The sequence below is a fragment of the Oncorhynchus gorbuscha genome, linkage group LG17 (genome assembly GCF_021184085.1).
Source record: "Oncorhynchus gorbuscha isolate QuinsamMale2020 ecotype Even-year linkage group LG17, OgorEven_v1.0, whole genome shotgun sequence".
In the NCBI taxonomy this organism is placed as follows: domain Eukaryota; kingdom Metazoa; phylum Chordata; class Actinopteri; order Salmoniformes; family Salmonidae; genus Oncorhynchus; species Oncorhynchus gorbuscha.
In genome coordinates this window covers 16,540,373-16,684,551 of record NC_060189.1, presented here as the reverse complement: position 1 = coordinate 16,684,551, position 144,179 = coordinate 16,540,373, and the positions used below count along the sequence as shown (strand labels likewise).

The window sequence follows — 144,179 nt, the reverse complement described above, 5'->3', positions numbered from 1 at the left end:
ACAGGTGCGACCACGGCTGTTGTGGAACGGTTAGGGTTTGTAACTTCCCTCTGGGCAGGTGCCTGGGAGCCTTACACTGAGTACACAGTGAGCAGGAGGAAACATAAACCCTCACGTCCTTGGCCAAGTTGGACCACCAGTACTTCCCAATAAAACAGCGCACTGTCCGACCGATGCCCGAATGACCGGAGGAGGGTGACGTGTGGGCCCAGTAAATCAACCGGTCGTGGACAGCAGACGGAACGTACAGACGCCCAGCTGGACACTGTAGAGGAGTGGGCTCTGTACGTAACGCCCACTCAATGTCCGCATCCAGCACCCACACTACCGGTGCCACCAGGCAAGAGGCCGGGAGTATGGGAGTGTGCTCCATGGACCGCTCCTCTGTGTCATACAGCCGGGACAGTGCGTCTACCTTAGCATTCTGGGAACCTGGTCGGTAGGACAGGGTGAACACAAAACAGGTAAAAACATGGCCCACCTTGCCTGGCGAGGGTTCAGCCACCTCGCCGCCCGGATGTACTCCAGATTGCAGTGGTCAGTCCACATGTGAAAAGGGTGTCTCGCCCCCTCAAGCCAATGTCTCCACGCCTTCAGAACCTTGACGACAGCCAACAACTCCCGGTCCCCCACATCATAGTTTTGCTCCGCCGGGCTGAGCTTCTTCAAAAAGAAGGCACAGGGGCGGAGCTTCGGTGGTGTACCCGATCGCTTAGAGAGTATGGCTCCTATCCCAACATCGGACGCGTCCACCTCCATTATGAACGCCAAAGAGGGATCCGGGTGGGCCAGTACGGGAGCCGAGGTAAACAGAGCCTTCAGGTGACCAAAAGCCCTGTCCACCTCAGCCGACCACTGCAGTCGCACCGGACCCCCCTTCAGCAGTGACGTAATGGGAGCCGCTACCTGACCAAAACCCCGGATAAACCTCCGGTAGTAGTTGGCAAACCCTAGAAACCACTGCACTTCCTTTAACGTGGTGGGAGTCGGCCAATTACGCACGGCTGAAATGCGGTCACTCTCCATCTCCACCCCTGAAGTGGAAATGTGGTACCCTAGGAAGGAGATGGACTGTTGGAAAAACAGACATTTCTCAGCCTTGATGTACAGGTCATGCTCCAACAGTCAACCAAGCACCTTGCGTACTAGGGACATATGCACACGTGTAGCGGAGTATATCAGAATGCTGTCGATATACACAACTACACCCTGCCCTGCAGCTCCCGGAAAATCTCATCAACAAAGGTCTGGAAGACTGAGGGAGCATTCATCAACCCGTACGGCATGACGAGGTACTCATAGTGCCCTGAGGTGGTACTAAATCCCACCTTCCACTCGTCCCCCTCCCGGATACGCGCCAGGCAGCGTATCAGATCACAGTGATCTGATTGATACCTCTATAGTCAATACACGGGCGCAGACCTCCATCCTTCTTCTTCACAAAAAAGAAACTCGAGGAGGCAGGTGAAGTAGAGGGCCGGATGTACCCCTGTCCCAGGGATTCGGAGACATATGTTTCCATAGCCGCCGTCTCCTCCTGTGACAGAGGATACACGTGACTCCTGGGAAGCGCAGCGTCTACCATGAGATTTATCGCACAATCCCCTCGTCGAAGGGGTGGTAATTGAGTTGCCCTCTTCTTACAGAAGGCGAGAGACAAATCGGCATATTCTGAGGGCATGCGCACTATGGAGACCTGGTCTGGTCTTTCCACCGTAGTCGCACCGATGGAAACCCCTACACACCTCCCTGAGCACTTTCGTGACCACCCCTTGAGAGCCCTGTTGCCACGAAATAGTGGGGTCATGACAGGCCAACCAGGGTAGGCCTAGCACCACGGGAAACACAGGAGAATCAATAAGGAAGAGACTGATTCTCTCCTTGTGACCCTCCTGCGTAACCATGTCAAGTGGAGCGGTGGCCTCCCTAATCAGCCCTGACCCTAATGGTCGACTTTCTAGGGCGTGCACAGGGAAGGGCATATCCACAGGAACAAGGGGGATCCCTAAACTATGGGCAAATGAACGGTCAATAAAATTCCCAGCTGCGCCTGAATCTACTAGTGCCTTATGCTGGGAATGTGGGGAAAACTCAGGAAATGTAATAAACACATACATGTGAGCAACAGGGGGCTCTGGGTGAGCCTGGTGCCGACCCACCTGGGGTGACACGATAGTGCTCTGCCTGTTGCCTCGACTCCCTGAGGGACCCCTCCAGCACCAACCAGCAGTGTGCCCTCTGCGGCCACAGATGGTGCAGGGAATAGCCCCTCCTCCGGTTGCCCTAATCACACCACCTCCCAGCTCCATGGGCGTCGGAGCGGAGTTGCTGGGGGATGGAACTGACAGGCCCCGATCCGGGGGGAACGTACCATGCTGCGCTTCGGTCCAATCCTTGCGACTCCTCGCCAGAAGAAGAGGACGAGCGTTACAAATAATCACAATACACGTCAATAAATCCAAGGCCACAAATAATGAACAAGTAATTGGGGAATTGAAACCAGGTGTGTAAGACAAAGACAAGGACAAAATGAAAAGTGGATCAGCGATGGCTAGAAGGCCGGTGACGTCGACCGCTGAACGCCGCCCGAACAAGGAGAGGGACCGACTTCGGCGGAAGTCGTGACAAAACCCTAATTCAAGGTTTCAGACCTCTGATGAGAATAGGCTACCCATCCTGTTGGGGGAGGAATCAGAGAGCTGTGGGTTGGCAGTGCACTAGATTGCTGTCTACCATAAGATGAGTGACAGTGTCTGACAGACCAACCAACCTGCATGTTCTCTATGCCATTATTATTGTCTATTGTATGGTTATTTTTACTCTTGATTATTATTTTTAATGATAAAGTTGAAAATCTTTAGTATTATTATTATTTTAATTATGTTAATATGGTCAATTAATAACTTACATGAAATTTCCAAAGTACGCTTTTGCAATATGTACATTGTTATGTCATGTCAATAAAGCAATTTGAATTGAAAGCAATTTTAAATTGAAAGCAATTTGAATTGAATTGAAATTGAGAGAGTGAGAAAGAGAAAAAGAGAGAGAGGGAGAAAGAGGGGATAAGAGGGAGGGAGGCGGCCGGGTAGCTTGCTCAGTTGTCACACTTTAGCATTCCTTTGCTTGTGTGTTGGCAGGATTCCTGATAACCCTGTGGGAATTTCTAGATTCAGTGATACATTATATTTCTGCCTCTGTAACTAATCGTGGGCAAAACAGCCCCGGCCCACATTCCACTGCCTCCATTAGCATGTAAAGTCCTCGATCTGTCAATTTGATTAATACTGTATGTCTCTTTGACTCTACCTCATACAGTAATCACTATCAACGACTTTATACGTCAAAATCCATCCTCTAATGACTAGAAAGCATTGCTTATTTTCTCTCTTCTCTTTCTCTACAGACATCCCCTCTCTCCTTCTACCGGTCTCTTTGTAGTGTGGAATTTCTCTTTCTCACTCACACTAATTTTATGTCTATCCATCCTCTCGCTTGCCTCCTTTTTGCTCTGTAGTATATCTCGCAATCTCTTCCACTCTCTCTCTCTCTTTCTCTCCATTTTCTCTCTCATTCAGTTTTCCCTTTCTCTCCCTGTCCTCATTAGAAGGTCTGGTACAGTAGTAACATTAAAAAGGCTTGTCTGTGTTCATAAAGACAATCTTCTATGTGTTCATAAAGACATGCTTCTGGTGTGTTCATAAAGACATGCTTCTGTGTGTTCATAAAGACAATCTTCTGTGTGTTCATAAAGACATGCTTCTGTGTGTTCATAAAGACAATCTTCTGTGTGTTCATAAAGACATGCTTTTGGTGTGTTCATAAAGACATGCTTCTGGTGTGTTCATAAAGACATGCTTCTGGTGTGTTCATAAAGAAATGCTTCTGGTGTGTTCATAAAGACATGCTTCCGTGTGTTCATAAAGACATGCTTCTGTGTGTTCATAAAGACAGGCTTCTGGTATGTTCATAATGACATGCTTCTGGTGTGTTCATAAAGACATGCTTCTGTGTGTGTTCATAAAGACATGCTTCTGTGTGTGTTCATAAAGACATGCTTCTGGTGTGTTCATAAAGACATGCTTCTGGTGTGTTCATAAAGACATGCTTCTGGTGTGTTCATAAAGACATGCTTCTGCAGGCACATGAGGCAGCTGCTGACGCTAGCTGAAAATAGACCCTCAGAACACTCAGCACTCTAACGGCACTCTACCTCCCCCCCCAGCCCCCGACACACACACACACACACACAAACACACACACAGGCAAGCATGCACTGTGTACACAAACACACACACACAGACTGCGCCCACACACTGCGCTCACACACACAGACACACATACACACACACAGACAAGCACGCACTGCGAGCACAAACACACATACACACACACACACACACACACATAAACGGGCACACACACACACACATACACCAGGCCTGCTGGCTATCAGCTACTAAGAGAGAGAACAGGAGAGAGATGAAGGGGGAGAGGATGAGGGATGGGGGTGCTAGAGAGGATGGGGGATGGGGGTTCTAGAGAGGATGGGGAGAGGAGAGGATGGGGGATGGGGGTGCTAGAGAGGATGGGGGATGGGGGTTCTAGAGAGGATGGGGAGAGGAGAGGATGGGGGATGGGGGTTCTAGAGAGGATGGGGAGAGGGAGAGGATGGGGGATGGGGGTGCTAGAGAGGATGGGGAGAGGAGAGGATGGGGGATGGGGGTGCTAGAGAGGATGGGGAGAGGAGAGGATGGGGGATGGGGGTTCTAGAGAGGATGGGGAGAGGAGAGGATGGGGGATGGGGGTGCTAGAGAGGATGGGGAGAGGAGAGGATGGGGGATGGGGGTTCTAGAGAGGATGGGGAGAGGAGAGGATGGGGGATGGGGGTGCTAGAGAGGATGGGGAGAGAGGAGAGGAGGGGATGGGGGTTCTAGAGAGGATGGGGAGAGGAGAGGATGGGGGATGGGGGTGCTAGAGAGGATGGGGAGAGGAGAGGATGGGGGATGGGGGTTCTAGAGAGGATGGGGAGAGGAGAGGATGGGGGATGGGGGTGCTAGAGAGGATGGGGAGAGGAGAGGATGGGGGATGGGGGATGGGGGTGCTAGAGAGGATGGGGAGAGGAGAGGATGGGGGATGGGGGTTCTAGAGAGGATGGGGAGAGGAGAGGATGGGGGATGGGGGTGCTAGAGAGGATGGGGAGAGGAGAGGATGGGGGATGGGGGTTCTAGAGAGGATGGGGAGAGGAGAGGATGGGGGATGGGGGTGCTAGAGAGGATGGGGAGAGGAGAGGATGGGGGATGGGGGTTCTAGAGAGGATGGGGAGAGGAGAGGATGGGGGATGGGGGTTCTAGAGAGGATGGGGAGAGGAGAGGAGAGGATAGAGGGGGCTTGGAGGGGAAAAGGAGGGGGAGTAGGTGAGCTCAAGGGAGAGATGACAACAAGTGAGAGACATATTTTAAGGACGGGTGACTTTCACCTTCAGAGAGGGATGCGCCCCTAGGCACTCATTGGGATGATGGTGGGAGGGGGAGGGGATGTGCTCCAGTTAGTTTGCTCAAAATGTGTCAAAATAAAACATGAATGTGTAGTCTACACAATCCAGAGTTTGTTAACTTTGTGTGTTAGCAGCAGATTTTTCCCAACTCTCACACTCTCCACACAAAATCCCCAGGACGAGTAACAACACAACAGATAACACTGTGTTTCCTCCTCTCATCAGATCACAGCCAGGGGGTTTGCCCCGCTGCTACAGTTTGCCTACACAGCCAAACTGGTTCTGAGCAGAGAGAACATCCATGAGGTGATCCGCTGTGCTGACTTCCTGGGCGTTCACAACCTAGAAGACTCCTGCTTCCGCTTTCTACAGGCCCAGCTGCATAGCGACACGACTGATCACAACAATGACCTTTGTCGCAAGGAGATGCCGCTATCGGCGCACACAGATGACCTCATCGCGGAGGAGGATGGTGACGGTGGTGGTTCCACGTCGTCCGAGACCCCCAGAGTGACGTCATCCTCTGCGCCGAGGTGGCGACCCAATCACTCAACCCTCATGCCCCTCACCAGCAGTCTGACCTCTGACCTCCCACAATGCCCCAAATACAGGAAGTACCAGCAGGCCTGCGCCAAGCACAACGGAGAGAACGAGGACGATGATAGCATCACCTCGGCCGCCCCGTCACTATGCCATGCCTCAGCCTCCCCAAGCCGCTCAGAGACCAGCAGCACCCACCAAGGGGCACAACCCCTTTCCCCCTCCAGAATCAAAGAAGAGCCCCGCTCCGGGGGAGAGGGAGAGGAGAGCCCCCCAGGACTGTCAGAGGATAGCCAGAATGTCCTGGAGATGGAGTTTGAGGGGAGGCCGGAGCCCTCAGCGCATCCCCCCAGCAGAGGTTATCCATCATGCCTGCACCTCCAGAGGGGCCTCCTGGATCTCAACAACCCAGCCAGCACCCTACCTTCCACTCCTCTCACCCAGCAGCTACTGACCAACAGACTCTCACTAGCCCATAACAGGGACAGAGAGAGGGAGGCATCTCAGGGGGAGGGTGGAAGGGACCTCAGGGCGGTGTCTGCAGAGACAGTGGAATCTTCTGTTGGAGACATAGAGGGGGTAGTAGAGGACATGGCAATGAAGCCCCTTGTCTTAGACAGAGTCAGCAAACGGGAAGTAGAGTTGGATCGCCGCAGCAGCGTCATTTTCTCCTCCGGGGCATGTGACCATCTGGGAACACCGTCTCAATCCTACTCTGACCGGAAGTCTCTGGAAAAAGATCTGTTGGAGATCACCTCGAAATCCCTGTGGACAGGTGTTAGTCAGTCTCTCCCCTTCCACCAGACATACTCTCCCCTACCCTCCTCCACCACCTCCTCCACGGCCCTCCAGGACCCCCTGCCAACTATGGCCTGCCGACCGCGGCCCACCACCAGCTGCCCTCTGCCCATAAAGATCTCCTCCTGCTCCCCTGCCTGCGAGCCACGCACACGCACCTCCAGCTCCTGCTCATCTTTCTCCTACCTGGAGGACGGTGGCAGTGGGGACTCGCCCTCCAGCCTGCCCCAGTTTGAGTTCTCCTCTTCCCCATGCTCTGTATCGGGCTCAGGCTTGGCTCGCTGCCTGGTGGGGGAGCAGAGGAAGCACAGTGGGATGGTGGTAGGGGAAGCCATATTCTCTCAGGGCCGCACCAAGATCAAGTGTGAACGGTCGTATGGGGCCAACTCCACTGATGAATCCGGGTCCTTCTCAGAGGGAGACAGTGAGTCTGGCCCTGCCAGAGAGCCAGGTCCCGAAGTCAGTATAATTTATCTATCTATACTACATATTGAAATTGTGATTTGTGCTATTCAAAATGGGTTTTGCCAACATCTAAAATTGCTCTGACAAAATGTTACTGCGTCAGAGAGATACCACGCGGTTAGTGCTATGGCTGGGAAGATGAACTGTGTTGTAATAATTATCTTTTGATGGTTGTCAGAGTTACTTCTGAAAACCAAAAGGGATAAATATCTGAACAAATAGCTAGGACCAGTCCTCTTAATGAACTGCTCAACAAGCAGTGGTGAAGAAATAAGACAGAGAGAGAGAGAGAGAGAGAGAGAGCGACAGGGAATTGAATAGACTAGTTAACTGTACACTATATGACAACTGTTGTTCTGGGGAAGAAGAGCCTGGAGAGCTTAGAACAGTAGTAGTCTTAGTCATCTGTGAGATTTCTGTTTGACAAAATGTCTGGATGCTATTCACCTCTAAAGCTATAGTCATGGCCCGTCCATTGCACACACCATCCATCCATACATCCCTCCCCTATTCACAGCCTAAAGCCTCTAAGGATAAGACCTTGATTTTAAAGTCTTTGTTTACTTTAAGAGAACCGCAGGGATTGCCATGGCAATGCTTAAGCGCCCACTCCATCTCTCATGTTGCTGTGTGGAGGGAAATTAACGATTCTTCTTGTGCTACACTGTGGGCTGATGTCTGTCGTTCAGAGGCTCTGAGAGACTCACACGCAATCAGCAGCTAGAGGTGCCATTTTTGCATTGAATTGCATTTAGTTCATAATGAGGGTTAATGCTTTCCCGATTTTTCTCTCTCAAGTCAGAAAAGGAACTGAAATGTGTGTGTGCGTGTGTGTTTGTATGTCTCCATATGCTCATAGCAGTTCACAGCGCTGACACTTGGTTCAGACAGAACAGACAGGTGTCCCTGTACCCTCCACCATCTGGCACCCTCCCCCAGTTTAGACCCTGCTAACTGGGACAGTGAGCTAGCCAAGCCCCCTGCCTGGAGACAGGGCCAGAACCTGGCCCATATAATATGCACGCACACACACACACACACACACACACACACACACACACACACACACACACACACACACACACACACACACACACACACACACACACACACACACACACACACACACACACACACACACACACACACACACACACACACACACACACACACACCAGTTGACACAGATGAGGCCATCATGTCAGTGCTGGCCCACTCACAGAGCAGAGTAATGAACTGACTGGAGGGATGTAGAGTTAAAAAGAGAAACCAGAACAATAGAGAGAGAGAGAAAAGAGGGAGAGAGAGACACACAGAGACAGAGAAGGCCCCCCAAGATCACAGCTGAAACAGAGCACTCCCTCAGTCCCCTGCCTCTACCCAACTCTCTGTGAGACACATGGCAGAAAGTCACACAGCATATACTCACCCATTATTAAACACTGAATGATAGCACTTTAAAATGGGAACATCATGCGATGAGGAGTTCCTTATGACATAAACAGAGAACTTTATTGTATCTCAAACATCAATTTCAGAACATCAGTCAATCTGTATTTTTTACAATAGTTTCTGTCCATTGTAAATAAATTAATAATTTTGTCCCACAGTAATTGTCTATTACACTGTAAGCAATTGATTTCAAATAAGTGGAGTACCATGCACAGGCTATGACCATCTATTAGAGGTAGAATAACAGTGCCACCTAGTGGGCAGGGTGGGTACAACTGTGTGAGATGGACGCTATCTGGGGGAGTTGAGTAATGAGAGCAGAGGACAAATGTCCATTGCTTGCTGTATCATGGACAAGAAAGTTGTTTTGAATTGTATTGTATTGTATTGTATTGTACCGGGTAGAAACTACTGTATATCCCTAATGCATTCATCTGTGTTTTGTTAAGGTCAAACTTCCCTTCCCGGTGGATCAGATCACCAATCTTCCGCGTAATGACTTCCAGATCATGATAAAGATGCACAAACTGACCTCAGAGCAGCTGGAGTTCATCCATGACATCCGGCGGCGCAGTAAGAACCGCATCGCCGCCCAGCGCTGCCGCAAGAGAAAGCTGGACTGCATCCAGAACCTGGAGGTGGAGATACACAGACTGGTACATACACTGTTTTAATGGTCCTGTGTGGCTCAGTTGGTAGCATGGAGTTTGCAATACCAGGGTTGTGGGTTCAACTCCTACGGGGGACTAATATGAAAATGCATGCACTCACTACTTACTGTAAGTCGCTCTAGATAAGTCTGCTAAATTACTAAAATGTAAATGTTAAGACTCAGGTCTACTTATTATACAATGAACAGTTACATCTCTACTGTTAGCATTTGTAGTACTGTCAGTTTTTTTTAAAGAAGGTTTTATTTGTGTTTCCTTATGCATGTGGCTGTCTGTGTTTGTGGTTATGTACTGTGTACATATGGATTCTCTAGGTGTGTATACAATGTTTGTAAGCTGTGTGTGCATTCAATATGTGTAAGCTGTATGTGTATTCAATGTGTGTAAGCTATGTGTGTATTCAATGTGTGTACGGTGTGTATATTCAATGTCAATGTCTGTAAGCTACTGTATGTGTGTATTCAATGTGTGTATTTAATGTGTGTAAGCTGTGTGTGTATTCAATGTGTGTAAGCTATGTGTGTATTCAATGTGTGTAAGGTGTGTATATTCAATGTGTGTAAGGTGTGTGTGTATTCAATGTGTGTAAGGTGTGTGTGTATTCAATGTGTGTAAGCTATGTGTGTAAGCTATGTGTGTATTCAATGTGTGTAAGCTATGTGTGTATTCAATGTGTGTAAGGTGTGTGTGTATTCAATGTGTGTAAGGTGTGTGTGTATTCAATGTGTGTAAGCTATGTGTGTATTCAATGTGTGTAAGCTATGTGTGTATTCAATGTGTGTAAGCTATGTGTGTATTCAATGTGTGTAAGCTATGTGTGTATTCAATGTGTGTAAGGTGTGTGTGTATTCAATGTGTGTAAGGTGTGTGTGTATTCAATGTGTGTAAGGTGTGTGTGTATTCAATGTGTGTAAGCTATGTGTGTATTCAATGTGTGTAAGCTATGTGTGTATTCAATGTGTGTAAGCTATGTGTGTATTCAATGTGTGTAAGGTGTGTGTGTATTCAATGTGTGTAAGGTGTGTGTGTATTCAATGTGTGTAAGGTGTGTGTGTATTCAATGTGTGTAAGGTGTGTGTGTATTCAATGTGTGTAAGGTGTGTGTGTATTCAATGTGTGTAAGGTGTGTGTGTATTCTCAGTGTACCCGTAACAGTCATGTACTGCATGTGTGTCCTTGCAGGTGCATGACAAGGACAAGCTGCTGAGTGAGAGAAACCAGCTGAAGGTGTGTATGGGTGAGCTATGGCAGAACCTCTCCTACCTGTCCCAGGCTGTGTCCCAGGAGGTGTGCAAGGAGGCACAGGGGAACCACGAGAAGACCCACGCTCTGCTCCCTACACACAGGTCCAGAGATCCTACTGCCACTACCAACAGCATCTCCATCACGGCCAGCATCGACCTCACCTCCAACCCACGCTCCCCCACCTCAGAGGGCAGCCATGTCAAGTCCCCCTGCCCCTCTGAAAGCCCCATGGAGAGAGCCGTTGGCGCTGGGCCGGGGCGGCAGGGCAGTGGCGAGATAGATGTGTCTGACCTAGGGCAGGAGGACCCTGAGTCTTCCCTGGAGCCTGGAGCGTCTACGGGTGTGTGTAGCCCTACTGTTTTGGTGGATTTCTCTCAGGAGATGACTGAGAAATGTACAACAGGAGAACAGCCCAGACAGGACTGTATCTAGCTAGCAACGGAAAATGAATAGCTAGTAACAGGGTGTGTTTTTGTTATTATGACACACATCTCTACCTTGATTTGTATACATTTTGAAGTACATTTGCTCTCTGTGTTTTTTAAAGGATGACACTACAGTTGTCTTATCAGCAATACTTTTAAACAGGTATTTTGGAGTTATCGAACTCCATACAACATTGCTCTGGCAGCTCTCTTTCTCTCTCTATTTCTGTCTCTCCCTCCCTCCCTCTCTCCCATCATGGGAGTATAAACTCAGGAATTCCTCTGAATGTTTAATAATGTTCAATAATGTCTCTGTAAAAAGCTATTCATTTCAAATTGTACATCTGAAGAGTTCTTCTCTACAGCTGAGAGTAGAATGAACTCTCATATGCAACGTTTCCTTCAGTTCTAATTTCTCACTTTCTTTTTCCTGCATTGTTTATGTACATTCCTCTTTTGCCTTTAACACACAGTAGCATCTATGGTGAAAGAAAGAAAGGAATCAACATACTGTAGCTAAAGTGGGAAATAGAAGAAAAACAAAATCGTATTGCACCGTTCAGCACCTTCAAGAGGTCATCTAATTTACACTAACAATGCATTTACACTAGCAAATGCTTTGACATTGGCACTTAGAAATGAAAAACTCCCAAGTCAAGTACTTACTTAAATTATATTCAACAAATATAAGTGTCAAAGACTAACATTCTTATCTAAACCATATTACTATTTTAGGGGTAGAAATGTACTGTCCTACATGTGGTGAAAATGTAATATTTTGTTCTGAGGTTATTTCCCATTACATTTAGTGTAAATCAGATGTATTAAAGAATTGGGGTGCAAGTGGAAGTCACCACATATTCCTGGTTTGATAATGCTTAAATATAAGAGTGCAATTTATCCTCTAAACTTGTCCAGTATTCCTAATGGTGTATTATCAAGTGAAATGTTGAATACTAATTCAAAGAGATGCTTAGATAGTTGTTGGTCCATGATAATGCCAAATGATTCCATTGTGGAAGATCGTTCTGTAGCATGTGTCATGGGTAGATTAGTGGTTTCTTTGTTTTCTCTAGGAACTTTCCAATGTCACATTCTGGGAATTTCAATTGATATCTTTTAGTTTTTCTCAAAGTATGAAGTACCAATGACAGAGCTCCACAGAATGTACTGTTACTCTGAGTACACTGAATATACCGATCACCCCATTTTGATATTTTTGAATTTGATAAATAAATATAAACATGTTCAGTTATTTATTTTGACAATGTTTCTGTGGGGATGATTTGTTGGCACAAAATGTAGGCCTGTAAATTTCCTAACATTGATTCTTGTGATTTTTAATGGTTGTTGTTTTTACTGACAATTTGGATGAAAGACAAGTCTTTTGTGTTTTATGATTCACAATGTCCTTATTTAGTACAAATTAAGCAAAACGTTTAAAGAGGTTAAGTGTTTACAAAAGTCTGTGTAACGTGTTTGTGTTTTTTAAGGATTTTTCCATGACAAGAGACTTTGCATCATTGGATCGATAAGTTTGGGTTTTTAACTGTTTTTAAAATGGAACACTAGGGTTCACACAAGATTTTAAACGTATGTTTGACAAATGCAGCTCCAAGTCTTGCCTTAGAGGTTTCAAAGGCCAAACTCATGTGAAAGGGTAGGGAAGGTGTCAATTTAAAACCATACTGTGGAAAAATAACGTTCTGTCCGTACCATGAAAGAAATGACTGATTTCAGTACAACCACAATGTTTACTTGTTGGGGGAAAAAACGTAATCGCAAAATCTCTTAATGTGCATTAACAATGTTATTTTTCCACAGTGCAGGTTTGATTGAATCCCAGCCTGAGTGTATGCAGAGGTTCTGCCTCATGAACATTTTGGACTCTTACACTTATCTACCTGCAATTCTGCATACCTCTCATTTTGGGTCAAGGACTGTACAGTTGGAATATGTTGTGTGTGGTTTTGTTTCTATGGTTATTATTGTATTTGTAGATTTTTGGTGAGATATTTTTTATGTGTAATTTGAGTAAACTGCAAGACGACAGATCAGCTGTTTCACTTTTCCCTTTTTAGCTTATAATGTTCAAATTGCCTGAGTTCGTCATATTGTAAATATTATGTAACTGTTGTTTTTGTTAATTTTACATGCACATGTTTTGGAAGAAAACTTTTTGTCAAGACGCAATTTCTGTTTATGGATTAAAACAAATAGCATGCGCCAATTCTTTGTTTATTTTTTACTGTAAAATTATGATATATCTCAAAAATAACCCATCAAAGACGATGACAAAAAGTGATTTTCAGTTTTAGTAAATAAGAATTTAATGTCATGAATTAAGATTGTATATCAAACAACTACACACTCATAATAATCTATTGTTGAATGTTTAACTTAAAAAAGTTCAAACTAAATAATAGGTTTATAAAATTGAATGCTCTATGTGTAGCTCAGTTGGTAGAGCATGGCGTTTGTAAAAATACGTAGAATGTATGCACACATGACTGTAAGTCGCTTTGGATAAAAGCGTCTGCTAAATGGCATATATTATTATTATATTATATAAGCATATAAAAGTTTTTCCAGGGACAAGATGACATTTTCCATGGTTTACATACTCACCAACATTCATTTATCACAACAATTTTAAGTGCTCACACTTCACACGTTCCTCTTGATGTGCACAATCATTTTCCCTTTTCTGCCACAATCAACCACATACAATGTCACTCATTTGGAGATTGTAGGCATTTTAATGAAGTGCTTTGAATTTAAAATACACTGGGGAAACAGCACTGCCTATGACCACATGTGACTTGGCATGGGTTGGTGGCTGTTTTTGGCCCAATTTAATCTGGAGAGCCAATCAATGATGGGCGCAGTGCTATTTATCTCCTGTGCGTTGTTTCACTCGTAGGCAACTCCTGGGTCTATTTTTGCTCTCGTCCCTCTTCACTTTTTCATGATAGAGGAGATGTCCAAGAATACACTCTGAAAGAGAGAGAACATGTGGGATTGAGAGAGGCTAGATAACACATTGACACTTGTCATCATGACTTTCTATCTGCAAGATTTCAAAAAGATGTATGCAGTCTCTAAAAAGGTATCTATTGCAGCTTTACTGGGCAAATTTAGACAAAATATTCACAGCGTTAGCATTCCCTGTCTCCCTTCTTCTCTCTTTCACTGTTTCTCCTAGTTACAGTGGTGAAATCTTCCCCCACCAGGTCAGATGCTGCCTGTCTCTTGGATCTACTTGCCATTGACATTCTCCTTCCAGGGGGTGGCATCATTGGCATGTCCACCATGTCGCCAAGCTCGGAATCTGAGCTCCGTGGAGAGTTGCTACTGTAATCACTGATGGTTGACATGCTCTCAGAGGGCATACGACATTTGAAGCTTTGCTTCCTTCCTGGGTTGGGGAAGATGAAGTCGCTGCCCATGGAGTCCCTCCTCTCCTCCTCCAGGTCTGTGTCCCTCAGAGCCAAGCTGGGTCTGTGTGTTGTCATGATGCTGGGTCTGTGCGTTGCCATAGACACTACTTCCATGTGGCTGGGCTGGTAGTGGTCTTGGGGGTGTAAGTTGGGGTCCTCATGGATCGACTGGCCCTGCAGGTTCCTGGGCCCACTATCCCCATTCAAGACAGCTCCTCTATTGGCTCGAGGGAGCTGGTCCACCATGACGTTGGTTTGTTTCTCTGGGGCTCCCTGGAGGTGCAGGGTCTGGATCATCCCCTGGCTGGGCTCACATTGTTGAAGCTGCTGCTGCTGCTGCTGGTATTGCTGATGAGGCTGGAGGCCAGTGCAGTTGGCAAGATAATGGCCTGGAGCCATGCTGTTGTGCCTGGGCACCTCATGGTTAGGTATGTAGTGGGGAGGTGGGTCCATTGGGTCCAGGTCCTTCTCAGGAATTACTTTGAAGATGGTCTGAGTCAGCGGCCCGTTGTGAGGAGACAGGTTCCTCATCACACACAGATGCTGTATCGTCGCATTCTTCTTCAGCTTGTAAATCAAATTGTCATTGTCTGCTGGGTACTTGTCTCCCTTCAGAGTCTGTTTGATTTTCCTGATGCCCAGGTGGGAAATCTCCATTAGGTTCAGGAAGAGAGACACCCCGGCAATGACGATCATGAACACCATGAACACTGTTTTCTCCGTGGGTCTGGACACGTAACAGTCCACACTGTTGGGGCAAGGCATTCTCTCGCATTTATACAAAGGCTCCAGTCCGATGCCATACAGGATATACTGGCCCATGATGAAGCCCACCTCCACCACGGAGCGTGTTAGGATATGGATGACGTACGTCCGCAGCAGGGACCCTCTCAGTGGAGCCTTCTTCACCTTCCTCTGCTCCTCCAGCCTCTTCAACTCCTTCTCAATGAGCTTGTGCTCCTCCACCAGCGCCTCCATCTCCCCCAGCTCTGCCTTCAGCTGGACCTTCCGCCGGTGCCTCTCCTTCTCCAGGGCGCGCAGGCGGTAGAGCGCGTGGCCCATGTAGACGAGGGAAGGTGAGGACACGAAGATGACCTGCAGGACCCAAAAGCGGATGAGGGAGATGGGGAAGGCCTGGTCGTAACAGACGGTCTTGCAGCCCGGCTGGTCCGTGTTGCAGATGAATTCGCTCTGCTCATCGTTCCACACGTCCTCGGCCGCCACTCCCAGCACCAGCATGCGGAAGATGAGGAGGATGGTGAGCCAGATCTTCCCTACGATGGTGGAGTGGACATGTACTTCCTCCAAGATGCTGCCCAGCAGGTTCCAGTCCCCCATGGTCTCACAGCTCACTGGTCTCTACTGCAACATGTCCTCACACTGGAGAGAGAGAGACCAGAGGGATTTATTATGCATTTATTTTCTGTTAACAGTTAGTTTATAACTACAATTGAAAACATACAATGTTTATAATCATCATGCAATGGATGGTGGGTAGTGGAAGAATAGGGCAGTGGAAGGTCAGCACAGTGGAATGATAGGGCAGTGGAAGGATAGGGCAGTGGAAGAATAGGGCAGTGGAAGGTCAGCACAGTGGAATGATAGGGCAGTGGAAGGATAGGGCAGTGGAAGGATAGGGCAGTGGAAGGATAGGGCAGTGGAATGATAGGGCAGTGGAAGGATAGGGCAGTGGAATGATAGGGCAGTGGAAGGATAGGGCAGTGGAAGGTCAGCACAGTGGAAGGATAGGGCAGTGGAAGGATAGGGCAGTGGAAGGATAGGGCAGTGGAATGATAGGGCAGTGGAAGGATAGGGCAGTGGAATGATAGGGCAGTGGAAGGATAGGGCAGTGGAAGGTCAGCACAGTGGAATGATAGGGCAGTGGAAGGTCAGCACAGTGGAATGATAGGGCAGTGGAAGGATAGGGCAGTGGAAGGTCAGCACAGTGGAAGGTCAGCACAGTGGAAGGATAGGGCAGTGGAAGGATAGGGCAGTGGAAGGTCAGGGAAGTGGAATGATAGGGCAGTGGAAGGTGGGGGGTCAGTGGAATGTCAGGGTAGTGGAAGGTCAGGGCTTGGAAGATGGGGGCAGTGTAAGGTCATGGCAGTGTAAGGTAGGGGGCAGTGGAAGGTCAGGGCAGTGGAAAGTTAGCCGTTGAAGTTCAGGCAATGGAAGTTCGGGGCAGTGGAAGATGGGGGCAGTGGAAGGTAAGGACAGTGCAAGGTGGGGCAGTGGAAAGTGGGGGGCAGTGGAAGGATAGGGCAGTGGAAGGATAGGGCAGTGGAATGTCAGCCATGGAAGGTCGGGTCACTGGAAGTTCGGGGCAGTGGAAGGTGGGGGCAGTGGAAGGTAAGGACAGTGCAAGGTGGGGCAGTAGAAAGTGGGGGGTAGTGGAAGGTAAGGACAGTCGAAGGTGGGCAGTGGAATGTCAGCCATGGAAGGTCGGGGCAGTGGAATGTCAGGGCATTGGAATGTTGAGGCAGTGGATGTTCGGGGCAGTGGAAGCTCAGGGAAGTGGAAGGTGGGGGCAGTGGAAAGTCAGGGCAGTGGAAGGTAGGGGCAGTGGAAGGTCAAGGCAGTGGAAGGTCAGGGCAGTGGAAGTTGAGGACAGTGGAAGATGGGGGCAGTGGAAGATGGGGGCAGTGGAAGTTGAGGACAGTGGAAGATCAGGACAGTGGAAGTTGAGGACAGTGGAAGATCAGGACAGTGGAAGGTGGGGGCAGTGGAAGTTGAGGACAGTGGAAGGTCAGGGCAGTGGAAAGTCAGGGCAGTGGATGGTGGGGGCAGTTCAAGGCCAGGGCAGTGGAAGGTATGGGTAGTGGACGGTGGGGCTTTGGGAGGTGGGGGCAGTGGAAAGTCAGGGCAGTGGAAGGTCAAGGCAGTGGAAGGTCAAGGCAGTGGAAGTTGAGGACAGTGGAAGATGGGGCAGTGGAAGGTGGGGGCAGTGGAAGTTGAGGACAGTGGAAGTTGAGGACAGTGGAAGATCAGGACAGTGGAAGGTGGGGGCAGCAGAAGTTGAGGACAGTGGAAGGTCAGGGCAGTGGAAGGTCAAGGCAGTGGAAGATCAGGGCAGTGGAAGTTGAGGACAGTGGAAGATCAGGGCAGTGGAAAGTGGGGGCAGTGGAAGATCAGGGCAGTGGAAGGTCAAGGCAGTGGAAGGTCAGGGCAGTGGAAGTTGAGGACAGTGGAAGATCAGGGCAGTGGAAGGTGGGGGCAGTGGAAGATCAGGGCAGTGGAAGGTCAAGGCAGTGGAAGGTCAGGGCAGTGGAAGGTCAGGGAAGTGGAAAGTCAGGGCAGTGGAAGATCAGGGCAGTGGAAGGTCAGGGCAGTGGAAGTTGAGGACAGTGGAAGATCAGGGCAGTGGAAGGTGGGGGCAGTGGAAGATCAGGGCAGTGGAAGGTCAAGGCAGTGGAAGGTCAGGGCAGTGGAAGTTCAGGGAAGTGGAAAGTCAGGGCAGTGGAAGGTCAGGGCAGTGGAAGGTCAGGGCAGTGGAAGTTCAGGGCAGTGGAAGGTCAGGGAAGTGGAAGGTGGGGGCAGTGGAAAATCAGGGCAGTGGAAGGTGGGGGCAGTGGAAGATCAGGGCAGTGGAAGAAGGTGGGGGCAGTGGAAGATCAGGGCAGTGGAAGAAGGTGGGGGCAGTGGAATATCAGGGCAGTGGAAGGTCAGGGAAGTGGAAAATCATGTCAGTGGAAGGTAGGGTCAGTGGAAGGTCAGAGCAGTGGAAGGTCAGGGAAGTGGAAAATCATGGCAGTGGAAGGTGGGGTTAGTGGAAGGTCAAGGCAGTGGAATATCAAGGCAGTGGAAAGTGGTGGCAGTGGAAGTTGAGGACAGTGGAAGGACAGGGAAGTGGAAGGTCGGGGCAGTGGAAGATCAGAGTAGTGGAAGTTGGGGGCAGTGAAAGGTGGGGGCAGTGAAAGGTCAGGGTAGTGGAAGGTGGAGGCAGTGGAAGGTCAGATCAGTGGAAGGTCAGGGCAGTGGAAGGTGGGGGCAGTGAAAGGTGGGGGCAGTGAAAGGTCAGGGTAGTGGAAGGTCAGGGAAGTGGAAGGTGGGGGCAGTGAAAGGTCAGGGTAGTGGAAAGTGAGGGTAGTGAAAGGTCAGGGTAGTGGAAGGTGGGGGCAATGAAAAGTCAGGGTAGTGGAAGGTGAGGGCAGTGAAAGGTCAAGGTAGTGGAAAGTGAGGGCAGTGAAAGGTCAGGGTAGTGGAAGGTCAGGGTAGTGGAGGTGGGGGCAGTGAAAGGTCAGGGTAGTGGAAGGTAGGGGCAGTGAAAGATCAGGGTAGTGGAAGGTGGGGGCAGTGAAAGATCAGGGTAGTGGAAGGTGGGGGCAGTGAAAGGTCAGGGTAGTGGAAGGTGGGGGCAGTGAAAGGTCAGGGTAGTGGAAGATGGGGGCAGTGAAAGGTCAGGGTAGTGGACGGTGGGGCCAGTGAAAGGTCAGGGAAGTGGACGGTGGGGGCAGTGAAAGGTCAGGGTAGTGGAAGGTGGGGGCAGTGAAAGGTCAGGGTAGTGGAAAGTGAGGGTAGTGAAAGGTCAGGGTAGTGGAAGGTGGGGGCAGTGAAAAGTCAGGGTAGTGGAAGGTGAGGGCAGTGAAAGGTCAGGGTAGTGGAAGGTGAGGGCAGTGAAAGGTCAAGGTAGTGGAAAGTGAAGGCAGTGAAAGGTCAGGGTAGTGGAGGTGGGGGCAGTGAAAGGTCAGGGTAGTGGAAGATGGGGGTAGTGGAAGGTGGGGGCAGTGGAAGATCAGGGTAGTGGAAGGTGGGGGCAGTGAAAGGTCAGGGTAGTGGAAGGTCAGGGAAGTGGAAGGTGGGGTTAGTGTAATGTCAGGGTAGTGGAAGATGGGGGCAGTGAAAGGTCAGGGTAGTGGACGGTGGGGGCAGTGAAAGGTCAGGGAAGTGGAAGGTGGGGGCAGTGAAAGGTCAGGGAAGTGGAAGGTGGGGGCAGTGAAAGGTCAGGGTAGTGGAAGGTCAGGGAAGTGGAAGGTGGGGTTAGTGTAATGTCAGGGAAGTGGAAGGTGGGGCAGTGAAAGGTCAGGGTAGTGGAAGGTCAGGGAAGTGGAAGGTGGGGTTAGTGTAATGTCAGGGAAGTGGAAGGTGGGGGCAGTGAAAGGTCAGGGTAGTGGAAGGTCAGGGCAGTCAAAGGTCAGGGTAGTGGAAGATGGGGGCAGTGAAAGGTCAGGGTAGTGGACGGTGGGGCCAGTGAAAGGTCAGGGTAGTGGACGGTGGGGGCAGTGAAAGGTCAGGGAAGTGGAAGGTGGGGGCAGTGAAAGGTCAGGGAAGTGGAAGGTGGGGGCAGTGAAAGGTCAGGGTAGTGGAAGGTCAGGGAAGTGGAAGGTGGGGTTAGTGTAATGTCAGGGAAGTGGAAGGTGGGGCAGTGAAAGGTCAGGGTAGTGGAAGGTCAGGGCAGTGAAAGGTCAGGGAAGTGAAAGGTCAGGGAAGTGAAAGATAATGGAAGTGGAAGGTCGGGGTAGTGGAAAGTCGGGGTAGTGGAAGGTCAGGGCAGTGAAAGGTCATATATTATAGGGGTAGTGGAAGGTCAGGGTAGTGGAAGGTCAGGGTAGTGGAATGTCAGGGCAGTGAAGGTCGGGGCAGTGAAAGGGCAGGGCAGTGAACGGTCAGGGAAGTGGAAGGTCAGGGAAGTGGAAGATCAGGGTAGTGGAAGGTCAGCTAGCCTGGAATCCAATCAATGAGACGAGATTGGAGATGTTGGTTAGAGCTGCCTTGCCCTACAAAAAACACTCACAAAATATGAGTTTGCTATTCACAAGAAGAATTGCCTGATGTGAACCATGCCTCGAACAAAATAAATCTCAGAAGACCTACGATTAAGAATTGTTGACTTGCATAAAGCTGGAAAGGTTTACAAAAGCATCTCTAAAAGCTTTGACGTTCATCAGTCCACGGAAAGACAACTTGTCTATAAATGGAGAAAGTTAAGCACTGTTGCTACTCTCCCTAGGAGTAGCCGTCCTGCAAAGATGTTCAATGAGGTTAAGAAGAATCCTAGAGTGTCAGCTAAAGACTTACAGAAATCTCTGGAACATGCTAACATCTCTGATGACGAGTCTACGATGCGTAAAACACTAAACAAGAATGGTGTTCATGGGAGGACACCACGGAAGAAGCCACTGCTGTCGAAAAAAACCATTGCTGCATGTCTGAAGTTTGCAAAAGTGCACCTGGATGTTCCACAGCGCTACTGACAAAATATTATGTGGACAGATGAAACTACAGTTGAGTTGTTTGGAAGGAACACACAACACTACGTGTGGAGAAAAAAGGCACAGCACACCAGCATCAAAACCTCATCCCAACTGTAAAGTATGGTGGAGGGAGCATCATGGTTTGGGGCTGCTTTGCTGCCTCAGGGTCTAGACAGCTTGCTATCATCAACAGAAAAATGAATTACCAAATTTATCAAGACATTTTGCAGGAGGATATTAGGCTATCTGTCTGCCAAGCTCAACAGAATCTAGGTGAATCAACAGGACAACGACCCAAAACACAGAAGTAAATCAACAACAGAATGGCTACAACAGAAGAAAATAAGTCTTCTGGAGTTCTGACCTCAACCTGATTGAGACGCTGTGGCATGACCTCAAGAGAGCAGTTCACACCAGACATCCCAAGAATATTGCTGAACTGAAACAGTTTTGTAAAGAAGAATGGTCCAAAATTACTTCTGACCATTGTGCAGGTCTGATATGCAACTACAGAAAATGTTTGGTTGAGGTTATTGCTGCAAAAGGAGGGTCAACCAGTTATTACATCCAAGGGTTCACATACTTTTTCCACCCTACACTGTGAATGTTTACACAGCGTGTTCAATAAAGACATGAAAACGCATCATTGTTTGTGTGTTATTAGTTTAAGCAGACTGTGTTTGTCTATTGTTGTGACCTAGATGAAGATCAGATCAAATTCTATGACTAATTTATGCAGAAATCCAGGTTTTTCCAAAGGGTTCACATACTTTTTCTTGCCAATGTATATATATATATATATATTTTCAATTTCAAAGCAAAGAAAAACAAGCACTTACATATTAATGGTATGGGGTACTTTCTTTGCCTCTCGATGCGAATCATGTTTCCCAATTGGATTGGGACCCTATGGAGTTTGAGTCCTTTGCACCGGTCCCAAAAGCACATCTCTCTCTGTCAGTCAGTCCGGCACACAGAGTGACTGTTCTGTGTTTTCCTGTGCTGCAGTTGCACACAGGGTTCACAGGATGTGAGGATTGATCTGCCACCGATGGGAGGGACAATGCCCCATGGCAAATCTTGCCAGGCAATTGTAAAGTGTTGCCTGCACCGCCATCCCCCTCCCCCGCCAGCTCCCACACCAACCAACAGTGCCAACCCAGCTAGTGCCCTCTAACCACAAACAATACCCCGTTCGCTGGCAGAGATGATATATTTGTGAATAGTTTTTCTTTCCCACTTCGCCACTTTAGGTATAACAGCAACCCTCCTAATTAGGAGCTTCAGGTATTGCCATTTTGAGTCAAAGTTATGTAAGAGCAGCTATCCCTCATATCTGATTACGAGGGATGTATAATCTATCATAATCTAGAATAATCTTTAACGCCAGACACACTAGTTAAATTATTCATGTCTGGTTTCATATACTGAACAACAATATAAATGCTACATGTAAAGTGTTGGTCCCATGTTTCATAAACTGGAAAAAAAGATCCCAGAATTTTTTCATACGCACAAAAAGTTTATTTCTCTCAATATTTGTGCACAAATTTGTTTATGTCCCTTTTAGTGAGCATTTATAATTTGCCAAGATAATCCATCCACCTGGCAGGTGTGGTATTTCAAGAAGCTGATTAAAAAGCATGATCATTACACAGGTGCACCTTGTTAGGGGGACAATTAAATGCCACTCTAAAATGTGCAGTTTTGTCACACAACACAATGCCACAGATGTCTCATGTTTTGAGGGGGTGTGCAATTGGCATGCAGACTGCAGGAATGTCCTCCAGAGCTGTTGCCAAAGAATTTAATGTAAATTGATCTACAATATAGAGCCTCCAAAGTCATTTTAGAGAATTTGACCATGTGTACGGTGTTTGTGAGAGGTTTTCTGATGTCAACAATGTGAACAGAGCGCCCCATGGTAGCAGTGGGGTCATGGTATGGGCAGGCATAAGCTACAGACAACAAAATACAATTTTATCAATGTCAATTTGAATGCACAGAGATACTGTGACAACATCCTGAGGACCATTGTCATGCCATTCATCCTCTGCCATCACCTCATGTTTCAGCATGATAATGCACTGCACCATGACGCAAGGACAAAATTCTGTACACGATTCCAGGAAGCTGAAAATGTCCCAGTTCTTCCATGGACTGCATACTCACCAGACATGTCACCAATTGAGCATGTTTGGGATACTCTGAATCGACGTGTACGGCAGCGTGTTCCAGTTCCCGCCAATATCCTGCAACTTCGCACAGCCATTGAAGTGAAGTGGGACAACAGTCCACAGGCCACAATCAACAGCCTGATCAACTCTATGTGAAGGAGATGTCACGCTGCATGAGGCAAATGGTGGTCACACCAGATACGGAGTGTTTTCTGATCCACGCCCATACATTTTTTTTAAGGTATCTGTGACCAACAAATGCATCTCTGTATTCCCAGTCATGTGATATCCATAGATTAGGGCCTAATGAATGCATTTACATTGACTGATTTCCTGATAGGAACTGTAGATCATGGAAATCTTTGAAATTGTTGCATGTTGCGTTTATACTTATTTTTCAGTCTAGTTAGCTGCTTGGGGAGTTATTTGTTTTTGGAGTGTGTGTGTTCAACCCCCTTGATGGTTTGTATGTCGACAGGGAATCCCAATGGTGCAATATATACCCAATCTATTCAATCCAACTCCTGAATACTTTTGTAGGTTTAGGTTATATTATATAGAGTTAGTGGAATTTGTTCTGATTTGGTTGGTGTGAACTCTATTTTGCTCTGCATGTCAAAGTATTGGTTATGTGCCGTTGAGGTATTGTCTATCAAAAACAACACACCATGCAAACTGAGTTGTATACAAATTTTGGGTTGCAGAGCAATATTTCTAAACTGGTTTTATCCACTGAAAATACACTACCGTTCAAAAGAAGGTCAGCCTCCCGGAGTCGCTCCTCACTTTTGACGTTGAGACTGGTGTTTTGCGGATACTATTTAATGAAGCTGCCAGTTGAGGACTTGTGAGGCGTCTGTTTCTCAAACTAGACATTCTAATGTACTTGCTCAGATGTGCACCGGGGCCTCCCACTCCTCTTTCTATTCTGTTTAGAGTCAGTTTGCGCTATTCTGTGAATGGAGCAGTACACAGCGTTGTACGAGATCTTCAGTTTCTAGGAAATTTCTCACATGGAATAGCCTTAATTTGTCAGAACAAGAATATACTGATGAGTTTCAGAAGAAAGGTTTTTGTTTATGGCCATTTTGAGCCTGTAATCAAACCCACAGATGCTGATGCTCCAGGTACTCAACTAATCTAAATAAGTCCAGTTTAATTGCTTCTTTAATCAGAACATGCGACCATGCTACCATAATTGAAAAAGGGTTTTCTAATGATCAATTAGCCTTTTAAAATGATAACTTGGATTAGCCTACTGCTACTACTGTTACTACTACTGCTGCTACTACTGTTACTACTGATACTGTTCAATTTACTACTTTGCTGCTGCTGCTATATTTTTGCTAATACTACCACACAGCATAACCATACTACTACCCTTGTTCTGGAGTTGAACTGTTCTACCAAGCCTACTGTTACTACTGAGTTGCTGCTGCTGCTGCTACTACTGTTACTACTACTGCTGCTACTACTGCTACTGTTACTACTGCTGCTGCTACTGTTACTACTACTGTTGCTGCTACTACTGTTACTACTACTGCTGCTGCTACTACTGTTACTACTACTGCTGATGCTGCTGCTACTACTGCTGCTGATGCTACTACTGCTGCTACTACTACTGCTGCTGCTACTACTGTTACTACTACAACTACTACTGCTACTGCTGCTGCTGCTACTACTACTGCTGCTGCTGCTGCTACTGCTTCTGCTGCTGCTACTACTGCTACTACTGTTACTACTACTACTGCTGCTGCTACTACTGCTGCTACTACTGTTACTACTACTGCTGCTGCTACTACTGTTACTACTACTGCTGCTGCTACTACTGTTACTACTACTGCTGCTGCTACTACTGCTGCTGCTACTACTGTTACTACTACTGCTGCTGCTACTACTGTTACTACTACTGCTGCTACTACTGTTACTACTACTGCTGCTGCTACTGTTACTTCTGTTACATTTACATTACATTTAAGTCATTTAGCAGACGCTCTTATCCAGAGCGACTTACAAATTGGTGCATTCACCTTATGACATCCAGTGGAACAGTCACTTTACAATAGTGCATCTAAATCTTAAAGGGGGGGGGTGAGAAGGATTACTTTATCCTATCCTAGGTATTCCTTAAAGAGGTGGGGTTTCAGGTGTCTCCGGAAGGTGGTGATTGACTCCGCTGTCCTGGCGTCGTGAGGGAGTTTGTTCCACCATTGGGGGGCCAGAGCAGCGAACAGTTTTGACTGGGCTGAGCGGGAACTGTACTTCCTCAGTGGTAGGGAGGCGAGCAGGCCAGAGGTGGATGAACGCAGTGCCCTTGTTTGGGTGTAGGGCCTGATCAGAGCCTGGAGGTACTGAGGTGCCGTTCCCCTCACAGCTCCGTAGGCAAGCACCATGGTCTTGTAGCGGATGCGAGCTTCAACTGGAAGCCAGTGGAGAGAGCTGAGGAGCGGGGTGACGTGAGAGAACTTGGGAAGGTTGAACACCAGACGGGCTGCGGCGTTCTGGATGAGTTGTAGGGGTTTAATGGCACAGGCAGGGAGCCCAGCCAACAGCGAGTTGCAGTAATCCAGACGGGAGATGACAAGTGCCTGGATTAGGACCTGCGCCGCTTCCTGTGTGAGGCAGGGTCGTACTCTGCAGATGTTGTAGAGCATGAACCTACAGGAACGGGCCACCGCCTTGATGTTAGTTGAGAACGACAGGGTGTTGTCCAGGATCACGCCAAGGTTCTTAGCGCTCTGGGAGGAGGACACAATGGAGTTGTCAACCATGATGGCGAGATCATGGAACGGGCAGTCCTTCCCCCGGAGGAAGAGCAGCTCCGTCTTGCCGAGGTTCAGCTTGAGGTGGTGATCCGTCATTCACACTGATATGTCTGCCAGACATGCAGAGATGCGATTCGCCACCTGGTCATCAGAAGGGGGAAAGGAGAAGATTAATTGTGTGTCGTCTGCATAGCAATGATAGGAGAGACCATGTGAGGTTATGACAGAGCCAAGTGACTTGGTGTATAGCGAGAATAGGAGAGGGCCTAGAACAGAGCCCTGGGGGACACCAGTGGTGAGAGCGCATGGTGAGGAGACAGATTCTCGCCACGCCACCTGGTAGGAGCGACCTGTCAGGTAGGACGCAATCCAAGCGTGGGCCGCGCCGGAGATGCCCAACTCGGAGAGGGTGGAGAGGAGGATCTGATGGTTCACAGTATCGAAGGCAGCCGATAGGTCTAGAAGGATGAGAGCAGAGGAGAGAGAGTTAGCTTTAGCGGTGCGGAGCGCCTCCGTGATACAGAGAAGAGCAGTCTCAGTTGAATGACTAGTCTTGAAACCTGACTGATTAGGATCAAGAAGGTCATTCTGAGAGAGATAGCGGGAGAGCTGGCCAAGGACGGCACGTTCAAGAGTTTTGGAGAGAAAAGAAAGAAGGGATACTGGTCTGTAGTTGTTGACATCGGAGGGATCGAGTGTAGGTTTTTTCAGAAGGGGTGCAACTCTCGCTCTCTTGAAGACGGAAGGGACGTAGCCAGCGGTCAGGGATGAGTTGATGAGCGAGGTGAGGTAAGGGAGAAGGTCTCCGGAAATGGTCTGGAGAAGAGAGGAGGGGATAGGGTCAAGCGGGCAGGTTGTTGGGCGGCCGGCCGTCACAAGACGCGAGATTTCACCTGGAGAGAGAGAGGAGAAAGAGGTCAGAGCACAGGGTAGGGCAGTGTGAGCAGAACCAGCGGTGTTGTTTGACTTAGCAAACGAGGATCGGATGTCGTCGACCTGTTACTACTACTGCTGCTACTACTACTGTTACTACTACTGCTGCTGCTGTTACTACTGCTGCTGCTGCTGCGGCTGCTACTACTACTGCTGCTGCTACTGCTGCTGCTACTGTTACTACTGCTACTACTGCTGCTGCTGCTACTACTACTGCTGCTGCTGCTACTGTTACTACTGCTGCTGCTACTGTTACTACTGCTGTTGCTGCTACTACTAATACTGCTGCTGCTGCTACTACTGCTGCTGCTGCTACTACTACTGCTGCTGCTGCTGCTACTGCTTCTGCTACTACTGCTACTACTGTTACTACTACTACTGCTGCTACTACTGTTACTACTACTGCTGCTGCTACTACTACTACTACTACTGCTACTGCTACTACTGCTGCTGCTACTACTGTTACTACTACTGCTGCTGCTACTACTGTTACTACTACTGCTGCTGCTACTACTGTCACTACTACTACTGGTACTACTACTGCTGCTGCTACTACTGTTACTACTACTACTGCTACTACTGTTGCTGCTGCTGCTACTACTGTTACTACTACTGCTGCTGCTACTACTGTTACTACTACTACTGCTGCTACTACTGTTACTACTACTGCTGCTGCTACTGTTACTACTGCTGCTGCTACTGTTACTACTACTGCTGCTACTGTTACTACTGCTGCTGCTGCTACTACTACTACTGCTACTGCTACTACTGCTGCTGCTGCTGCTACTGCTACTACTGCTGCTGCTACTACTTTTACTACTACTGCTGCTGCTACTACTGTTACTACTACTGCTGCTGCTACTACTGTTACTACTACTGCTGCTGCTACTGTCACTACTGCTGCTGCTACTGTTACTACTGCTGCTGCTACTACAACTACTACTGCTGCTGCTACTACTGTTACTACTACTGCTGCTGCTACTACTGTTACTACTACTGCTGCTGCTACTGTTACTACTGCTACTAATACTGCTGCTGCTGTTACTACTGCTGCTGCTGCGGCTGCTACTACTACTGCTGCTGCTACTGTTACTACTGCTACTACTACTGCTGCTGCTGCTACTGTTACTACTGCTTCTGCTACTGTTACTACTGCTGTTGCTGCTACTACTAATACTGCTGCTGCTGCTACTACTGCTGATGCTGCTACTACTGCTGCTGATGCTACTACTGTTACTACTACTGCTGCTGCTACTACTGTTACTACTACTGCTGCTGCTACTACAACTACTACTGCTACTGCTACTGCTGCTGCTGCTGCTGCTACTACTACTGCTACTGTCACTACTGCTGCTGCTGCTGCTGCTGCTACTACATCTACTACTGCTACTGCTTCTGCTGCTGCTACTACTGCTACTACTGTTACTACTATTACTGCTGCTACTACTGTTACTACTACTGCTGCTGCTACTACTACTACTACTGCTGCTGCTACTACTGTTACTACTACTGCTGCTGGTACTACTGTTACTACTATTGCTGCTGCTGCTGCTACTGTTACTACTGTTGCTGCTACTGTTACTACTGCTGCTGCTGCTACTACTGTTGCTGCTGCTACTACTACTGCTACTCCTGCTGCTGCTGCGGCTACTGCATAAAAAGACCAGCCAAGCCTCAAGGCTTTAATTAGCTTTCCATCGCACGCTGACAGAGTCAATGGTAGATTGATTTGGTTTTTACCTCGCAGAAGCTTCAACAGCAAATGCCAGATGTCACATCAGGGACCTTGCATTACATAACGGGTTTATCCAGTGCTTAACTAGCGATCCATAGTGGCTGAGCCTGGATCTGTTGTTGTCTATCTGTGTTGCCGATGCCCAGACCTGCACTCATGTTTTGATCTGATTAGCCTCTTCTCCGTGATTGGGGGGAGACTGATGGAACGACATGCGTTTAGACATTTGTTCTATTGTTCACTGTTAATGTTATTGACCCAACATAGATGTCAATACCGTGTGTTCATCATTCATTTTCAGATTGGTCAGAAAGTTATTAGACAAGGGTATTTGGCTATGGAGTTCATGATATGATTGTTGCAGTTCACGGGTACAGGTTGACCTTTAAACTTAAACAAGGTGATACATTTGGATGGTGACATTCAATATGTTACATCATACACTTGCCTTAGAGAGGCAATCAGCAGTAGCTACATCAATTTTTGGACTTATGATTGTGTAATATTGATTCTTGAAGAATATAACTTGTAAATTACTAATTTACTTAGTTTAACTATCGTACCCCATCAGAACCCAAAATATGAGCTTGTTTATCTCCAATGTTTCGTAAACAAAGTAAACAAACACTGTATAGCCTCAAAACATGGTTAAAACTATCATTTTAATATCATGTATGGTCAAGCATTTCGCTACACTTTACAAGCATTTCGCTACACTCGCATTAACATCTGCTAACCATGTGTATGTGTGACAAATAAAATTTGATTTGCCCTTACATCCGTAGCTGTCTATGAATTTGAGAGTGATTATATTTCTCCAGCCCCAACCCTAGGATTTTTACCAAAACAGTGGTGGGGAGTAGCTCTGTTATTGTTTCAACTGTTGGTTGGCCCTTGAAGCAAAATTACATTGAAAATACGGATTCTAGAAGTATTTTTCAGACGTTAACATCACATGCATTTGAGGTGCTGAATGAAAGGTAAAAATACGTATTTTCCGGACGTCGAAAATACATGTTTTCCGGCATTGAAAATATGTAATTTACAGACATTGAAAATACTTATTTTTCGGTCATTGATTCTATGGCCAAATTTCAGCTACTATGTATTCTCAGTGAGGTAAGCATTATATCACAATAATAATTGTCCACGCCTCTTAATAGGAAAGAGGAGTCAACTGGAGATTGCAACAAAATATGTATTATGTATTATTGCTCCCAACATGCACTTGTGTTAGCTTTTCAAAAGCTTTAAAACTGGCAGCAACGATGTTCAAAGTAGTCGAAACATTCAGAATAAACCAACAGACCACTTCAACTACAATAACGTACTAAGTAGCAGTTATAGATTTTTTTTCAAGGTATGACTGTGATATGTTGTTGTTTATCTACCTTAGTTGAATGCACTGACTGTAAGTCACTCTACATAAGAGCGTCGGCTGAATGACCAAAATGTAAACGTGAAAAGCATGCTGGGTATTATTCGAATGAGCTCCGCTCCCAAACTAATTTGGTCGGTGCGGACCAGATACAAATCTGAACAAATCATTGAAATGTAGGCTATTTTACACAAGTTTGAAAATCACAGTACATTATGACACAGTTTAGTACAGTAGAGCACAGAGTACAGCAAAGTACAATATGGTACAGGACAGTAGAGTTTTATTCAGTAGAGTACAGTACGGTACAGTACAATACAGTAGAATTTAATTCAGTAGAGTACAGTACAGTATAGTTTAATTCAGTAGAGTACAGTTCAGTTTAGTTCAGTAAAGTACATTAGAGTAAAGTAGGGTACAATACAGCACACTTTAATTTACTGTATTGTACTGAACTGTGTACTGTAATGTACTGTACTCTGCTGCGCTCTACTGTGCTGCACTGTGCTGTACAAACTTGCGAAACAGAGATGTCTATAATTATAGGCATCTATGTTTGGGCTAAATCAAGGCCAGTCCTGAACAGATGTCTGTGGACGTCTATGATTGATTCAGATTGTGTCTGGACCAGACCAAAACTCTACGTCCATGGATTCTGAAATCAAGGCCGGTCCGGACCACACACCAAAAAAAGACCCCAAAAAAGGAGGAGGACCCCATAAAGTTGTCCAAAAGACATCGCCTGACATCAAATACTTAGTGGGAACACTCAGAAAGAACATTCACACTAACACTAGTTAGTGCCACTCAATATATTAAGCTAATTACCTCTTAAATCTCTGCCCCTATTAAGGTACTGCAATAGACCTCTTTTATACTTCAATAGACCTCTTTTAATCTCCCTACTGCAACTTTTGTACTCACACATAGGATCTGGGCCATCCTAGTAGAATTGTGTATAATAGTGTTTTGCTTAAAGGAAAACTCCACCCAAAAACTATCATTTGGCATTTGTTTCATTAGTCCATTGTTGATATAGTCACTAAATATTTTCCATGTCAGCAATCTTTTTTTTAAGGTATATAACTTTCCGAATACAGAAATACAGCCGGGAAGATGCATTTTGCATCACATGATGCTGCCCTTTGCATCGTATGATATAGGTTCTGGGTCAAAGTCTTGATTAGGTGACCCCATACCATACAAAACCCTCCACCACCATTTTGCTACCTTTAGGAATCATACATACACTAGCCCCTAATAGGGCTGACTATCTCTGACAGCGGCGTTCCTAAAGGTCACGTGAGGATATTCTATGTTGTACCGTGGCGATCCGTCAATACTTGTAGAGAACACATGATGTACTGTAGGATCCCACAGAGTGGTTTATAAAACGTTAACGATACCCAGGGCCGTAGCAGCCCTCATTGAACCCTGTAATCAAAAACAGGATCAATAAAGAAAACACACAGGCAGGCAGCACTCACAGATAGACATGTACTCTACAGGAAAACATAAAAAAAGTAACAGCTATCAGCAATTGACCTACACCTTAATTACCAATTGATTACTGGTTATTTTCATACTCATACTTCCAGAAAACACAATTCAAAGAGAGACAGAGAGACAGAGAGACACAGAGAGAGGGGCCACAGTGCATTCACTGCACATTAAATCATTACCGATATAGACAGATCATTATAGATCCATACCACATTGTACAGTACGATCTCATTTGCTGCTTACTGGCATGAGTGGCCTGTGCTCTGGCACGAGATAACAGCCTTTAGGCTTTAGGTGTTTGTCCGCTGGATGGCTGGGTGGCAGGTTGTACTCCCTGAATCAAGTAACTGTCACAACTCATGTTGTCAACCACGGTTGGCATCAAATCTATGTGCTCCCATTGGTCCTGAGCAGTTTCAATTCCTCTTCCTGGCTGGTGATTCGCTGCAGGAGTTTGTTCCTGTCCTGCTGTGCACTGACCTCCGCCCGCATGACACTTGGCCCCCTGGGTCTTTCGTCTCGTACCAGCACTCCTACTGGCTGGAAACCATTGGGAACCTAGAAGAGAAGTGCATTTGATGGGCATGGTTTTTTCCTGTTCATTCTTCTACTTTTTTATCTTCATCTAAATAAAGTTATATTATTTGATATGGGCAGTTTCTGTTGTTTTTTCATCTACTGTGTTCACATGGTACCCACATGGTATTTCAATTAAGTTCACCTGGTATGAGAGAACATGTACACATTACTATAACCCCAAAAATATTTTTTATTTATTTATTTTATTTAACCTTTATTTAACCAGGTAGGTCAGTTGAGAACAAGTTCTCATTTACAAAGGCGACCTGGCCAAGATAGAGCAAAGCAGTGCGACACAAACAACACAGAGTTACACATGGAATAAACAAACATACAATCAATAACACAACAGAAATGTTCATATATGGTGTATGCAAATGTAGTAAGATTAGGGAGGTAAATAGGCCATAGTGGCGAAAAATGTACAATTTAGCAGTTAAAAACTGGAGTGATAGATGTGCAGAAGATTAAGAATGTGCAAGTAGAGATACTGGGGTGCAAAGGAGAAAAAAACTAAACAATAACAACATGGGGATTAAGTAGTTGGGTGGGCTATTTACAGATGGGCTATGTACAGGTGCAATGATCAGTAAGCTGCTCTGACAGCTGATGCTTAAAGTTAGTGAGGGAGATATGTCTCCAGCTTCAGTGATTTTTGCAATTTGTTCCAGTCATTGGCAGCAGAGAACTGGACGGAAAGGCGGCCAAAGGAGGAGTTGGCTTTGGGGGTGACCAGTGAAATATACCTGCTGGAGAGTGTTCTACGGGTGGGTGCTGCTATGGTGATCAGTTAGCTGAGATAAGGCGATACTTTACCTAGCATAGACTTATAGATGACCTGGAGCCAGTGGGTTTGGCGACGAATATGAAGCGAGGGCCAGCCAACGAGAGCATACAGGTCGCAGTGGTGGGTAGTATATGGGGCTTTGGTGACAAAACAGATGGCACTGTGATAGACTACATCCAATTTCCTGAGTAGAGTGTTGGAGGCTATTTTGTAAATGCCATCGCCGAAGTCAAGGATCAGTAGGATAGTCAGTTTTACGAGAGTATGTTTGGCAGCATGAGTGAAGGATGCTTTGTTGCGAAATAGGAAGTAAATAGGAAGATTCTAGATTTAATTTTGGATTGGAGATGCTTAATGTGAGTCTGTAAGGAGAGTTTACAGTCTAGCCAGACACCTACAGTGAGGGGGAAAAGTATTTCATCCCCTGCTGATTTTGTACGTTTGCCCACTGAAAAGAAATGATCAATCTATAATTTTAATGGTAGGTTTATTTGAACAGTGAGAGACAGAATAACAACAAATAAAATCCAGAACATGGGGGTGGAACACTATGCTTTGGGGGTGTTTTTCTGCTAAGGGAACAGGACAACTTCACCGCATCAAAGGGACGATGGACGGGGCCATGTTCACCGTCAAATCTTGGGTTAGAACATCCTTCCCACAGCCAGGGCATTGAAAATGTGTCGTGGATGGGTATTCCAGCATAACAACGACCCAAAACACACGGCCAAGGCAACAAAGGAGTGGCTCAAGAAGAAGCACATTAAGGTCCTGGAGTGGCCTAGCCAGTCTCCAGACCTCAATCCCATAGAAAATCTGTAGAGGGAGCTGAAGGTTCAGGTTGCCAAATGTCAGCCTCGAAACCTTAATGACTTGGAGAAGATCTGCAAAGAGGAGTGGGACAAAATCCCTCCTGAGATGTGTGCAAACCTGGTGGCCAACTACAAGAAACGTCTGACCTCTGTGATTCCCAACAAGGGTTCTGCCACCAAGTACTAAGTCATGTTTTGCAGAGGGGTCAAATACTTATTTCCCCCATTAAAATGCAAATCAATTAATAACATTTTTGACGTGCGTTTTTCTGGATTATTTTGTTGTTATTCTGTCTCTCACTGTTCAAATAAACCTACCATTAAAATTATAGACTGATCATTTCTTTGTCAGTGGGAAAATGTACAAAATCAGCGGGGATCAAACATTTTTTTCACTCACTGTAGGTATTTATAGTTGTCCACATATTCTAAGTCAGAACCGTCCAGAGTAGTGATGCTAGACGGGTGGGCGGATGTGGGCAGCGATCGGTTGAGCATGCATTTAGTTTTGCTTGCATTTAGAAGCATTTGGAGGCTACGGAAGGAGTGTTGTATGTCATTGAAGCTTGTCTGAAGGGCATCTATCTGAGATTGTAGGACGGCTGGGGTGTTAAGCATATCCCAGCTTAGGTCACCTAACAGTACAAACTCTGAAGATAAATGTGGGGCAATTAATTCACATATGGTGTCCGGGGCACAGCTAGGGCTGAGGGGGGTCTATAACAAGCGGCAACAGTGAGAGACTTTCTGGAAAGGTGGATTTTTAAAAGTAGAAGCTCAAACTGTTTGGGTACAGACCTGGATAACATGACAGAACTTTGCAGGCTATCTCTGCAGTAGATTGGAACTTCAACCCCTTTGGCAGTTCTATCTTGGTGGGAAATGTAGTTGGGAATGGAAATTTCAGAATTTTTGGTGGCCTTCCTAAGCCAGGATTCAGACACGTCTAGGACATCATGGTTGGCAGAGTGTGCTAAAGCAGTGAATAAAGCATAAAGTATCAGGCTTCTGATATTAACATGCATGAAACCAAGGCTTTTGCGGTTACAGAAGTCAACAAATGATAGCGCCTGGGGAATAGGAGTGGAACTAGGGGCTACAGGGCCTGGGTTAACCTCTACATCACCAGAGGAACAGAGGAGGACTAGGATAAGGGTACGGCTAAAGGCTATAAGAACTGGTCGTCTAGTACGTTGGGGACAGAGAATAAAAGGAGCAGATTTCTGGGCGTGGTAGAATAGATTCAAGGCATAATGTACAGACAAGGAAGGGTATGGTAGGATGTGAGTGCAGTGTAGGTAAACCTTGTCGTTGAGTGACGATGAGAGTGGTTTCGTCTCTGGAGGGACAAGTTAAGCCAGGTGAGGTCTCTGCATGTATGTGGGGTGGGACGAAAGAGCTAACTAAGGCCTTTTGAGCGGGACTGAAGGCTCTACAGGGAAATTAAACAGTAAAAACTACCCAAGACAGCAGTAGACAAGGCATATTGACATTAGAGAGAGGCATAAAGCAATCACAGGTGTTGATCAGGAGAGCTAAGACAACAATGGGTAAATGGCGATGAATGGGCAGAGCGGGTCAGTTAGGTACATACAGGACCTGAGTTCGAGGCTGGGACTGACAGGTAAACAAAATGAGGTACCATGTTATTGAAACAGTCCAGGGGGCATCAGCTATGTAGCCAAGTGATCATAGGGTCAGAAGAGAAACAATAGGTGAGTTATCTCAACAGCATGTAAATTATTCCTCTTCATGCTGAATTCAGGCTCAGGACTGGTTCCAAGGATTGGTCTCCTGTGGCTTTGGCCCTAGTCCCAGTTGCTTGGGGGGGACACGCTGCTGATGAATGCTGGAGCAGTTCTCCCCACTCTGCCGCAGAATGGCAGCCGTCATGTTATTCTTATGCAGTTCTGGATGATGCCGCTGGATGTCATCAGAGCTCAGGAGCCCTGAGAATGGAGCCTCTCCATTGGTCTCCAATAATTTAGCAACTACCAGATGAGTGCCCTCTGCTGGTAGAATTCTCAGAAGAAAATGGATGAAAGAAATGGGAAACTGCTGAGCTGGAGCTGTCTTAAAGTTAGGACGCAGTATTTAGTATTTTAATAAATTAGGATCGCTCAGATATCGGAATACTCATATGCAGCTGGCGTAGGATACAATGAAGATATATATTTAAAATATAGGTATGTGATCACACTGGCAATAGATCATTTGTTGCAATACTTGTGAGGCACAGCTAAATGGGCATAATAATTTGCTTTTTTTCTGGATTGCCACAGGATGGCATGCATCTGATGGTCAGTCTGAGGGAAGGGAGAGAGCAGCGGTGAGGCTGCCTCTTACCTGACTCACGGTCCGGTCCATCCGCCTTCCATCCTCTCCAACTGATGGCGAAATTCAAATCGTACTGCATTATTTCTGCCTCACCCACAAATACATGTTGTTACTCCTATGAGCAGAGAAATTGATATTCCTCGATACTAAAAAATACACACGAAGCTAATAATATCGCAAGTTTATTGGAACGCAATAGGCCTACTCATTCATGCGGTTGCAGTGCATGTGGCTTAAAAAGCATATATATTTTATGGCTTATAAAGGTGGGTGTTGAACAAAGTGTTGACAGTGCTAAATAACAACTTAAACATTAACGTACACATAAAAACAGAAGCTACTAATCTCAGTTTCAATCTTGCTGTGCGTTCGAGGCTTCTTTTTTTACAGTCGGGCACCGTATTTTGAGCTATATGATTGGCCAGCTGTCAGTCGTATAGGTGCACTTGATTTGCTCTCTGGGACTGGCGGGGAGGCGGAGTTCCACCTTCAGACACATGAAATGGTTCGAAATGGGAACACTTTTCCTTCACGGTGCTAGGGCTTCTGAATCAAATGCAACTACCGTCAACCGCGCGAAACGAATAACAAATAGGACCGCAAGGCTTTATCTTTGGAGTTTTTAAAGAAATGTTTGGTGATCGACTAAGAATGCACTAGAGTGCGACCAGATGGTGACCACTGTCCTAAAGTAATACTCTGATGGGATAGAATTGGACTGGAAGTTAATGTATACACAGAACACACACACCCCCAGGAATACTATCTACGGTCAGTGAGCTAACAACAGTGTACCATATCGCTACTGTCTGCTGTCTGCAGCCATACCACAACACATTAAAGACTTGATATTGCAGACAGTTTCCTCATTCATCTCATATTTCCCCCTGGGCACATACGTCAATTCAACGTCTATTCCACGTTGGTTCAATTAATTTTTATTGAAATTACGTGGAAAGAACATTGATTCAACCAGCGTGTGCCCAGTGGGTTGAATATAAATCATGCCATTATAAATCAGTAAGGTTCCTGAGACAGCTCGTGATGGCGACTCATTAATCTGCTGAGTGAAAAAAAAACATCAATTCAGTTTGGGTTACATTAACTTTATATTGCCTTTGTTTGTGCAGCTACAGTGAAAATATTCCTCATTCAACATCATAGTTTTTCAGTGAGAGATTTGAACCCCCCTTTTTATTTTATTTTTATTTCACCTTTATTTAACCAGGTAGGCTAGTTGAGTACACCTTTATTTAACCAGGTAGGCTAGTTGAGAACACCTTTATTTAACCAGGTAGGCTAGTTGAGAACAAGTTCTCATTTGCAACTGCGACCTGGCCAAGATAAAGCATAGCAGTGTTAACAGACAACACAGAGTTACACATGGGTTGTCTGTTCATTTGATTTTGTTCAGTTGACAACTACAACAGCTGGAACAGGTGTAGCCTGTTTTGGCCCTCTACCGCTTGTGCGCAGTGGGTGATATTTGTTTTGCAGAGTGCAAGACTGAATGAGGAAGTAACGTGAAAACTCAAAATACAAGGTTTGCTATGCAGGATCCTTAGGACGTCCCTACCCCATTGAAGTTGATATTTAAACGGGTTACGGTAAGGTTTAGGTTGTGAGTTAAGGTTTAGTGTTTATGGGCGTCCCAAGGATACCGGATTGCACTGACCATATATTTCTGCCAGGAAGAGAGACGGAATCAATGCGGAAGATAAAAGCGTGTGTCTTCGGTTAACACTGTCGACGAGATGTGAGCTAAGGAAAGGGGTTCCCCAAAACACCAGTCAGCAAATTGGACCGCAGATGACGACCGCCTGAAACGTCTCGTTTTTATCGGACAGTGGCCGAAACAGATGAAAACCTATTGCAGTATTGCACAATATTTAATATACTGAGACTTGGACTCAAAAATAGTAGGCCTACTGTATTGAGATGGCCACGTTTGATTGACAGCGGTTAAATTCAATCGTAGCGCCGTACAATTTTGATAACACCGCGTCGGTTGTGAACCCGCTCACGTTCATCAGTCGAATGCCGAAGGAGAGAGAGAAGAGGAGAAAGGCCTCCAAGGAGGCAGGACTGTCTGGCGCTGGTATTAGTGATGGGTTCGTTAAAGAGCGCAGAACAAGCCGCAGAGCATCTGAGCTTCGCGATGAACTCTGCCAGGTGAAAGAAGTAAAGTTATCTGAGTTTAACACCACTCAAGTGCAAACTAGTATGATGGAGGCGCTCCGTGTACCGCAGGTGACAATAACCCCAGATGGAGGCTGCTCGCGGGAGATCCAGCAGGAGGACTGGGCTGATGTGGAAGGCTCTCTGCGACGGAAATTGTCAAACTCCTCGATCTCATCAACAGGTTCCTCCATCATGTTGGAAGAGTCAGAGGATGACATTCTGAGTGACAACGAGACAAAGAGCAAGGGCAATATCACTTTAGAACATTTGTGTGAGGACACGAGTGAAGTGAGTATAGACTATTCTTCATTCAAATACAGTAATATTGTTGTTACGTTGTAATTACACCCAATTACACCCAGAGCACTGTAACTCTGGGGGGAAATAGTTAGACTATTCTCTTATATTCTATTGGATTCTATTCTATTCTAACCGGGGGCAGACTGGATGGTCATTTGGGCTGGTCAATCTTTTGCTTAGTGGGCCTGTCTAACCTGTTATATTTTTTTGTGCAAAATGATCATGATCTGGATAATAATGGGGGCCTCAAGGAAAAAATGGTCTGATGTGTTAGAAATGCCAATACGGCCTGAGGCTACTATAAAACATGATTTACTGGTGAATGTTATACAAACTTTGTATTATTGGAGGACCAAAAAAGCCGATACCGATTAATCGGCCAATTTAAAAAATATATATATTTTTTTACATTTGTAATAATGACAATTACAACAATACTGAATTAACACTTATTTTAACTTAATATAAAACATCAGTAAAATCTATTTAGCCTCAAATAAATAATGAAACGTGTTCAATTTGGTTTAAATAATGCTAAAACAAAGTGTTGGAGAAGAAAGTAAGATGTGCCATGTAAAAATATGTACCATATAAAAATATGTGCCATGTAAAAATATGTGCCATGTAAAAAATATGTGCCATGTAAAAAAGCTAATGTTTAAGTTCCTTGCTCAGAACATGAGAACATATGAAAGTTGGTGGTTCCTTTTAACATGAGACTTCAATATTCCAAGGTAAGAGGTTTTAGGTTGTAGTTAATATAGTATTTATAGGACTATTTCTCTCTATACCATTTGTATTTCATATACCTTTGACTATTGGATGTTCTTATAGGCACTATAGTATTTCCAGTGTAACAGTATAGCTTCCGTCTCCCTCCTCGCCCCTCCCTGGGCTCGAACCAGGAACACATCGACAACAGCCACACTTGAAGCATCGTTACCCATCGCTCCACAAAAGCCGCGGACCTTGAAGCGCGAGGGGAATAACTACTCCAAATCTAAAAGCGAGTGATGTTTGAAACAGTATTAGCGCACACCCAGCTAACTAGCTAGCTATTTCACATTGGTTACACCAGCCATTAGGCTGATAGGCTTGAAGTCATAAACAGCACTGTGCTTGCGAAGAACTGCTGGCAAAATGCACGAAAGTGCTGTTTGAATGAATGATTACGGGCCTGCTGCTGCTCAGTCAGACTGCTCTATCAAATCAGACTTAATTATAACGTAATAACACACAGATATATGAGCCTTTGGTCATTAATATGATCGAATCCGGAAACGATCATTTCGAAAACAAAACATTTATTATTTCAGTGAAATACGGAACCGTTCGGTATTTTATCTAACGGGTGGCATCCCTAAGTCTAAATATTCTTGTTACATTGCACAACCTTAAATCTATGTCATAATTATGTAAAAGTCTGGCAAATTAGTTCGCAATGAGCCAGGCAGCCCAAACTTGCATATACCCTGGATTAGTAGTTATAACTAGTGATTATGATTGATTGTTTTTTATAAGATAATTTTAATGCTAGCTAGCAATTTACCTTGGCTTCTACTGCCAAGACCTCAAAAAGAAAATTGTAGACCTCCACAAGTCTGGTTCATCCTTCGGAGCAATTTCCAAACGCCTGAAGGTACCACGTTCATCTGTACAAACGATACTATGCAAGTATAAACACCATGGGACCTTGCAGCCATCATACCTCTCAGGAAGGAGTGTTCTGTCTCCTAGAGATGAACGTACTTTGGTGCGAAAAGTGCAAATCAATCCCAGAACAACAGCAAAGGACATTGTATCAATGCTGGAGGAAACAGGTACAAAAGTATCTATATCCACAGTAAAAACGAGTCCTATATCGACATAACCTGAAAGGAAGCTCAGCAAGGTAGAAGCCACTGATCCAAAAACGCCATAAAAATGCCAGACTACGGTTTGCAATGGGGACAAAGATCGTACTTTTTGGAGAAATGTCCTCTGCTATGATGAAACAAAAATATAATTGTTTGGTCATAATGACCATTGTTATGTTTGGAGGAAAAAGGGAGATACTTGCAAGCCGAAGAACACCATCCCAACCGTGAAGCACAGGGGTGGCAGCATCATGTTGTGGTGGTGCTTTGCTGCAGGAGGGACTGGAGCATTTCACAAAATAGATGGCATCATGAGAAAGGAAAATGATGTGGATATATTGAAGCAAATCTCAAGACATCAGTCAGGAAGTTAAAGCTTGGACGCAAATGGATCTTCCAAATAGACAATGACCCCACGCATACTTCCAAAGTTGTTGCAAAATGGCTTAAGGACAACAACGTCAAGGTATTGGAGTGGCCATCACAAAGCCCTGACTGCAATCCCATAGAGAATTTGTGGGCAGAACTGAAAAAGCGTGTGCGAGCAAGGAGGCTTACAAACCTGACTCAGTTACACCAGCTCTGTCAGGAGGAATGAGCCAAAATTCCCCCAACTTATTGTGGGAAGCTTGTGGAAGGCTACCCGAAACGTTTGACCCAATTCAATTTTTTTAAAGACAATGCTGCCAAATACTAATTGAGTGTATGTAAACTTCTGACCCACTGGGATTGTGATGAAAGAAATAAAAGCTGAAAGAAATAATTCTCTCTACTAATATTATTCTGACATTTCACATTCTTAAAATAAAGTGGTGATCCTAACTGACAGGGAATTTTTACTCAGATTAAATGTCAGGAATTGTGAAAAACTGAGTTTAAATGTATTTCGCTAAAGTGTATGTAAACTTCCGACTTCAACTGTATGTAGCTACGGCCCTGAAAGCAAGACACAGACACAGAAACCCTGCAGCGCCCATCCAGAGTCCCGCTCCTGTCCAGCAGCCACCAGCTCCAATACCTCCACCTGGTTACTGGCAGTACCCCAATGCCTGGCCTGCACCTCAGGTCCAGAGTACCACAGAACCGACAAACTGTATCCTGTGTACCAGGCAGTGCAGCAGCCTCTGATTGCTTGGTCCCGGCTTGCACCGCCAGCTAGTTCAGCCGTCACCCGGACTACAGCATGTCAGGTGGTCACCAGCTCCCAAGGAGATTCTTCAGCCTGTGCCTTCGCCAGTGCCTTCGCCAGTGCCTTGGCCTATCAGATGGCCCAAGGACTCCAGCATGTCCAGACAGAAATGCAGAACCCTGAGCTTCAAGCTGCCATGCAGCCCCCTGTACGCCAGTGTGCCAGTCCGCCCAGCAGCTGCCCGAGATGACCCCAGGCCTGCCAGAGTTGACCCCAAACCTGCCACTTGCACCGATGCCATGACGGGCATCCATTCACGCTCCTTAGTCGGTGCTGGAACCAACCCGGCATCCACAGCACCCATTCCCATTCCTTGAGACAGCCAAGCATTTGCCAGAGCTGCACCCAGCCACGTCGTCCAAAGCATTCCAGTCAGCCAACCTGATGACAGTGATGCAGCCAGACCAGCGACTGCCACAGAGCCCCCAAGCCATTTCACTATGCTTGTATACTGGGGTATTGTATACCTTGTATACCGGGGTATTTAGAAATAGCCAAAGGATGGTTTTTCAATACCGTAAATACAGTTGAAACTAATTTTTTAAAAAAAAATTCATACATTTGAATATTTGTAGCTATATTTGTAAATACCTAAAGTCATCTTGTGCAAGACATTAGAACATAAAGAAGATTGCGTTCTTCATTTCACCTGTCACATTATTTTTCATTATGAAGCTTACCGGTAGTCCTGAGTCGCGTGCTGTTTGTTTACAAGCACACAAGATGAGAGACCGGCTTGTGAGTCACTCACTGTTGTTCAGCACGCCCCAGGTGATCTAGTTGCGGTTTGGAATTCACAACTAAATGTCACACATGCCGTCCCACCTGGGCGAACCGGCCGAGACATGGGCGCTGGGCAAGCCAGCTGGGGCGTGGAAGCACCACAAACCGGCAGTTGCGAGGGAGCCGGCTGAGGCATGGAAGCCCGACGATCCGGATGAAGCAAGACACCTGTGGATCCCGCTGCAGCGAGGGAGCCCAGTGATCCGGTGGAGTGTGACGTGGGATGGAAACCTTGCGAGCCAGTCAGGGTGTGGAAGCTCGACGGGCCGGCTTAGGCACCCTCGGTTCCATCGGCGGCGGAATCCACCCCGACGTCATCAACAAAACAAAAAAACTCCTGGACCGGCTGGGCGAACAAGAACTGATGATCTGGCTGAGGCCCGACGTGTGAAGGGCACTGTCCGAGCCAACCGGGGAAAGGAAACCTCTCGAGCCAGCTAGGGCATGGACGGCCGACGAGCTGGCTAGACACCCCTGGTTCCATTGGTGGCAACCCAGAGCCGATGTCACCACCAACCGGAATGCCAGTACTCCCCGATGCTTCGTATGTTGGCTGCTGCATTCTTTCACAAGGATGACGCTGGAGAGATGAAGCAGGTACGGGGAGTCAAATATTTAATAAGGAACGGACATGGAACGAGACAGGAACAGCATCAGCAAACAAGTAATACAGACAATAAACAATTAATGCAGCAGCAGGGAACAGAGCAAGGGAACTGACAAATATAGGGGAGGAAATAAACAGGTGATGACTGAGTCCAGTTGAGTCCAATATCACTGATGCGCATGACAAGGGAAGGCAGGTGTGCGTCATAGATGGCAGGATGCATGATGCGTGATGCAGGGCAGCCTGGCGCCCTCAATCGCGAGGGGGGAGCTGGAGCAGACGTGACACTAAATGTTTCCCAGCTACATATCTTATAACTATTAAGTTAACTGTCTAGAATGTGCGCAATGCTTTGAAGTTGTGCATTTGGTTTGCTAATTTAGTAGCTAGCTATCTAGCTAAATTGTTAGCGTCTTACAAAATCTAGCTTCACTTGGTAACAGCAGAGAACACCCTCCTGGATCAAGTGCATTGCTGTCTAATATTGATTTTGTGCGTGCTGCCAACTGAGTAGCATTTTTGAGTTACTTATATAACTTTATGAGCTGGGATGTCTATCCTGAAAGTAGTTTAGGTCAGATACTGTGTAAAATGTCCGCAATGCGCTCATTAGCATTTAGTTAGCATTCTCTATGGGATTTTACATGTACTTGTTAGCATTGCCAACCTTTGGATTACAGAGGCAGAGTGGGGTTTGAAAATAGCGCCCCTTGTGTTCAATGCCGGTATTACCGCAAATCCCAGTATGGCACTATGTCGTTATGAAGTTATGGCAATCTGAATACCGCCCAAGCTCACGTTTCAGATTGTACTCCCTTGTACTAGGCCTGATCACCGACAACGACGAGACAGCCTATAGGGAGGAGGTCAGAGACCTGGCCGGGTGGTGCCAGAATAACAACCTATCCCTCAACGTAACCAAGACTAAGGAGATGATTGTGGACTACAGGAAAAGGAGCACCGAGCACGTACCCATTCTCATCAACGGGGCTGTAGTGGAGCAGGTTGAGAGCTTCAAATTCCTTGGTATCCACATCAACAACAAACGAGATTGGTCCAAATACACCAAGACAGTCGTGAAGAGGGCACGACAAAGCCTATTCCCCCTCAGGAAACTAAAAAGATTTTGCATGGGACCTGAGATCCTCATAAGGTTCTACAGCTGCAACATCGAGAGCATCTTGACCGGTTGCATCACTGCCTGGTATGGCAATTGCTCGGCCTCCGACCGCAAGGCACTTCAGAGGGTAGTGCGTATGGCCCAGTACATCACTGGGGCAAAGCTGCCTGCCATCCAGCACCTCTACACCAGGCGGTGTCAGAGGAAGGCCCCAGTGATCATAGACTGTTCTCTCTACTACCGCATGGCAAGCGGTACAGGAGTGCCAAGTCTAGGACAAAAAGGTTTCTCAACAGTTTTTACCCCCAAGCAATAAGACTCCTGAACAGGTAACCACCCGGACTATTTGCATTGTGTCCCCCCCCCCACCCCTCTTTTACGCTGCTGCTACTCTCTGTTCATCATATATGCACAGTCACTTTAACGATACCTACATGTACGTACTACCGCAATAAGCCTGACTAACAGGTGTCTGTATAGAGCCTTGCTACTCTTTTTTCAAATGTCTTTTTACTGTTGTTTTATTTCTTTACTTACCTACACACACACACACATACCTTTTTCCCCGCACCATTGGTTAGAGCCAGTAAGTAAACATTTCACTGTAAGGTCTACACCTGTTGTATTCAGCGCACGTGATAAATAAACTTTTATTTGATTTGAATTACAGACACTGTACTCTAATGGTTTATTTTGACTTGTTTGTGATCATGTCAGATAGCTAACTATTGGCCTATCTTAAAGATAATCTTAAGACATGAATCGAGTTGTCTGTGAGACAACACAGAAGTGGAAAGGAATTAGATTACCCCCCCCCCCATCTTAAATGAAAACTCCACCCCAAAACAATATTTTGGTATTTGTTCCATTAGTCCATTGTTGACATAGTCTTAAAATGTTTTCTTGTCAGTACTCAAGTTTTCAAGATATGTAACTTTCAAAATACAGAAATTAGCCCTGTATGATGGATTTTGCATCATGTGATGATTTTTTTATTTTGAAAGTTACATATCTTGAAAACTTGAGTGCCAACAAGCAAAACATTTTGGGACAACAATGGACTAATGAAACTAATGAAACAAATGCCAAAAGTTAGTGTTTGGGTGGTATTTTCCTTTGTCTGATGGTCTTCAAAAAGTTTGAAACCACCCTGGTCTCTCGTATGAGGCGGCCATCTTGTTTTAGCATTGTCTTTTAGCACTGAATACAGGTGCTGCTGTACACCTGACCTATGATTCAGGAGGACTGAGGGTGGTGCTGTATTTGACTTCAACACTTGACTGATGACTTGCATTGATAAAGTAGTGATACAGTTGTGATTTCAGGACAATACCGTAGTTTTAAACCCTAGAACATAAAAGTAGCTGTGAATAACAACACAGCAAATTCTCCAGTGTTAAAAAAAAAAAAAAAATGTGAGTGTTAAATCAACAGTGTAATATTGAGACACCGGAACATTTATTTTATTTTTTGTATTTATTTAACCTTTATTTAACTAGGCAAGAGAGAGTCATGGTTGTTGCATTCATCCACTTTCAGTACTACGCACTTCACCAAGTGAGATCCTAAGCAAATATGTTGTCATAAAACATATATTTTTTAAACAGTACCATACGTATTTCATAAGGCCTTATTTTGAGGCCCTAGTTTTATCCTAATACAGGGGCCTGAAACTCATACATTACTTTGAACCAAAACCTTGACATCATTATCATATTTCCCGGCATGCTCTATTGTAGATATATTTTTTGAATTGTTTCTATCAATATCTATGTTTTTGCATGTACATTGATTTAATAATCAATTAATCTTATGCTACTCAAATATAAATTACAACATTTTCTAAATTAATCAAATATGTTACTTAGAATTATTGCTGCACCCATTACTGAAATGGTTGTCCCAGTTTAGATGCTTTAGGTAGTCTCATAGCTTAGCCTTCCCAACCTTGGCAGTCATTTTGAATACAGGTTGTGTATGATACAAAATTCAAAAAGTTGGATATCCCCACACTGGCTGGATTCCTATAGGATTTTCACTTCACCTTGCACCTTGCAATCTCTGATTCAGAGGGGTTGGGTTAAATGTGGAAGACACATTTCAGTTGAATGCATTCAGTTGTGCAACAGACTAGGTATCCACTTTCCCTAAACCAGCATAATGTGACTTGCAGGCCTGATGTGGCCTATAAACCATGAATTTCAGGTCATTTTATTACACGCTCAGAAAAAAAGGTTCAAGATTTTTTCCTAAAGGGGTACAAACACTTTTCACTGTAGTGGTACAAAGGTCAGTTATGAGTGCATAAAAGTTCATACCTCAGGCCGTACCTCAGGACTCGAAAGGTAAGGCACTCTGGGAAATATTTGGCTTTACACTAAGCAGTGTGTTAATTTAACATTGTTCCGATGTCTATAGGGGTCCACAGACTCAACACTTTCAGTGTTGATTTAACACACTCTGTGGGGTTTTTTAACACTGAAGATTTTGCTGTGTATGTGATGATCCAACAAACTGTTCAAATAATGTCACTTGTGAACAGTAAAAACATGTACGACTTCTAAGGCCTCTGTATCTGCTTGTTGTCAGAAGCCATATTTGACTTTGTCTCCGACATCAGTGGCTTTGTACTAGAGGTCGACCGATTAATCGGAATGGCCGATTAATTGGGGCCGATTTCAGGTTTTCATAACAAACGGAAATCGGTATTTTTGTACGCCGATTTTGACAATTTAAAAAAATATATGATATTTTTTTTACACCTTTATTTAACGAGGCAAGTCAGTTAAGAACACATTATTATTTTCAATGACGGCCTAGGAACGGTGGGTTAACTGCCTTGTTCAGGGGCAGAACGGCAGATTTTTACCTTGTCAGCTCAGGGATTCAATCTTGCAAACTTTCAGATAACTAGTCCAACGCTCTAACCACCTGCCTCACAAGGAGCCCGCCTGTTACGCGAATGCAGTAAGAAGCCAAGGGAACTTGCTAGCAAGCATTAAACTTATCTTATAAAAAACAATCAATCAATCAATCAATCATAATCACTAGTTATAACTACACATGGTTGATGATATTACTAGTTTATCTAGCGTGTCCTGCGTTGCATATAATCGATACAGTGCGCATTCGCGAAAAAGGACTGTCGTTGCTCCAACGTGTACCTAACCATAAACATCAATGCCGTTCTTAAAATCAATACACAGAAGTATATATTTGTTAACCTGCATTTTTAGCTAAAAGAAATCCAGGTTAGCAGGCAATATTAACCAGGTGAAATTGTGTCACTTCTCTTGCGTTCATTGCATGCAGAGTCAGGGTATATGCAACATTTTGGGCCGCCTGGCTCATTGCGAATGAATTTGCCAGAATTATGACATAACATTGAAGGTTGTGCAGTAACAGGAATATTTAGACTTATGGATGCCACCTACGGAACTGTTCCATATTTCACTGAAAGAGTAAACGTTTTATTTTCGAGATAGTTTCCGGATTCGACCATATTAATGACCTAAGGCTCGTATTTCTGTGTGTTATTATGTTATAATTAAGTCTATGATTTGATAGAGCAGTCTGACTGAGCGATGGTAGGCACCAGCAGGCTCGTAAGCATTCATTCAAACAGCACTTTTGTGCGTTTTGCCAGCAGCTCTTCGCTGTGCTTCAAGCATTGCGCTGTTTATGACTTCAAGCCCATCAACTCCCGAGATTAGGCTGGTGTAACCGATGTGAAATGGCTAGCTAGTTAGCGGGTTGCACGCTAATAGCGTTTCAAAACCTGGAGTAGTTGTTCCCCTTGCTCTGCAAGAGCCGCGGCTTTTGTGGAGTGATGGGTAACGATGCTTCGAGGGTGGCTGTTGTCGATGTGTTCCTGGTTCGAGCCCAGGTAGCGGTGAGGAGAGGGATGGAAGCTATACTGTTACACTGGCAATACTAAAGTGCCTATAAGAACATCCAATAGTTAAAGGTATATGAAATACAAATCGTATAGAGAGAAATAGTCCTATAATTTCTATAATAACTACAACCTGAAACTTTTTACCTGGGAATATTGAAGACTCATGTTAAAAGGAACCACCAGCTTTCATATGTTCTCATGTTCTGAGCAAGGAACTTAAACGTTAGCTTTCTTACATGGCACATATTGCACTTTTACTTTCTTCTCCAACACTTTGTTTTTGCATTATTTAAACCAAATTGAACATGTTTCATTATTTATTTGAGACTAAATTGATTTCATTGATGTATTATATTAAGTTAAAATAAGTGTTCATTCAGTATTGTTGTAATTGTCATTATTACAAATTTTGGTCCTCCAATAATCGTTATTGGTATCGGCGTTGAAAAATCATAATCGGTCGACCTCTACTTTGTACCTCTGTGTAACTCTTCAGAACTATGCTCAGCCAGCTCCATAGAAGGCTCTAAGCTGTCAACTTCCTTTAAACACACTGAATACACATCGTCTGGCCCTGCTGGAAGGGAAGGTTGTGTACATTGTGGTGCTCACTGCTCAGTGTTCAGTGTTTCAACAGGGGCATGTCAGTATGACAGGCCACTTGAAAAGCTCTCAAACCCAACCCTTTTATTGATCTTTCTAGTCATTCAAAACAAACAATGGTAATGGAAAAAAGTGTCTCCCTGTTCTGAAAATAGAGTTTGCATTAACTCTCTATACCCTTTGTTTATAGCAGATAGAGTGTCCAGTCAGCCCCACACTTGCAGTACAAGCCACCCCCATTGTCCTATGAGTCTATGACAAATGGTTGTGTGCCAATTTCAGCCACATTGACATTTAGGATTTGACCTTTCATCACCGAAAGAATACTCCTACTTTGTACACTAAGTTATCAGTTCTCTGTATTTTTAGTATGACAGTGACTTGTAGTGAAAAAGAGGCTTGAATTTTTATGACATCACATTTATCGATGCTAGCCATTTGTCAAATATGCGTATGCTAATGCTTGTTCATATTATAATGTGCCAGGTTGAGAAACCGAGTAAATCATACAGTATTGAGTGAATCAACAGCTTGAGTGAATCATACATTATTGAGTGAATCAACAGCTTGAGTGAATCATACACAATTGTTACTCCCCTGTTCCTGTTCTTGTTACTGTTATGACATTGTAATTGGTCGAGTTCATTATGTAGTAGGCTCTATTTGCAGCTGATTGTAGACGCTTTATTTTCTGTCAGTCTGTCAACCACATTAGGCCCGGCTTTACAAAGTAAGGTGTGTCCCAGAACTAACCAGGAATGTATTATCTAGAGGGTTATAGAAATAAACATTTTTACAAACATTGCGTTGTATTGTAGTTTGTGAGAGAACACACCTCATACAGTTAAAATGTAGCATTTATTTTCAGGAATTGAAACATGTTCCACAATGTTGAAATTCTACTTCATATTTTACACTACTTTTTTAAGAATAACTGTGTAGCCACAAATGGAGGGGCTATATGTTCATATTTCTTTCTCTTGACAGAGCACAGGGCTTAAAAAAATACATGTTGATTAATAGGTTGTCACTATTATGTGTTTGAGAGAGTGTTGAAGGCCTGTGTGGAAATATGACACCCACACAGCCGACTATTATTACAACAACAATTCAACTTTATACACCACATCAACAACACCAGTGAGTGGAGCATACCACTTGACATTTCAGAGTGGCTGTGGGATCTGTTATTGGGTTTGGTGTGTACACTCAACAGAATGAGTCGTTCTTTCACTGAATCCAATGACCAGGGCTTTTCCTCCTTTTACTGCGATCTCAGCATACTGACATACCTCTGACCTCTGTCTTGGTCATAACCCTGAATCACTGTACATCTAGCTACGGTGAAATCTATCTCAAAAATAACATTATGTATCATCTCTGTGTAATCAAGCACATGCTAAGTACTTTTCTGTCTGTGAAGCATGTCTGCTGTGAACATGATGTGTGACTCACTCAACATCTCATCACACATGGGGAAACAATGTCATCATTTCTATGCCTGAATCATCCAGATCTCGTTGAACAAGATCTCCATGACTGTGTCTTAATGCAAATGCACATGGCAACAGCAAGTCAGTCAAGTGTGACTATACACAGCAGCTGGTAGGGAAATGTGAGTTCCATAGAAATGACAACATGTAGCAAAGAGACTAATATGTTTGCGGATGAGGCCAGGGTTAAGGGTCAGGGTTAGATTTGAGGCTAGGATTCGAGTTGAGCCTGGACGAGGACATGAAGCTAGGGTTAATGACGTACAGTAACAAATGACCAAATTAACAGTGGCCAAGTGATTTAGACAGCTGTCTGTCATCAACTGAATTCAAAACATGATTATTATCCAAGATCATTATCGTTGTACAACTTCATTTACATACAGCCTACTGTTGAGCGCTGGCTTGAGGACAGTGTCTCTGCCTGGTTAATAATGACACAGATACTCCATAGAGGTAAAGCTGACTGTTCCTGTGCTTGGTCCTTCTTCAGCAGAGCAAACCCTGGTGGAAGATAAAGACTATTGTCAACTGGCCTTTTGTTTCCCCACAAAGAAGAAACCTGTCCTGGGTTCAACTAGCTGGACACAAAGGTAAAACACAGTCACCATGGACGTGATCCCTCACCTATCACAGCAGCATACCAAGAACCAAGCACTAATGTAAGATGATGTGTACTGTACATCTTCCACACAAAATAAAGCACATGACACAGACAGTACTGTATACTACTGGCCACTTTGATACAATACTAACCCATTACACACAATGTCAGATTCCATCGGAAAATGTCAGTCGTTAGTGGTTTGCTGTGGAATGTCAGTGCTTATCTTTTCCAGGTAATTTCAAAGCTGGCGGCGAAGGCACCATTCTGAAGAAGTTCTCTGAGAATGAGAAGCTGTGTTTTGAGAGGCTGCAGGGAGACGTTCTCCAGGACTTTGTACCAGGATATTATGGTGTGGTGGAGAGGGATGGGGATCCCTTCCTACATATGACTGATCTACTAGTCAACTTTGATAGACCCAGTGTCATGGACTGCAAGATGGGAGTGAGGTAAGAGAGCAGCAGTAGTGAGTAGGGAACAGCAGTAGTGCGTAGAGAGCAGTAGTAAGTAGGGAGCAGCTAGGTGAGTAGGGAGCAGCTAGGTGAGCAGGGAGCAGCTAGGTGAGCAGGGAGCAGCTAGGTGAGTAGGGAGCAGCTAGGTGAGCAGGGAGCAGCTAGGTGAGTAGGGAGCAGCTAGGTGAGCAGGGAGCAGCAGTAGTGCATAGAGAGCAGTAGTAAGTAGGGAGCAGCTAGGTGAGTAGGAAGCAGCTAGGTGAGCAGGGAGCAGCTAGGTGAGCAGGGAGCAGCTAGGTGAGTAGGGAGCAGCTAGGTGAGCAGGGATCAGCTAGGTGAGTACGGAGCAGCAGTAGTGAGTAGGGAGCAGCTAGTTGAGTAGGGAGCAGCAGTAGTGAGCAGGGAGCAGCTAGGTGAGTAGGGAGCAGCTAGGTGAGCAGGGAGCAGCTAGGTGAGTAGGGAGCAGCTAGGTGAGCAGGGAGCAGCTAGGTGAGTACGGAGCAGCAGTAGTGAGTAGGGAGCAGCCTGGTGAGTAGGGAGCAGCAGTAGTGAGCAGGGAGCAGCTAGGTGAGCAGCGAGCAGCAGTAGTGAGTAGAGAGCAGCAGTAGGGAGCAGCAGTAGGGAGCAGCAGTAGTAAGTAGAGAGCAGCAGTAGTGAGCAGGAAGCAGCTAGGAGAGTACGGAGCAGCAGTAGTGAGCAGGGAGCAGCTAGGTGAGTACAGAGCAGCAGTAGTGAGTAGGGAGCAGCTAGGTGAGTAGGGAGCAGCAGTAGTGAGCAGGGAGCAGCTAGGTGAGCAGCGAGCAGCAGTAGTGAGTAGAGAGCAGCAGTAGTAAGTAGAGAGCAGCAGTAGTGAGCAGGAAGCAGCTAGGAGAGTACGGAGCAGCAGTAGTAAGCAGGGAGCAGCTAGGTGAGCAGGGAGCAGCTAGGTGAGTACGGAGCAGCAGTAGTGAGTAGGGAGCAGCAGTAGTGAGCAGAGAGCAGCTAGGTGAGCAGGGAGCAGCTAGGTGAGTAGGGAGCAGCAGTAGTGAGCAGGGAGCAGCTAGGTGAGTACGGAGCAGCAGTAGTGAGTAGGGAGCAGCTAGGTGAGCAGGGAGCAGCTAGGTGAGTACGGAGCAGCAGTAGTGAGTAGGGAGCAGCTAGGTGAGTAGGGAGCAGCTAGGTGAGCAGGGATCAGCTAGGTGAGTACGGAGCAGCAGTAGTGAGTAGGGAGCAGCTAGGTGAGTAGGGAGCAGCAGTAGTGAGCAGGGAGCAGCTAGGTGAGTAGGGAGCAGCTAGGTGAGCAGGGAGCAGCTAGGTGAGTAGGGAGCAGCTAGGTGAGCAGGGAGCAGCTAGGTGAGTACGGAGCAGCAGTAGTGAGTAGAGAGCAGCCTGGTGAGTAGGGAGCAGCAGTAGTGAGCAGGGAGCAGCTAGGTGAGCAGCAGTAGTGAGTAGAGAGCAGCAGTAGGGAGCAGCAGTAGGGAGCAGCAGTAGTAAGTAGAGAGCAGCAGTAGTGAGCAGGAAGCAGCTAGGAGAGTACGGAGCAGCAGTAGTGAGCAGGGAGCAGCTAGGTGAGTACGGAGCAGCAGTAGTGAGTAGGGAGCAGCTAGGTGAGTAGGGAGCAGCAGTAGTGAGCAGGGAGCAGCTAGGTGAGCAGCGAGCAGCAGTAGTGAGTAGAGAGCAGCAGTAGGGAGCAGCAGTAGTAAGTAGAGAGCAGCAGTAGTGAGCAGGAAGCAGCTAGGAGAGTACGGAGCAGCAGTAGTAAGCAGGGAGCAGCTAGGTGAGCAGGGAGCAGCTAGGTGAGTACGGAGCAGCAGTAGTGAGTAGGGAGCAGCTAGGTGAGTAGGGAGCAGTAGTAGTGAGCAGAGAGCAGCTAGGTGAGCAGGGAGCAGCTAGGTGAGTAGGGAGCAGCAGTAGTGAGCAGGGAGCAGCTAGGTGAGTACGGAGCAGCAGTAGTGAGTAGGGAGCAGCTAGGTGAGCAGGGAGCAGCTAGGTGAGTACGGAGCAGCAGTAGTGAGCAGGGAGCAGCTAGGTGAGTACGGAGCAGCAGTAGTGAGTAGGGAGCAGCCTGGTGAGTAGGGTGCAGCTAGGTGAGCAGGGAGCAGCTAGGTGAGTATGGAGCAGCAGTAGTGAGCAGGGAGCAGCAGTAGTGAGTAGGGAGCAGCAGTAGTGAGCAGGGAGCAGCAGTAGTGAGTAGGGACAGCTAGGTGAGTAGGGAGCAGCAGTAGTGAGTAGGGAGCAGCAGTAGTGAGTAGGGAGCAACTAGGTGAGTAGGGAGCAGCTAGGTGAGTAGGGAGCAGCAGTAGTGAGTAGGGAGCCGCTAGGTCTGTATGGAGCAGCAGCTAGGTGAGTAGGGAGCAGCAGTAGTTAGTAGGGAGCAGCTAGCTGAGCAGGGAGCAGCTCGGTGAGTAAGGAGCAGCAGTTGTGAGTAGGGAGCAGCTACGGGGGGTAAGGAGCAGCAGTAGTGAGTAGGGAGCAGCTAGGTGAGTAGGGAGCAGCTGGGTGAGTAGGGAGCAGCTAGGTGAGTACGGACGGAGCAGTTGTGAGTAGGGAGCAGCTACGGGGGGTAAGGAGCAGCAGTAGTGAGTAGGGAGCAGCTAGGTGAGTAGGGAGCAGCTAGGTGAGTACGGAGCAGCAGTAGTGAGTAGGGAGCAGCTAGGTGAGTAGGGAGCAGCCAGGTGAGCAGGGAGCAGCTAGGTGAGTATGGAGCAGCAGTAGTGAGCAGGGAGCAGCAGTAGTGAGTAGGGAGCAGCAGTAGTGAGTAGGGAGCAGCAGTAGTGAGCAGGGAGCAGCAGTAGTGAGTAGGGACAGCTAGGTGAGTAGGGAGCAGCAGTAGTGAGTAGGGAGCAGCAGTCGTGAGTAGGGAGCAGCTAGGTGAGTAGGGAGCAGCAATAGTGAGTAGGGAGCCGCTAGGTCTGTATGGAGCAGCAGCTAGGTTAGTAGGGCGCAGCTAGGTGAGCAGGGAGCAGCTCGGTGAGTACGGAGCAGCAGTTGTGAGTAGGGAGCAGCTACGGGGTTAAGGAGCAGCAGTAGTAAGTAGGGAGCAGCTAGGTGAGTAGGGAGCAGCTGGGTGAGTAGGGAGCAGCTGGGTGAGTAGGGAGCAGCTGGGTGAGCAGGGAGCAGCTAGGTGAGTATGGAGCAGCAGTAGTGAGCAGGGAGCAGCAGTAGTGAGTAGGGAGCAGCAGTAGTGAGCAGGGAGCAGCAGTAGTGAGTAGGGACAGCTAGGTGAGTAGGGAGCAGCAGTAGTGAGTAGGGAGCAGCAGTAGTGAGTAGGGAGCAACTAGGTGAGTAGGGAGCAGCTAGGTGAGTAGGGAGCAGCAGTAGTGAGTAGGGAGCCGCTAGGTCTGTATGGAGCAGCAGCTAGGTGAGTAGGGAGCAGCAGTAGTTAGTAGGGAGCAGCTAGCTGAGCAGGGAGCAGCTCGGTGAGTAAGGAGCAGCAGTTGTGAGTAGGGAGCAGCTACGGGGGGTAAGGAGCAGCAGTAGTGAGTAGGGAGCAGCTAGGTGAGTAGGGAGCAGCTGGGTGAGTAGGGAGCAGCTAGGTGAGTACGGACGGAGCAGTTGTGAGTAGGGAGCAGCTACGGGGGGTAAGGAGCAGCAGTAGTGAGTAGGGAGCAGCTAGGTGAGTAGGGAGCAGCTAGGTGAGTACGGAGCAGCAGTAGTGAGTAGGGAGCAGCTAGGTGAGTAGGGAGCAGCCAGGTGAGCAGGGAGCAGCTAGGTGAGTATGGAGCAGCAGTAGTGAGCAGGGAGCAGCAGTAGTGAGTAGGGAGCAGCAGTAGTGAGTAGGGAGCAGGGAGCAGCAGTAGTGAGTAGGGACAGCTAGGTGAGTAGGGAGCAGCAGTAGTGAGTAGGGAGCAGCAGTCGTGAGTAGGGAGCAGCTAGGTGAGTAGGGAGCAGCAATAGTGAGTAGGGAGCCGCTAGGTCTGTATGGAGCAGCAGCTAGGTTAGTAGGGCGCAGCTAGGTGAGCAGGGAGCAGCTCGGTGAGTACGGAGCAGCAGTTGTGAGTAGGGAGCAGCTACGGGGTTAAGGAGCAGCAGTAGTAAGTAGGGAGCAGCTAGGTGAGTAGGGAGCAGCTGGGTGAGTAGGGAGCAGCTGGGTGAGTAGGGAGCAGCTGGGTGAGTAGGGAGCAGCTAGGTGAGTAGGGAGCAGCAGTAGTGAGTACGGACGGAGCAGCAATAGTGAGTACGGAGAAGCAGTAGTGAGTAGGGAGCAGCAATAGTGAGTAGGGAGCAGCAATAGTGAGTAGGGAGCAGCAGTAGTGAGTAGGGAGCAGCAATAGTGAGTAGGGAGCAGCAATAGTGAGTAGGGAGCAGCAGTAGTGAGTAGGGAGCAGCAGTAGTGAGTAGGGAGCAGCAGTAGTGAGTAGGGAGCAGCAGTATGTCTGTTCTATAATAATGTGTAGAACACTACATATGTCTGGCCCTATAGCAGGATTAAGCAATTTTGAGGAAATACTAACAAATCATTGTTGGACTACTGTAATTTATCTATATCCCTCTTACACGTCAGTGTTCCTGATAGTAGAACATACAGACTGTCAACCTGTTCTGTTTGCTCTTGATAAAACACCTGTTGTTACTGGTTCTCTGAGGATTTCCTGCCACACACAGCCGGTGGGGCGTCAAGGCACACAGAGAGGCCGTCACTACTGAGCCACATGTTTCCTGTACACAGCCAGAAAGAACCGCACACGCACACACGCACGCACACACACACGCACGCACGCACACACGCACACACACACACACACACACACACACACACACACACACACACACACACACACACACACACACACACACACACACACACACACACAGTGGGGAGATGGGGTGCAGGCACAGGGTGTCCCTGGTGACTCCCTTTTGACAAACACACACAACCACCCAAGCTCTCTCACCTACTGCTAACAAACACTCATACTATCAACCAGTTAAACAGTCATGCTGTGTACTTTGGAGTGTCCTCCTTGCTTCCTTTTTTATACAGAGGAAGTTCAGAATGAAACTGAAATTCACTGAACATAGGACTCTACCAAGTAAGACGTATGGTTCTATTGAATCCGCATAGCGGAAGTTCAGCGTTTCAGCATGATTGAAATGTAAAGGCAATGTTCCCGCGTTAGCGGAGACTTCCATTACGGTAAACGCTGCATATGTCAGATCAATCCTACATTACCTTTACATTTATATTGTATAATCTGTAACACTTCAGTGATACAGGTTGAATAGAAACCTTAGAAAGTCAATTCTACCATCTAAAGCATACAAAGGTCACATTATAAACTGGGTGGTTCGAGCCCTGAATGCTGATTGGCTGACAGCTGTGGTATACCACTGGTATGACAAAACATTTATTTTTACTGCTCTAATTACATTAGTAAGCAGTTTATAACAGCAATAAGGCACCTTACGGGTTTGTGGAATATGGCCAATATACCAAGGCTAAGGGCTGTATCCAGGCACTCCTCTTTGCGTCAAGCAGAAGAACCACCCTTAGCCATGGTATATTGGCGATATACCACACCCCCCTGGGCCTTATTGCTTAAGTATAACATGCCATTGTCTGTAATGCCACTCAGCTATCATCATACACAACAAGACCAAATGAAAAGTCACTTAGCCGTGATGGTGCTAAATAGTGTCATGGCCCCTCAGCGTGTCTCCCTGTTGTCCTCTCCTCAGGACGTATCTGGAGGAGGAGGTGGTGCGAGCCCGAGAGCGGCCTAAGCTCCGTAGGGACCTGTTTGACAAGATGCTGGAGGTGGACAGTGAGGCCCCCAGCCCCCAGGAGCAACTCCAGAGGGCCGTCACCAAACCCCGCTACATGCAGTGGAGAGAGACCCTCAGCTCCACACACACACTGGGCTTCCGCATCGAAGGAATCAAAGCAAGTACCCACGTATCAACCTGAGTGTCAACATGAAGGAAGCAATTCAGTCAGTGTTCACTCAAAACGCAACCACAGAGATCCCTTTTCATTTAAAACAGAACGAATACAAAAGGCTTATTCCTGGACTAAAACCTTTTTTCATGGTTCATTTGACAGTTTTCTCATGTGAAGTTCATTACATACTGTATGCAATAAAGTAATGTCGGAGCCTTGACCTTGTTGCACGTGGACAGTGCTGCTTTTCAACATATTGACCGTTCCTTCTCTCAGAAAGCTGACGGGACGTGTCATACGGATTTCAAGAAGACCCGGTCTAAGGAGGATATCACTCAGATCTTCAGGGACTTTGCCACAAACAACACAAACATACTAGTAGGTTGACAGCTACTAGTCTTACCTGTTATTGTGTTGCATCCGCATTCATTTGCATGGTTTGCTGATTTTTGACAAGTAGAGACATACAGTACATACCTGTCTTATGTAAAGTGAATACTTGAACAATCAAACCAATTGGTTTGACTTTACCTGTCTTTTGTAAAATCTCATGAAAAGTGATACACATTGGTAAATATTTGGATATGATGAGCAACCCAAATGGCATTATACACTACAGTAGATCCTGTTGGAATGACAGATAGCAAATAGAATTGAACGACCTAGACATATAACCTCTATTGGTTTAAGGAATTTATCAAGGGAGTTTCCCAAGTCTCAACTCTACAACCAGAATAATCGTATTGCCTCTCTAATACAGAATTCCTACCTGAGTAAACTAGCAAAAATTCAACAAGCCCTGATGTCATCGGAGTTCTTCAAGAGCCACGAGGTGAATATAGAAGCTTTAGTTCATCTGCACCTGTTTTCTGTTGACATTTGTTCATCCCACTAGATATATTAAACACATCTAAGAGCTTTTATGAGGTTTACCGGTAAATAATATAAATGATAATACACACTGGGCAAAAAATGTCAGTTCAACGTCTATTGCATGTCCGTTCAATGTAATTTCATTGAAATGATGTGGAAACACTGTTGATTCAACCAGTGTGTGCCCAGTGGTTATTGTAATGAGTACACGTCTTCTCTCTCCAAGGTGATTGGGAGCTCCCTCCTCTTCATTCATGACCACACTGACCGAGCTGAGGTTTGGCTCATTGACTTCGGCAAGACTACAGCTTTACCAGAGGGACAGACTCTGGACCACTCCATACCCTGGCAGGAGGGCAACCGAGAGGACGGATACATGTGGGGACTGGACAACCTGATGAGGACACTGGGCTCTTTGACTAACAAAGGAACTTGTGAAGGAAGTAATGAGTGCCTTTAAGCTATGACCACCTGGGAGGGATCGGACTACCCCATTCCAGTAGTTAGAGGACCCTGGCAGTAATATACAGTCTCAAGGGTCCCCTCAATCACAAAGTAGACATACTGTGTAAATCAAACTTCCAGCTTATTCAGCACAACAAATTGTATCTCAGCGTATTGTTGAAGCTATTGTAGCATGGAGATAAGGGGTTGCGTTTTTTAAAGTATGTCTGTGCCTTGTGAACAAACTATACATTTTAGGGGAATTTTAATGAATGCAAATGAATGAACAGACACAAACCTGTGATTGTAATGCCTGTATATTCTAGAAAGCCCTACAATACTATCGATGTAAGGGACAGTATTGCATAGAAATCCAACCCATTCCATATTCCAAGGTGTCATTAGATTTGATTAATTTCAGTTTTTGATAATCAAGCATGTTCTTATTTTTGTTTTTTTTTGTTTTCAAACTTTATTGAAGACATTAGGCATACTGTATTCTAATACAGTTACTTACACCAGTGCGTCTTTAGGATCATCTCATTATCATGACGAAGGATGAATGAAAAATGAATCACGCAAGTATTGTAGCAAGTATTGTATTATGACAGTCCGTGAGACTAACCTCAGAAAAACACTATTGCCTTGTCCCAATGAGTTAGAAATGGTTGTGTATTGGGAGTTTTTTCATATGCACAAGTAAAAATATGTCTTGCTGTATTATAAAACACTTATCAAAACACAAAGGAGAGAAATATTTAATTTATTTGGGGTAGAAGTATACAAGAACAAGTATATTGCATAGTTTCTAGCCTTTGTTCTTCTGTTTAGATGCACTCAACTTTAGATCTGTGGAATTTAAGCCTTGACACAATATTCAAAGGAAACCATGTGAACTAAAATGCAATTGTTTTCACAGACAAACGTTTTTTTAGGAAATGTTACCTTACCAGGTAGAATCAGGATAGGGGGTTTTCTTCACTGTAATATATAGGCTCCTATGGATCCTAAAAGAAACACCCCTCAAGGTCTCAGCAGATTTACAAATCATGAGTAATAGTGAAGTTGTCAAGAGCATGACAAAACTTGTCCACCTTTAGGCTACAGTCAGAAATATCGTCAGACTTTGAGGTGGCTACAGTGCATCATGGAACATTATCGTGACATACCACTATTGTAACCAGTGTGCTTTATTCCAGAGTAAAAAGCCTACATGTATATCAGCAACCGTACTGCTTTAACAGCTCATAACAATAATAAATGTTATCTTGTGTCATAAATACTGAGAAATCAAAAAGTAAACAGCAAGCAAGCCCTCCAATGAAAAACACACACAAACTGTTTGGTATTTCATGAGAGTGCTGCCCCCTGTTGAGTGTAAGATGTACTGTAGAGTACTACATCACAAACACCAACTAGTGCTCTGGCAGACCCAATGGCAGTGATCAACTACAAGACACTTAAACATATACAAAAACACGTTGTAAATTAAGTATAACTGCTACAAATGTAATGAGTTAGTACAGTTTAAATTCCAATGTCAAATAATAGCATTTCATCTTTTGGTGTAGCCAAGGTGAAAGTTAGTTGTATTCAAATGTTCTGTGTTGGAACAAGATGGACAAATGACAGAGGGGCTTCTACTATCACATTCTCTGCTCTTGGTGTCTCTAAAACCCTCTTCATTAAAGAGTGAGAACAGTCACTATAAGAAGAAATGCATTTAGAGAGGGTAAAGTATTAGTAGACAACGCGTATAATACGGTAGAACAGACTAAAGTATTAAGAAAATAAGTGTGGAATGACTAAATAAAATGTAAATGCTATCTACAAAATAACTATGACAATTCTAAACAAGAGATTAACTTTTGCTTATGAGCCAGATAGAGAACAGTAGATAGCACAAGTAATTATAATTGTGATCACAAGTTCATACACTCTCTCTGGTCTACTCAGTACCCATCACAGCACGTTCACACATACTTAAAATCTCCTTTCTGCTTTGTCCATCACCTGCATAGGCAACCATAGCTTTCTATATGTTTTCACAGTATTGATTTAGCAGTCAATTCCAGTCATTCATTCCAGTGTAAACCTTACAAGGTAATGTTATAAACAAAGAAAGGAATGGATTAACAAAAAATCCCCGAACCAGAGGAGACACTGCACATTTGAATGGATGCCAGACATTGCAGATGACTCCAGCTAGGGCCTATAAATCCTCTGAGGCTTGGATGTGCTTTTGTAACAGTGACGGCCTTCTTGGGCTGTGACACATTCCACCTCAGGAATAGAACATGCTACCTGTCTCCTGGCAAAGCAGCATCTCCTTCTGTCTTTAACCTGTTGTGTTTTCTTGCTACTGTGGACTTTCATATAAATCTCTCACCGTCTACACTAACTACAAAGCATCATCAGTAATACCAAAGCTACACAATAGTGTGTTCCTGTGCATGGCCAGTGAGGTGTGGGGTCTGTTCCAGTGTTCTGCTCCGCTCCCCCAGGGGCCAGGGTTAGACAGGGGTGACACTGAGGTCCTCAGACAGAGAGAAGCCTGAGTCTCTGTCCCGGGTGGGTTTCTCAGGCTTGGTGTGTCTCCTCACATCCTCGTGTCCGTAGCTGGCGTGGCGCTTCAGTAGCAGTTTGGGCATACAGGAAGAGGCCGCACCCAGGCCTGCCCCTGAGCAGGAGGAGAAGCAGGAGGAGAAAGAGGTGCTGGGGGCACAGCTGGTGCTGGCACTGGTGCTGGGGCATGGCTCTGGGCCTTTGGGCACCACCAGGGGCAGGCTCTCTGCCTCATAGCTCTGCTCATCGTAGGCATAGTTGACATTGCCACAGGGGAAGCTCTGCAGCTTAGCCAAGTCCATACCCAGGGCCTGGCCTCCACTGGCCCCCCCTGCTTGGCCCTTCCGGGAGGACGCCAGGCTGAGGCTGGGCGCACCCTGGGGCTGGGGAGCAGAGAGGGCCTGGCAGGCTGGGAAGGGGGACGGGGAGCACAGACTGCTGGGGACAGGGATGCCGCTACTGCCATCGCACCCAGAGTCGGTGCAGTCAGAGGTAGGGGTACCTGCCTGGGGGGCGGAGTAGCTGCTGGACAGGGGCATGGACTTGGTATGAGATAGTGCTGCCTTCCCCCGACCAAAGCTCTCCAGCACCCAGGAGCCATAGGTTGGGTTCCACAGGTTCTTTGTCTTGTTTTTTAGCCTCTGGCTGCCTGAGAAGGAGCTGTCCCTGGAGCAGGGCCAGTTGAGGGGCTCGGGGTGGAGCCAGGCTCCAGGGCAGACACCTGGACCCGGAGCAGGAACAGGCTCGGCCCAGCAGGGCTCCAGGGCCTCTCGGTAGGAGGCTACCTCCTGAGGTAGCTGCTGGGGCCGCAGCAGACAGGGATTGTGGGGCTGGGGCAGCGACGTGGGACCCATGCCCAGGCCCAGACCCAGACTGCTCATTTGAGGAGAGAACTCCTGGGAGGCAGTGTGGCCCAGCAGCAGAGGGGTCAGACTGCCTAGGGTGTCAGGGCGGATCACAGTGCTCAACTCCTCCTCCACTGTAGGACCGTACTCCACAGGCAGGGGCGTGTTGATCACATCAGGGTCCTGGGCAAAAGAAAATAGAGAGAATAGAAAACAGTGAATATGTATGGTGAGTGTTGTGAAGAAAATGCATCCCTGGCTGCCTGTGGGTCAGTACCTGAGTGCAGTAGTTGATCCTCTCCAGAATGGTGGAGAAATTGGGTCTGTGTTCAGGGCAGTGCTGCCAGCACTGAGTCATGATCCTGTACCTACAGAAGAGAGTTGGAGAAAAGCCAACTGAATCACGGATTGAAGTCGAAAACTGTATATTGGCCTTGCAACTGACCTAAATCCATTATAAACTCCCGTCAAGAGAATTAACTCTCCATTAGCTCAATCTGATTTACGCACACAGGCCCGGGACAGCTCTTAGGGGGGTTCATCCTCCCCCCACTTGTCACAAACTCCAGAACCTCCTGGTTGGTTTTGCAGGGATAAGGCATGTAGCCTAGAGAGAAAATCTCCCAGAGCAGTACACCAAACGACCTGCAGAGGGAGAGCAGAGGTCAGAAAAAATAGTTGATATGAGAAATCAGCTGCTTCAGAAAGTATTGACACCCCTGGACTTATTCCACATATTGTTATGTTACAGCCTGAATAAACGATGGATTTCCCATAATGACAAAGTGAAAACATGTTTTTAGACATTTTTCCAAATCTATTGAATATGAAATACAGAAATATCTCATTTACATAAGTATTCACATCACGAGTCAATACTTTCTAGAAGCATCTTTGGCGGCGATTACAGCTTTGAGTCGTCTTGAGTATGTCTGTATTGGCTTTGCACATCTGGATTTGGGGATTTTTTTGAAGGGAGAGGGGAGTCTTTCAATGGCATTGAAGTCTGGCCTTTGTGGCTGGGCCACTCAAGGTCTTTCACATTCTTGGTCTGAAGCAATTCCAGTGTTGCTTTGGATGTATGCTTGTGGTTATTATCCAGATGGAACCTAAATCATTGCTTTCACTCTGTATTTGCCCGTATTTGTCTCCAATGCATTGTTCCCTCTATCCTTACCAGTCTCCCGGTCCCTGCCTCTGAAAAGCATCCCCATAGCATGATGCTGCCACCACCATGCTTCAGGGTAGGGATGGTGTTAGACCGGAAATAAGCTGTGCCTTGTTTTCGCCAGACAAAGCGCTTTGCATTCAGGCCAAAGAGTTAAATTTTTGTCTCATCAGAACACAGAATCTTTTGCCTTATGATCTCAGAGTCTTTCATGTACCTTTTTGCAAACTCCAGGCGTGTTGTCATGTGCTTCCGTCTGGCCAGTCTCCCATAAAGCACAGATTGGCGAAGTTCTGTAGAGACTGTTGTCCTTCTGGCAGGTTCTCCCATTTCAGCCAATGAACTTTGTAGTTCTGTCATAGTGGTCATTAGCTTCTTGGTCACCTCCCTGACCAAGGTCCTTCTTGCCCGGTTGCTCAGTTTGTTTGGACAGCCAGCTGTAGGCAGAGTCTGGCTAGTTCTATATTTCTTCCATTTCCCAATGATGGAGACCACTCTTCTCTTGGAAACTTTCAACACTAGACATTGTTTTATACCCTTTCCCAGATATTACTCATCACAATTATATCTCTGCAGACAGTTATTGGACTTCACTGCTCTGACATGCACTGTCAACTGTGGGACCTTATATAAACAGGCGTGTTTCTTTCTAAATCATGTTCAAACAATTTGAGTTGACCACAGGAAACGGGATGCACCTGAGCACAATTTGGAGTGTCATTGCAAATGGTTGTTAATACTTATGTCAATGAGACACATCTGTATTTCATTTTCAATCAATTAGAAAAAATGTCTAAAAACCTGTTTTCACTGTCATTGTGTGTAGATGGCTAAATAAACAAATTATGTCTGTAACACAACAAAATGTGGAATACTTCAAGGTGTATGAATACTTTCTGAAGGCACTGTATGTACTGCTACTGGTCATTCAACTACAGTTTGGATACATCATGTAATAGAGTGAATGGGTTACCAGGTGTCAGTCTTGCAGGTGAAGATGCCCTCCATGAAGGCCTCTGGCGGCATCCACTTGACGGGCAGCATGGCACGGCCACCCTTTCTGTAGTAGCTGGCCCTGTGGAGGAGAATGAGTCATGGTTAGTGTCTGAAACGCCTCCATAACTAAATGGGAATAGTAGAGACTAGACTGATCCAACAGATGTGTTGAGATATCAGCTGGGAAAAACACAGAATGGAGAAATGAAACATCACAAGGCGTTAAGATCCTTTTTGGGGGATGCTGAACTGAAGCAACAAGCAGCATGGTACTGGGACAGAGAGAACTGGTGGTTAAGGATACCTGTATATGTCACGCGCCATTCCAAAGTCTCCTATCTTAGCCACTCGGTCTGGTCCAGGGCAGGTCAGCAAACAATTCCTGGCAGCTATATCTCTGAAACACATAACAAACAACATTGAATACCTCTTTATGTAGTATGAATACTGTATACAAAAGGCTAATGGTTTGGTAGGAGGACATGGTAACCTGTGGATGAAGTGGTTCTCTTCTAGGTAGCGGCAGCCGAAGGCGATGTCTCTGGCCACATGTAGCAGCTCCAGCATGGTGAGGGAGGAGTTCTGACTCTGAAAAAACACCACACACACAAAACCATTACTACTAACAGACCCATAGGGCTGTTGAACACTTCAGGCAGCTGAGAGACACTCTGCTACCGACCGTTTTGGGTCGGTTCTGTCTCAGGAAGCTCTTCATATCGCCTCCAGTCATCAGCTCCAGGAGGATACAGCGGGGCAGGATCTGCAGACTCACCCCGATGCAGCGCACTATGTTCTGGTGGCTGAACTTACTGTGGACACACAAGGACAGTGGTGGTGAATACACTTCTGTACCTCAGGCTAGGAGAGTTGGCCAGACACCAGCTGTAATGGCTTTAGGGTATAGGACTGTTTTTTACAAGTTGTGTGTGATATGGTGTGGTGGCATCAACATATTAATGAATGTGTCTGTGTTTATGTCCAGGCTGTGTCTAGTATTATTAAATCACCAGGAAACACTCCAGGGCCCAATTTACCCCAGGCTACTCATTATATACTCTGTTGTGCCTGTCTTAGACCGACAGCGTCTGCTCGACAGAGATGCTTTTTAATGCTTTCAGCAGAGCTCCATTTGGAGGTGAGACAGATTTCTTCCCGCAACCAGCTGCTGTTACCTCAACGGCGATGAATTACCTGACTCTCTATGATAAACAACAGCTGGTAAGCTTTTTGCCAAAATAAGCAGTGAATGAGGAGAGTCATAAAACAAAACATGGCATCAGATTAGACTGCCAAGCGCTAAGTGATGGTATGACAGTGTGACAGTGTCTGGGTGTCGTCCGCCTCACTCATACGTTACACTATGTTACTGTGTGTGTGTGTGTGTGTGTGTGTGTGTGTGTGTGTGTGTGTGTGTGTGTGTGTGTGTGTGTGTGTGTGTGTGTGTGTGTGTGTGTGTGTGTGTGTGTGTGTGTGTGTGTGTGTGTGTGTGTGTGTGTGTGTGTGTGTGTGTGTGTGTGTGTGTGTGTGTGTAAGTGTGTGAGAGAGAGCGAGTGAGAGAGTGTGTGAGAGTGAGAGAGTGAGAGAGTGTGTGAGAGTGAGAGTGTGTGAGAGTGAGAGTGAGAGAGAGAGAGAGTGAGAGAGAGAGTAGAAGTGGATGAGGCCCTGTGTGTTCCAGCCTAGTCCACCTCATAATCAGCGCCTCCATCAGGAAATCCATTTCGTCCTGTTCGGAGCAGATCTCCGGAAGAGTCTGTGGAGCAGAAAGGTAATAACAGTCAGTCAGGCCCTATTCAGAACTGAACACATGCAGAGAGAGACACCCCATGGCATGCACACCTCATCAGCTGATTCACACAAGGAAATTACAGTTGATTTTCATAGCAGACTTTTCTAGAGAAATCTATGAATGAATTAATATATGCAGCAGAAAGACTAAAGAAATGAATTGTGTTCTGTACAATGTTAATGTCTACAGTATGTATATGCAGTGATTTTACATTTTAAACCTACTATTATATTATAATGTAATCAGTCATTGTTTGAGTTGCATCCTGCATTTTTTCCAGCAGAAGTGATACAAACTGACATGTCGTGTCAGAGTGAAACACAGAAGGACCTTTAGATCAGTGTTGGAGTGTTTTTAAAGGGCACCAGCGTGATCTCTTTTGTTAGGTTATAGGTCTGTACGTCACTGTTACTTACAACACAGAGCTAGAGCCTTTCTTAAGGCAGGTGTAAATACACCTGACCAACAGTACACATAATGAAGGAAGTGCAGAGGGAAACTGCCATAGAGGAGGAACACTCTTAGTTACTCTTAACATTTTAGTCAAAAGGTTATCAATATTCGTTTTTCCCAATTGTTTACACACTAAAACTGGCCCATGAGGCACAATGACCCAAACCTGTAACTAATTCATAGGTTTGGGTCATTGTGCCAGACACCACATCTGTAATACTAGTGGCACATGTTTTGCTTTACACCCAGACTACAATTTTATAACAAACATTTGGCAAAACACAACACACAATGCTCTACCTTTGGCACAACCTTCACAACTAAAATATCTTGTGTGCAAATGAAAAGCAACTCAGTTCAACAAGCTAAGCTCAATTACCAATTGATCACTTTCTCTCTTCACATGTGCAAACACTAATTGCATAAATGTTCCCTTTGCAATCAGACCTTTGGTATGGATAAAAAGCCCACAGGTGAGAACTGTGTTTGGAGAACAATGGAAGCAAACTTGGCAGAGAGAGGTGGAGGAGAGGTTGAGGTAGAGGTTGAGGTGGGGGTAGAGGTGGAGGTAGAGGTTGAGGTAGGGGTAGAGGTAGAAATAGAGGTGGAGGTGGGTTAGAGGTGGAGGTAGAGGTGGAGGTAGAGGTGGAGGTAGAGGTAGAGGTGGAGGTAGAGGTGGAGGTAGAGGTGGAGGTAGAGGTCGAGGTAGAGGTGGGGGTGGAGGTAGAGGTAGAGGAATATGTTATTTGTCTTATGCAGCTGTATGACCCAGTGGGTGAATAAACTTAGTTTGAGCATTACTAAGCATCCGTGAGTTCTACTCTTATTTAGAACCTTACAAAGGCGAAACAAGTAAATGCTTCATGTATTACTGTATGAAATTGGGAGCTATATTGCTTTGCAACATGTTTATCTTGTATACTGTATTACTGTAGTGTTTACTGTACTGCATGCTATTTTGTTTTTGTAGAACTGAAAGACGAACACCACGTATGTGGTGGTAAAATGCATCTATTTACAGACAAACAGGAGGCTGCCATTGTGCAAATGGTAGTTGAAAATAATGCCATAAGACTGCGGGAAATCCAACACCAGATTATTGAAAACCCTGCCATCTTCAATATCAGAGTGAGGTTATCATGAAAATCAGCCAAGACCTCAGAAAAGGAATTGTAGACCTCCACAAGTCTTGTTCATCCTTGGGAGCAATTTCCAAACGCCTGAAGGTATCACGTTCATCTATACAAACAATAGTACGCAAGTATAAACACCATGGGACCACGCAGCCGACGTACTGCTCAGGAAGGAGATACGTTCTGTCTCCTAGAGATGAACGTACTTTGGTGCGAAAGGTGCAAATCAATCCCAGAACAACAGCAAAGGATGTTGTGAAGATGCTGGAGGAAACATGTGCAAAAGTATCTATATCCACACTAAAACGAGTCCTATATCGACATAACCTGAAAGGCCGCTCAGCAAGGAAGAAGCCACTGCTCCAAAACCGCCATTAAAAATCAAGACTACGGTTTGCGACTGCACATGGGGACAAAGATCATACTTTTTGGAGAAATGCCCTCTGGTCTGATGAAAAAAAAATAGAACTGTTTGGTCATAATGACCATTATTATTTTTGGAGGAAAAAGGGGGAGACTTGCAAGCCGAAGAACACCCATCCCAACCATGAAGCACGGGGTGGCAGCATCATGTTGTTGGGGTGCTTTGCTGCAGGTGGGACTGGTGCACTTCACAAAATAGATGGCATCATGAGGAAGGGAAAATGATGTGGATATATTGAAGCAACATCTCAAGACATCAGTCAGGAAGTTAAAAGGCGTGCCGCTAGTGGGACACCTTGACAACATCCGGTGAAATTGCCTCTACGCGCTTGGAAACACTACAGCCAAAATGGGAGCCACCTAGAAGAACTACAATTTCCCATTTCCCACATTTTCCAAAAACCAGCCTGAAACTCTTTCTAAAGTCTGTTGACATCTAGTGGAAGCCCTAGGAACTGCAATTTGGGAGGACTTGGTCATATAATTACAGTACTAGCCATGAGGAAGGGAAAATGATGTGGATATATTGAAGCAACATCTCAAGACATCAGTCAGGAAGTTAAAAGGCGTGCCGCTAGTGGGACACCTTGACAACATCCGGTGAAATTGCAGAGTGCCAAATTAAAATTAAATTACTATAAATATTTAGCATTCATGAAAATACAAGTGTAATAAATGAAAATAAAGCTTAACTTGTTGTTAATCTAGCCAAGGTGTCAGATTTCAAAAAGGCTTTACGGTAAAAGCAAACCATACGATTATCTGAGGACAGCGCCCCGCCTACCAACACATGAAAAACATATTTCAACCAGACAGGTGCGACACAAAGTCAGAAATAGCAATATAAAAAACGCGTTACCTTTGATGATCTTCTTCTCTTGGCACTCCAAAAGGTCCCAGTTACATCACAAATGGTCCTTTTCTTCGATAATGTCCTTCTTTATATCCATAAAACTCCATTTAGCTAGCGCACTTCAGTCAATAATCCATCCAGTTTCCCTCCATCAAAATGCATACAAAATGAATCCCAAACATTACAAATAAACTTTTCCAAACAAGTCAAACAACGTTTATAATCAAACCTTAGGTATCCTAATACGCAAATAAATGATAAAATTGAAGTTCATTACTGGAGATAAATAAGAAAGAACGCGCTTTCCTCCACGCGCTTGGAAACACTACAGCCAAAATGGGAGCCACCTAGAAGAACTACAATATTTGGGTCATTTTCCAAAAACCAGCCTGAAACTCTTTCTAAAGTCTGTTGACATCTAGTGGAAGCCCTAGGAACTGCAATTTGGGAGGACTTGGGCTTATTATTACAGTACTAGCCATTGAAAACAGTGGTAAGCTGAAAAAAATAAAACAATTAATTGGGATGGTTTGTCATCGGGGTTTCACCTGCCATATCAGTTCTGTTATACTCACAGACATCATTTTAACAGTTTTAGAAACTTTAGAGTGTTTTCTATCACTTATATGCATATCCTAGCTTCTGGGCCTGAGTGACAGGCAGTTAACTTTGGGCACGCTTTTCATCCGGACGTGAAAATACTGCCCCCTAGCTCAAAGAAGTGTTAATGCTTGGTTGCAAATGGGTTTTCCAAATGGACAATGACCCCAAGCATACTTAAGTTGTGGCAAAATGGCTTAAGGACAACAAAGTCAAGGTATTGGAGTGGCCATCACAAAGCCCTGACCTCAATCCAACAGAAAATTTGTGGGCAGAACTGAAAAAGCATGAGCAAGCAAGGAGGCCTACACACCTGACTCAGTTACACGAGCTGTATCAGGAGGAATGGGCCAAAGTTAACCCAACTTATTGTGGAAAGCTTGTGGAAGGCTACCCAAAACGTTTGACCCAAGTTAAACTATTTAAAGGCAATGCTACCAAATACTAATTGAGTGTATGTTAACTTCTGACCCACTGGGAATGTGATGAAACAAATAAAAGCTGAAATAAATAATTTTCTCTACTCTTATTCTGACAAGTCACTTTCTTAAAATAAAGTGGTGATCCTAACTGACCTAAAACAGGGATTTGTTACTACGATTAAATGTCAGGAATTGTGAAAAACTGAGTTGAAATGTACTTGGCTAAGGTGTACATAAACTTCCCGACTTCAACTGTATGTGTGCTTACAGTATGCTGTTTGACATGTATTGAGTCATGTTGAAATATAAAACAAAAAATGTTGCATTTGTGTTCCTTTCTTGTTTGAGTACACACAAACAATATACAGTATAACAACAAAATCTTAGTCTTTACACTGAAATAGGTTCTGATAGTAGTGTTTTGAATTTGTCACATTGGTGTGATCTCGGTTGTCACTAAGTTTGATTAATTTGATTTGTGCGTGTGTCTCATTTGTATGCAGAGTTTAAGGGAGTACATGATTTTGATTGCTGTGTTTTATTTTGCAAGATGTCTGTGGGGTTTCGGGAAATTGGCTAACTGTTTTGTGTTTTGTGCTTACAATTTTGAGTACATGAGATGTAGTTTCAGCAAACGTGTGTTAACAACTTGGAAAAACTGTAAACATCATCTTCTACTCTTTGTTTTTGGCTATTCATGTATATGCAATGCCCAAGAGGAATTATATAATTTAAACTGTTCTGTGCTGATATATTCTTAGTCATGGAGGAGCTATGGAGCCGAAAGAAGAGGAACTGACCTTTATGGCCACTTGCATGGCTGTGTTCTCTCCATTCATCCCGAGAACCTGGCCTTCATACACCTCCCCAAATGCTCCATGGCCCAATGCCCTGCAAACACACACCAAGCCAGACAGGTGACAAAGAGCTTCACTCCAGAGCTTCACGCCAGAGCCTCACCCCAGAGCTTCACGCCAGAGCCTCACCCCAGAGCTTCACGCCAGAGCCTCACCCCAGAGCTTCACGCCAGAGCCTCACCCCAGAGCTTCACCCCAGAGCCTCACCCCAGAGCCTCACCCCAGAGCTTCACGCCAGAGCCTCACCCCAGAGCTTCACCCCAGAGCTTCACCCCAGAGCCTCACTCCAGAGCCTCACCCCAGAGCCTCACCCCAGAGCTTCACCCCAGAGCTTCACCCCAGAGCCTCACTCCAGAGCCTCACCCCAGAGCCTCACCCCAGAGCCTCACCCCAGAGCCTCACCCCAGAGCCTCACCCCAGAGCCTCACCCCAGAGCTTCACTCCATCATGTAATGCATGTTGTTACTTATAGTTCAGTGCTCAGTCAGCTGTACTGTGTGTGTGGACAACCTGAGGAGGGTGATGTTCTTGCGTGGTACTTCATTCAGCTCACTCAGCGAAGCAGCCTTGCCAGCAAAGCAGTAGTTTGGGTTGTAATCTGTCATGATGGTGGATGACCGGATCTTACTCAGCTTGTATTCTGGGCTCTGGAGACGCAGCCTGACCGCGTGCAACTGGTTCTTCTTACGGTAGTATACTGCAGGAGAGAGAGACCAGGAAGACAGTGTTGGTTACTGTCATACAGTCCTCGGCTTCAAACTGTTGTTATACTGTACCTATCAGAGACATAACAACACACTATCCCTGCATCAGACACACTACCCTAATGTCTGTCTGTCCTCTAACCTCTGGCCTCTGACCTCTGGCCCTGGTCCAGTCAGTGACTAGCTGTGAGTCTGTGAGTTGAGGACCGAGGACTCACCCTCCGTGGAGGCGGCCCGCGGCCCCGATGCAGGTTGGTAGTCTGCCTGGGGGGCTGGGTGGGGGCCCTGGGGGGGCGATGCGTGGTTGTGAGAGGTGCCCTCTGCCGTGACGTCGAGCTGCAGGTGCAGACAGACGCGACGCTCGGGGGGAGGAGTGGGGGGGCCGTGGACAGACTACCAACCTACTTGGGGGAGAGCTCAGGTGAAGAGACAATGTTAACTGTCTGAGGTCTGTCTCCACCTGGATGGGCCCTCACCATGGACTACAGTGGGGCTGCTTGACCATCTGGCTTTTGGGTTCAGTTGAGTGTGTGTGTTGTATTGTTCCATTTGGCGTTTTACTACAGTATTGTGTTGTGTGTGTTCTGTTGAGTTGAGTGTGTGTATGTTGTGTTGTGTGTGTTATGCATGTTGTGTGTTAGGATATAGAGAAACTATATATTGATACTGTACAGTATGCCTTTTGAATTGACAGTGCTTAGAGACAGGAAGCAGCTCTGATATCACTTCCTCTGAGGCTTATGGGAAAGTTCTGTGGTCTTACGCAAAGAGACTTTCACTCCACAGTGAAGCTTTGTGTTAATGACAGGTTTTAATGATTTAGCATTGGAAAAAAGTACAGTTCCACTTCAGTCATAGCACAGTGTGTTACAGTTAGTGCACAAGTCAAACTCTAAATATGAGGATCTCATACCGACACAGAGGGAATGTTGATATTTGGTGATATCAGTTTTCCTGAAAAAATGATACCATCCCACTGGGCACATACTGGTTGAACCAATGTGGAATAGATGTTGAATTGACATTCTGTCATGATAAGACACTCCATGATTAGACACTCCTTAATCAGCACTGTCAGGGAAGTAAGAGTCCTACACTGCCAGAATCCCCTCCCCTCATATACTGCAGCACACGGTCGTCAAAAAGGGAGCAGTTAAAGAGAAACAGAAAATTATCCCTCACTGTTAAACATTTCTGTCCCAAAAATGAAAAATACAATCAGTCAATTTTTGAGCACATATAAAGTACACATATAACACAGTAGCAGCATTCATTATGATATGAATCATTGATCGCTCATTGGCAAGACGAGGTTAGACACTAATATTAGTATAATAGATTATTATTCTTTCGTTCACTCCTCAATGTTTCCAAAGCAGAATAATCATAGGTACAACTTAAAAGTTAATAGCAGTCATTTCCCTCATTCCCTAATCATTCCTTTTAACAGGCGTATTGTGCAATCATTAGCATTAAGCGATTAAACCATGTTTTACTTTGAATTCAAATAAACCCATGTGATTATAAAACAAGTGTAGAAGGTAAGAATTGTTACTGGTGTGGTGATTTGTCCAATGGGCACTTTTAAGCATGACTAGATAAACAGTACATGTATGTTATTGCACATACTTGGGACCATCAATCCGAATGTGCCAGACCACTAAATGAATACTTAGCCAGCCCCTTCACTCTGATAGAAACATCTTAGATTTTGTGGAAGTAAAGTGCAAGAGGGAAAGGTGACTAGACAGTAATCCCTTCAGCCCCTCCTAAAGTATGTGTATCACAGTTCAAATCAGTTCAGTCTCTACCAGTCTTGATATCTGGAAGAAATATAATGCCCAAGGGCTGACAAGACAAACCCATCTTTGTCAATGTGGATTTCCCAAAAGAGGATTATAAGCAACACTTCCTAAAAGGCCGTTGGTACTATTTTCTACAAGTATCTTCCTGACTGTTAAATGTAGTGTTGAATCATGGACTTCCACCATTCACTCACATCCAGCGTCACATTTCCCTCAAAGAGAACAAAGAGAACATTAAACCACATCAAGGTTTACAATGCCAAGCTCCTGCCTTTTCATGATGCTTTCATTGTCAGAAAGTTAAATACAGTATCATTGGCATGGAAAGAAACAGCTCACAGACGGTGAAAGGTGGAGGGCACAGAATCAACACAGAATTGGAAGAGGCTCTTACTGAGGGTGAGGCTGGCGCAGGTCAGGACGATGACCGTCACCACGATGGTTGCCACCACAGCTAGGATGAGGGACAAGGACAGCTGGCCTTCTGGAGCGAGGCCCTGATGGGCTGCTGGGGGGTCAGAGGTCAGGGTTAACAGAGAAAGATGGAGAACCACTCAGATCATAACAATGCATCAAAGACAATGGGATTACTCGAGAGGTAGTTCCTTCCGTAACATTTCTCAATTTCTCTCCTTTTATGAGTGTACCATTTCAAGAGAAACACAGTGGTAGATCTGTGAAATTCTCAAGGACAGAGTTTTAAATTTAGTATATATGATCCCAAAACAGATCTAGTAAAATGAGGGTTTTTACTTGACTGTTACCTGTGCAGGTGACGTTGTCACTGGCCAGTACCTCCTCGTTGTGACAGAGGCAGATGATGAGTTGAGTGTCCTCGTCCCATTTGCAGCTCTGGGTCTGGCAGTGACCGCAGTTGAGCTGCACCTTGATCTCACATTCTCCATGGCTCTCCATGGCTGAGTGGGGAGAATGACAGAGGAAGTTCACCACATGAATCTCACAAGAAGAATGCTGTAGCAGAAGCACTGGTCAACTTAGCCATATCTATGGCTAAAAAGAGAAGCTGTTTTGCAATCAGTGTTCTTTCTCTTCTTCATAACGTTGTCAAACACTGGACTTCAATTCTTAACTACGGTCAACTAAAACAAATCATGGTTTCACTGTAAAGTCGGTACATGCATGGCCATGAGTCAGTTAACTGTTTTAGTTTGTGTCTTTTTCTTGTCTGTCACTACACAGAGAACTGCTTTGTATTCTATCCTGCATTGGCGGCACAAGCATTGGACTCAAATGACATTGTCGTGCCGTAAAGAATTGAGGGGCTGTCTGTTCCTCTACATCCTTGAAAAAAGAGAAGGTTGCATGGCGCCGGGATCAACAGGATCCGTGAGGCCCCTGAATGAGTTAACTAGTGTCTGAGGGATGAGGAGCCCTTCTTCTCCCACTGAACGAGAATCAAGTGGTGGAGACACACAAACCTCTGTGTTACGGCCTTGGCTCGCTCTCTGCTCTCCCCCTCCTCCCTTCTTCTCCCACTGAACGAGAATCAGGTGGTGGAGACACACAAACCTCTGTGTTACGGCCTTGGCTCGCTCTCTGCTCTCCCCCTCCTCCCTTCTTCTCCCACTGAACGAGAATCAGGTGGTGGAGACACACAAACCTCTGTGTTACGGCCTTGGCTCGCTCTCTGCTCTCCCCCTCCTCCCTTCTTCTCCCACTGAACGAGAATCAGGTGGCGGAGACACACAAACCTCTGTGTTACGGCCTTGGCTCGCTCTCTGCTCTCCCCCTCCTCCCTTCTTCTCCCACTGAACGAGAATCAGGTGGCGGAGACACACAAACCTCTGTGTTACGGCCTTGGCTCGCTCTCTGCTCTCCCCCTCCTCCCTTCTTCTCCCACTGAACGAGAATCAGGTGGCGGAGACACACAAACCTCTGTGTTACGGCCTTGGCTCGCTCTCTGCTCTCCCCCTCCTCCCTTCTTCTCCCACTGAACGAGAATCAGGTGGCGGAGACACACAAACCTCTGTGTTACGGCCTTGGCTCGCTCTCTGCTCTCCCCCTCCTCCCTTCTTCTCCCACTGAACGAGAATCAGGTGGCGGAGACACACAAACCTCTGTTTTACGGCCTTGGCTCGCTCTCTGCTCTCCCCCTCCTCCCTTCTGGCCCCCAGTGACACTGATGAAGGAGGAGAAAGCCTTACCTGCCAGCGGATGGAGAAATATTTCCCCCATGGGATTAACAAAGGAGATGCCATCATGACCGCCCGCTGTGATGTCATCAATCAGCGCAGCATCGCCACCTTGATTTAGATGAAACACGATATCAAAGATAAGTGAATGTAGAGAGATTGTAAAAGTCTATGTTTGAGCTAATAATAACAATGGTTTATTATTGCTTGCATAACATATGCTCACATTATAAATGGCAATCTTTATTTTGGTCAAAGACGGTCTGGGTAGGGGGAGTATGTGTGGTATATTAACGATGTTGAAAGAAATCACGTTTTTCTCAGTCTGTACACATCTCCTCTCAGTGTGTGCCATGTTTTTCAGAGGAGGCAAACGGACCTCCAATCTTATCAGTCAATTAAGTAGAACTTTCTTCCCCAGACAACACAAAAAGCAGGGTCTTTCATGATCTCAGTATGAGTTTAACCTGTATCATAATATCACAACATTCAGAGAGGGATGTTCATTCTGTCACCAATCCAGACTAGTAAATCATACCAGATAAAGGCAGAAAAGCAGTGAATGTTATCAGCCTTCGCCTTTCCTTGGGGCCAATGAAAATTCTCCAGCATAAATGTATTTGTCAGATTCATCACAGCTAGAAAAGAGCTGGAGGCTACAGAGGGAGGATCTTAAATCCTATTATAACACCCCTAGCAGTACAGTATGGCACATAAGGAAAGCAGTAAATATTATTATGAGTGTGTGTTAGATTACCTCTGTATCCGCCTCCTCCTCCTCCAGCAGTGCAGGCTCCCCCTCCCCCTCCAAACCCCCCGAAGGTGGCCCAGGACAGTTTGGATAAGGCTTGGGGGCAGGAAGAACCCCCCTCTGCTCCCTCCAGGAGAGACTTCCCTGCCCACAGGTGGCTGGAGGAGTCCTTCCAGCCTCCACCTCCCCCTGAAGCACACACACACACACACCTCATTTAGCCATCACTCTCTCTAAACACTTCTTCTATTGATGTTTGCATAAGATAGGTCGATAAATTCTCCATAAGAACTTGCTGGTCAAGGAGGATTTACAGGGAATGTTCCATGAGTCTTTTCCAAGTACATTAATACAGTATTGCCATATACACTATGCCTTTTCTTCCTTTTCAATGGTTGCATAGGTCAAAAGGCTGCAACCAAGATTATAAGCAGACCCATAGGATAACCAGGGGTCAGGGCCAGCTTCTTGATATAAACACATGCACTCCTGCCCTTTCTCTGACACCTTCTACTGGAGACGCTCAAGTAGGAGCTTTAGCAGTCAGAGAAATGAAAGCCATGTGTTTTCAAGGAGCAGATAGCTAGCTCTGTGAAGAGAATCTCAGAGGGAAGGGAAAAGTGGAGGGGTGAAGTGAGGGGGGAAACCCAACCAACCTGCTGCTCCAGTCTTGCCATTGGAGCTGGAGGCCACTGTGTCGTTCTCATACTGCTCCAGAGGGATCTGGTCCAAGCTGCTCTCTGGGTCCTCCAGGTAGGCCTTCCCTCCACCACCAGCCGCTATCAGTAGAGGCACCAGCACCCCACCCTCCATCTGGCAGGGGTCACAGGGGTCACAGTCAAACACAATAGCAGCTTAAAAGGTCCAATGCAGCCATTTGTATCTCAATGTCAAGTTATTTCTGCCTAACAATTAAGTATCTTACTGTGATTGTTTTCAATGGTCAAAAATAAACAAAAATAGCTTCTTAGCAAAGAGCAGTTTCTTAAGCAATAATTTTGCTAGGACTGTCTGGAAGTGGTCTGAGTGGGTTATTGGCAGAGAGGATTGAAATTTATCGCCCGGTAATGTCACTAGGCAGACAAAAACTCCATCCCACCAAAACAGGCTGAAAAAAAAGCTTACACTAGGGGGCTTTATTTTAACAAACCTAACACAATGGTAAATCTAAGCGCAGGCGGTAGAGCTATAGTTTCAGGAGGTTGTCAGTAATATTTTTACTATTGTCAATATCACAATTATCAGCACATTTGCTGGCGTTGGCGTGAAAGGGCTGAATGAATAAACAAGTTGTGGGTGTGTCTAGGCTTGGCCCCTCACTGGCCAATCAGGACGTGCTCCATAGTGAAATATTGTATGTGGTTGCTTCAAGTTGTGTATTTATGGTCTTTTATGTACTGCCTTTGTATCAGTTCCAATGTTAGTCCATTATAGTTTGTTAAATAGCTTACAGAAACCCCAAAAAATGTAGACCTATTTTTGATAAATACATTCACTTCAACCCATTTGCAGTCCATATTGTTCTAAGTAATTGCACGGCTTCAACAGCATTCTAGCAGGGGCTAGTCCTACTGTAAATTGAATTATGGCTTAGCATTGTGGCTTAGCATTATGGCTTAGCATCGACACTATTTTTATTATTGATAAGGCCTAAAAAGAAAATGAATAATTCGAATCAAATTCTAAACAAAACAACAACTTATTTTAATATTAAAACAAAGCAGATCCAGCAGATTTTAGGCACATCCAAATCTTTTCACAGTAGCTGGACAAAGATCCTGAATAAATACAGTGCCTTGCGAAAGTATTCGGCCCCCTTGAACTTTGCGACCTTTTGCCACATTTCAGGCTTCAAACATAAAGATATAAAACTTAATTTTTTTGTGAAGAATCAACAACAAGTGGGACACAATCATGAATTGGAACGACATTTATTGGATATTTCAAACCTTTTTAACAAATCAAAAACTGAAAAATTGGGCGTGCAAAATTATTCAGCCCCCTTAAGTTAATACTTTGTAGCGCCACCTTTTGCTGCGATTACAGCTGTAAGTCGCTTGGGGTATGTCTCTATCAGTTTTGCACATCGAGAGACTGGAATTTTTTCCCATTCCTCCTTAGAAAACAGCTCGAGCTCAGTGAGGTTGGATGGAGAGCATTTGTGAACAGCAGTTCTCAGTTCTTTCCACAGATTCTCGATTGGATTCAGGTCTGGACTTTGACTTGGCCATTCTAACACCTGGATATGTTTATTTTTGAACCATTCCATTGTAGATTTTGCTTTATGTTTTGGATCATTGTCTTGTTGGAAGACAAATCTCCGTCCCAGTCTCAGGTCTTTTGCAGACTCCATCAGGTTTTCTTCCAGAATGGTCCTGTATTTGGCTCTATCCATCTTCCCATCCATTTTAACCATCTTCCCTGTCCCTGCTGAAGAAAAGCAGGCCCAAACCATGATGCTGCCACCACCATGTTTGACAGTGGGGATGGTGTGTTCATGGTGATGAGCTGTGTTGCTTTTACGCCAAACATAACGTTTTGCATTGTTGCCAAAAAGTTCAATTTTGGTTTCATCTGACCAGAGCACCTTCTTCCACATGTTTGGTGTGGCTCCCAGGTGGCTTGTGGCAAAATTTAAACGACACTTTTTATGGATATCTTTAAGAAATGGCTTTCTTCTTGCAACTCTTCCATAAAGGCCAGATTTGTGTAATATACGACTGATTGTGGTCCTATGGACAGAGTCTCCCACCTCAGCTGTAGATCTCTGCAGTTCATCCAGAGTGATCATGGGCCTCTTGGCTGCATCTCTGATCAGTCTTCTCCTTGTATGAGCTGAAAGTTTAGAGGGAGGGCCAGGTCTTGGTAGATTTGCAGTGGTCTGATACTCCTTCCATTTCAATATTATCGCTTGCACAGTGCTCATTGGGATGTTTAAAGCTTGGGAAATCTTTTTGTATCCAAATCCGGCTTTAAACTTCTTCACAACAGTATCTCGGACCTGCATGGTGTGTTCCTTGTTCTTCATGATGCTCTCTGCGCTTTTAACGGACCTCTGAGAATATCACAGTGCAAGTGCATTTATACGGAGACTTGATTACACACAGGTGGATTGTATTTATCATCATTAGTCATTTAGGTCAACATTGGATCATTCAGAGATGATCCACTTCATGATTGTGTCCCACTTTTTGTTGATTCTTCACAAAAAAATACAGTTTTATATCTTTATGTTTGAAGCATGAAATGTGGCAAAAGGTCGCAAAGTTCAAGGGGGCCGAATACTTTCGCAAGGCACTGTAGAAAGGGAGAATGTCCACTCACCGTTGTACTGCTCCCAAATAGGCCTATGTTTTATGAACATAGTCGGAACCATCTTAGAGATCAGATCGCCTTCACACATCTTTACAAGTTGCATTATAAGTGTCCCATGTACATTGTCACCTTAAAACCAGGTAGGTTAATAATTCTAATAAGTTTGGTTGTAATACAATTTTATGAAAAACAAGCAATCAGTTTTTTTTAACAACAACAATAATAAATAAATGTCAAATGTAATGACGTCATAAAATGTCCAGGATTAAAGACACCGTTGAACCAGCCTTCGTTATAGTAGGCCCGACGGAGGGCTTTAGGCCCGACGGAGGGCTTTCGGAAATTAGCACATTGGATTATGTTTTTAAGGACACACCTTAAATATTTCCAGCCACCCATCTGAGTGCAAGCAAAATGATATTAGACAGGTAAATAGCTGAACCTGGCATTAGGGCTGGACATGCCAGTTTTTAAATGATAAAATTGCAAACTAACGTGCATTTGACACTAGCGCCGCCTTAACACTTGCCAAAAATAGAATCCTAAAAGTCCATTATCATAATTTTCACAATTTCACAGTATTGTTCCAACCTCATAGTGTGGAAATATATATAAAACACAGGAAAATACCATTTTTAACTGCACTCAGCTTTTACGAGGACCACTCTACCCTCTGCCATAGTCCATAGTGCAACTGAGGGTCCAGTCCAGCGTTTCAAAGAGATAAAACCTCTGGATTAAAGGGTTCTTGTCATACAAACCAGTTAACATAAACTCTGTCCTCTACTGCTTGTAACACTACATCTGTAGATAAAATACCATGATAAATCATATTTTAGAATGGCGTCAGAAGATCTTCTAAGCTCATCCATCGGTTCATATCGAACAGCTACATGTGCTTCCGATGGACACCATCATGGCTTTCAAGTTAGGTCTTACCTTGTAGATATAGGTGGCTCCTCCGCCTCCCCCTCCTCCTCCTGCCCACTCTTCACCAGTCAACTCATCTTCTATCACCGACGATTCCCCCAGGCAGATCTTCTGTGTCAGGGGATTTCTCTACAGAGAACATTTGAATGTGGTTAGATCAGAGAGAGAAGTGGCTGCAAGTCTGAGATGTTCTTTTCAATACCATCAGGAGATACATACTTCAGGATGGCACCCAAGATAGCAGAAAGTTGAAAGGAAAGTAAACGCTCACTGATATGAATCAGACATATTTGAACAGCAGGTTATCCGGAAACACTTTATTTGGATAGTCCATCTGTAGACGCTCTATAGACTATTTACAGACTCAGTAACATGTCGACTAACTATCTACTAACCCAAACCCTAGCTCTAACTCTAACCTTAAACCTTATTCTAACCCTAAACTTAACCCTTACCCTTACCCAAACCCTAGCTCTAACTCTAACCTTAAACCTTATTCTAACCCTAAACTTAACCCTTACCCTTACCCTAACCCTAGCTCTAACTCTAACCTTAAACCTTATTCTAACCCTAAACTTAACCCTTACCCTTACCCTAACCCTAGCTCTAACTCTAACCTTAAACCTTATTCTAACCCTAAACTTAACCCTTACCCTTACCCTAACCCTAGCTCTAACTCTAACCTTAAACCTTATTCTAACCCTAAACTTAACCCTTACCCTTACCCAAATCCTAGCTCTAACTCTAACCTTAAACCTTATTCTAACCCTAAACTTAACCCTTACCCTTACCCTAACCCTAGCTCTAACTCTAACCTTAAACCTTATTCTAACCCTAAACTTAACCCTTACCCTTACCCTAACCCTAGCTCTAACTCTAACCTTAAACCTTACCCTAACCCTAGCTCTAACTCTAACCTTAACCCTTACCCTTACCTAGCTCTAACTCTAACCTTAAACCTTACCCTAACCCTAGCTCTAACTCTAACCTTAACCCTTACCCTTACCTAGCTCTAACTCTAACCTTAAACCTTACCCTAACCCTAGCTCTAACTCTAACCTTAAACCTTATTCTAACCCTAACCCTAGCTCTAACTCTAACCTTAACCCTTACCCTTACCCTAACCCTAGCTCTAACTCTAACCTTAACCTTACCCTAACCCTAGCTCTAACTCTAACCTTAAACCTTACCCTTACCCTAACCCTAGCTCTAACTCTAACCTTAAACCTTATTCTAACCCTAAACTTAACCCTTACCCTTACCCTTACCCTAACCCTAGCTCTAACTCTAACCTTAAACCTTATTCTAACCCTAAACTTAACCCTTACCCTTACCCTAACCCTAGCTCTAACTCTAACCTTAAACCTTATTCTAACCCTAAACTTAACCCTTACCCTTACCCTAACCCTAGCTCTAACTCTAACCTTAAACCTTATTCTAACCCTAAACTTAACCCTTACCCTTACCCAAACCTTAGCTCTAACTCTAACCTTAAACCTTATTCTAACCCTAAACTTAACCCTTACCCTTACCCAAACCCTAGCTCTAACTCTAACCTTAAACCTTATTCTAACCCTAAACTTAACCCTTACCCTTACCCAAACCCTAGCTCTAACTCTAACCTTAAACCTTATTCTAACCCTAAACTTAACCCTTACCCTTACCCAAACCCTAGCTCTAACTCTAACCTTAAACCTTATTCTAACCCTAAACTTAACCCTTACCCTTACCCTAACCCTAGCTCTAACTCTAACCTTAAACCTTATTCTAACCCTAAACTTAACCCTTACCCTTACCTAACCCTAGCTCTAACTCTAACCTTAAACCTTATTCTAACCCTAAACTTAACCCTTACCCTTACCCTAACCCTAGCTCTAACTCTAACCTTAAACCTTATTCTAACCCTAAACTTAACCCTTACCCTTACCCTAACCCTAGCTCTAACTCTAACCTTAAACCTTATTCTAACCCTAAACTTAACCCTTACCCTTACCCTAACCCTAGCTCTAACTCTAACCTTAAACCTTATTCTAACCCTAAACTTAACCCTTACCCTTACCCTAACCCTAGCTCTAACTCTAACCTTAAACCTTATTCTAACCCTAAACTTAACCCTTACCCTTACCCTAACCCTAGATCTAACTCTAACCTTAAACCTTATTCTAACCCTAAACTTAACCCTTACCCTTACCTAACCCTAGCTCTAACTCTAACCTTAAACCTTATTCTAACCCTAAACTTAACCCTTACCCTTACCCTTACCCTAACCCTAGCTCTAACTCTAACCTTAAACCTTATTCTAACCCTAAACTTAACCCTTACCCTTACCCTAACCCTAGCTCTAACTCTAACCTTAAACCTTATTCTAACCCTAAACTTAACCCTTACCCTTACCCTAACCCTAGCTCTAGCTCTAACTCTAACCTTAAACCTTATTCTAACCCTAAACTTAACCCTTACCCTTACCCAAACCCTAGCTCTAACTCTAACCTTAAACCTTATTCTAACCCTAAACTTAACCCTTACCCTTACCCTAAGCCTAGCTCTAACTCTAACCTTAAACCTTATTCTAACCCTAAACTTAACCCTTACCCTTACCCTAACCCTAGCTCTAACTCTAACCTTAAACCTTATTCTAACCTAAATTCTACCCAAACCCTAAACTCTAACCTTAAACCTTATTCTAACCCTAAACTTAACCCTTACCCTTACCCTAACCCTAGCTCTAACTCTAACCTTAAACCTTATTCTAACCCTAAACTTAACCCTTACCCTTACCCTTACCCTAACCCTAGCTCTAACTCTAACCTTAAACCTTATTCTAACCCTAAACTTAACCCTTACCCAAACCCTAGCTCTAACTCTAACCTTAAACCTTATTCTAACCCTAAACTTAACCCTAACCCTAACCCTAACTTTAAACTTTATCTTAACCTAACCCTAACCCTAACCTTAGCAATCAGTTGCTTTTCAACAAATAGTTTGTTGATAGTATGACCATCTGTAGAGCATCTACAGATGAAAAATCCGGACTATCCAAATAAAGTGTGACTGTTTATCCACCCATAATGCCACCCGAGGTATCCTAACTCTCCCCTCTACGACTCACCCCTGGACAGGCATCCTCCCCCTGATGTCCCACCAGTATATACATGATGTCTCCCTTCTCAAGAGGGAAGATAGCTGAGATGAAGACCCCGTGGGAGCGCTTGTTGTGGTTCTTTGCTCCTTTGCCACCTGCGGCTCCATAGGCTGAGATCCTAAGGATTGCACAGTAAACCATAGAAATGAAATTAATAGAAAGTGTGTCTTCAGTCAAGTCAATGATGGCATAATGGGTGGACTGGCAGCCATTTTGAGTGCACCCATGCCAGGAAATAAAAGCAAGAAGTGTACCCTTCAATCTGTGTTGTGATTTGTTGACATTACAAAAATACATTCCATTGTTTGATCCACATAAGTTAGCATCATTTGAATGAACATTCTACATGACCATGGAAATCCAGCATCAGCTGATAGACCATTCCAAAATACAATGGAAATGATTGAATCACAATACCAGGCAGCAATTGCGAGTGTACCTATGAGTTACCAGATTGCCAGGGTTAGAGCTTCCAAGCCCATTCTATTCATTCTATTTCTATGCTGTAAACTGTGGTGGCAAAATGACAAACTTTGTTATGTACCTGCTCTGTATGAGACTTAAAACCTGTACATTTCCACTGGCTGTTTCTCTCATGTAAGAAAAAGCCAGTGTTCTTCCTCTATTTTCTGAGCAACTTGGTCGCTCGGCCAAAGACAAAGAGCCTCTGAGAGTGACCACAGGTTTTGGTTCATCCAGTTCTTTTCGTATCTTTCAAAGGCACAGCTGTGTGGAGATAAGAGAACAGAGACTAGCTTGAGCATCAGCGACAAGTCTATCAGCAGAAAGGAGTAACACAACTGGTGTTTTCACTTTGTGTGCGATGTTCCCACCATGATCTCACACACCTGCTAAACTGCCACATAAACAGAGGTTGTAATGTCATATAAAGGCTGAGACTCAACTCGTTTGTTGGGCTCTTAACTCTGCTCTGTTGTTGAATGGATTGTTAACCAGCTCCAGATTTGCAAATCTTCTAATAAAAAGTTGTTGTTTTGAAAAATCTGCCATCTCTCTTCCTTTTGATGAGAAATTCCACAACAATTCTTGTCGATGAGAATGGGATGGCTAACTCCGTTCGCTGATCGCTCCTGGGACTCCAAGGTTAACTACACGCAGGGGCTGCATTAGATGTGGCTTGGGGAGCCCACACTCCGCCTGAGTGGAGCAGAAGGGACCCGCCTCGGACCCTCCCCTCCAGTCAGCGTCAGTGGACAAATACGCCATTCCGAACAATAAAATTAAGGTTGAGACTGACGTCTCTAAAGTGCATGTTCAAATATAGATATTGTTATAGTCACAGAAGACTACTGTGTGTAGAGGAAAATTCACTGTGTGTGAGTTTCACTGTGTGTGAGTTTCACTGTGTGTGAAGAAGACCTTGTCTTAGTGACACGGAGGGCTCTACTATGTGTGAAGAAAACCTTGTCTTAGTGACAAGGAGGGCTCTACTGTGTGTGGAGAAAACCTTGTCTTAGTGACAAGGAGGTGAGCTCTTAGTGACAAGGAGGGCTCTGTGTGTGAAGAAAACCTTGTCTTAGTGACACGGAGGGCTCTACTATGTGTGAAGAAAACCTTGTCTTAGTGACAAGGAGGGCTCTACTGTGTGTGGAGAAAACCTTGTCTTAGTGACAAGGAGGGCTCTACTGTGTGTGAAGAAAACCTTGTCTTAGTGACAAGGAGGGCTCTACTGTGTGTGGAGAAAACCTTGTCTTAGTGACAAGGAGGGCTCTACTGTGTGTGAAGAAAACCTTGTCTTAGTGACAAGGAGGGCTCTACTGTGTGTAGAGAAAACCTTGTCTTAGTGACAAGGAGGGCTCTACTGTGTGTGAAGAAAACCTTGTCTTAGTGACAAGGAGGGCTCTACTGTGTGTGGAGAAAACCTTATCTTAGTGACAAGGAGGGCTCTACTGTGTGTGGAGAAAACCTTGTCTTAGTGACAAGGAGGGCTCTACTGTGTGTGGAGAAAACCTTGTCTTAGTGACAAGGAGGGCTCTACTGTGTGTGGAGAAAACCTTGTCTTAGTGACAAACCTTGTCTTAGTGACAAGGAGGGCTCTACTGTGTGTGGAGAAAACCTTGTCTTAGTGACAAGGAGGGCTCTACTGTGTGTGGAGAAAACCTTGTCTTAGTGACAAAAACCTTGGAGAAAACCTTGTCTTAGTGACAAGGAGGGCTCTACTGTGTGTGGAGAAAACCTTGTCTTAGTGACAAGGAGGGCTCTACTGTGTGTGGAGAAAACCTTGTCTTAGTGACAAGGAGGGCTCTACTGTGTGTGGAGAAAACCTTGTCTTAGTGACAAGGAGGGCTCTACTGTGTGTGGAGAAAACCTTGTCTTAGTGACAAGGAGGGCTCTACTGTGTGTGGAGAAAACCTTGTCTTAGTGACAAGGAGGGCTCTACTGTGTGTGGAGAAAACCTTGTCTTAGTGACAAGGAGGGCTCTACTGTGGAGAAAACCTTGTCTTAGTGACAAGGAGGTGTGTGTGGAGAAAACCTTGTCTTAGTGACAAGGAGGGCTCTACTTTGTGTGTGTGGAGAAAACCTTGTCTTAGTGACAAGGAGGGCTCTACTGTGTGTGGAGAAAACCTTGTCTTAGTGACAAGGAGGGCTCTACTGTGTGTGGAGAAAACCTTGTCTTAGTGACAAGGAGGGCTCTACTGTGTGTGGAGAAAACCTTGTCTTAGTGACAAGGAGGGCTCTACTGTGTGTGAGAAAACCTTGTCTTAGTGACAAGGAGGGCTCTACTGTGTGTGGAGAAAACCTTGTCTTAGTGACAAGGAGGGCCTACTGTGTGTGGAGAAAACCTTGTCTTGTGACTCCGGGGAGGGCTCTACTGTGTGTGGAGAAAACCTTGTCTTAGTGACAAGGAGGGCTCTACTGTGTGTGGAGAAAACCCTGCTTTACAACACATTGTTTGGCAAAGTACTAAATTAATATGAATTAATATGCCATGGTTTGTAAAAGTCAGATGTAAATCCATGAGTTATGTGAGATAGAAGTAAGAAACTATTCCTGCAGGTTAGCACATTATTTTGGAAGGAGCAATTTGACCAATGGAGTCGTAGGTGAATTGGTTATACTTGGGATAAAACACAGGGGGAAATAGGGGGAAATACTGTATGGGTACAGAATTCTAAATCACATAAAGAAATGACAAAATATTTTGATGGCGAAGAAACAAACCCTTTTGAGTTAACCTATGATGCATTTATTTTGGAGTTAACCCATATTTCATTTGAAGAAAGAATGAGATCCCTAACTAAATATTGCTTGTTTTGTGTGTTTGTTTTTGAGTGTGTGTGTATAGATAGAGTTTCCAAATGGGAGCCAAGAGCAGCAGGGGAGAACCCTGTCGGACCAAACCGCAGACTGGACCAGGTGAAGGTAATGGTGGATAAGTGGGGCAGGAACATTCGGGAACAGGTACCGCTCTGGCACAAGGTAGCAGACTTTCCCTTGAAAGGCACATTAAGTGAAATTTTGTTTGCAGAATGTCGAAATAAGTTACAGGACTTTGAGAGATTAACCAAGAAAGGCAAGGCGAGTAGAATAGACTGGGATGATTTTAAGAAGTGGGAAAAAGAAGCAGAGAAGGGCAGATAAGAACATTAAAGGAATAATGGTAAATGATTAGAAAAGAAGGAGAAACAATGACTTTCCACCTCGCTATTATACCCTTGTATCCACTGCACCAGCACCTGCTCTTGTTGTCCAACAACGGTCTGCTCAGCCCCCCCTCCCGCCGCAGCTCTACCCCCAACAAGACCTAATAGGACTGCAGGACCATCAGAACCCTCAGAGGCAGCCCCAGGGCAGTAGGAACCATTCTACACATCACCAACAATGACTCCCGTTTCACTGGAGGACTACATGCATAGATTGGAGAACTGTTTCCGCAAACACAGTGGCATCAGACCAGCAACCGATGACTACAACAGCCTCGACACCAGCGTTCCTTGCTGAAAATGGCCACAAAGTTTCTAAGAAAAAAAAGCTGGAGCTTGGGTTTAAAACTGTTAAGTATCTAGGACATGATATTACACTTTGGCAGGAAATTGGCTCTAGAGCGTGATTCTATCTGTACCACAGCCAGTACCACAGCCAGTACCACAGCCAGTACCACAGCCAGTACCACAGCCAGTACCACAGCCAGTACCACAGCCAGTTACAAAACGACATATGTTGACACTCACAGGAATGGCAGGCTATTGTCGAGCCTGGCTGCCTGAATATGCTGAGGTTGTACAGCTACTCTCTGACCACAAGGTGGCGATGAATGACAAGATACAATGGAATCCAGGGGGACACAAGGAGAACCATTAGTGGTTTATGCAATGACTACGGTTGCCACTACTCTAGAGAGGGCTAAATTACCACCACATCGGTCAGCCCAAGCTGCATAATTGTTTGCGCTCACTCGAGGATGCATTTTGGCTTTGGAATTGAATTTAAGGGAACAAAATGTAATAAAAAGTATGTCTGGAATTAGTTAACTGATTGATCTAAGAGTTGACTGGGTGGTCATCAAGGACCTCCGCAGAAAGATTTGGCACCAACAGCGCATAATAGCTGCTCCAGCTCGAGCCAACGGCAGACTCAGGACGGGAGTCCAGCAGAAAATAGCCAGCCCATTGTTTAAGAAGTCGGAGATCAATGCATCAGCGTGATGATTGTCCTCTTTGCACAGATGAAGAGTGTACTTCTGTATAACTGTTGAAATTATTCCCTTAAGAATGTTTTGCACCATGTGAAGGTAAAGATCTCAGTGGCACAACAGAAGCCATTTACAAAGTTAACTTCTTATGGCTGGGAGGTGCTGTTTCCACATTCGGATGAAAAGTGTGCCCAGAGTAAACTGCCTGCTACTCAGGCCCAGAAGCTAAGATATGCATATTATTAGTAGAAAACACTCTGGATAGAAAACACTCTGAAGTTTCTAAAACTGTTTGAATGATGTCTGTGAGTATAACAGAACTCATACAGCAGGCAAAAACATGAGAAAAATCCAACCAGGAAGTGGGAAATCTGAGGTTTGTAGATTTGTAGAATGTTTTTAGCATAAATATTCAAAAATGTTTAAACCGGAGAATTAGAAATACTAATTCTAATTAAATACTAATTACACTAACTAAAATACTAATACTAATTGGGTCACTGTATAAGAATGGCTACTCAAATGGAGTGAACATTGCAGAAAGGAGGCAAAAAGGTCAAGCCAGTTTTGGTCTCCATAGTGGATCAGAAGTTTCACAGCACCTTGAGTCAGGCTGTAACAGTGGCAAAGTTAAGGTTGTGCCTAACAGAGGAACACTAACTTGTATCATCAGCTCAAATCATGGTTAATATTGACATACCAGCGGCAAGAAAAAGTATGTGAACCCTTTGGAATTACATGGATTTCTGCATAAATTGGTCATCACATTTGATCTGATTTTCATCTATGTCACAACAATAGACAAACATAGTGTGCTTAAACTAATAACACACACACTTTAGTATTTTTCTTGTCTATATTGAATACATTATTTAAACATTCACAGTGAAGGTTGGAAAAAGTATGTGAACCCCGAGGCTAATGACTTCTCCAAAAGCTAATTGGAGTCAGGAGTCCTGTCAATGAGACAAGATTGGAGATGTTGGTTAGAGCTGCCTTGCCCTAAAAAAAACACTCACAAAATTAGCATTTTCTATTCACAAGAAGCATTGCCTGATGTGAACCATGCCTCAAACAAAAGAGATCTCAAAAGACCTAAGATTAAGATTTGTTGACTTGCATAAAGCTGGAAAGCCTTGATATTGTATTGTTGATTAGCTAAAAGCCTTGATATTCATCAGTCCATGGAAAGACAAATTGTCCATAAATGGAGAAAGTTCAGCACTGTTGCTACTCTCCTTAGGAGTAGCCATCCTGCAAAGATGACTGCAAGAGCACAGCGCAGAATGCTCAATGAAGTTAAGAAGAATCCTAGAATGTCAACTAAAGACTTACAGAAATCTCTGGAACATGCTAACATCTCTGTTGACGAGTCTATGATGCGTAAAACACCAAACAACAATGGTGTTCATGGGAGGACACCACGGAAGAAGCAACTAATGTAAAAAAAAACATTGCTGCATGTCTAAAGTTTGCAAAGGTGCAGCTGGATGTTCCACAGCGCTACTGGCAAAATATTCTGTGCACAGATTAAACTACAGTTGAGTTGTTTGGAAGGAACACACAACACTATTTGTGGAGATAAAAAGGCACAGCACAGCACACCAACATCAAACCAACATCAAAACATCATCCCAACTGTGAAGTATGGTGGAGGGAGCATCATGGTTTGGGGCTGCTTTGCTGCCTCAGGGCCTGGACAGCTTGCTATCATCAACAGAAAAATGAATTACCAAATTTATCAAGACATTTTGCAGGAGAATGTTAGGCTATCTGTCTGCCAATTGAAGCTCAACAGAATCTAGGTGAATCAACAGGACAACGACCCAAAACACAGAAGTAAATCAACAACAGGATGAATGGGTTCAACTGAAGAAGATAAGCCTTCTGCAGTGGTCCAGTCCTGAGTCCTGACCTCAACCTGATTGAGATGCTGTGGCCTCACCTCAAGAGAGCAGTTCACACCAGACATCCCAAGAATATTGGTGAACTGAAACAGTTTTGTAAAGAGGAATGGTCCAAAATTACTCCTGACCATTGTGCAGGTCTGATACGCAACTACAGAAAATGTTTGGTTGAGGTTATTGCTGCCAAAGGAGGGTCAATCAGTTATTAAATCCAAGGTTTATGTACTTTTCCCACCCTACACTGTGAATGTGTACACGGTGTGTTCAATAAAGACATTACTTTAAACAAAATTGTTTGTGTGTTATTAGTGTAAGCAGACTGTGTTTGTCTATTGTTGTGGCCTAGATGAAGATCAGATCAAATTGTATTTATGCAGAAATCCAGGTATTTCCAAAGGGTTCACATACTTTTTCTTGCCACTGTAGCTATAGATTTACTGTAATCAGAGCTCAGCTGAGCCCCCAGACTACTCCGCTGTCCCCATAGATGAACCCCTTTTGGCTGCAGGTAAGAACCCTTTTGAATTCCATGTAGAACACTGTGGGAATGGTTCTACATGGAACCAAAAGGGTTTTTTACCTGGAACCAAACGGGTTTTACCTGGAACCAATAAGGGTTCTTCAAAGGTCATCCTATGGGGACAGCCGAAGTATCCATTTAGGTTCTAGATAGCAGTGTAAGATAGACAACAACATACCAACGCTAATAAAGATGTGCAGAGAAGCTCCCCATATCTTCTCATTGCCTATCCTTACCCCTATTAACCAGTGGTGTACCACAGTCTCTGAGAGGTTGAGAGAATTTGCATTTTTAAAATAACATTTCCTGCTATTCTACACAGAGACAATGTAGCAATTTTACAGCTAATTTCCTGTATTCTTTCGATGGTTTATGACGTGTTCATATTCTGTCTGGGGAGGGGAGGGGGCACCAGAGAGATCTTAAATTATTAGAGGGCCTATGTCATAAACCCTCAAAGTTCCAGAAAGGGGTGAAAATGGCAGTCATATTGGTGTCTAACTGGAATTAATGGCAGCCATAACCAGACTAATTGGAATGAATAGCATTAGGGGCATAATCCTGATTTTACTTATGCAGATAAAATAAAACAAAGTCATGTGAAATATCAGAAATGTTGTAATATAATTATTACCAACCTTAAATATTGTAATATAATCATAAATACTGTTTATACAGGTTTTATACACATTTTCTGTATAATTAGCCTGGATCCCGAGCGGCACAGGCACTGCATCTCAGTGCAAGAGGCGTCACTATAGTACCTGGTTTGAATCCAGGTATCACATCCTGCCGTGATTGGGAGTCCCATAGGGCGGCGCACAATTGGCCCAGTAATGTTGGGGTTTGGCTTAAGTAGGCTGTCATTGTAAATAAGAATTTGTTCTTAACTGGCTTGCTAGTTAAAAAGGTTAAATAAAATATATAATAAATATATGTAAACAGAGCATGAATGTCAAAACATTTTGTCACACCTTGGTCATTGTATTTTGTGTTTTTGTTATATGTTTGGGTAGGCCAGGGTGTGACATGGGTTTATATGTTGTTTTTCGTATTGGGGTTTGTAGTATTTGGGATCGCGGCTGATTAGGGGTGTTGTATAGGCTTGGCTGCCTGAGGCGATTCTCAATTGGAGTCAGGTGCTTATCGTTGTCTCTGATTGGGAACCGTATTTAGGTAGCCTGAATTTCGCTTTGTAATTCGTGGGTGTTTGTTCCTGTCTCTGTGTAGTGTTCACCAGATAGGCTGTAATAGGTTTCACGTTCCGTTTGTTGTTTTTGTATTTATGAGTTATTTCATGTACCGCAATTCCTTCATTAAAGTCATGAATAACCTACACGCTGCATTTCGGTCTGACTCTCTTCATTCAACAGACGAACGCCGTTACACATTTAGAGTGATTTGTACTGATTTCAGCCAGTATATGGCTGTGGATTAACCACATTGTTTTAAAGGAATGTTGGCATATTGCCGGTTAATTTGAAACATTTATGGAATCATTCCCCTAAAACTGTCTCGCTAGCTAGCTAACAAACATACATACAGTGCAGATAAATTCTTCAAATTCATTATTTAACACAATATCTTATCACTCGACTGGCAAACCATAGTTGACCAATTCCCTGACCCAATTGGCTGACATTTATCCCATTTTCAGAAAGTTCATGTCCATTTTAGTATTCTAATTCCTAATTCTATGGGGGCAAACTCCTAGGGTCCCCCAAGAGCCCCTGGGCCCCCAGCCTTGTTGGGGATGCGGCGGTGTATGGCAATCCAGTGCTTTTAGCATCTAGTGTTGTAATAAGGCCGCGTGACTAGGACAGCAAACCAAAAAAATGAGTTCAAAGCCTCGGTTTGGCAGGGGCCAGATTAGGGAGAGAGAGTGAGCACAGATAGACTAATCTAAGTCTCTATCCGGTGAGTCATGCTTCTCACTCTGCCCCAGTCTTTCTATCTCTCACACACACGCACACACACACACAGACACACACACACACAGACACACACACACACAGACACACACACACACAGACACACACACACAGCGCAGAATGGCAGGCAGGCAGGCAGGCAGGGGCTGAGCCCACGTCTTACTCTTCCTCCCCTAACTTGGATGATGTGAAAATCAATCCTGATACTCCAGAGACTTGCCTATATTGATCGGTCTAGCAGATCCGTGACACTTAGTAGTATAGAAACTGTATTTAATCAGTTGACTGATTTTTCAGGTTGTGCTGCTTCCTGCCAGCTGTCAATACTGATGTACAGATGCAATCATTGGTCAAGGGGCTTGTTTCAAGCATCTTCTGCACCGCTCCCGAGTATACTACTCGCCAATGTCCAACCTCTTGACACCAAGGTAAACAAAATTAGAGCAAGGGTTGCCTTCCAGAGAGACATCAGAGATTGTAACATTCTCTGTTTCATGAAAACATGGCTCACTGGGGAAATTTTATCAGAGTTGGTACAGCCAATCGGTTTCTTCATGCATCGCAGCGACAGAAACAAACATCTCTCTGGTAAGAAGAAGGGTGGGGGTGTATGCCTTATGCTTAACGAGATGTTGTGTGATCATTAAATACAGGAACTCAAGTCCTTTTGTTCACCTGACCTAGAATTCCTTAAAATCAAATGCCAACCTCATTATCCCCCCCCCCCCAAGCAGACACCTCGACGGCCCTGAAAGACCTTCACTGGACTCTATGTAAACTGGAAACCATTTATCCTGAGGCTGCATTTATTGTAGCTGGGGATTTTAACAAAGCTAATCTGAAAACAAGGCTCCCTAAATTGTATCAGCATATCGAATGCGCGACCCGGGCTGGGAAAATTCTGGATCATTGCTACTCTAACTTCCGTGGCGCACACAAAGCCCTCCCTCGCCCCCCTTTCGGCAAATCTGACCACGATTCCATTTTTGTGGCTCCCAGCCTATAGACAGAAACTAAAACAGGAAACGTCCAGGCTCAGGTCTGTTCAACCCTGGTCCGACCAATCAGATTCCACGCTTCAAGATTGCTTTGATCATGTTGACTGGGATATGTTCCAGACATCCTCAGACAACAACATTGATGTATACGCTGATTTGGTGAGCGAGTTTATTAGCAAATGCATCAGTGAGGTTGTACCAACGGTGACTATGAATACCTTCCCTAATCAGAAACCGTGGATTGATGGCAGTATTTGCGCAAAACTGAAAGCGCGAACCACTGCTTTTAATCATGGTAAGGCGACCGGAAACATGACTGAATACAAACAGTGTAGCTATTCCCCCTGCAAGGCGATCAAACAAGCTAAGCGTCAGTATAGAGACAAACTGGAGTCGCAATTCGACGGCTCAGACACAAGACGTATGTGGCAGGGTCAACAGTCAATCATGGATTACAAAAATAAAACAAGCCCACATTGCCAACACCGACGTCTTGCTCCCAGAAAAATTATACAACTTCTTTGCTTGCTTTGAGGACAATACAGTGCCACTGACACAGGCCGTTACTAAAACCTGCGGGCTCTCCTTCACCGCGGCCGACATGAGTAAAACATTTAAACATTTTAAACCTCGCAAGGCTGTCGGCCCAGACGGCATCCCAAGCCGCGTCCTCAGAGCATGCACAGACCAGCTGGCTGGTCTATCCCAGTCTCCTGTTCCCACATGCTTCAAGAGGTCCACCATTGTTCTTGTTGCCAAGAAAGCTAAGGTAACTGAGCTAAACAATTATTGCCCCGTAGCACTCACTTCCATCATCATGAAGTGCTTTGAGAGACTAGTCAAGGATCATATCCCCTCCACCCTACCTGACACCCTAGACCCACTCCAACTTGCTTAGCTCCCAATAGGCCACAGATGACGCAATCACAATCACACTGCACACTGTCCTAACCCATCTGGACAAGAGGAATACCTATGTCATACCTGTTCATCGATTACAGCTCAGCATTTAACGCCATAGTACCCTCCAAACTTGTCATTAAGCTCGAGATCCTGGGTCTCAACCCTGCCCTGTGCAACTGGGTCTTGGACTTTCTGACGGGCCGCCCCTAGGTGGTGAGGGTAGGCAACAACATATCCACCCCGCTGATCCTCAACACTGGGGTTCCACAAGGGTGCGTTTTCAGCCCTCTCCTGTACTCCCTGTTCACCCACGACTATGTGGCCATGCACGCCTCCAACTCAATCATCAAGTTTGCAGACAACAATACAGTGGTAGGCTTGATTACCAACAATGAAGAGACGGCCTACAGGGAGGAGGTGAGGGCCCACGGAGTGTGGTGTCAGGAAAATAACCTCATACTCAACGTCAACAAAACAAAGGAGATGATTGTGGAATTCAGGAAACAGTAGAGGGAGCAGCCCCCTATCCACATCGATGGGACAGTAGTGGAGAAGGTGGAAAGTTTAAGTTCCGTGGCGTACACATCACGGACAAACTAAAATGGTCCACCCACACAGACAGCATGGGGAAGAAGGCACAACAGCGCCTCTTCAACCTCAGGAGGCTGAAGAAATTTGCCTTCTCACCGAAAACAAACTTTTACAGATGCACAATCGAGAGCATCCTGTCGGGCTGTATCACCGCATGGTTCGGCAACTGCTCTGCCCACAACTGTAAGGCTCTCCAGAGGGTAGTGAGGTCTGCACAACGCATGACCGGAGGCAAACTACCTGCCCTCCAGGACACCTACAGCACCCGATGTCACAGGACGGCCAAAAACAACCACTCGAGCCACTGCCTGTTCACCCCGCTATCATCCAGAAGGCGAGGTCAGTACAGGTGCATCAAAGCTGGAACCGAGAGACTGAAAAACAGCTTCTATCTCAAGGCCATCAGACTGTTAAACAACCATCACTAACATTGAGTGGCTGCTGCCAACATACTGACTCAATCTCTAGCCACTTTAATAATAAAAAATTGGATGTAAAAAATGTATCATTAGTCACTTTAAACAATGTCATTTTATATAATCTTTACATACCCTACATTACTCATCTCATATGTATATACTGTACTCTATACCATCTACTATGCCGCACGGCCATCGCTCATCCATATATTTATATGTACATGTTCTTATTCATTTCTTTACAATTGTGTGTATTAGGCAGTTGTTGTGAAATTGTTAGATTACTTGTTAGATATTACTGTACAGTCGGAACTAGAAGCACAAGCATTTTGCTACACTCGTATTAATATCTGCTAACCATGTGTATGTGAACAATACAATTTGATTTGATTTGATATGGTTTAGTCTAGTGCAAAAGTGCTCCGATTGCAGAAACAGTTGCTGCCTGTAGCTTTCATGTTTCTACAACATTAGAAGAACATATCAAGACTTGTACCCACATGTATCTGTTGGTGGCTGGTACCCTCCAGGTCTGCACTCCTTTGAATGGGCCGTCCTTACCAACAGTGACATTGAAGTTGGTGTTGCGGTACGCGCTGTCACACTGGGCCTGGGTGGGGCCTCGGGGGCCACTGGCCCCACAGGATGTGAACCACCAGGTCATCAGGGACACCTCTGAAGAGAGGAGACAGACACGTCAGTCAACAAACAAACTCCCTGTGTTGCACAGAAAGAAGACAGACAAACAGACATATGGTAGAACAGCTGCTGAGGAAATCAAAGGAAATTATGTTAATGGGGCACCTTGTTTATTATGACAAATGGCCAGGAAAAACCACTGTGAAAATCAAACAGCAAAGGCCATTAGTGATAGAAATGCTAAATATATTCCTTTGGAACAGCTGGTAGTGTACCTGAGGCAGAGGGCTCTGGAAGGGGGCTGAGGAAATCTAGCTCACTGATGGAGTCCATTTCATGGAAGAATCTGTGTCCGAGCAGCAGGGAGTTGAGATCTGAGAGGAGGGAGACAGACACATTCATCGCTACAAAACATTCTCTTTCATACATTTTCCATTAATCATGGTCAAATCAAAGACAGAGACAGAGATAGAATTTAGAATGTAGATTTGTTTTAGTGAGCAGCTTAAGGTCCAAATCTTAGAAGATAAAAAGACATACAATAAGAAAAAAAGATTATATCTAGAGGCTAAAAGGGCTCTCTGGCTGTCCCCATAGGAGAACCTTTTGAAGAACCCTTTTTGGTGCCAGGTAGAATCATTTTGGTTTCCATGTAGAACCCTTTCCAAAGGGTTCTGCCTGGTACCAAAAATGGATCTGTCTGGGACCAAAAATGGTTCTACCTGGAACCAAAAAGGGTTCTCCTACGGGGACAGTCGAAAAACCCTTTCTAAGCATGTATGAGCTCCAGGGTGCTGATGGGACTTGGGGTGATGGAAAGACAGACAGACAGACAGACAGACAGACAGACAGACAGACAGACAGACAGACAGACAGACAGACAGACAGACAGACAGACAGACAGACAGACAGACAGACAGACAGACAGACAGACAGACAGACAGACAGACAGACAGACTGACTGACTGACTGACTGACTGACTGACTGACTGACTGACTGACTGACTGACTGACTGACTGACTGACTGACTGACTGACTGACTGACTGACTGACTGACTGACTGACTGACTGACTTATGGAAAAAGTGGAGAAAGACGAAGGGCTTTAGGAGATAAGTAATAATTGTTAGGGAAGACATTGTGAAAGTGTTAGCAGGAGACAAGTTAAGGGCGGAATTGATTTAGTAGCTGCAACTAGATGTGGAATTTTGTAGGGTCTGGAGATGTGCTCCAGTAAAACATAATAGGTACGATAAATCTGCATACTGATCATATCCCGCCCAATTGGCGGCTGTCTGGCGTCGCCAACTTGCATGCCTTGCACGAAACCGGGCATACCTCTGCAAGCCCCCCTCCTCCCTTCCTTACAATATTTACTTAACCGCATCTGCGTACAATGCCTATCAAATAAAACTAATGTTGGCAGGCTTCCCCCCAAATGTCTGACCAAAGAGCTTTATGGTAGATAACAATGGATGAAGTGAAGAAGATCTGTGCTCCAGTGTGACAATAACGTATGTGACACTGGAACCTGCTGATTTTATTGTCAGATTGTGGATTCAATCCCAGGGAGAAGTATTCGACGGTCGGTTTCCCCCATTCAGAAGCAATCAGGCAGTGTGTTGTCTTTCAGGGGAGCCCTCCAGCTGATTTGGAGATGGTGGTTAGCCGACGCATCTGTGTGCATCATGCTTCGGTTCCTCTCTTTCTTTGACTCTTCCTCAAAAGCACTATTGTTTCCAGTCTTAAGGCATGCTCTATTTACGGTCTCATCTGCAACTCCATGGGGGTGGACCTGAAGTTGTTATGGGGCGTTGCTCTCCACTGAATGTACTGTGTCTAACTAGAATCTATTCAGTTCCTCCTACACAAACGTCATGGCATCACTCAGGAGAAGGGTGTGATTCAGTGATATAGGCCATGTGAGCTAATAGCCATCATCTAGTGGTCCTTTAAGGAATCTATTTCAAATCAAATCAAATTGTATTTGTCTCATGGGCCGAATACAACAGTAGACCTTACAGTGAAATGCTTACTTACAAGCCCTTAACCAACCATACAGTTTTAAGAAAAATCCCAAAAATAAAATAAATGAAGTAACAAATAATTAAAGAGCAGCAGTAAAATAACAATAGCCGGGCTATATACAGGGTACAGAGTCAACGTGCAGGGGGCACCGGTTAGTCGGTTAGTCGAGGTAATTGAGGTAATATATACATATGGTAGAGTTATTAAAATTACTTAAGCATAGATAATAACAGGAGGGGGGGGGGGACAATGCAAGCAGTCAAGGCAGCCATTTGATTAAATGTTCAGGAGTCTTATGGCTTGGTGGTAGAAGCTGTTTAGAAGCCTCTTGGACCTAGACTTGGTACTCTAGTACCGCTTGCCGTGCGGTAGCAGAGAGAGCAGTCTATGACTGGGGTGGCTGGAGTATTTGACCATTCTTAGGGCCTTCGTCTGACATCGCCTGTTATAGAGGTCCTGGATGGTAGGAAAATTGGCCCCAGTGATGTACTGGGCCATATGCACTACCCTCTGCAGTGCCTTGCAGTCGAAGGCCGAGCAGTTGCCATACCAGGCAGTGATGCAACCAGTCAGGATGCTCTCGAGCCCCAGGCTGTAGTGATGCCTCAGCACTGCGATGTAGTGCCTTAGACTGCTGTGCTACTCAGGAGGACGAAAGCGGCCCCTCTCAATCAGTAAATATAACCTTAAAATATTTAGGGAGTTTTACCTGAGAAATGATTCAATGATGTGTTTGGAGCCCTCCAAATAGTCGCTCACTGTACTCGAGCCATACAGTATGTTATAGTATCTACATTGAGACCTGACTGTTTGTGTTGTGTACAGATTGTGTTGCATGGAGGGCTACCTGTGTCAAAGCATGCTGCCCCCAGGGTGATGTCATCTAGGGCGATGTCAGCCTTGGAGCCTGGTCCCCACAGAGCCTTCACCTTGAGGTGGAACCTGGAGGAACACAGATCACAATGAATGGAGAGAAACACAGTATGACATTCAATCTAGATTTCACATTAGTTTTTGTTTTATTAAAATACCCTAAATTCTTTCACATTCTTTCACAGCAATCATCTATCAAACTACAATCACTCAAGAAACTCTAACTCTGAACTTTATGTAATGTTATGTTATATGTGTTGACACCTCAGGTCAGTAATTAAGCAGTACATTAGGGCACCATACCCACTGAGGAGGGCAGGTAGCTGTAGAGTGATGTCCTGCCAGTTATCTTTCCACTGTCCAGACCTCTCCCACACCAACCGGGACAAGGTAGTACTATTTTCCTCTAGTGACAACAGCACGGTGCCATTAAACTCCCCATAGAGATACAGGGAGAAATGCAACTGCAGACAGAGACATCCAGAGAGGATGTGAATTAGTGAATTTCACGACATACTTTTTGAAAACTTTAACATGACTTAAAACTATATGAAGTTTGATATTCTGTGTGTAGTACCAGATGACGGCTCTCTGTTATGATAGACCAGCTGTCTGGGGGGGAAATCGGACTAATTACAAAATATGCTAATCAATAGACAGGCCTTGGCTATGGCTAGCATCTCTTGAGGGTGGTTCTAAAACTCCCATAATGAGGATGTCTAGAACTCATCAGTGAGTCATCAGTGAACATGTTGTTGGAAGGGGAGATTGTCTCATCATTAAGGAAGCCGTTGGGTGGCTGGATAGATATGCCCATTTACGCCTCTCACCTGACAGGCTGTGGTAGAGACCGGTTGTGGGAAGGAGTAACTCCGGACAGACACCTCATGACTGGAACTACTCCTTCTCACGGCCAGGAACAGGAAGTGCCCTGAGTGAAAAGACAATAACCACAACAAAGAGTGGAGTTGACACTGACGTAGTGCACCAGTCAACAGGGCATGGCTGATAGAGCTCTGACGAAAACAGTCTTTCAGTCCTCATCTCAAAAACAATACATGCTGCTGGGCTTCATAATACTCAAGTGTTATAACTGATTGTAAATCATCGACAAACTGTCCAAAGGAATGTAATTCTATTCAGTGATAACCCAATAGGGCATTCCTCCTTTAGGCCAACCAAGCCTTTAGGTTCCAAATGTTTTGAAAACTTGAATTGGAATGAAAATCAAATCAAATTGTATTAGTCACATGCGCCGAATACAACAGGTATATAGACCTTATAGTGAAATGCTTACTTACAAACCCCTAACCAACAATGCAGTTTAAAATACATTTAAAAAACTGAATAAGAACAAGAAATAAAAGTAACAAGTAAATAAAGAGCAGCAGTATAAAAACAACAGCGAGACTATATACAGGGGGGTACCGGTAGAGAGTCAATGTGCGGGGGCACCGGTTAGTCGAGGTAATTGAGGTAATATGTAAATGTAGGTAGAGTTATTAAAGTGACTATGAATAGAATATAACAACAGAGATTAGCCACGGTGTAAAAGTGTGTGTGTGTGTGTGTGTGGGGGGGGGGGGCACTGCAAAAAGTCTAGGTAGCCATTTGATTAGATGTGCAGGAGACTTATGGCTTGGGGGGCAGAAGCTGTTTAAAAGCCTCTTGGGCCTAGACTTGGCGCTCTGGTACCTCTTGCCGTGTGGTATCATAGAGAACAGTATATGACTAGGGTGGCTGGAGTCTTTGGCAATTTTTAGGGCTTTCCTCTGACACCGCCTGGTATAGAGGTCCTGGATGGCAGGAAGCTTGGCCCCAGTGATGTATTACCCTCTGCAATGCCTTGGGGTCGGAGGCCGAGCAGTTTCTGATGTCCAGAAGTTATTTTCGGTCATAAGAGATAGTAGCAGCAACATTACGTATAAAATAAGTTTCAAAAATAAGTTACAAACATCGCAAAGAAACAATAAAAAATACACAATTAGTTGGGAACACGTAAAACGTCAGCCTTCTTCTCCGGCGCCATCTACAGACTTGAGTGCTACGGGTCGGTAGTCATTTAGGCAGGTTACCTTAGTGTTCTTGGGCACAGGGACTATGGTGGTCTGCTTAATACATGTTGGTATTACAGACTCGGACAGGGGGAGGTTTAAAATCCCATTGGAGTCATAAAAACCCAAATGGATTTCCAGTCTCTGTGTAATATGAGAAAGAAACCTGAAGGATCATCTTTGCCTATACAGTGTTCTCATTCTGTGGTACACCTCTTAGCTCCAGGACCTGATAGAGATGAGACTCAACAGCAACTGAAAACCAATTCTCAATTCGGACACAATTGACCTGTTGTGTTTTGCACCATTTACCTTGTGTATTTTGCAGAGCTGTCCCCAGCATGTCTTCACTGTCTTCCAGTTCCTCCCCACTGACCCTCCTCCAAGAAGACAGTTCATTGGACGTTGACCAGCCACAGGACCCAGGCTCAAAGGAACAGTGGGCTCCATAGGGCAGAGAATCTCCATAGGGACACAGTGGACCAAAACATACTCACTTCACCGGCTCATTCAGTGATCTGTACACTTATAAATACGGATACAGCTTATAAAAATGAAAGCTTTAAGGAAATGATCAAATAGGGCATGGTGACAAGATCTATTGATTACCCTTTTTAAAGAGCACCTTGTATTGTACACTAACTTGAGCACTCCAGCACATTATATTTTCTTCTCAAAATGTAGTGTCTTTTGAATGTGCAAAAGAAAGGCTATCCTATTGTGCTGAAGCCATGTCATCTCTCCAGGGTTCCACTATTCAATAGACATGTCATTACTTACTGGAGGGATCAGTTTTATTCTCCATGTGGGAACTATTCTTTGCATTGAATGATGAATGTTTTGATTGAGTGTTGAGCAGGTTAGTGTTCTTCGTCATGAATCTTGTTCTGGAGGCCGCTCTGCAAGAGTGCTTAACCCTAACCTTAAACACACTGCTAATCCTAATGCCTAACCTTAAATTAAGACCAAAAAAGCACATTTCTGTTTAAATTAATTTGTACAACATAGCAAATTTTGACTAAATATGAAACAGAATTCGCTCAGTTCTGCCTCCAGGACAAGACTGATGACAATACATGTCACCCTGTGAGTATTGAGAAGGCTTGTATGACTAATGGTGTTGTTGTGAGCATTGATGCAAGGGCTGCAAGCACTGAGTGTACCTTCGTGTTTTCACTAATTGCTAAATTCACTATATAATTTCACCAAGCTGCAGTTTAAATGAGCATTTCAATTCAAATGACAGTTGAATAATGGTATTTCAGTTTCAAGGGGTGCCTCGGAGAAACAGTAACCTTAACAAACCCACAGATAATGGTCCAAAGAAACATATTAGCCTTAGTCATGACTGTAAGTCGCTTTGGATAAAAGCGTCTGCTAAATGGCATATATTATTATTATTATTATTAGTGGGAGGACTCTAGCTGGCACTTTTGTTTCTTAATGCAATGTCCATCTAGTGGTTGTTATACTTTGCTCTTTGTGTAAGTGACTGAGACATAGAGAGGATGAGAGCACTTACTGTTGGTTTACTGCTTCCAGTGAAAGGATGAACTATTTATCGTGGTCATTAAACTTTAATATAGTTTATGCAAGCGGCTTGCACCCTGCCAGTAGCACCACACTCAACAAAAACAGTGTGATTTAAAGATGGGGAAACTCTTTTCCCCGGAGATGTTTCAAACATAATCTGATTCAACGTTATAAAACTTACTTTGAAATAATATTGTTTTTAGTGAGTAACATTTTTTATCTAAGTGTAACAGTATAACTTTAGACCGTCATGTTTTGTCCCTTGTCCCTGTGCTTCCCATACCCTGGGGACCCTCTGCACACATCAATCAATCAGTCACCCATCCTTTCCCCTGATTAAGCATCGTTACCCATCGCTCCACTGAAAGCGAGGCAACCTGCTGTTCACCCTTGCAGAGCAAGTTGTGGGAACTACTACTTCAAGGTCTCAGAGCAAGTGACGTCACCGATTGAAACGCTATTTAGCGCAAACCGCTAATTAAGCTAGCCGTTTCACATCCGTTACACTAGCTAACAATGAATTATGCCATTTCACTCTTACTGGCCGGGCTCCGAGAATGGGGCACCCATCTGGGAGGCAACTGATTGCTCTAACAAGTTCCAGAACTTTAAAGGAGAAGGCCTATAGTAGGGCCGAGAAAGTACTGGCCGGGCTCGAGAATGGGGCACAGCCAAGTGTAATAAACGGCAATGTGTGGTGGCACTTGGTAAAACCAACATTTTTGCACGGATAGTACAATATTTAGAGAATAAAGTCAAAACGTTAGGCTACAGATATTTTTCTAAGCCGTAATCACATGCGACTGCTGGCATCAGCACAGAATCTAAAAAAATCCAAGATGGTGTAGCAGTAAGTTGTCCTGTCGTATCGTCTCTCTGTATATATCGTCTCTTTTTCGTTTTACATATTTTTCTTCGCATATCTTTAAAAACATTTTGCTAAACCTAAGCTTCCAAATACTCTCCTGCAACCCGCCTCACCCAATGTAGCTACTTTTTCCTAAAGTATTTATATTTACTTCGGAACTGGAACCCCTCAACTGAAGCTAGCCAGCTAACCACCAGCTATGCTAGCGGTCTTCAGCTAACCGGTCATCAGCTAACCTTTAGCTCGGAAAGCTCTCGCCAGTTCGAACAACGCGACGCTAACCAGAGATTCCGCCCAGGGAGGATCTTCTAAAAGAAGTTTTACATAACGGACCTATTTTTATCCCATGTCTCCTCCGTTATAACGGACCTATTTTTTTATCCCCGGATTCCCACCGCAAACGGAAAATTTTTCAGCTGGATCTTCACAACTAGCTATCGATCTAAACCGCAACCCTGGTTGATTACTCCTGGCTAGCGTTTCCACCCACGTAGCTTGAAGCTAGCCCGGCCAGAGCCCCTGTGCTGCCACCGTAGCATACTCCTGGGCTACAATACCCGGACCCATGACCGGTCTATCGATGTCACCGCATGAAGAGGAATAAACAGACACCCCATCGCGACGTCCCCCAAAGGCTAACTCTCTAGCCCTCGCTATCTCCTTGCTTGCTAATTCGGCCTGCTAACTGCTAGCTTGTTTAGCCCAGGTCCGCTAACTACTACCTTGTTTACCCCGGCCTGCTAATCTGTTAGTTTGTTAGCACAGGCCTGCTAACCGTCTGCATCGCCGCGTCCCAAACACTCAGTGGCCCATATGTACTTTCTATCTCTTCCCGATTTTTTACAATTTATTTATCCCAACAGGACACAGGTGAGATGTAAATCTAGTTTGTTCATTACAGTGGCTTGGGTAAATGACATCACAAAAGGAAGCAAATAATTAGCAGAAATACATTTGTCGTCATTTCTATGTCACCAGATTGACTTTAGATGCAGTATAATGTTAGCTAGCTAGATTGAGAGATCAGTGAATGATAGATAGCTAGCTAACATTAGCATTAATGGCTATTTTTATGAACTTTGTTTGCTAATGAAAACATTGTAATAATAATAATAATATATGCCATTTAGCAGACGCTTTTATCCAAAGCGTCTTACAGTCATGCGTGCATACATTCTACGTATTGTCACATCTAAAGTAAATTTGACAACTTTTTTGTCACCTCTAGATATGCTAACATCTAACTATTTACATGACATATGTAGCTAGAGGTCCAGCTTCTTGAAGATGTCAATCATTAACAACTCGGATTTCCTGCACGACCGTGGGGTCGCAGAAGAATCCCTCTCAAAGTTGGAGGAGCAAAAGGTGTGTTCGCAATAGGGGTGTTCTGGAGGTGGTGTGTTCGCAATAGGGGTATTCAGACCCCTTCCCTTTTCCACCTTTTGTTACATTACAGCCTTACTCTAAAATTGATTAAATAAATATTCTTTATCATCAATTTACACACATTACCCCATAATGACGAAGTGAAAACAGGTTATTATAAATGTTGTACATTTATAAAATATATATTTAAAAAAAAACAGAAATACCTTATTCAGTATTAAGACTCTTTGTAATGAGACTCGAAATTGAGCTCGGGTGCAACCTATTTACATTGATTATCCTTGAGATGTTTCTACAACTTGATTGGAGTCCACCTGTGGTAAATTCAATTGATTGGACATGATTTGGAAAGGCACACACCTGTCTATATAAGGTCCCACATTTGACAGTGCATGTCAGAGCAAAAACAAAGCTATGAGGTCGAAGGAATTGTCCGTAGAGCACCGAGACAGAATTGTGTCGAGGGACAAAACTGGGGAAGGGTACAAAATAATGTCTGCAGCATTCAAGGTTCCCAAGAACACAGTGGCTTACATCATTCTTAAATGGAAGAAGTATGGAAGCACCAAAACTCCTCCTAGAGCTGGTCACCCAGCCAAACTTAGCAAAAGGGCTCCCGAGTGGCGCAGTATTCTAAGGCACTGCATCTCAGTGCTAGAGGCGTCACTACAGACCCTGGTTTGATTACAGGCTGTGTCACAACCGGCCCTGATGGTAGAGTGGCCAGACAGAAGCCACTCCTCAGTAAAAGGCACATGACAGACCTCTTGGAGTTTGCCAAAAGGCACCTAGAGGACTCTCAGACCATGAGAAACAAGATTCTCTGATATGATGAAACCAAGATTGAACTCTTGGCCTGAATGCCAAGCATCACATCTGAGCAGAAACCTGGCGTTATCCCTACAGTGAGGCATGGTGGTGACCAGTGGCGATTATAGCATGTAAATCTTGGTGGGGCAAAAAAATAATAATGTTGGCTGCATGCCAACAAAGCCACTACACAACACAACACTAAATGGTGACAAATGGTTCCCACAAACTGTTAGGGCCTATATAAAGCTGACCCAACAGCAGTCCCAACAGGACACTTTACCACTGCTACACCTGGCTATCAGAGCACCCTTGTCTGGCAGCGAAACAGTACATTCAGCCTCATTTACTGCCTTTAAAAAAATAGCTGATATGGCTGACCTACTTAAACAAATGTTGTTTCTGCTGAGATGGACAATTGAGATGTATAAACTATGGCATAAGGGGATGACAAGCGGATAAGGGGAAATCCGTAATTTAGATTAAGACTTTAATGAGCGAGCTAGGACCGACGTAGTCAATATGACTATTTGTTCAGCACTTTTGAAATGTACAGCGACAGAATTCAGAACATGGGCCGTTCTTACGGTGTTCTCCCTGTACACCAAGTCAGAACCGTAGGATAAATAAAGGGGGCATATACGCAGACAATGAAAGCAGTAGGCAAAATTAAGAGGGGAAAATAGACCAAATTATTAGGGTGAGGCACGTGGGCTACTAACAGCTTACTACACAACATACATTTAGTATTACTTTCTTAGATACAGTATACATATCTCCCTGGCATATTACATAATTTATGCAGCAACATACAATACATTTTTGGACTCAACTTGTTGTGATGTGCTCACTTGAACAGGAAGGTGACGCAGCAATCCTTTGTGGGAAAATTTTGTCACCAAACATTGTCATCAAAGTCTGGCATTCTCTGCATTTATGGTGCTTTCAAGACAACCGTGAACTCAAGGTTGAGTCATGATGACGTCAGTGATCTTCAGGTCGTAGCTCTAGAAAGAAGCCAGAGTTCTGGATTTACAATTCCGAGTTAGACAACCCTTCAAAACTTCCTAGTCAGAACTTGCTTTTTCCCCGAGTTCCCAGTTGTCTTAAACTCACTGAAGTCATATTTTGCAGTTCCGAGTTAACAGCTGTTTTGAGCTTGGCACAAATCATGGCCAACTTTGAATGTTTATCATTTTAAGCTTGGAAAAGACACACAGCCACTCCACTGAATAGCAGGCCAGTGATTGCTTTGCAATGCTTGCAGTTAGTCACTGATTTCTTCCAAACTACTCATTGTTGAATTTGCAATTTCCAACTTGTTGTGCAATGTTTATGTCCACTGGCCGATGAGCAGCGAAATGTTTTATCTATGATTTCTCTTCATTATTTCTCTTCATATGATAAGGATTAAAAAGGATTTGCCAGTAGAAAGTCAACCTGATTCATGATAATGACTGCTAGCTAAGATTTAGAAAGTATAATGTTGACATGATCAGTCCAATCAAAGCTACTGTAGATTTGATCTGTAGCCAATGAGCCTTCTTGGATGGGCACTTCTAATGTAACTCTATGGCAGCACCCAACGGTTTTGAATTTTTGAGCTCTGCCCTTAGACTTGTTGGTGACGTAGTGTCCCCTTGAGTGACAGAACACTAAGCCAATCACACCGCAACTAGCGAACATTACCAACATCTACACTGGCTGCCCAACCACCACAGAAAGAATTGAGCTAGGCTGAAACACCTGCATTTTGGAGCTGCCTTACTCAAGAAAGCAAAAAAGAGACCATGTTTGTATGCGGCTTTATTAACTCAATAATTTTTTCAATCATTTGAAATCTATGTGAAATCCATAGATTAGTGCCTAATGAATTTATATAAATTGACTGATTTCTTGATATCAACTGGAACTCAGTAAAATCGTTGAAATTGTGTGGCGTTTTATATTTTTGTTCCGTGTCTAATATAAGCATTTCGCTATACTGCCAACAGATGCTAAATATGTGTGTGACCAATAAAATTTATTTGATATATACACATACACACACAGTGGTGGAAAAGTATTCAATTGTCATACTTGAGTTGATGACAGAGCTGGTGTAACCGAGTCAGGATTATAGGCCTCCTTGCTCGCACACGCTTTTTCAGTTCTCACCATACATTTTCTATAGGATTGAAGTCAGGGCTTTGTGATGGCCACTCCAATACCTTGACTTTGTTGTCCTTAAGCCATTTTGCCACAACTTTGGAAGTATGTTTGGGATCAATGTCCATTTGGAAGAACCATTTGCGACCAAGCTTTAACTGATGTCTCGAGATGTTGCTTCAATATATCCACATAATTATCCTTCCTCATGGTGCCATCTATTTTGTGAAGTGCACCAGTCCCTCCTGCAGCAAAGCACCCCCACAACATGATGCTACCACCCCCGTGCATCACGGTTGAGATGGTGTTCTTCAGCTTGAAAGCATCCCCGTTTTCCCCCAAATATAACAATGGTCATTATGGCCAAACAGTTTTATTTTTGTTTCATCAGACCAGAGGACATTTCTCCAAAAAGTACCATCTTTGTCCCCATGTGCAGTTGCAAACCGTAGTCTGGCTTTTTTGGGTCGATTTTGGAGCAGTGGCTTCTTCCTTGCTGAGCGGCCTTTCAGGTTATGTCGATATAGGACTCGTTTGGCTGTGGATATAGATACTTTTGAAACCTGTTTCCTCCAGCATCTTCACAAGGTCCTTTGCTGTTTATCTGGGATTGATTTGCACTTTTTGCTCCAAAGTATGTTAATCTCCGAACGCGTCTCCTTCCTGACCGGTGGTGATGGCTGCGTGGTCCCATGGTGTTTATACTTGCATACTATTGTTTCTACAGATGAACGTGGTACCTTCAGGCATTTGGAAATTGCCAAAATACAGTCAATTCTAAATCAGAAGTCAAGAAACAAAAACTCCATTGCGGAAACAAAATCAATCATATATGTTGTTTTTGTCCGGCCACAGATTTTCATCAACATCACAGGCGATATTCTCCTTGGTCAGACAGTGGAGAAATATCTTCTGGCATGACGCATCCACCCCTGAAAAGACTGGAATGTTACGATATGCCTCCTCCATTGCCTGGATTACGGCCATACGTTCATGGGGTTTGCGATCATACACCTTCATACACCTTGTGTCATGCACAAAGTAGATGTCCTAACCGATTTGCCAAAACTATAGTTTGTTAATTAACAAGAAAGTTGTGGAGTGGTTGAAAAACAAGTTTTAATGACTCCAACCTGAGTGTATGTAAACTTCTGACTTCAACTGCATGTACTGTACATTAATTGACGAGGGCACTAGAACAATCTGACATCAAATGTCAGCTGTTTTCTGATGATCTGGTCCTTCTGTCCCAAACGTAGGAAGGCCTACAGCAGCACCTAGATCTTCTGCACAGAATCTGTCAGACCTGGGCCCTGACAGTAAATCTCAGTAAGACAAAAATAATGGTGTCCAAAAAAAGTCAATTTGCCAGGACCACGAATACAAATTCCATCTAGACAAAGTTGCCATAGAGCACACAAAACACTGTACAAACCTCGGCCTAAACATCAGCACCACAGGTAACTTCCACAAAGCTGTGAACAGTCTGAGAGACAAGTCAAGAAGGGCCTTCTAAGCCATCAAAAGGAACATAAAATTTGACATACCAATTAGATCTGGCTAAAAATAATTGAATCAGTTATAGAACCCATTGCCCTTTATGGTTGTGAGATCTGGGGTCTGTCCGCCAACCAAGAATTCACAAAATGGGACCATCACCAAATTGAGACTACTGTATGCATGCAAAATTCTGCAAAACTATCCTCTGTGTACAACGTAAAACACCAAATAATGCACGCAGAACAGAATTAGGACGACACCCGCTAATGATCTAAATCTAGAAAAAAAGCCATTAAGTTCTACAACCACCTAAAAGGAAGCAAATCCCAAATCTTTCATAGCAAAGCCATCACCTACAGAGAGATGAACTGGAGAAGAGCCCCCTAAACAAGCTGTTCCTGTCCATGACAGCAACACAATTAGACCCAAACAAACCATGAGAAAACAAAAAGATAAGGAAATCTTTGACTTTGTACAGTCTCAGTGAGCATAGCCTTGATATTGAGAAAAGCCGCCGAAGGCCGACCTGGTTCTCAAGGGAAGAAAGGCTATGTGCACCCTGCCTACAAAAATGAGGTGGAAACTGAGCTGCACTTCCTAACCTCCTGCCAAATGTATGACCATATTAGAGACACAAATTTCCCTCAGGTTACACAGACCCACAAAGAATTCGCAAAAACAAATCCAATTTTGATAATCTACCATATCTATTCGTTTAAAAATTCCACACTGTGCCATCACAGCAGCAATATTTGTGACCTGTTGCCACAAGAAAAGGGCAACCAGTGAAGAACAAACACCATTGTTAATACAACGCCTATTTCTGTTTATTTATTTTCCCTTTTGTACTCTATTTGCACATCGTTACAACACTCTATATAGACATAATATGACATTTGAAATGTCTTTATTCTTTTGGAACTTTTGTGAGTGTAATATTTAGTGTACATTTATAGTTTATTTCACTTCTGTTTACTGTCTATTTCACTTGCTTTGACAATGTAAACATGTTTCCCATGCCAATAAAGACCCTTAAACTGAAATAGAGATGTATAGGAATCCAACGAATGAATAACGTTCAGTTTATCATGCTGCATCACGCGGATGCCAAGCATCTTGTCACACAACCCCTTCTCAAAGTCAATGTATGTGTAGAGAAGCATACCTATTTTCCTGGAAAGTATGTAATGTCATGATTCCAAAGCATATTTGATATTACAGATAGAAAGTTAGTTATCTCACATCTCGGAAAAGATATGTAATGTTGTACTTCTTGTTTGCGAAATTCGTGCTAATGTTGGGTTTTTGTGCCTGCGCCCAATAGACTCCCATTCACTGCTTGTTCCAGAATCGCACACCAACACTCAGATATCATTTACAAACGCAGGATTTGTGTTTAGTGAGTCTGCCAGATCAGATGCAGTAGGAATGATTACCCGTTACATTGATAGGTGCGTGAATTTGACCATCATTCTGTCCCGCCTGAGCATTATAAATGTAACATGTACTTTTTGGTGTCAGGAAAAATGTATGGGAGTAAAAAGTGAATCTTTTCTTTAGGAATGTAGTGGAGTAAAACTAAAAAAATAGAAATAGTAAAGTACAGGTACCTCAAGAAACGACTTAAGTAAAAATGTTTTAAAAAGTACTATTTAAGTACTTTACACCACTGTATAAAGTACCCCTGTATAAAGTACCACTGTATAAAGTACCACTGTATAAAGTACTTTAGTGAATTTCATCATAATGAAGCATCTTATTTGTGAACAGCTATGTATAGTTATGAAGCCACCTAGCAGAGTGCTCTTGCCACAGCATTTTCTTGATAGGATTGTTCTGGACATTTTTGTTGTTGTTGAATATTTAACTTATATTTGAAAAACAAGTGTCAGGGATAAAGATAACCACCATTGCACATTTTGAACAATTTGGAGGGATATAGCTGCTCTAAGGATTATTAATGATTAATTAATGTTATTCTAAAAACAGTATTGTCACCTCCTGCTGCATGATAATATTGCAAGACAGTCGATTTTGGTCAGTTTTTCTTGTCTGCTGAAATGACCTATGCCTTTGCTTTACTGTGTTGTGATTATTTAAGCAAGTTTTATTTTCAAAAGCTGTTTTCTATGCAGTTATCCACATCCACACCCCAGGAAGATCAGAGGAAGCAGACCAGAGTTAGACCAGAGGAAGATCAAGGACTCGCAGTATTGAAGTAGAGTGGATTCACACTGGTAACAAGGACACCAAACAAGTCAGAGCAAAGCAAGGAGGAGGCACCAGAAAGGTTGGTTTGGACTGCAGTGCAGGAGTTACTGAGATCCTGAAAGAGGGAAAGGATATTTTCTTCCGCACTGGACAATCCAGCCTTGAGACTGGCTTTGAGTTGTGGGACTTCAAACAGACTTCCAGGTGATTTTTCCACTGGTACAATATATGAGACAGTCAAGATACCCAAGTTGAGTTTCTACATTGTAACTAAGCCATTGCAAGAGACTTGAAGACACTTCCATCTCTGAGCCTTTGAGTGATGTGTCTCACGATGATGATGAATATGACAGCACTGAGTTCATTGTCTAGGATGAAAACCAAGTATCAGAGGTCAGTCAGCATGGGCCAAGCATCACTGATTACACAGTCAGCACAGATATCCCCATCATCTTCAACCACCCAGTCATCAGAGCTGAACATTTCATCACTGATCGGCATTACCCTGAACTGAACTTATTAACATGGTAAGTTTAGGCCAAGGTCACTGCACAAGCTCACCAATAATAAATAATATCACCAATTTAATGCAGATAATAAAAACAAGTGTTAAGAATAGCTGCTGGTGGGGTGTGTGTGATTGTTTCATCAGTAAGGTATAATCAACATAATTATTACCTGCACACGTTTAGGGAAGCAGAACTGTATTAAACTTCTATCCAGGAAGAGGTTTTGGAAGAGGTTCTTCATCCAGAACTGCACACTTTGTTTTCTTAATATGCCCACCATGATTCAATTCACAGGTTTACAGTGTTACATCCATAAAGGAAACTTCAATCTTTGGCAAAACTGTCATTGTGGTTTCTGAGTAGAAACACCTGCATTTTTTCTATGTGCCCATTTTCCGTACCTCTTGTCAGCACAGACCCTCTCTGGCCACGCTCCCAAACGCGTAACACATGTAATGAAGTAATCTGCTATTGTCTTTGGGTCATTGTTTGTGGTGTAAGCTTCCATCCACAAAACATAAAGGCTAAAGCCATCTATGAAGCCCTGTATTGCAATACCATATGGTTTCATTTTATCATATCCGTCCATATGCCATAGCACGTTGGGACCTTTGGTTGTGTATTGCCATCATCTCATGCGTTGTGCGCGCCTAAGCTCCACACCTTGACCTGGCCATCGATCATCTTGATTATCTGTCTTATAGTGTATTGCTTTACTACAAAACATCTCTGAATTGCACAAAGGTGGTTCCTCCTTCTGAAAAGACCCAATCTGCGGCACAAACTCCTTAAGGTTCATAATACTTATAATAATAAAGCCAATTCTAAATGATTGTCACACCCTGATCTGTTTCACCTGTCTTTGTGATTGTCTCCACCAACCCTCCAGGTGTTGCCCATCATCCCCATTTTCCCCTGTGTATTTATACCTGTGTTCTCTGTTTGTCTGTTGCCAATTCGTTTTGTTTAGTTTTGTTTCGTCAAGCGTTTTTCCCTCTGTTCCTGTCTCTCGATTGTTCCTGTTTTCTAGTTTTCACTGTTTTTGACCTTTTCTGGCTGCCCTGACCCTGATCCTGCCTGCCGTCCTGTACCTTTGCCCCACCTATCTGGATTACGGACCCCTGCCTGCCCTTGACCTGTCTTTTGCCTGCTCCTGTTGGATTAATAAACTGTTGTTCATTTGATTTCGTCTGCATCTGGGTCTTACCTCAAATGTGATAATTATAGTTTTACCACGTTATCTAACTCCGGCCTTTCTATGGTGGCTTGCACAGCAACAGGTAGCCAGGAATCATGTAATTAACCAAATCCCCTACTTTAAACTTGAAATATAACTGCCACATTATTCGGAAAATAATGGCACTTTGTCTTCAATTTTTTCTTTCAAATTATTCTTGAAATATTGTCACTTTATTCTCGAAATATTGGCACTTAGAAAAAATATTCTCAGTGCAAAAATAAATAAAAATAATTCATAGTTTTTGTTTTCTCTCTTGAATTGGCCCTAATACTCTTCCGTACCTATCTGAAAGATCAGAATATTACACAACTTAATCGTATTTCTCAAAGTATGAAGTTTAGATAAAAGATAAACAACATGTTTCTTGTTTCTTGGAAAGATTAGATACAATGTACACATGCAGTACACAGGGCCCAGAGTTTTTCCTGGCCCATGAGTAATGTAATGTAATGTTGTTGCACTGTTGATGCCCTCACAGACTCACCACAGATAAATCCCTCATCTTCCCCTAGGGGGCAGTCACCGTGGAAGTCACACACACTAGTCTTGTCAATGCAGCTGCCCAAGTCACAGTGGAAAGACTTGCTCTCGTCACAGTCTGTGCCTAGCTCTAAGTCATGGTGACCTGGAACAAGAAAGAGCTCACATTTAACTTCTGGTTTAGTCCCCCATTATACGCTAAAGTAAAAATAGCATTGCATTTAGATTTTTCTATTGACGTTTGGATATGTAGATCAGAACATACCCATGTCACAGTCTCTGAGGTCCAAGGAGTCGAGGGCCAGAGAAGCCTGTTCCTTCCCCAGGCAGGTGGAGTAGAGTAGGGTCACCTGGAAGGGCTCATCCACCTCTCCAATAACCGCCTCCAGCACCTCCCACTGGGCCCTATTCATAGCAAACAGTGGGTTAAGTGTGTGTGTCTGTAGTATGTATGTGTGTTTCTGCGTGTTTGTTTGTGTGTCTGGACGGCAAAATGTTGAAAGGACTTTCTGTTCAAATAAGTATCTAAACAGCCTTGTCTATTGTCCCAAACAGTGTTTGGCCATCTGTGCAGTAAGTAGATAAACAACTTTACTTTAATGAGAGAAGTATGTTGCATCTACATTACCGTTCAAAAGTTTGGGGTCACTTAGAAATGTCCTTGTTTTTTAAAGAAAACACATTTTTTGTCCATTAAAATAACATCAAATTGATCAGACATACTGTGTAGATATTGTTAATGTTGTAAATGACTATTGTAGCTGGAATCGGCAGATTTTTTTATGGTTTATTTTTTTACATAGGTGTACAGAGGCCCATTATCAGCAACCATCATTTCTGTGCTCCAATGGCACGTTGGCATTGGCCTTCTTTAGACTAGATGAATATCTGGAGCATCAGCATTTGTGGGTTCGATTTTCGGCTCAAAATGGCCAGAAACAAAGTCCTTTTTTCTGAAACTCGTCAGTCTATTCTTGTTCTGAGAAATTACGGCTATTCCATGCAAGAAATTGGCAAGAAACTGAAGATATCGTACCAAGCTGTGTACTACTCCCTTCACAGAACAGCACTAACTGGTTCTAACCAGAATAGAAAGAGGAGTGGGAAGCCCCGGTGCACAACTGAGCAAGAGGACAAGTACATTAGTGTCTAGTATGAGAAACAGGTGCTTCACAAGTCCTCAACTGGCAGATTCATTAAATAGTACCAGCAAAACACCAGTCTCAACATGAACAGTGAAGAGGTGACTCCGAGAGACTGGCCTTCTAGTCAGAGTTCCTCTGTCCAGTGTCTGTGTTCTATTGCCCATCTTAATATTTTATTTTTATTGGCCAGTCTAAGATATGGCTTTTTCTTTGCAACTCTGCCTAGAAAGCCAGCATCCCAGAGTTGACTCTTCACTGTTAACGTTGAGACTGGTGTTTTTCGTGTACAATTTAATGAAGCTGCCAGTTGAGGACTTGCGAGTAATTTGTTTCTCAAACTAGACACTCTAAGTCCCTAAGAGCTTTGCACACCTGGATAGTCCAATATTTGCACATTATTCTTTAAAAAACTCTTCAAGCTCTGTCAAGTTGGTTGTTGATCATTCAAGTCTTTCAAGTCTTGCCGTAGATTTTCAAGACGATTAATGTCAACACTGTAACTAGGCCACTCAGGAACATTCATTGTCGTCTTGGTAAGCAACTCCAGTGAATATTTGGCCTTATGTTTTACGTAATTATCCTGGTGAAAGGTGAATTTGTTACACAGTGTCTGAACCAAGTTTTCCTCTATGATTTTGCCTGTGTTTAGCTCTATTCTGTTTATTTTTATCCTAAAAACACCCTAGTCCATGCCGATATCAAGCATACCCATAACATGATGCAGCCACCACCATACTTGAAAATATGAAGAGTGCTACTCAGTGATGTGTTGGACTTGCCCAAAACATAATGCTTTGTATTCAGGACAAAAAGTTAATTTCTTTGCCACATGTTTTACAGTTTTACTTCTGTGCCTTATTGCTAACAGGATGCATGTTTTAAAATATTTGTGGCCTCCCGGGTGGTGCAGTGGTCAAAGGCACTGCATTGCAATGTTATCTGTGCCACTAGAGAACCTGGGTTCGAGTCCAGGCTCTGTCGCAGCCTGCAGTGACTGGGAGACCCATGGTGCAGGGTACAATAGACCCACTGTTGTCTTGGTTAGGGGAGGATTTGGTCGGCAGGGATGTTCTTGTTCCATCGCATACTAGTGACTCCTGTGGCGGGCCATGCACAGGGCATGCTGACATGGTCACCAGGTGTACAGTATTTCCTCTGACACACTGGCTTCTGGGTTAAGTGGGCATTGTGTCAAAGAAGCAGTGCGGCTTGGTTGGGTTGTGTTTCGGAGGATGCACAGCTCTTGACCATCACCTCTCCCGAGTCTGTACGGGAGTTGCAGTGATGAGACAAGACTGTAACTACAAATTGGGGAGAAAAAGGGCTAAAAAATAAGATAAATATAATTTTTTAAATGTAAACAATTTATTTTCACTCTGTCAGTATTGTGATGTAACTACAATGTTGTTGATCCTCTGTTATCTCTTATCACAGCCATTAATCTCTGCAACTGTTTCCTTCCTCTCCGGCAACTTAGTAAGGAAGGTCGCCTGTACCTTTGTAGTGACTATGTGCAGTGATATACCATCCAAAGTGTAATTAATAACTGCACCATGCTCAAAGGGATATTCAATTTCTGCTTTTTTTACCCATCTACCAATATATGCCCTTCTTTGCAAACCATTGGGAAAAAACCTGGTCTTTGCGGTTGAATATGTGCTTCAAGCCCACTGGTCACACACTAGTTGAATTAATGTTGTTTCCACATCATTTCAATGAAATTATGTTGAACCAACGTGGAAAAGACATTGAATTGACATCTTTGCCCAGTGGGAATATTGATTTCCCATTGGCTCTAATGCTGTTTCTGCTCCTGCAGTACCATACAATAACCATCTAACTGAGATTCCCTGAGCTCAACGACAACACAGTAGGTATGAGTCCCCACTACATGGCATCTTAAACCACTTTCATTTGGAACCGAGAAATCCAGTAATTCTCTAATCCTTTTATCTGAGACCTGTCAGAGAACCTAGCAGCATATGGCCCACCGATGGATATTTAGAGATTAGCTATCTCACGTTAGAAGAGGACTCCCAAACCAATTTAGGTAGTGATGATTGACTAAGATATGAGAAGAGCTAAATTAAATACGTGTACATCACCTTTCAAATCCAAGATTAAACCCTGATTAGTTTGTTTTTTTCATGACGTGTATGCCTTTATTCAAGAGATGCTCTTAACTGTCCACTTCTATTAATACCTCAGCTCTGTTCATAGCTACTATGTACAAATGTACCTGTATATATCAAGGTTATACTCTGACATTTTCAACCTCTCCCTCACCGAGTCTGTAATACCTACATGTTTCAAACAGACAGCCATGGTCCCTGTGCCCAAGGAAGCGAATGTAACCTGCCTAAATGATTACCGCCCCCGTAGCACTCACGTCGGTAGCCATGAAGTGCTTTGAAAGGCTGGTCATGGCTCACATCAACAGCATCCTCCTGGATACCCTTGACCCACGCCAATTTGCATACCACCCCAACAGATCCACAGATGACACAATTTCACTCGCACTCCTACACTATCCTTTCCCACCTGGACAAAAGGAACACCTATGTGAGAATGCTGTTGATTGACTACAGCTCAGCGTTCAACACTGTAGTGCCCACGAAGCTTATCCTTAAGCTAAGGATCCTGGGACTAAACACCTCCCTTTGCAACTGGATCCTGAACTTCCTGACGGGCTGCCCCCAGGTGGTAAGGGTAGGCAACAACACGTCTGCCACGCTGATCCTCAACGCTGGGGCCCCTCAGGGGTGCGTACTTAGTCCCCTTCTGTACTCCCTGTTCACCCACGACTGCGTGGCCAAACACGACTCCAACACCAACAATAAGTTTGCTGACAACACAACAGTGGTAGGCCTAATCACCGACAACGGTGAGACAGCCTATAGGGAGGAGGTCAGAGACCTGGCAGTGTGATGCCAGGACAACAACCTCTCCCTCAATGTCAGCAAGACAAAGGAGCTGATCGTGGACTACAGGAAAAGGCGGGCCGAACAGGCATTAACATCGAAGGGGCTGTAGTGGAGCAGGTCGAGAGTTTCAAGTTCCTTGGTATCCACATCACCAACGATCTATCATAACATTTAAAAAATATATATATTTAACCTTCATTTAACTAGGCAAGTCAGTTAAGAACAAATTGTTATTTACAATGACGGCCTACCAAAAGGCAAAAGACCTCCTACGGGGACGGGGGCTGGGATTATTTATTTTTTTAAATAACATATAAATATAGGACAAAACACATCACGACAAGAGAGACAACACAACACTATATAAATAAAGACCTAAGACAACAACATAGCAAGGCAGCAACATATGACAACACAGCTTGGTAGCAACACAACATGGTAGAAGCACAAAACATGGTACAAACATTATTGGGCACAGACAACAGCACAAAGGGCAAGAGGGTAGAGACAACAAAACATCACGCAAAAGCAGCCACAACTGTCAGTAAGAGTGTCCATGTTTGAGTCTTTGAATGAAGAGAGTGAGATAAAAACTGTCCAGTTTGAGTGTTTGTTGCAGCTCGTTCCAGTCACTATCATGGTCTAAGCACACCAAGACAGTCGTGAAGAGGGCACGACAAAGCCTATTCCCCCTCAGGAAACTAAAAGATTGGGCAATTGGTCCCCAGATCCTCAAAACGTTATACAGCTGCACCATCGAGAGCATCCTGACAGGTTGCATCACAGCCTGGTATGGCAAGTGCTTGGCATCTAACTGTAAGGCGCTAGAGAGGGTAGTGCGTACGGACCAGTATATCACTGGGGCCAAGCTTCCTGCCATCCAGGATCTACAATAATAGGCGGTGTCAGAGGAAAGACCATAAAATTGTCAGAGACTCCAGTCACCCAAGTCATAGTCGGTTTTCTCTGCTAACGCACGGTAAGCGGTACCAGAGCACCAAGTCTAGGACCAAAAGGCTCCTTAACAGCTTCTACCCCCAAGCCATAAGACTGCTGAAAAATTAATCAAATGGCCACTGGACTATTTACATTAATCCCCCTATTTGTTTTGTACACTGCTGCTACTCGCTGTTTAATATCTACCACCGCACAGACTCGGTACCCCTTATATATAGCCTCGTTATTGTTATTTTTATTTTGTTACTTTAGTTTATTTGGAAATATTTTCTTAACTCTTCTTGAACTGCACTGTTGGTTAAGGGCTTGTAAGTAAGCATTTCACAGTAAGATCTACACTTGTTGTATTCAGCGCATGTGACAAATAAAGTTTGATTTGATTTGCTACGAACTTACTCAAGATGCAAGGTAGAATACCGCAAGTGAGATACACATGGTCGCACTAAAAATCTCGTTGAGCAAATGCTACTACTGTAAGAATACAAAAGAGAGATTGTTGAGAAGTTGTGTGGAATGTTAAAGTAAACAAGCATAAAATCAAAACATGCTAACCTGGTGCCATCTTGGTCTCTGCCACTGAGAGCTGTTGTGCTGATGACAGACGCTGACTCGACTGGTTTCACTAAGACTGAGAGGTTTCCAGCGGTGGGCCCCAGCTCAAAGCGGGCCAGCTGCAGATGGCACAGTGGGCCACTACTGTAGACCACTGGACTAGTGATGTAGTATTCACATTTCCTAGACGCCCTGGAGGAAGCGGAGGGACTCAAAAGCAGGAAGTGACCTGGAATGGGGGGGGACAGACAATAATTTCCACAAAGTCAACTGAAGTGTTTGGACGAAAAACCCAACCCATAGCGAAATATTTGTATTGTTCTGACTGAAAGCAGTATTTTCAGTTAATTATGAAGCAAAACAACACATCAAAATGATTAGGGTAAAAATGCTGCATTATCCTACTGCACATAGACCTCCTTACAGTGTTACACACCGTAGCTCTGTTTCTCTTGGCCAGGTCCCCCCTAGGCGCTCAACACACGTCACCATCTCTCTAACAATTCCATTACATCTCCCTGAATACAGCTGTCATGACGTGGACCTTTCTGGATATAGATTGTGCCTTTCCCCTCTCTCTCACTCTCTCATAAACCCAGGTTCTGTTATCTCAGGCCGTAAATTCCTGGCGGAGACTCTCTCCCCCGGCCATGCAGTATAGAGAAAGAGAGAGTTTGACAGTAGAACAAAGGAACTTTTACTACATCACAGAATTTGAGAACTGAACAATATCCATGTTTTGGAGAATGTGTAAACGGTCAGTGGAGAAGCCAGCTACGACCGGTCAGTTTTCTTTTTCATGTTTGCGACCAAATGAAAGACAATACAGCCACATTACATTACTCTGTTTATACAGGTGCCTCCGTTATGAGGTTTGCATCTAATTATTGTATTAAATGAATGGGTAAAGATTAAACTATTTGTGAAATGATGTAATGTGATATTAAACCTTTAATGTGAGAGTTTATATTTCCTTTAAAGTTTAAAGTCATTGGCCCTCCCCCATGACCTCCCCCATGACCTCCCCGGCGTCATGGAACAGCCCTTTCCTATTGTTACGAATAAAACCCCCTCCTGAGGAAATCCTCTTTAGACCATGAATACCTCGGTGTCAGCTGAGCTGGCACAGGTTAGAGTACCAAGACTGAGCAATCCCACAGCGTAGGCTGTGATTGCGAATAGTTTAGACTAAGCAAACCCACAGCGTGAGCAGTGATTGCGAATAGTTATTGAATTCCTGACCATACCACGTGGAGCATTGGCTACACGGCTGGAAACGGTTCAACTCTGAGACTATCGAACCCTACCGAATAAGAGAAAATCTTAGATACTAATTACTAGTCTGCAGCTAGAAATGATGTAAACCTGGGAAGTGAATACCGACAACCGCTGAAACATCTATTCTATGAGAATATTTCTGAATGGTACCCTGAAGTATCCATCTAACCACGAAATCATTTGATCTTCAGGGAAACAGAAAGAGAGAGAGAGAGACTTGGAACTCTCCAGCAGACGGACCGGACTCCAACAGAGAAGATCACGACACATGGGTGTAAATATATATTGATTGCAATTATTCCAGAATGAGTGAGCGTTCATGTGCAAAGGATTAGTATTTCAATGAATATAATTATCAACTGTGTGTAGTGATCCCTTTTTGTCTTTCCCGCTCTCTCTCAGTCCACACCCACTTCCCTTCGTCCATCAAAGCCGTCATATCGGCTTAGCCCACTAGGGAATCTTCCCTATCATTTTTTAGTAACATATCTACTGTTTGTTTGTTTATGCATTTCTGTGATTATTTAGTTAGTTATTAAATAAATGATTACGCAAATTGGTGTATGGATGATACATACGAAAGGCTGGGTTTGTGCAAATAACCAACAATTTACGATGTTTGGAATGAGACTGACGGGAGGTAAAGAATAATTCATTAATAGAAGACTAATTGATCAGATATTAAAATATCTTTGTACAAAATGTTTAAAAAATATATAACTTTGTAATCTGAAGATTTTCCATGGTGGCCCGACTTCCTAGTTAATTACATTTACATGATTAGTTTAATCACGTAATAATAATTACAGAGAATTGATTTGATAAAATAACAGTCTTCACTTTTAATGATGCCAAAGACACAACACAGTATACTACACTATGCTCTCAGTGAGATGAAGGGAGTAGCACCTTTAAAGGTGTGAGTGAAACACACATAGAGTATTCTCTTTGTGACTGTGCTTCCTCCCTTACCGTCAGAGTTCCCCTCTGAATGGTCGCTGACTGGCTTCATGGCCTGTGTGCTGGATCTTTGTTGCTGTGGTGACATGGCCCTCCAGTCATTTCTGACACTGTGATTGGAGAAGGTCCAAGAGCAAGGCGATTCAAAATCACAAGAGGTAGCTGCAGGAGTGAGAAAAAAGAGATCCATTATGTCTGAGACTGACTCTATGTTCCATTCACACATTCTTGCTAAACATTGGCCACTGTATGATGTCATTTCTATTGTACTGTGTTCAGTACTGTATTCATTCACGTCAACATGGAAATCAAGAGGGAAACTGCACCTGATTGTAATTAAATTAGTTTAAATTAATTATAAAAATGAATGACAGAAACGCATGGAACTAATGATCCTCATCTGATGCCAAATTAGGCCAACATTGCAGCTTGCTTCAGAAATATGATGAAATGAGGACATCACAAAACTCCACTCTACCAACAGCTCCTAACAGAAGTAAACAATCCAGATGCCCATGGGTGAAATTAGTAGAAGTGAACCAAATCTCAGGGCAATTATCAGTTGAAACCATTATGGTTCAAGTAAATTGGCTAAAATAGAAACAGTGTTTCTACTCTTTCTACTGTCAACATATTCAGACAAGTGATGCAGAGTGATCTACATAATTGGTAGCCTCACAGCAGTCACCAACACTTTTCACTTGTACCAAAGGAGCTTTCTGACATGGATATTTTGTATTTTATTTAACCAGGCAGGTCAGTTAAGAACAAGTTCTTATTTACAATAACGGCCTAGGAACAGTGGGTTAACTACCTTGTTCAGGGGCAGAACGACGGAATTTTACCTTGTCAGTTTAGGGATTCAATCTAGCAACCTTTCAGGTTACTGGCCCAACACCCAACAGGCTACCTGCTGCCCCATTACCTGAGAGCACATTTACCAGACTCAGACAGTGGCAATAAGTAGACCACTCTGACTATCTCCAAGAACAGCAGACGCCAAACCAGATACAGGCATACAGCATAATTAGTTGAAATTGTCTTTTTAGTTTAACATTGAAAACCCATTATAAAGCATATCAGAGCCTTAACAAAAAGCCATAATTTAACATAATGCTACTAGACACACACACTCACGTTCAAATGACTCATGTCAGTACATATTCAGTACACTTTCTTCTCATCACCTAAGCTCGATTAAAATGACCTTAGAAACCCTGCTTAGTGTTCTGAGCTGTTTCAGACGGATTCCATTAGCGCTTTAACTTTCCCAAAGTTCAGTGCAAGAGATATGAGTCTCCAAATCGACACCGACAAGACAATTCAAAATTGCTTTATAGTGCAGACTAAGAACGTTCCTTGGTGTCTGAAGAAGCCTACTGTAGCACCAACTAGTGATTTGTGAATGATCAAACATAAAAACAACTCCAATATAACCAGAGAAGACCAGGGAATGTCAGTCTGGAAAAGGAAAATATACATTTTTAAGGGCTCCATAATTGGCATGTTGAGTCTAACAATCCTAATCTAATCCAAGTGAATGAGGAGGGAGTCATGTGATGTGTCCTGAAGGAGTGAAACCACTAATAAGACAACCACATCTCTTCCCTCTGGGACACAGAAATACTAGAATGTAAGCGGTTAGGTGAAAAATTTAAGACACGTTTTGGTCGTAAATAAAACATGCAGATGAGGATTTTTGTGTGAAGCTCAATTTCATCAGGGTCTTCATTTAATGCGCAAAGTCTCATTTAGAACAAACGCGACTGCCAACGTGAGCTTTGAGCACATTACAATGTTGTAACAGCTATGACAAACACTATTAGATTAGTGCTTTCTATAGTTTAAATGACGTTGATTCACTCTCTGCAGACCACACATAAGAGAAACGGCAGCCGTATTGGGCAACACATTTATAGGTAACAGAAACCCGGAACCCCATTGTCCCTGACACACATTATCATTAATGAAACTAAACAGGTTGGGTTTCATACAGATGTAGGAACTTAAATTTGAGCCAGTTTTCTACAGCAGGAAAATAATCTGCACAAACAGGAAATGTGAATTATTATGTGGATTATAATTCATGGCTATTTTTGTCGGGGTTGATACAACTCAAATACACTACCATTTTTGCATTTCCTTCTGTGCAGCAAAATGATCAGCAACAAAGGGTGATTAAATGAAGATCTGTAGACACTGAATATTTCATACTAACGATATGGGAGAGAGTTCTATGTGATTGATTTACTAAGTAAATCATGCTTCTTCCCTAGGTCTCCAAATGACAAACAGCTTGGTGTGGATGATTCTTACCTTGGCTCTTGTCCTTAGGACTCAAGTGATGGGGAAACATGAAGCTCTCCTCCAGGGACATGTCCAGTAGAGCATGACTGGAGCTGCCAGCTGAAAGCGAGAGAGCGAAAGAGAGAGACAAGTGGTTACATGATTGTTTTTATTGACTGTGTGTCCCTAGTGTTTCCACACAACATGGTTGACAGCAGAGGACTATTAGACAGTGGGACACCAGGCTGTCCTTCCATTTTAAAGTTCAAATGAGAGATATTGTCTACCCTGGGGCCTGTAGATCAACACAGCTGCATGAACAGCCAGTTCAATCAAGACAAGTAGATTACTGAAGACGCCACTGACGCAAAATAGTATAATGACAAACAGATCCATCAAACTTAAGTAGAGTTGGCTTACGGCAGGTAGCCTAGTGGTTGGAGTGTAGGGGCGGCAGGTAGCCTAGTGGTTGGAGTGTAGGGGCGGCAGGTAGCCTAGTGGTTGGAGTGTAGGGGCGGCAGGTAGCCTAGTGGTTGGAGTGTAGGGGCGGCAGGTAGCCTAGTGGTTGGAGTGTAGGGGCGGCAGGTAGCCTAGTGGTTGGAGTGTAGGGGCGGCAGGTAGCCTAGTGGTTGGAGTGTAGGGGCGGCAGGTAGCCTAGTGGTTGGAGTGTAGGGGCGGCAGGTAGCCTAGTGGTTGGAGTGTAGGGGCGGCAGGTAGCCTAGTGGTTGGAGTGTAGGGGCGGCAGGTAGCCTAGTGGTTGGAGTGTAGGGGCGGCAGGTAGCCTAGTGGTTGGAGTGTAGGGGCGGCAGGTAGCCTAGTGGTTGGAGTGTAGGGGCGGCAGGTAGCCTAGTGGTTGGAGTGTAGGGGCGGCAGGTAGCCTAGTGGTTGGAGTGTAGGGGCGGCAGGTAGCCTAGTGGTTGGAGTGTAGGGGCGGCAGGTAGCCTAGTGGTTGGAGTGTAGGGGCAGCAGGTAGCCTAGTGGTTGGAGTGTAGGGGCGGCAGGTAGCCTAGTAGTTGGAGTGTAGGGGCGGCAGGTAGCCTAGTGGTTGGAGTGTAGGGGCGGCAGGTAGCCTAGTTGTTGGAGTGTAGGGGCGGCAGGTAACCTAGGGGTTGGAGTGTAGGGGCGGCAGGTAGCCTAGTGGTTGGAGTGTAGGGGCGGCAGGTAGCCTAGTGGTTGGAGTGTAGGGGCGGCAGGTAGCTTAGTGGTTGGAGTGTAGGGGCGGCAGGTAGCCTAGTGGTTGGAGTGTAGGGTCGGCAGGTAGCCTAGTGGTTGGAGTGTAGGGGCGGCAGGTAGCTTAGTGGTTGGAGTGTAGGGGCGGCAGGTAGCCTAGTGGTTGGAGTGTAGGGTCGGCAGGTAGCCTAGTGGTTGGAGTGTAGGGGCGGCAGGTAGCCTAGTAGTTGGAGTGTAGGGGCGGCAGGTAGCCTAGTGGTTGGAGTGTAGGGGCGGCAGGTAGCCTAGTGGTTGGAGTGTAGGGTCGGCAGGTAGCCTAGTGGTTGGAGTGTAGGGGCGGCAGGTAGCCTAGTGGTTAGAGTGTTGGGCCAGTAACCGAAAGGTTGTTTGATTGAATCCCCGAGCTGACAAAGTAAAAATATGTTGTTCTGCCCCTGAGCAAGGCAGTTAACCCCCTGTTCCCCAGGTGCTGTGAATGTTGATTAAGGCAGCCCACCGCACCTCTGATTCAGAGGGGTTGGGTTAAATGCGGAAGACACATTGCTGATGAAGGCACTCAGTTGTACAACTGACTAGGTATCCCCCTTTCCCTTACTCAATGTTCCCTGACGAGGCCTTTAAATACAAGTCATTTTCATGGTACCCATTTATTGAATATCCCAATTTAGTTTTCATGAAAAACCGGGACAATAAGTTCCATACAAGGTAACCATAACACAACAGCTCATAACCTTCTCTCTGGATTCACATATCGCATATTAAGTCCTCTTGTTGACATAAATTAACAACACAGATCAAACACAAAAGGTTGGGCATGTCTTTTAGACTTGGCAATAAAACCTTTAGCTTATTTATAGAGGATGGGACATTAAGATCTTTCTCTTATTCATAGTAGTTAGGAATGCCTCCTCCCTGAATCTGTCCTTACATTTCAATAGCATCAGCTGAACTTAATTATTAAGTAAACCCTTGAGCTACAACTTGTCCACACTTACTCCGTTAAATGAGGGTGGAGGGGATCATGCTGCCATCCTGGTCAGTGAGTTTTACATTAAAATAAACCACTTGGATAAACAAATTCTGGAAATCATATTTCACTGCCTGTTTATTTTATACCACAGGAGGCATCCAACGTAATCTGGGATCTCAAGGAAGTTTTCAGAATGTGTTAACAATAAAATATATATAAATAAAGTATTCATAGAAGAGCCATAAACAAGACCATACAGCAGAGAATATTGCAAGTGTGAGCGCCCTGTTTAACAGAGGCTTAGGAATTCTAAAGCATGAAACACATCTAGAATCTCACTGCGGATTGGTACTTATCACTGTGGGAAACCTGTACGTAAATCCGAGACACTCCATTTAGTATGATACAGTGCCTTCAGAAAGTATTCATACCCCTTGACTTATTCCTCATTTTGGTGTTACAGCCTGAATAAAGAATGGATTAAATACAGTGGGGCAAAAAAGTATTTAGTCAGCCACCAATTGGGCAAGTTCTCCCACTTAAAAAGATGAGAGAGGCCTGTAATTTTCATCATAGGTACCCTTCAACTAATCACATTGTAAGATTTTTTATGAATTTATTTGCAAATTATGGTGGAAAATAAGTATTTGGTCACCTACAAACAAGCAAGATTTCTGGCTCTCACAGACCTCTAACTTCTTCTTTAAGAGGCTCTTCTGTTCTCCACTCGTTACCTGTATTATAGGCACCTGTTTGAACTTGTTATCAGTATAAAATACACCTGTCCACAACCTCAAACAGTCACACTCCAAACTCCACTATGGCCAAGACCAAAGAGCTGTCAAAGGACACCAGAAACAAAATTGTAGACCTGCACCAGGCTGGGAAGACTGAATCTGCAATAGGTAAGCAGCTTGGTTTGAAGAAATCAACTGTGGGAGCAATTATTAGGAAATGGAAGACATACAAGACCACTGATAATCTCCCTCGATCTGGGGCACCATGCAAGATCTCACCCCGTGGGGTCAAAATGATCACAAGAACAGTGAACAAAAATCCCAGAACCACACGGGGGGACCTAGTGAATGACCTGCAGAGAGCCGGGACAAAAGTAACAAAGCCTACCATCAGTAACACACTACGCCGCCAGGGACTCAAATCCTGCAGTGCCAGACGTGTCCCCCTGCTTAAGCCAGTACATGTCCAGGCCCGTCTGAAGTTTGCTAGAGAGCATTTGGATGATCCAGAAGAAGATTGGGAGAATGTCGTATGGTCAGATGAAACCAAAACATAACTTTTTGGTAAAAACTCAACTCGTCGTGTTTGGAGGACAAAGAATGCTGAGTTGCATCCAAAGAACACCATACCTACTGTGAAGCATGGGGGTGGAAACATCATGCTTTGGGGCTGTTTTTCTGCAAAGGGACCAGGACGACTGAACCGTGTAAAGGAAAGAATGAATGGGGCCATGTATCGTGAGATTTTGAGTGAAAACCTCCTTCCATCAGCAAGGGCATTGAAGATGAAACGTGGCTGGGTCTTTCAGCATGACAATCATCAAAACATGACAAAACACACCGCCCGGGAAACGAAGGAGTGGCTTCAAGGTCCTGGAGTGGCCTAGCCAGTCTCCAGATCTCAACCCCATAGAACATCTTTGGAGGGAGTTGAAAGTCCGTGATGCCCAGCAACAGCCCCAAAAGATCACTGCTCTAGAGGAGATCTGCATGGAGGAATGGGCCAAAATACCAGCAACAGTGTGTGAAAACCTTGTGAAGACTTACAGAAAACATTTGACCCCTTTCATTGCCAACAAAGGGTATATAACAAAGTATTGAGATAAACTTTTGTTATTGATCAAATACTTATTTTCCACCATAATTTGCAAATAAATTCATTAAAAATCCTACAATGTGATTTTCTGGATTTTTTTTCTCATTTTGTCTGTCATAGTTGAAGTGTACCTATGATGAAAATTAGAGACCTCTCTCATCTTTGTAAGTGGGAGAACTTGCACAATTGGTGGCTGACTAAATACTTTTTTGCCCCACTGTATATGTTTTTTTCTCACCCATCTATACACATTACCCTATAATACAAAGTCTATAAGAGCTTAGCACACCTGGATTGTACAACATTTTAACATTATTATTTTAAGAATTCTTCAAGCTCTGTGAAATTTGTTGTTGATCATGGCTAGACAGCCATTTTGAAGTCTTGCCATAGATTTTCAAACAGATTTAAGTCAAAACTGTAACTCGGCCACTCAGGAACATTCACTGTCTTCTTGGTAAGCAACTCCAGTGTAGATTTGCCCTTGTGTTTTAGATTATTGTCCTGCTGAAAGGTGAATTCATCTTCCAGTATCTGATGGAAAGCAGACTGAATGTCACGTCCTGACCATATAGAGTCCTTATTTTCTATGGTGGAGTAGGTCAGGGTGTGACTGGGGGGTTAGTCTAGTTTATTATTTCTATGTGGGTGTTCTAGTTTTCATGTTTCTATGTTGGTGATTTGTATGATTCCCAATTAGAGGCAGCTGGTAATCGTTGTCTCTAATTGGGGATCATATTTAAGTAGTGTTTGTTCCCACCTGTGTTTGTGGGATATTATTTATGGGTAGTTGTATGTCAGCACTCCATTGTCATCACGTTTCGTTATTAGTTTATTGTTTTTGCTAAGTTTCACTATTAAAAAATGATGTGGAACTCAACATTCGCTACGCCTTGGTCCGTTTCTACAAACGATCGTGACACTGAAACAGGTTGTCCTATAGGATTTTGCCTGTGCTTAGCTCCATTCTGTGTCTTTTTTATTCTGAAAATCTCCCCAGTTCTTAATGATTACATAACATGAAGCAGCCACCACTTGAGTGGTACTCAGAAATGTGTTTTATTGGATTTGACCCAAACATAACACTCTGTATTCAGGACAAAAAGTGAATTGCTTTGACACATTTTTTTACAGTGTTACGTTAGTGCCTTGTTGCAAACAGGATGCATGTTTTGGAATATTTTTATTCTGTACACACTTCCTTCTTTTCACTCTGTCAATTAGGTTAGTATTGTGGCGTAACTACAATGTCGTTGATCAATCATCAGTTCTATCCCATCACAGCCATTATACTCTGTAACTGTTTTAAAGTCACCATTGGCCTCATAGTGAAATCCCTGAGCAGTTTCATTCATCTCCAGCAAGTTAGGAAGGATGCCTGTATCTGTGTCATGACTAAGTGTATTGATACACCATCCAAAGTGTAATTAATAACTTCACCAAGCTCAAAGGGTTATTCAATGTCTGCTTTTTAGAAATGTGTGATACCAATAGGTGCCCATCTTTGCGAGGCATTGGAAAACCTCCCTGGTCTTTGTGGTTGGATCTGTGGTTGAAATTCACTACTCGACTGACGGACCTTACACACAGAGTGAGTCCATACAACTTATTAAGTGACTTGTTAAGCAACTTTTTACTCCTGAACTTATTTAGGCTTGCCATAACCTAGAGTTTGAATACTTACGGACTCAAGACATTTCAGCTTTTCTTTTTTAATTTATTTGTTATATATATATATTTAAAAAAACATAATTCCACTTTGACATTATGGGGTATTGTGTGTAGGTGTAGTGATACAAAAAATCTACATTTAATCCAGTTTAAATTCAGGCTATAACACAACAAAATGTGGAAAAATTTGAGTGGTGTAAATACTTTCTGAAGGCAATGTATTTTACATTTCGTATGGTATGTATTAGTTTGTGGATGTCCATCATCCATTTCGTATGGTATTTATTAGTTTGTGGATGTCAGGTTACGAATTTGCAAACGTACAATATGTTATGAATTTGCAAAACAAATGATGTGTTAACAATTCAGGGGTTAGGGTTTGAGGTTAAAGTTTAAGGTTAGGAGTTAGGTTAAATGGTTAAGGTTAGGGGAGGAGTTAGCTAAAAAGGGTTATGGATATGGTTAGGGGAAGGGTTATCTAACATGCAAAGTAGTAAAAAAAAGCTGCTAATTAGTTCAAATGCTAAAGTTGTCCGTGAAGAGATTCGAACATGCAACCTTTGCATCGTTATACCTTCGCTTTATACGTGTGACCAACCACCCTCCTTATGTTTTGACTTAACCTTTTACTACAGTATGCTAAATCAGGGTCACACAGGCTGCTTCGTAGTAGTCTTAAACAAATCTAATTGGAAACAAAATCATTAAAAAAAATAAAGACACCTGCACCATGTCAGATATACAGTATATTTGAAATGTATTCAATTTTGAGTTTGCATCCCAATATTACACTTTATATACAGTGCCAAAGGGGTTGGGTTAAGTGTGTAAGATACATTTCAGTTGAATGCATTCAGTTGTACAACTGACTAGGTATCCCCCTTTCACTTTCCCAGCCAAAAGTTTGGACACACCAACTCATTCAAGGGTTTTTCTTTATATTTGCTCATTTCTACATTGTAGAATAATAGTGAAAACATCAAAACTATGAAATAATGCATATGGAATCACGTAGTAACCCAAAGAAGTGTGAAACACTTAGGGCTATAACCAAATAGGGCTATCTTTTTTTAACAATCTTTATTAATGATTAAATTATGAAAAATATTAAGAACAATCCACCCATGAGGCCAAAGGGGGCGCTTTTGGTCATTGACTGCAGGAAAGGGAAGGAACCTTCTGTCTTATGTAACCATACCAAACGTAACATATCATACTACAACTTGACTTTGAGCCAATCAGAGAGCATGAACATCCACATGGGGGAACCAACAAAAAAAAAGAAAAAAAAAGACATTTTCTCCATACATCCACGGATGAGCCAGTCACACGTCATATCTAATGTAAGCTATGGGATGGTAGCTAGCCAAGTACACAGACACAATTCACACAACACTAAATACTTCCTCCAGGCTTGCTAACCACTGTAGCTTGTATTGACATTATAATTAAATCACAATGGTTTAGCTAGTTTCCATGAAACAGCTGCCTGTGTTAGCTGCCGAGTTAGTTCAGTGTCCTTAATTAGCTAATTAGCTATATTGTGCTAGCTAGCGAATATGCTAAAGTTAGCTAGCTAGCTAAACATTTGGCTATGGGCTGGCACTGGTAATATGGGATTATGGAGAGTGAATTAAACAGTTTCTTCATCATCTTGCTAGGTAGTTATCTAGCTGTGGCCATCTGGCTCGTATTAACAAGAGATTTCTATAAAATAGCAACATTATTACAGCTAGCTACTGCCACCTTCTGGCTTGGAGTATTTTAACAAGGCTGAGTGGCTGACGACTTCCAAGGTCTTCGTTTTAACACAAAGACCTCTATAAAACACTACTCATGTTTCCTGATCCCTCTGACTCAACCATTACGGAGAAAACACATGGATTTCACGTGATCACGTGATCTTATGTGAAATTAACGTGATAACATGAAATTACACATGTGAAAATGTGATCACATTAAATCACATGATTTTCCACGTGCAATTATGTGGTTGTTCTGTGGGGGAAGGCTCCAGGCTACTGACACGCTTTACATCTCTGACTCCCCAAACAAGAACTCAGCAGAAAGGACTGATATAGATCAAATGTGAATAAACAGATTAATTATAGAAAGCAAGCCGAATTAGAAACAACCATCACCAAATTGTGACTACAACACAGTCACTCAAAAATAAACTGTACATGACAGTTTTAGCTCTATGGAGTGGAGGGCCGGAAACAGGACACAAGGCCAACAATCAGAGCCCTGGGGGTTAATGGAACAATCATGTGACACACCCCCACGGTCCAGTTTGGATCAATACACACTAACAGGGACAGGGGGTTTCACAGTGGGTCGGCATAACTCAACAGCACTGGACAAAAGAGACAATTAAAATGAGACTATACTAGTATTGTATGAAAAGCTCACATGACAATGGACAGTCTGTATGTTGCCAGATGCCCAATGAAAACATAAGAGACAAGGTCACATTGGCCATGCTTGAGAAATGTTGTTATTAAAAACAGTTCGCTAAATGAGGTCAGACTGTAAATACAGTCTTTAGAGTAAGATGCCACAGTTTCACTGCAAACACCAATGTATTTTCTCAGTTTATATGCCCATTTCACAGAGACCGCTTGGGATTCAAAAGCTATAAAAAGGCCCTTGGCTTCAGAATAAAGCAATTGTGGGTTCAAAAACATGCTGAAGAAAACACTAAAACTCATAAATGTATATTTACTTTGGGTGTGTTGGCTTGTTGGCTAGCTACTGGCTACCAAATATGGCAAAGCATAAGGAATTGTTTGACTGTGTAGCCCTTTCCTGCAGTAAATTGAGCTAGTGGTCTCGTGTGGAATTGTATTAATATTTTTCAAAACAAAACAAAAACAGATGAAAATCAGATGTTTCTATGTCAAATGGTTTTGTTATATTTCAGTCTTCTGTAATGTATATAAGTGTAATATTGGGATGCAAACTTAAGATTGAATACATTTCAACTCTATGTCTGACATGGCACAGGTGTGTTCTTTTTTTAATCCCGTAACCAAAGATGGTACCTGGAATACGACTTTCCCAACGCGGATCCTTTGTCTGCACAGCCCAGGGCATTTGAACTGATTCCAGAGGCCGACCCAAAACAAAGCCGTCGGAGGAGAGGGTGCTGGAGCGGTCTTCTAGCTTCCGTGTATATTACTCATTAAATGTCCAGTCCCTAGTTAACAAAGTTGACGAAATTAAGGCAAGAGTTCCTTTCCAAAGAGATATCCGGGATTGTAACATACTCTGTTTCACGGAAACATGGCTAGCTGGGGACATGCTGTCGGAGTCCGTACAGCCAACGGGATTTTCAGTGCATCGCGCCGACTGATAAGAAGAATGGCGGGGTGTAACAACATACGAGAACTCAAGTCCTTTTGTTCACCTGAGCTAGAATTCGTCCAAATCAAATGGTGACCATATTACCTCGCAAGAGAACTCTCCTCGGTTATCCTCACAGCCGTGCATAACGCCCAGCAAGCAGATACCACGACCGCCATCACGGAACTTCAATGGACTTGATGCAAATTGGAAACCATATATCCTAAGGCTGCATTTATTGTAGCTGGGAATTTTAACAAAGCTAATCTGAGAACAAGGCTACCTAAATTCTATCAGCATATCTATTGCAGTACACAAGCGAGTAACACACTCGACCACTGCTACTCTAATTTCTGCGATGCATACAAGGCCCTCCCCCGCCTTCCTTTTGGCAAATCTGACCACGACTCCATCTTGTTGCTCCGCTTCTATAGGCAGAAACTAAAACAGGAAACGCCTGTGCTTAGGTCTATCCAATGCTGGTCTGACCAATGGGATTCCACGCTTCAAGATTGCTTCGATCACGTAGACTGGGATATGACGTATACGCTTACTCTGTGAGTGAGTTTATAAGGAAGTGTATAGGAGATGTTGTACCCACTGTGACAATTAAAACCTTCCCTAACCAGAAATTGGATTGGATTGATGGCAGCTTTTGCACAAAATTTAAAGCATGTACCACCACATTTAATCATGGCAAGACGACTGGAAACATGACCGAATGCAAACAGTGTAGTTATTCCCTCCATAAGGCAATCAAACAAGCAAAGCGTCAGTATAGAGAAAAGAGGAGTCCCAATTCAACGGCTCAAACACGAGATGTATGTGGCAGGGTCTACAATCACGGATTACAAAAAGAAAACCAGCCCCGTCGCGGACATCGACGTCTTGCTCCCAAACAAATTAAACAACTTCTTTGCGCGCTTTGAGGACAATACAGTGCCACCGACACGGCCCGCTACCAAGGACTGTGGGCTCTCCTTCTCCGTGGCCGACGTGTGTAAAACATTTAAACGTGTTAACCCTCACAAGGCTGCTGGCCCAGATGGCATCCCTAGCTGTATCCGCAGAGCATGCGTAGACCAGCTGGCTGGTGTGTTTACGGACAAAATTTGATTTGATTTTGACTGTATTTCAGCTCCATCACATAAGCCTGGGTTCATGCCCCCTGCCGTGCTGCACATCTAATCAAACTTCAAAGGTTATTCCTGGTGTACCAGGCACACACTACAAAAACCCCACACTTGGTAACAATGTGGAATGTCTACTCTTGATAAGAGCCTTTTTGGTACGATTGAGTGATTTTAATTGTTTGCATGACTTACATTTCACCTCACACCTTCCATGCTCTGACGAAGTCTGATAAACAGAAGAAACACCTACAGAAAAACATTTAAATTGCCACACAAAATGGACTTGAAAGATTTTCAGGGAAAACTGTAGCCCACAGTTCTCTCACTGTAGTGTTTTCCTCATTATATTTTCAAAGTCCATTTTTCTTCCAAGGGTAACATTACTTACTGGGTTAGTTTCAAGGTTCAAGTTGTAATGTCACGTGCACAAGTACAGTGAAATGCCTTTCTTGCAAGCTCCAAACCCAACAATGCAGTAATCAATATCAATGTAGTACTCAAAATAACACAAGGTAGAACAAAAACAAACGTGGTAGAACAAGGTAGGTAGAAGGTAGAACAAAAACAAGCGTGAAATAGAAATAAGAAGAGCACGAGAATGTAAGTAAGTATTCTATATACAGGCTCAGTCAGTTCCAGTACCATATTTACAATGTGAAGGGATACTGGAGTGATAGAGGTACAGGTCCTTCAGGAAGTATTCACACCACTTGACCTTTTCCACATGTTGTTGTGTTACAGTCTGAATTTAAAATTGATCCGATTCTTTTGTCACTACGCCTACACATAATACCCCATAATGTCAAAGTGGAAATACGTTTTTCAAAATGAAAAGATGAAATGAAAAGCTGAAATGTCTTGAGTCTATAAGTATTCAACCCCATTCTGATGGCAAGCCTAAATGAGTTCAGGAATAAAGATATGCTTTACAAGTCACATAATAAGTTGCATGGACTCAATCTGTGTGCAATAATAGTGTTTACTGACTACCTAATGTCTGTACCCCACACATAGTTATCTGTGAGGTCCCTCAGTCAGGCAGTGAATTTCAAACACAGACTCAACTACAAAGACCAGGGAGGTTTTGGCTTAAATGTACTTGAACATTTACGGCAAGACCTGAAAATTGTTGTCTAGCAATGATCAACAAACAATTTGACAGAGCTTGAAGAATTGTGAAAAGAATAACAGACTATTGTTGCACAATCTGGTGTGGAAAACTCTTAGAGACTTACCTGGAAAGATGCACGCTGCAAAAGGTGCTTTTATACAAAGCATTGACTCAGGGCTGTAAACACTTACCTAATTCAAATATTTCTGTATTGAATTGTTTATAAGTTTGCAAACATTTCCAAAACATGTTTTCACTTTGTGATAATGGGATGCTGTGTGTAAATGGGTGTGTAAAAAATGTATGAATCCATTTTGAATTCCGGCTGTAACACAACAAAATGTGGAATAAGTCAAGGGGTGTGAATACTTTCTGACAGCACTGTAGATATGTACAGGGGTAAGGTGACTAGGCATCAGAATATATGATCAACAGAATAGCAGCAGCATATATGATGATTGTATGTGAGTGTGTATAGAGTCAGTATAAATATATCTTCATATTATGTGTTTGACCAAATGAAGCAAGCGTTTGTGTGTGTGTGTTGGAGTGTCAGTGTGCATGAGTGTGTACAGCACTGTGAGTGCCCGTAGAGACTTAGAGACGTAGAGAAAATGTATAAATACAATGGTCAACTCAGATAGTCTGTGTAGCCATTTTGAGCTCGGCCACAGTGATGCATTGGCTGTCCACATCACCATCTGTAGCGCCATGCGATCGAGGGCAGTGCTATTTCCATATCAAGCAGTGATGCAGCCAGTCAAGATGCTCTCAATGGTACAACTGTATAACTTTTTGAGGATTTGAGGGCCCATGCCAAACCTTTTCAACCTCCTGAGGGGAAATAGGCGTTGTAGTGCGTTCTTCATGACTGTGCGTCTGTGTGGACCATTTTAGAGATTTGAAGACCAAGGAACTTGATGCTCTCGACACGCTTGGTAATAAAGCTATACTGAGCTATTTCAGGTATTTCCAAACTGTATTCTGACCAAAAGAGTGCCCGAAATGTATAATACTTTATCTCATCTGCAAGAAAATGAAGTCATTCAACAGAAAAGATCTTTGGAAGGGAGCCATTTATTTCCAATCTTGTTTTAATGAAAACCATATCCAAATCCTGAGGCATGATTCGTTATAGAGACACATCAAAAACAATCAGTGGTCTGCATAATTCCCAGCTGACACTAGTTTACACTGCAAACAATAATGAGTCGGTAAGACCACCCCGGGACATGGCAGAATGGTTGACTAACGTCATCACGACAGCCTCTGTTTGCTGGGTTTATACTGTTTGAGTCATCCACTGTCTATTCATTCAGAAAAGGCTACACATATGACACATGTTGGTGTTAGAAGCTCTACAGGATGTCAAGAAAGAATGATGCTGTGCTCACTGAGAGGGGATGTTCAGAGGGATACACTAATAATGGAGCTTTGACAGTGCATGGGCCATTTACTGGAGCTAAAAGGCCTAGACCATGGTGCTGTTCTTCCAATGCACCATTAAATGCCTGTACAACTCACTCCTTTCAATCTTTCATAGGTCATTAGAAAATGAAAAAAGCTTTAAAGTTCTTTACTGACTATAAACAACCGGAACTGAATAAGACTGGAAACTGAAAGCAGCACAACAAATAACTCTCAAGACAGTCAATTTACTCTCAAGACAGTTACAGAAAGATCCCAGAATCATATCAAAATGTTCTGAGCATCAGTGTTATTACCTTTTATAGCCTTTTCCTATTAGCTGAAGGTCCAAGTAGTATAATTCATTTAACCAATGACTACTGTCAACAACACATACTTTGATGAATGTAACAAGACCTGCCAAAAGGAATCATCATTATTCTTTATTCACAAAGGATTTTTTTGTGGTGATATGACCTGGACAATTTATCCTGACAAATGAGCTTGGTGCTGATCAAACTCTCTACCTTCAAACACATTTAACCACAGGGGTATAATTTATCACCATTTGAAGAAAACATGGAGGAATAACACTCCCATGAGCTTAAATAGAAGTAACTTATGGACATTGGGTTCCATTGGGTTGTCAAAGGAGATCAGGATTTTTATTTATTATTTTTTTAAATGTACTCCCCTTTTCTCCCCAATTATGTGATATCCAATTGCGATTCAATTACAACCTTGTCTCATCACGGCAAATCCCAGATGGGCTCGGGAGAGGCGAAGGTTGATTCAAATGCCTTAACACCCGATCGCTTAACCCGGAAGCCTGCCGCACCAATGTGTCGCAAGAAACACAGTTCAACTGACGGCCAAACCCTCCTCTAGCCAGGACGATGCTGGGCCAATTGTGCGCCGCCCTATAGGACTCCCAGTTATGGGATCGAACCCCAGGCTGTAGTGACGTCGCAATAATCGGGAGGCCGAGAGTGCCTCTTTTTAAATCCCACATTTATAAAAAACTGATTTTAATGTGTGATTTTATTTAGGTATTTTGTTTAAATTCTGTCTCTGTATCTTTGTAGTGCTTTTATTTATTTATATGATTTAACTTTGATCATTTGTTATTGAAAAGCACTCTAGAAATAGTTATTATTATTACTGTTAAAAAATAGCATAGTGAATTTTCTCATAGTTTGTGCGTTCCTCCATAGTGACTGTAAAATACAGCCTCAACATCCGTATAATAGCTTGACAATATCATCTAACCCTGAGACATTAGTGAGTAAAGCAGTTGTGTTTGACCTTGAATACAAACCAGATCTCTGAGGCTAAGGAGTATTTTTTAAATTTTACTAGGCAAGTCAGTTAAGAACAAATTCTTATTTTCAATGACAGCCTAGGAACAGTGGGTTAACTGCCTGTTCAGGGGCAGAACGACAGATTTGTACCTTGTCAGCTCGGGGATTTGAACTTGCAACATTTCGGTTACTAGTCCAACGCTCTAACCACTAGGGTACCCTGCCGCCCCAATAAAGTACAGCCACATCCAAAATTATTGGCACCTTTGATGAACATGAGCAAAAAATGATGTATAAAATAAATAATACAAATACTGAGCTATAATGTAATACTTTCTGCACCCTCCTCTTGCGAGGATAACAACACACCCTTTTTAATGTTTTATGATATTGGAGAACGCATTGGTAGGGGTCTTAGACCATTACTCCATACAGAATCTTTCCCGATCCTTGAGATCCTCCAGGCTGCACTTATGGACTGCCCTCTTCAATTCAAACCACAGGTTTTCAATGCGGTTCATGTCCGGAGACTGAGATGACCATCGCAAAATGTTGATTTTTGGTCAATTAACCATACCTTTGTAGATTTTGATTTTTGCTTGTGGTCATTGTCTTGGAAGATCAACTTGCGGCCAAGTTTCATCCACCTGGCAGAGGCAACCAGATTATTTGCTAAAATGTCCTGGTACTTGGTAGTTCATGATGTGAGTAAGATGTTGATACAGGTCAACATTCACAAGGCCGCAGGGAAGTGTACTCTGCGAGCTTGCACTGACACACTGGCAAGTGTCTTCACTGACATTTCAACCTCTCCCTGTCCGAGTCTGTAATAGTCCTTGTGCCCAAAAACACTAAGTTATCCTGCCTAAATGACTACCGACCCGTAGCACTCATGTCTATAGCCATGAAGTACTTTGAAAGGCTGGTCATGGTTCACATCAACACCATTATCCCAGAAAGTCTAGACCCACTCCAATTTGCATACCGCACCAACAGATCCACAGATGATGCCATCTCTATTACACTCCACACTCTCCTTTCACACCTGGACAAAAGGAACACCTGTGTGAGAATGCTATTCATTGACTACAGCTCAGCGTTGAACACCACAGTGCACAAAGCTCATCAATAAGCTAAGTACCCTGGGACTAAACACCTCCCTCTGCAACTGGATCCTGGACTTCCTGACGAGCTGCCCCCAGGTGGAAAGGGTAGGTAATAACACATCCGCTACAGTGATCTACAGCACAGGGGACCCTCACGGGGGTGCCTGTTCAGTCCCCTCCTGTACTCCCTGTTCACTCATGACTGCACGGCCAGGCACGAACTCCAACACCATCATTAAGTTTGCTGGTGACACAACAGTGGGAGGCCTGATCACCGACAACAACGAGACAGAGACCTGGCCGAGTGGTGCCAGGACAACAACCTCTCCCTCAACGTGATCAAGACAAAGGAGATGTTGTGGACTACAGGGAAAGGAGGACCGAGCACGCTCCCATTCTCATCGACAGGGCTGTAGTGGAGCAGGTTGAGAGCTTCAAGTTCCTTGGTGTTCACATCACCAACAAACTATCAGGGTCCAAGCACACCAAGACAGTCATGAAGAAGGCACAATAAAACCTATTCAACCTCAGGAGACTGAAAAGATTTGGCATGGGTCCTGAGGACCTCAAAAGTTTCTACAGCTGCATCATCGAGAGCATCCTGACTAGTTGCATCACTGCCTGATATGGCAACTACTCGGCCTCCGACCGCAAGGAACAACAGAGGGTAGTGCATACGGCCCAGTACATCACTGGGGCAAAGCTTCCTGCCATCCAGGACCTCTATACCAGGCGGTGTCAGAGGAAGGCCCTAGAAATGGTTAAAGACTCCAGCCACCCTAGTCATAGACTCTCTCTGCTTCTGCATGGCAAGAGGTACCGGAGCACCAAGTCTAGGTCCAAGAGGCTTCTAAACAGCTTCTACCCTCAAGCCATAAGACTCCTGAACATCTTATCAAAGGGCTACCCAGACCACTCTTTTTATGCTGCTTACTCTCTGTTTATAATCTATGCATAGTCACTTTAACACTACCTACATGTACATATTTCATCAATTACCTCGACTAACCGCTGCCCCCGCACATTGACTCTGTACTGGTACCCCCTGTATATAGTCTCGCTATTGTTATTTTACTGCTGCTCTTTAACTACTTTTTACTTTTATTTCTTATTCTTATTCATATTTTTAAAACTGCATTGTTGGTTAGGGGCTTGTAAGTAAGCGTTTCACTGTAAGTTCTACACCATCGAGAGCATCCTGATCGGTTGCCTCACCGCCTGGTATAGCAACTGCTCGGCATCTGACCATATTTTGTTTGATTTTAGAATAACATATAATAATGTATAATAATCTTTATTGGTGCCAATAATTTTGGCACCTATCTTTGTGTATTTCTCTGAGCAATTATATTGGTATAAAATAATATAATTTCCCCATATAATATATATATAATATATATATATATATATATAATATAATTTATTTTAGCATACAATATAGCTTGGTATTTGTATTACTTAATTTATACAGTCTTTTATGCTAATCAAAAACAAATGATAGTGCCAGTAAGAGCAAACTAGATGGGATGGCGTATCGCTGCAGAATGCTGTTGTAGCCATGCTGGTTAAGTGTGCCTTGAATTCTAAATAAATCACTGACAGTGTCACCAGCAAAGCACCCTCACACCATCACACCTCCTCCTCCATGGTTCACGGTGGGAACCACACATGTGGAGATCATATGTTCACCTACATACTCTGTGTCTCACAAAGACACGGCGGTCTGAACCAAAAACCTCAAATTTGGACCCATCAGACCAAAGGACAGATTTCCACCAGTCTAATTTCCATTGCTTGTTTTGCTTGACCCAAGCAAGTATCTCTTTTATTGGTGTCACGTCATGACCTTAGTTCCTTTTTTATGTCTCTGTTTTAGTTTGGTTAGGGTGTGAGTTGGGGTGGGCATTCTATGTTTTGTGTTCTATGTTTTCTATTTCTATATGTTTGGCCTGGTATGGTTCCCAATCAGAGGCAGCTGGCAATCGTTGTCTCTGATTGAGAACCATACTTAGGCAGCCTGTTTTCCCACTATGGGTTGTGGGTAGTTATTTTCTGTTTAGTGTTTTTGTTGCACCTTACAGAACTGTTAGTTTGTTGTTTTTATTCTGGTATTCATCTTCATTAAAAGTATTATGAATACCTACCACGCTGCACTTTGGTCCTCTTCTCCTTCTCCCGTCGACAATCGTTACAATTGGTGTCCTTTAGTAGTGATTTCTTTGCAGTTATTCGACCATGAAGGCTTTATTCACGCAGTCTCCTCTGAACAGTTGATATTGAGATCTGTCTGTTACTAGAACTCTGTGAAACATTTATTTGGGCTGCAATCTGAGGCTCATAACACTAATGAATATATCGTCTGCAGCAGAGGTAAATCTGGGTCTTCCTTTCCTGTGGTTGTCCTCATGAGAACCAGTTTCATCACAGCGCTTGATGGTTTTTGCGACTGCCAAAAGTTCTTGAAATGTTCAGAATTTATTGACCTTCATGTCTTAAAGTAATGATAGACTGTAGTTTCTCTTTGAACATTTGAGCGGCTCTTGCCATAATATGGACTTGGTCCTTTACCAAATAGAACTATCTTCTATATACCACCTCTACCTTGGGGTGGTATACAGGGCCAGACGGAATACCAGGGTGTGTACTCAGCGCATGCGCTAACCAACTGGCAAGCGTCTTCACTGACATTTTCAACCAGTCCCTGACTGAGTCTGCAATACCAAAATGTTTCAAGCAGACCCCCACCCTGTGCCCAAGAACACAAAGGAAACCTACCTAAAAGACTACCGACCCGTAGCACTCATGTCTGTAGCTATGAAGTGCTTTGAAAGGCTGGTCATGGCTCACATCAACACTATTACCCCAGAAACCCTAGACCCACTCCAACAGATCCACAGATCTAAGGACCCTGGGACTAAACACCTCCCTCTGCAACTGGATCCTGGACTTCCTGTCGGGCCGCCCCCAGATGGTAAGGGTAGGTAACAACACATCTGCCACACGGATCCTCAACACAGGGGACCCTCAGGTGGTTGTGCTCAGTACCCTCCTGAGCTCCCTGTTCACTCATGACTGCTCAGCGAGGCGCGACTATGACACCATCATTACGTTTGCCGATGACACAACAGTGGTAGGCCTGATCACCGACAACGACAAGACAGCCTATAGGGAGGAGGTCAGAGACCTGGCCGCGTGGTGCCAGGACAACAACCTCTCCCTCAATGTGATTGAGACAAAGGAGATGATTGTGGACTATACAGGAAAAGGAGGACCGAGCACACCCTCATTCTTATCGACAGGGCTGTAGTGGAGCAGATTGAGAGCTTCAAGTTCCTTGGTGTCCATATCACCAACCAACTTGAATGGTCCAAACACACCACGACAAACCCTATTCAACTCAGGAAACTAAAAATATTTGGCATGGGTCCTGAGATCCTCAAAAGGTTCTACAGCTGCAACATCGAGAGGATCCTGACTGGTTGCATCACTGCCTGCTACGGCAACTGTTCGACCTCCGACCACAAGGCACTACAGAGGGTAGTGATTTGTTTTGATTTGATGTGAAATACTTCAATGATCCTCATCTAGGGAAAATTCTGCCACAATATATAGCAATAACGATTTCATAAAACTATAAAGAAATAAGCCACTATAAAACAGAGTAAAACCACCTACTATAATTTGGACACTTTTTTAAATATAATTTATCCTTTTTCTTCTTAAAAAGTTGAGAGATAATTATGCAAGTACTTTATTTTTTAGCCAAATTAAAACAACATTTACTAAATTATTCTGATTAAATTTACAGTTCAACTTCATGAATCTTACATGAGTGTTTTCTTGTCATACTTACATAAAACTAATTGAGAAAACGCTGACTTGTTGCTAATGCTAAATCCTAAGGCACAACGTGTGTGGTAGTGTGTGTGTACATTTACAGTGTGCCCATCTCCAAAAGAAGCCCTATGTGCAGAAATGTAGGCTCCAGTTCAAACAGACATGTACCAGCAGGATCCCCAGGAACTCTCTGATTGAGACATTACTGATTGTGGAGATTGAGAGGATTTGTATAATGTATGGCCAATAGAGGCTTATTCTAGTTTAGAAGGTTATACAAGTAAATCAAGGACATAACCTACAGTAGGAAAAAAGTATGAGGCACAGTTAAGTGGGCTACATATTGACAACATGGACATCTATCCATTTTGGATATCGTGCTCTGATATAATCCAGCACTGTTCCAAACATGCAGGGTTTCAAACGTACAATAATCACGGTGTATGTCAAATAGCAATGTTCTAGAAGCAACTCAGTTGAAAATGACTCTAAGGGAGCAATTCAATCTGTGTCTCGGAAATTCAGCGTTACAGCATCATTTAAATTTAAAGGCGATGTTCCCGCGGAGGCTGCATTCACCGTAAACGCTGCTTAAATCAGATCAATCGGAAATTACCTTTACATTTCTAGCACGCAATCTGTAACACTTCAGTGATACAGGTTTGATAAAACCTTAAATAACTCTATATGTATGTTTACCTTAATGAAATTCGTTCGGGAATGTGTAACAATTGCCCAATAAAGTTAATTGATGTATATGCCTATCATAGGAGTAGACGAATCTCATGACCGTGAGGGGAACTGATGTTGAAACTTCGAATAAAGTTGACTCAGTTTAGTAATCCTACTACACCAAACTAAAGTGATGAAGAAAATATTACTGAAATTGATTTAATATAAGTGCCCAAATATAGCTAAGTAGATTATCAATGAATGACTAGACAGTAGGTCACTTACCTATCAAAACACTGAGCGCAATATTAATAAAAATGTGTCTTCCTATATAATCCATGGCTCTTTTTGGAAGGATCCTGGAAAGAGTTGTCTCTACTTTGCACTTTTGCCACTTTATTTATTCATGTAAACAAATGCTAAACTAAAAACACGTTTTAAAGATCACCAAGTCCCAAGGACGCACAGCCTCTTTGTAAGTGGAGTTTCTTCACCCGCTTGCAGTAGTCTAATAATACATTCTGATGAAGATGCCGCGGCGATTGGGTCTGAACTCGCGACAGACTCAAACTCTCTCACCCTCTCTCTCTCTCTCTCCCTCTTTCTCTTTGGGTTACTACCTCTGCCTAGTCAGAAACGTGGTCCTAACGCCAGCTGTTATTTTTTTTACGGAGCAGTTATTGCACCATACTGTATACTGCCTTGCAGAGGCTTGTATGTAGCGGTTGGTATGGTCCTGCAATGGTGTACTGTTTGCGTTAAGAAATCGTAACCTTCCAATGTTTTCAAATTTGTATGAAATATGACCAATAATTAATGACAATATGAGTGAAAAACTTTTCCTTCCAAAAAATGTAATTAAGCATTTTACAAGCAGCTTCTCCGTGTTGGAATTGTAGGGTATACACCAGAAACATAATGGTGTGGGTATACACCAGAAACAGAATGGTGTGGGTATACCCCAGAAACAGAATGGTGTGGGTATACACCAGAAACAGAATGGTGTGGGTATACACCAGAAACAGAATGGTGTGGGTATACACCAGAAACAGAATGGTGTGGGTATACACCAGAAACAGAATGGTGTGGGAATACACCAGAAACAGAATGGTGTGGGTATACACCAGAAACATAATGGTGTGGGTATATACCAGAAACAGAATGGTGTGGGTATACACCAGAATCAGAAAGGTGTGGGTATACGCCAGAAACAGAATGGTGTGGGTATACACCAGAAACAGAATGGTGTGGGTATACACCAGAAACAGAATGGTGTGGGTATACCCCAGAAACAGAATGGTGTGGGTATACACCAGAAACATAATGGTGTGGGTATACACCAGAAACAGAATGGTGTGGGTATACACCAGAAACAGAATGGTGTGGGTATACCCCAGAAACAGAATGGTGTGGGTATAC

The 144,179-nt window shown here is 44.0% G+C and overlaps 4 protein-coding genes across 6 annotated transcripts in view; 2 read left to right on the top strand and 2 right to left on the bottom strand.

The window, feature by feature from the left end:
- The window catches only part of LOC124002077 (transcription regulator protein BACH2-like), a 105,778-nt gene extending 92,461 nt beyond the window's left edge, over positions 1-13,317 (top strand). The window contains exons 3-5 of the mRNA XM_046309335.1: positions 5,723-7,294; positions 9,202-9,408; positions 10,606-13,317. Of these exons, the coding sequence (XP_046165291.1) occupies positions 5,723-7,294; positions 9,202-9,408; positions 10,606-11,100 (2,274 nt within the window). The 3' untranslated portion in view covers positions 11,101-13,317. The remainder of the gene's footprint in view (positions 1-5,722; positions 7,295-9,201; positions 9,409-10,605) is intronic.
- A 347-nt stretch (positions 13,318-13,664) lies between these two features.
- LOC124002110 (gap junction alpha-2 protein-like) lies at positions 13,665-21,739 on the bottom strand. Its single transcript, XM_046309390.1, has 3 exons — positions 21,564-21,739; positions 14,360-15,913; positions 13,665-14,090 (listed from the first exon to the last, which is right to left on the bottom strand). The coding sequence occupies exons 2-3, from the start codon at positions 15,869-15,871 to the stop codon at positions 14,052-14,054; spliced, it is 1,551 nt and encodes a 516-aa protein (XP_046165346.1). The 5' UTR covers positions 15,872-15,913; positions 21,564-21,739; the 3' UTR covers positions 13,665-14,051.
- A 15,483-nt stretch (positions 21,740-37,222) lies between these two features.
- Positions 37,223-59,178, top strand: LOC124001884 (inositol-trisphosphate 3-kinase A-like). 2 transcript variants are annotated; one of them, XM_046309018.1, is made up of 7 exons: positions 37,223-38,199; positions 50,257-50,353; positions 50,600-50,813; positions 56,475-56,679; positions 56,953-57,054; positions 57,437-57,508; positions 57,776-59,178. In XM_046309018.1, the coding sequence occupies exons 1-7, from the start codon at positions 37,768-37,770 to the stop codon at positions 58,007-58,009; spliced, it is 1,356 nt and encodes a 451-aa protein (XP_046164974.1). In that variant the 5' UTR covers positions 37,223-37,767; the 3' UTR covers positions 58,010-59,178. The 2 variants fall into 2 exon arrangements, with proteins under 2 accessions (XP_046164974.1, XP_046164973.1); XM_046309017.1 differs by having other exon boundaries at positions 37,225-38,199; positions 50,254-50,353.
- Positions 58,741-143,353, bottom strand: LOC124001883 (leukocyte tyrosine kinase receptor-like). Of its 2 annotated transcripts, none has more exons than XM_046309015.1 (29): positions 143,046-143,353; positions 123,235-123,324; positions 120,931-121,080; positions 118,681-118,909; positions 113,368-113,507; positions 113,107-113,247; positions 100,727-100,876; positions 99,191-99,291; positions 98,664-98,824; positions 98,335-98,429; positions 95,735-95,833; positions 95,321-95,495; positions 82,865-83,015; positions 79,765-79,884; positions 76,167-76,323; positions 75,517-75,699; positions 74,772-74,870; positions 73,371-73,523; positions 73,001-73,114; positions 70,608-70,794; positions 70,041-70,131; positions 65,256-65,320; positions 64,250-64,379; positions 64,058-64,155; positions 63,872-63,964; positions 63,545-63,646; positions 61,914-62,048; positions 61,681-61,771; positions 58,741-61,586 (listed from the first exon to the last, which is right to left on the bottom strand). In XM_046309015.1, exons 1-29 carry the CDS (start codon positions 143,098-143,100, stop codon positions 60,507-60,509), a joined length of 4,635 nt encoding a protein of 1,544 aa, XP_046164971.1. In that variant the 5' UTR covers positions 143,101-143,353; the 3' UTR covers positions 58,741-60,506. The 2 variants fall into 2 exon arrangements, with proteins under 2 accessions (XP_046164971.1, XP_046164972.1); XM_046309016.1 differs by having other exon boundaries at positions 73,001-73,111.
- Between the last annotated feature and the right edge of the window lie 826 nt (positions 143,354-144,179).

Bases quoted from the DNA above. Each gene is read 5' to 3' on its own strand.
- LOC124001884 (XM_046309017.1), top strand. From the start codon at position 37,768: ATGCCGAAGGAGAGAGAGAAGAGGAGAAAGGCCTCCAAGGAGGCAGGA. The intron at 50,814-56,474 runs GTAAGAGAGCAG...TCCTCTCCTCAG, and splicing joins GACTGCAAGATGGGAGTGAG to GACGTATCTGGAGGAGGAGG. The intron at 56,680-56,952 runs GCAAGTACCCAC...TCCTTCTCTCAG, and splicing joins TCCGCATCGAAGGAATCAAA to AAAGCTGACGGGACGTGTCA.
- LOC124002110 (XM_046309390.1), bottom strand. From the start codon at position 15,871: ATGGGGGACTGGAACCTGCTGGGCAGCATCTTGGAGGAAGTACATGTC. The intron at 14,091-14,359 runs GCAAGTAGATCC...TCTCTCTTTCAG, and splicing joins CTGGAAGGAGAATGTCAATG to AGTGTATTCTTGGACATCTC.
- LOC124001883 (XM_046309015.1), bottom strand. From the start codon at position 143,100: ATGGATTATATAGGAAGACACATTTTTATTAATATTGCGCTCAGTGTT. The intron at 98,825-99,190 runs GTGAGAGGCGTA...CTCTGTCTGCAG, and splicing joins TCTCTACCACAGCCTGTCAG to TTGCATTTCTCCCTGTATCT. The intron at 70,795-73,000 runs GTAAGAGCCTCT...TCTCTCCTGCAG, and splicing joins CTGCGCCAGCCTCACCCTCA to TATACTACCGTAAGAAGAAC.